The following is a 144179-nucleotide window of genomic DNA, read 5'->3' as shown; positions in this document are numbered from 1 at the left end:
TATCACTCCATAGTGAGCTCACACCTAGTGTACTGTGTACAATTCTGGTCACCACATCTCAAAAAAGATATAGTTGCACTGGAAATGGTACAGAGAAGGTCAATCAAAATGATAAAGGGGATGGAACAACTTCCCTATGAGAAAAGGCTAAAGAGGATAAAGGTTAAGGCTGTTCAGCTTGGAGAAGAGACGGCTGAGGGGGAAATGATAAAAGTGTATAAAATCATGAGAGGAATAGAACACGTAAATGTAAATTGGTTATTTACTCTTTCAAACAATACAAAGACTAGGGAGCACTCCATGAAGTTAGAATGTAGTACATTTAAAACAAATCAGAGAAATTCTTTTTCATTCAATATACAATATATCAATATGTGGTCAAGGCAGTTAGTGTAGTTAGGTTTAAAAAAGGTTTGGACAAGTTCCTGGAGGAGAGGTCAATTAACTGTTATTAACCAAGCAGACTTAAGAAATAGCCACTACTTATCACTGCGTGATAGCTGCATGGCTTCTATTTATTGTTTGTGAGTTTGCCAAGTACTTGTGATATGGATTGACCTCTATTAGAAATAGGATTCTGGGCTTGATGGACCTGTGGTCTGACCCAATTATGTATGTAATTTTAGCCTGTAAACCATTTTGATCAACATAAGTTGAAAAAGTGGTATATAAACATGATTAAATAAATAAATAAATACATATGATCTGATATGAAATTTTTCATGAAGGTCGGTATAGAAAAATGTTAAATAAATACATATTTATTTATTTAACATTTTTCTATACCGACCTTCATGAAAAATTTCATATCAGATCGGTTTACATGTAACAAAGGGTATAACTTAAACAAAAATACATAAACAAACAAGCAAATAAATAAATAATTAAATAAATATGACAAATTCTTATGTTCTTAACCTAGGAAGACTCCTCATCTTGGCTATGTTAAATTCTCCATTTTTTAATTTTTTGCACTAGATGTCACCTACTGAAATTATTTTGCTCATATCATTATCCAGGGTTGCTTATATGGTTGTCTGTAGCAACACTATTTAGTTCTCTCTTCCTCCTTCCCTCGGGCTGTTCACTGTCTGATTTCAATCTTCCCATGAAAACTAATTCCCTTGCAATGCCATTCAGTGAAATTTGACCTGGATACGACCTGAACAAGCCCAGTTTAGGGTCACACTAAAGCGGCCCAGACTGGCTATTTGGAGACAGTCAGGTAGTAATTCATAGCAGGTGCACTTGTCAGACAGGTTGGTCCTGCTGCTCCATCTCGTTCTTTCAAGCCCCAATTCCTGGCTTAAAACTTGATGTAGAGAAAGTGGTTCTGGATAAACTGGAGGCTTTTTTCTTTCTTCCTTCCTTTTTTTTTTAACAGGCTTTCCCAGTTTCATTTTCTGCAAGCAGCCAGTATTAGAAGGATTTTTAACAGTGACCCAATCAGTTGAAAAAAAAATTGATATATCTATCTTGCAGAAATGAAAAATAACCCAGCTTCAAAATCCATAGAAAGAGGAGCTCTTTTTTTTTTTCTTTTTAGCTCCAACCATGCATTAATTCATGCCTTGCTCAGAATGTGAGAGCATCAAAAAGGCTTCAGAATACTACGGAGATGTAGCTTCACTTTAGAAGAACACAGAGCGGGTTTTGTGTAGAAGACACCACCAGACAGCATGAGCACCATGGCAATCTGAGTTTCTGCTGTGTCACCTGATGCTTGGCAGTTAAGCCCAAATTCTGAAAACACTACACAGAGATTTGTAATACAAAAAGATTAAAGAAAAATATGATAATGGCTAGTTTAACTGTACCTAGTTAATCTGTGGGCCAAAAACACTGAATAAACATAGATTGTAAGCCCTCTAGGGATAGGGAAATACTGATAAAACCTGAATGTAATTCATTTTCAAGAACCTGAACAATGCAAAATAGAAATAAAATAAATAATGAATGAATGAATAAAGTTTTGCATGTGGGTGTTCCACAGTGTACAACACTTGTGTACAATGATGAATGCAGGCATATAAAATATCTTTTTTGGGCTATTGTTTTAAGTGTTTCAGTCTGTCTTGTAACATGGAGAGTAAAGTTTAGCTATGCCATATTATACCAAACTAGAGAGATGGAGAAGGGCAGGGATATATCATGCAACCTGTTGTTACTTGTTGACCTTTGTATCAAGATATTTCATTAGTGTTTGCAGCTCAAGTGTTGGCCATGAATACCTCATTATAATAAAATACAAAATTCACCTGCGTTTCATAGACACACTGTGGTACTTGTATGTAAAAAATATGACCATCATATAAAAGACAGTGGTGTCTATTTGTTAGTAGAAAGTCAACAGAATAGTCTTGTCCAGACCTCATCTTGAATTATAATAATTGGTCATAAGAAATATGGGGTAGATTTTCAAACTCTGGTGCGCATAAATCCTGTGGTTTTCACGAGTGGCGCTGGGCCAATTTTCAAACAGCCCGGTCACACACGTAAACCCCAGGATGCGTTTAAGTCCTGTGGCATGAAAAAGGGGTGGTCCGGTGGGGGGTGTTTAGAGGCACCTGGAACAATGGCCATTTGCCGCTGTTCTGGGGGATCATGTGCTGGCACCCTGCTGGCACGCGCAACTTGCTCCTGCTCCGAGGCAGGAGAAAAAGGTAAAATAAAATTTGGGGTAGTTAGGATAGGGATAGGGGGAGGGCGGGATAGGGGAAGGGGAAGGGAGGTTAGGCTAGTGGATTGGGAAGTTCCCTCCCAGTCCGTTCCATCCCAGTACCCTCAAAGGAAGGGGCTGTACCGAATGGTACATTCCCACAATCTCCACCTGTCTGTCCCTAGCTAAAGACGTTAGAACATAAGACCATAAGACTTAATTGGAGTGGACTGGGAGGGAACTGGGGAAGGCCCCGATTACGTTGTCGCGCATAATTGCAAAAGTAGACTTCCCCTTGCATGCGCCAACCCAACATTTTATAAATGCTTTCAGGAAATCCAGGACAGTATATCAATAGGCCCACCTTAATCCACTTGTTTTACACCCTCAAAATAATGTAGCAGACTGGTGAGGCAAGACTTCCCTTAGCTAAATCCATGTTGGCTTTGTCCCATTGAACTATGCCTATCTATGACAGCAATTTTATTCTTTATGATAGTTTCTACCATTTTGCCTGGCACTGATGTCAGACTTACTGGTCTTTAGTTTCCTGGATCACCCCTTGAACCCTTTGTAAAAATTGGTGTCACTTTGCCAACCCTCTAATCCTCAGATTAAACTAAGAACACTATTGGTAATGAACCCCAGTGGGTCAATACACATAGATTTCGGGGGGGGGGGGGGGGGTTCCCTTGTAACTGAAGACATTTGAAGAGCGAGGACATTTTCAATCTATAGAAGAGCTCTCCTAGCTGCCCATGCTTCCTTCCACAGTCTCCAAACACAAAGGGAACCACTCCAGCTGCCTATGGAACTTTCAACAGCTTCAGATTAACAAAAACGTTCCCAGCTGCCTGTGCTCCCGTTTACAACCACCCGCTGACAGAAAAGCTTTTTCAGCTGACTCTGCTCTCTTTGACAGCCTCTAACCAATAGAAGAGCGTTCTCAGCTGCCTGTGCTTCCTTGGATTGGAAGAGTAGCCTAGTGGCTAGAGCAGCAGGCTAGGAATCAGGGAAATCAGTCTTTGAATTCTGCTTCTCCTACTCATGCTCTTGGTGACCATGGGCAAGTTAATTTACCTTCCATGTCCCCGGTTACCAACTTAGATTCAGATTGTGAACCCTTTGAAGTAGGGAATTACCCATTGTACCTGAATGTAACTCACCTTGAGTTTGGGCAAGTTCCTGGAGGAGAAGTCCATAAACTGCTATTAGTCAAGTTGACTTAGGAAATAGACACTGCTCATTACCAGTGTAACAGGGCGACGCCACTCATTAACATTATCCCTATGTGATTTTTTCTATCTAGGGGCAGTAGGAGGGGTTTTGATTTTTTTTATTCCTACCAGTGCTATAACCCCACTTTTTGGGGGACAGGATTTTTGGGAGTATATAATCTTATGAAGCATGCTCAGTGCTTCAGTGGGTTAGAAGCTAAGGAGAAGGAAGGAGTTTAGAAAATCCCCCAGGATCTCAAAGCAAGGTTGGTGAGAGGAAGAGTGAGAAAATGAAACCTTCCCTGAATTTCAAAACAGAGAGGAATGAAGAGCAAGAGATTTCCCCAAGATCTCAAAGCAAGGTAGTAAGAAACCTGGAGATTCCCCTGCATCTCACAGAAGGCAATTCAAGCATTTGGCAAAGAGGTATTGAGGAAAATAATATTTCTGAGGAGTTTTGGATTTTAACTGACCGGTGCCTGAGCAAAGGACATATCCCCGGTATCCCAAAGGACTAGAATAAAAGATCTTTTGACTCATTTGACCAGGTAACAGATTGGGTGAAGAGAAGGATGAGGACTTTTGAGCCCCTAACACAAGAGCCTTGTGTTTTTGATAGTTGACTTACAGTTGAAGATTTTGATTTGTTAGAGACCTCTTTTGGATATTTTGCATTGCGGATATTTTTCCAGACCAGTTCATTCTTGAACTGTAACTACACTCTAGATATCCCACTCTCACTGGTGAGGATATTTTCAACAGGATGAATGTGCAAGAGCAAGAAGGAGTGTGAGCAGAGTAAGGATGGACAAAGAAACCATTTGTTTTTTACTGATCATTGGATGTATATTGATTCTTATTTTTGTCATCTTGTCTTGGATCCTCTTCTTTAAGTTACGGTAAAGATTGTCTTTCATTTTAACACCAACTAAAGACGCCAGCGTTTTCATTGAGCTTTACCCACGTGTGGACTTACTGGGGAATGGATGGACCCTTTTGTGATTCCTGGTTTCTCCGTGTGGTGATAATTTTGGCTTCCCTTCTCTTATTTTTCACTATCTGGCACCTCCTGGAACTATTTGATATAAAGTGGTCATTTTATTTATTTATTTTTATTTAATGATTTTTGTATACCGGCATTCATGTTGATACATATCACATCGGCTTACAACATAAATCAAATGTTGGTTACTACATTTGCATATAAAAGGAGGATACCTTTTAAAACAATTCATCTAAAATATAAAATCTGTCTCAAACATAAGCTAAAATATAAAAACTATGGATCCAACACATCTTAAAAAATAAAACTATAGATAAAAGCACATCTTAAAAATACAAAATGTAACATTAAAAGGTATATCACTAAAAATTACAAGTAAAAGAAATCAATCCTTGTTGTTAAAGGCTTGGTTAAAAAAACAGGTTTTGACTCCTTTTTTTAAAAGTCTGATATCCTTTTCCATCCTCAGCTGTGGTGGTAAAAAGTTCCAAAGGTTGGGACCGGCAATAGATAAAGCTCTTTCTCGTACAGTGTTCATATGAGCAGATTTTATTGTCGGAATTGGTAATAGCCCAGTGTTCGCAGATCTGGTTATTCTTGCTGGGTCAACACCAGGGGCCCCAGAAGAGAAGTCTTCCTCCCTGTCTGGATGTACAGCATGCCTAGTCTAGGATAAAGCACTGAAACGCGGGACCAGCTGTACTGGCATTAGTAGCATGGGTTTTGAAGCGACCTGTGGCCGGTGGTCTCTGGCCAAAGGAACTGGGCTACAGAGGAAGAGGAAATCCCTGGGATAAAAAGAAGAGGAAAAGTGGTGCTGTAACCCTTATGATTTAAGAAAAGTGATTCAATTTTAGGAGCAGGCCAGAAGCACCAGGGATGTGTTTCGTTTCCAAAACAAAAGAAGTTTTGTTTGTTTTTTATTTCATTTTATTTTGAAGACAAGACGTCATCAAAACAAACAAACAAAAAAGCCCTTTCCAGTCCGGGTCCCTCCTTCCACCTGTCATACAAATGAAAATGAAGTGCCCTTCCCCGGACCCTTCCAATCATTCCTTTCCCATCTGTGGGTTTAAATGGGGCAGAAGCGATTTTGCCGCTGCTGATTTTCAATATGGTGCTGAATGACTTGAGGCCGCTGCCATTTTGCTGTAGAGTCCATTTTCCTTGGTTGAGCAGAGTCCTTGACCATTTTGGTTTTCTTTCTTTTTTTTTTTTTCATTTTGTTTGTTTGCTTGTTTGTTACTGATTTGATTAAAAAAAACAAACAAAACAAGATGAACAAAAACAAAAAAAACCCCAACAATAAAAGAAAACTATTTCCAGTGCACTCCCCTTAAGAAGCATTCAGCTTTGATATCCAATTCTCTTGACTATCGTGCTTAGGAAGCATCATTCAGTATCCCGGAATGTGCAGAACCTATTTTGCTCTGAATGAGCTTAAAACTCACTTCATTCTAATCACTCTTCCTGACCCCCTTGTTTTATTTCCACAGGTGAACAGTTCCCCTTGATGTATTTGTCAAGGGTGATCATATTGCTTACCTACAGGGAAACCAGCCTTATAAAATCATCACCATGTCTGCATGTCTCTCTCCCCTTTCCCACCCCCCTTCTATATTGTTCTTGATGTTGATAAGTTTGGAACACATCACCAGAGTCTCATCTTAATAGCTCACAGAAGCACGCACCCTGCCCCCCTGTAAGTGTCAAAGTCATAAAATAAGGCTGGTAAAGGCAGCAGGGAAACTAGAAAGAATAATAAAGTAAGTCCAATAACTTTCAGGAACTTCACTGGAACATAAAAATCAGTACATTCTGTATTACAACAACCACCTTCATTACAGCCTTGCCATAAAAGTCACATATAAAGCAGACAGTGAGATTTCTTGTTTGCAGTTTATTGCCTAGCATTAGTAATGTGAATTCTGTCAGGTGCCTCAATAAAACTGGTTGTTGTTGTTGTTGTTGTTGTTTTTTTCTGCAACAAACACTTATCATGACCTATTCATTACTGTAATGTACTATTCCTGGCCTATCCCAAACTACTACCAGAGCGCTTCAGCTTATTCAAAACGCCACCACTCATTTACTTTCTGGAGCCGTGCTCCGCGAACACATTATGCCCATGCTTCAGAAGCTTCATTTCATGGAGGGTAAAGTTTAAAGCTTTAGTTATAGTTTTCTGAGCCAGAGATGGATTGCCTCCATGTTGTTTTAATGGCGTTCTAAAGCTTTACTGCTCTTGCCTTATGCTGCGCTGCTCTGTCTGAAAAGCTTGTTAGATTGGCAGAATCTCGGAAACACAAGTTCAATGTGGCCGGCCCTCTCCTCTGGAATTCACTCCCTGATGAACTAAAGACCGAGACCTCATTGGCTCACTTTAGCAAGCAGCTAAAGGCATACTTGTTTATGCAGGCCTTCAGCGATTAATTCCTTTTAAAAGAGCAGTTGGCATATTGCAGAGGTCCTGTCTTGCATAGATTACTGATTACAGTGTATTTGCATTAGTTACCATCACTTAACATATACTATAGCCTACAGTATTTATGAGCGCTGTTTTGTTTTTAGTTATACTTATAATGTGATTGCTTTATGGTTTGAAGTTTTTTTTCTGTGTTTGTTTTAAGTTATACACTGCTGTTCTACTTTTCCTAAACTTTGAATGTGTCTATGTTACCCACCCAGAGCTGCAGATGGCACAGGATATACAATTTTAAAATAAATAAGTAAACATTTCAGCTTTATGTTTTCAGGCATTGATCACTGCAGCATTCCTCAGTCTGCTTTGCAAGACCAAAATAAGGCTCCCAGAAGATTTGCAACGGAGTTGCAAGATGGCGGCCCCCAGAAGGAAATCATCTACCAGGGCATTCTCCTCTTAATTTTTCCACACCCCATCAGTGCAATGTTTTCTTCACAGCTGTAAGTTTCTTTTTACATTCATGGGATTAAAGCTCAGGCAGAGAATTCTTAAAAACAGTGGGACAGGATGTGCTTTGAGTTTGCGGTTAGTCTTATGGTTGCAGAACAGACCTTAAGTGATCCCACACTTAAAAGGGCTGGGAAGCTCTAATCCACTGGACAATTTTCCATGTCTCCTTGCAGGCCTCGTCGGATGATTTCAGGCTATATAACCCTGCCCCATATACTTTGGCACTCAGTTCCACTGTCTAACCAAAAGCCAAAACACATTGTGTCCATGGTAACGGAGAATGTGCTATCTTCTGAAATGCATTCTTTCTTTACCTAAGGGTAATTGAATTTCTTATGTTCCAGCCAACATTTGAAATCTCCGGGAAGGGAGGCTTTTGGGAGGGGGTGGGGGGTGGTCAAATAGGAGATGCCTCAGTCCCAGGTAGAAATGCAGTGGAGAAAAAGAATGTTTAGGACAGAGCAGTGGGACACTGGTCCATTTGCAGCTGCATAAATACGGAGAATTCCAGCAACTATGGTTTTGCCTGTTACGTGCAATTTTCTTTTGAACTTTCTTGTAGATTAAAAAAGATTCCACAGGAGCCATTCAGCACACTGTGACTTTAAAAACATTTCCAAGCACGCCACCTGTGGGATTTCAAGGTCACACATTATCACTGTATATCAGTATTTACATTTAAAGAATAAAAGTTCATTTTTAACAACAAAATAAAGCTGTTTGAAGCGGCACAAGGTGTGCCAGCAGATATGGAAGACCACCTCAGTGATAAAAAGTGTTTTGTGCTATTTCTTGCCGTGTGGTAAGTGAGGCAAGCAGTGCATCAGAGGCTGCTGGACCACTATTATCTAAAATCTGCTGGACCGGCACGCCAGGATTCCTTCTGGTTCATGATTCAAGAGTCTTAACTACAGATACACCCTCTGCCATTAAAAAGCAAGTACTGTATGCCTATGGAACGTACCATCTTATTGTGTTTCTATGCTTACAGACATTGGAATGATTTATTGATTTTTAAATTGCATTTGACTTGCAAGCTGCTTTTGGCATCGCTTTTTGCACTAGAAAGGCGGGGTATGTGTCAAAATAGAAACTGAAATCTGTTAAGGATACCCTATCTCAATTACTTGTAAGACTCTTTTTTTTATTTATGCATGTTTAAATTGCATCACATCCATTTCAATACAGTGGTTACAGTATGTGGTAGCAACAATTCCACCAGGAAAGCACATAAAGTGCAATCAACTAGTCAATATTTCATTAATTCCTTAATTGCCTTAATTCTCTATATTTTTTTTGCCTCTGACCTCTGGAAGGAAGCCGTGTGAGCAGGAGCAGCTTACGATAACACATCATTCTTTTTCTACTGAATTTGAAACCTATAACAATTTTTTTTTATTAAGTTTTAAATCAAATCATCCAAGTGAATATCCTTGGTTATAGAAAAAAGATTATTTAGTCCCACTTACATAACTAACAAAGGAAAAATGTACATAGAAATAATAACACTAAAGATCTATATCAAATCACAAATGAGGAGAGAAAATAGAAAAAAGAGCAATTATGTATCAACACAATAAGCCTTTACTTTCTTAAGGACCTGAATTATTACGCCAACAGCTAGCACTACTAACATTGGTGACCTCCTTATTCATCAAGAAATTGTCCAGCTGAGCTACTTTGTAGAAAACATATCTGTTACCTTGATATTTAAGGATGAATTTACAAGGACATTTCAGTTGTAAAAACCCACCTATTTCCAATATCCTCTGTTTCCTAGCAAGAAATAATTTACAATGCTGTTGAGTATCTCTAGTAACATTGCAAAAAATTGAAATTTTGTGACCAAAAAAAGTACATTCTTTTAAACTAAAGAAAAGTTTCAATATTAGTTGTTTAGTGTTGCGACCCCAGTCGCTTACGCAGCGACCGGGTCTTTACCTTCCCCGCGGGTCTCCTCTCAGCGCCGCGAGCCGCGCGATTCCGGGCTGGCCTGGCCGCATGGCAGCGGCGTCCTCCTCGTGGGGACGCCGGCAAGGCCCGATGATAGCTCCGCCCCCTGCAAGGGAACGCGCGCGCGAGGGCAGCCCTTTTGAGCTCCCAGCACCCGGAAGTGCCGATCCGCCCTCCTTCTGACGTCAGCCCCGGCGGGGGATTTAAACCCGCAGCTTTCTTCTTTGCTTTGCCTTGCAACGTGGTCACTCCTTGGAGAGAGTTAGTTGCTGCATTCCTGCGTTCCTGATCCTGGTTTGTCTCACGATTCTGCCTGCCTGCTGCCTGTCCTGATCCTGGTTTGTCTCACGATTCTGCCTGCCTGCTGCCTGTCCTGATCCTGGTTTGTCTCACGATTCTGCCTGCCTGCTGCCTGTCTTGATCCTGGTTTGCCTCACGTTTCTGCCTGTTTGCTGCCTGTCCCGACTCTGGTTCGTCTCACGGATCCGCTGCTTGCTACCTACCCAGACTCCGGTACGCCTCCTCGTTCCTGTCTTCAGCTGTCAGTCCAGACTCCAGTCCGCCCCCAGTTTTCCTTCACGCCTGTGACTCTCCTAAGTCCCAGCGGTCCGGGTTCCTACGGGCTCCTCCTGGGGGGACCTCGGACTTCCAGGGCGAAGCCACCTAAGTCCTAGCGACCCGGGCCTTAACAGCTCCTCTGGTGGGGTCTCGGGTTTCCAGGTGAAGATCCTTCCCTCGCTGAGTGTGTCTGCCTTCCGACCGTCCCATCTTGCCGGTCGGCCCAAGGATCCACACCCATAACACAACAGTTTGCAAGGCCATGGATCCGGCAGACCTAGCTGGCCTACAGGCCATTCCCGGACTGGCTCAACGCTTGGTTCAACAGCAACAGGTACTGGACTCCTTGGTGGCCACCGTGGAACGGTTGGCTACCCGCATGGACGTTGAACCCGCGGCACCGGTTCCGGTAGCCATACCTGCCCCAGTGGTGACGCTTCATACTCCCACGCAGCTTCCAGCTCCCACACGTTTTGCTGGGGACTCTAAGGCCTGTGCGGGCTTCCTGAATCAGTGCTTTGTACGATTCGCCCTGCTACCCAATCAGTTTCCCTCAGATGGAATCAAGGTGGCTTACATCTTTTCATTACTTGATGGTCGAGCCTTAAACTGGGCGTCTCCCATGTGGGACAAAAATGATCCCGCCCTGAGTGATCTGAACTTGTTCGTGGAGGAATTTCGAGCAGCATTCGACGAACCTGCACGTCAGGCCTCCGCAACTTCTGAACTACTCCAGCTTCGGCAGGGGACACGAACCCTAGCCGACTACGCTCTGGAATTCCGCACCCTTGCTCAAGAAGTGGGTTGGGCCGATAACGCCCTTCGGGGGGTTTTCCTAGAAGGCCTGGCGGCTAGAATTAAGGACGAGCTTGCCGCTCGGGATCTTCCAGAGGACCTTAATTCACTTATTAATGTGGCTGGGCGCATCGACCGACGCCTGCAGCAAAGAGCGAAGGAGGGGCGCTCTCCTCGCCGCCTGGTACCCGTACCGTCGGCTACCACTAGATCCTCGAACTCTGGATCTCGGACCACCGGCACCCCAGCAGAGTCTTCCCTGGAGGAGCCTATGCACCTAGGAAGATCCGCTCTGACCCCCGAAGAGAAGCAACGCCGCCGAGACTTGCGTTTATGTTTGTACTGCGGAGGTAAGGGCCATTTCCTGGCCCAATGCAAGGAGCGGCCGGGAAACTCCCGCACCTAGGGGTAAGTGAGGAGGTCTCCCTAGGTTGTCTAAATGCAACTCCTCATTGTACCGTGCCAGTAACCCTCAAGTATCCAGGGGGTTTTTTCAACACAAAGGCCCTCATTGATTCCGGCGCAGGAGGGAACTTTATCACTAAGGATCTGGTACGACACCTTCAGCTCTCCACGCAACGTCAGGAACCTTCCTTACGGGTCACCTCCATTCAGGGTACACCGCTCTCCGGCAGCATAACTACCAGTACCAAGCCCATCATCCTCCAGACTGGTCTGCTTCACACAGAGAGAATTTCGTTCCTGGTTTTGGAGAAATCGGTATATCCAGTGGTTCTGGGGTTACCCTGGCTCCAACTGCATTCCCCGGAGATTCGATGGGACGATTTCCAGATTGTCCGCTGGCGTGCACACTGCTCCCATTCTTGCATCCAGCCCTGGAGGGGTCCGCAAACGCCTCTGGCACAGACTGATGTCAGGTTTCAGCTTCCGTCCCCATACCAGGACTTTGCTGATGTATTCTCTAAGGAAAAAGCAAAGTTACTTCCACAGCATCGTCCATTTGATTGTGCGATTGAATTGCTTCCTGGCTCCACTCCCCCCCGTGGGAGAGTATATCCTCTTTCCCAGCCTGAAACCCGGGCCATGTCAGAGTACATTTCTGAGAATCTCGCGAAGGGGTTTATTCGCCCCTCTAAGTCGCCCGCAGGAGCGGGTTTCTTTTTTGTGGCAAAGAAAGATGGGTCTTTGCGGCCCTGTATAGACTATCGTGGACTTAATGCCATAACCAAGAAGAATCGCTACCCACTGCCGTTAATCCCGGAGCTGTTGGACAAACTCCAGGGGGCACAAGTATTCACGAAGCTGGACTTGCGAGGGGCCTACAATTTGGTCCGTATCCGTCCCGGGGATGAATGGAAGACCGCTTTCAACACCCGGGATGGACATTACGAATACTTAGTGATGCCATTTGGCCTATGCAACGCTCCCGCAGTGTTCCAGCACTTAATGAATGAGATTCTTCGGGACTTCCTACAGTCATGCGTCATAGTATACTTAGATGACGTTCTTATCTACTCCTCGGATCTAGCCTCTCACCGACGACATGTTCGACAGGTACTCCAGATTCTGCGGGATCATCGCTTGTATGCGAAATTGGAGAAGTGTCTCTTTGAGCAGAATTCCTTGCCCTTTTTAGGGTATATCGTTTCTGCAACTGGTTTTTGCATGGATCCTAGCAAGGTATCTGCCATCCGAAATTGGCCCCGGCCGGTGGGCCTGAAGGCTTTGCAACGCTTTTTGGGCTTTGCAAATTTCTACCGCCACTTTATTCCACAGTATTCCCAGCTGGTGGCGCCACTCACCACCCTAACTAAGAAGGGTGCGGACACTCGAATCTGGCCTTCCGAGGCTTGCAAAGCTTTGAGGACTTAAAGGAGGCTTTCCTCCAAGACACTTGTTTGCGACATCCGGATCCTACTCAGCCTTTCTTCGTGGAGGTAGATGCCTCTAGTGTTGCGGTAGGGGCGGTCCTCTCGCAGAAATTCTCTTCTGGCCATTTGTTCCCTTGCTCCTATTTTTCCAAAAAGTTTACTTCCGCCGAGAACAACTATGGGATTGGCGATAAGGAGCTATTGGCAATCAAGTTGGCACTAGAAGAGTGGAGGCAATGGTTGGAAGGAGCGAGTCATCCTGTGACAGTCTACACCGACCACAAGAATTTGAAATTCCTGAACCAAGCCCAGCGGCTGAACCCCAGACAGGCACGGTGGTCGCTGTTTTTTAGTCGGTTTGACTTTCTCCTCAAGTACCGACCAGCCGCTAAGAACTTCCGGGCGGACGCCCTCTCGAGGAATGATATTCCGGAGGAGAAGGAGGAAATCCCTCAGTATATTATTGATCCAGCCAAGGTCCAGTTAGCCAATACTATCGTATCCTCTGTAGAACGTGTTGTAGTTCCTCGCAGGGACCGCAAGAGAGTTCTCGCCTGGGCTCATGATTCCCTCTCTGGTGGTCACGCCGGTAGGGAGAGGACCCTCAATCTTCTGAATCGCTATTACTGGTGGCCTAAGGTGCGCCAGGATGTACGCCTGTACGTGGATTCTTGCCCTGTTTGCGCCAGGCAGAAACCTCTAAGCGGTCGCCCATGGGGGCTTCTGCAGCCTCTTCCTATACCCACGGAACCCTGGACTCATATCGCCACTGATTTTGTGGTGGACTTACCTCCTTCCGAGGGCAATACGGTGATATGGGTAACGGTAGACCGCTTCTCCAAAATGGTTCATCTCGTACCATTACCCAAGTTGCCTTCAGCACCAGAGTTGGCCCGTCTGTTCACACTGCATATCTTCAGGGCTCATGGGCTCCCGCAGAGTATCGTTTCTGACCGGGGCCCTCAGTTCACGGCTCGATTTTGGCGGGCCATCTGCCGGAAATTTGGGGTACAGTTGAATCTATCTACAGCTTTCCACCCACAAAGTAATGGACAGACCGAACGCATGAATAGGTCCTTGAAGACGTTCCTTCAAAGTTTTATCTCCGAAAGAGGAAACAACTGGGTGTCCCTCCTTCCCTGGGCCGAGTTTGCCTACAACAATCACACCCACTCGGTAACGGGACAATCACCTTTCCAGACAGTTTTTGGTCGCCACCTGAAACCGCCGGTGCCCATTCCAGTTACCGTGCCTTCACCGGCAGCGCTAACGGTGGCTCAGCACATTCATCATCTATGGAGGACGGTCCAACAACGACTCACATCCTCTGCAGAAAAGGCGCAAAGATATGCCAATCGCCACCGACGACCAGCACCCGTATTCCTACCCGGCACCAAGGTGTGGCTAAGCACCAGAAACCTCCATTTGCCGGGCCGCTCCAAGAAATTGGCATCAAGATACTGTGGCCCTTTCACTATAGCTGAACGAATTGGGTTAGTCTCATATAGACTCCGTCTACCCTCATCTTTACGTATTCACAACGTGTTCCATGTCTCTCTACTGAAACCAGTGGTACTCTCCCGTTTCCATCAACCCTCGACTGATGCTGTATCATCCTCCTCTAATGAAGAACCTACTTATCAGGTACGTGAAGTACTAGATGTCCGTTTCCGGGCTCGTCGCTGGGAATACCTGTTGGCATGGGAGGGTTGCGGTCCTGAGGAGGATTCCTGGGAGCCAGCCCGGAATATTCTGGACAAATCGCTGTTAGCCCACTTCCATCAGGACAATCCCGGTAAGCCGGGTCCCCTGAGGAGGGGGCGTAAGAAGGGGGGTACTGTTGCGACCCCAGTCGCTTACGCAGCGACCGGGTCTTTACCTTCCCCGCGGGTCTCCTCTCAGCGCCGCGAGCCGCGCGATTCCGGGCTGGCCTGGCCGCATGGCAGCGGCGTCCTCCTCGTGGGGACGCCGGCAAGGCCCGATGATAGCTCCGCCCCCTGCAAGGGCGCGCGCGAGGGCAGCCCTTTTGAGCTCCCAGCACCCGGAAGTGCCGATCTGCCCTCCTTCTGATGTCAGCCCCGGCGGAGGATTTAAACCCGCAGCTTTCTTCTTTGCTTTGCCTTGCAACGTGGTCACTCCTTGGAGAGAGTTAGTTGCTGCATTCCTGCGTTCCTGATCCTGGTTTGTCTCACGATTCTGCCTGCCTGCTGCCTGTCCTGATCCTGGTTTGTCTCACGATTCTGCCTGCCTGCTGCCTGTCCTGATCCTGGTTTGTCTCACGATTCTGCCTGCCTGCTGCCTGTCTTGATCCTGGTTTGCCTCACGTTTCTGCCTGTTTGCTGCCTGTCCCGACTCTGGTTCGTCTCACGGATCCGCTGCTTGCTACCTACCCAGACTCCGGTACGCCTCCTCGTTCCTGTCTTCAGCTGTCAGTCCAGACTCCAGTCCGCCCCCGGTTTTCCTTCACGCCTGTGACTCTCCTAAGTCCCAGCGGTCCGGGTTCCTATGGGCTCCTCCTGGGGGGACCTCGGACTTCCAGGGCGAAGCCACCTAAGTCCTAGCGACCCGGGCCTTAACAGCTCCTCTGGTGGGGTCTCGGGTTTCCAGGTGAAGATCCTTCCCTCGCTGAGTGTGTCTGCCTTCCGACCGTCCCATCTTGCTGGTCGGCCCAAGGATCCACACCCATAACACAACAGTTTAGTGGATTCTTTCAAAAACGCCACCAAGAGAGTAGCTCTTTCATTAATGACGAAATCAGAATTTTCTAAGAAGCCTGCCAAATCAAGAGGTTCTTCATTTTGAACTCTCTCCATAAGCTTGGAGGGAGAAAACAGATAGAAAGCTTTAATAACAGAAGGAAAGGTTTCTTTGGAGAGACCAAGGAGTTCCTGAAAGAATCTCCCTAGCATCTCCATAGGAGGTGCAATAGAACACCTAGGAAAATTCTAGAATCTCAGATTACATCTTCTAACATAATTTCCTAGATTTTCCAGCCTTCTATGTAAAATAAGATTGTCACTCGTTACATTGATATTCTGTTCAGAGATAGAAAGAAACTTGTTTTCTAAAATTTTCAATTTCTCAGCATGTTCTTGTATATTCTGAGAATGGTCACTAATCGTCACTGACATGTTTCCAACAGAGACCAGCATAGAGTCTATCCTAGACGACAAAGTGGCGTTCAACTTGGTGACAGTGACCCACAGGAAATCCAGCATTATCGGGGCTGGCTTAACTGGATGGCTAGAAGGTGTAGAGGAGCCCAGTAATCCTTTAAGGGAAGCCCCTCTCTGGACAATAGAGACAGAATCTTCCTGTGCTGAGACATTGTCCAGGTTCTTGTGGCCTGGTTTGGCCTCTGTTGGAAACAGGATGCTGGGCTTGATGGACCCTTGGTCTGACCCAGCATGGCAATTTCTTATGTTCTTAAACCCATCTGGTTGGGGCTCCTAACCCTGGGTGGGACAGATACATTGGGACTAAGGGAGGTCAACGCCTCCAGAGGAACGGAACCATCTGGTCCAATTCATTGTGCGAAACACCTTGGCTCATAAATTGAAATACTTCCAGAATGGGCTGAGTTGTTGAGGAAGGCAGGGAAGTTCCCGAAGGGAGGGTCCTAGAGGGCCTTTTCTTTTCTTACCCACTGATGGAAGAAATCAATAAAAAAAAACTTACATTGGAGATCAAACTGCAAAAGCTTGATCAGGGGGATGCTGGCAGCGGCGTGCCACTGCGCACCTCACTTTAAGTCCCAGAGAAATGACATCACAAGGGGGATCTCTCTCTCCCAGCCACTCGATGGTAATTACAGTGGCAAGGCTCCAGATGGAAGGATGCCTCACAGATGGACACCAATGCTCTCTCCCCATAAAAATTTTTATAATATCATGCAGTCTAATATTACAAATTAACAAGTAATTTTAGAGTATTCTTTGCAATAGTTTTTTCCTTGAGTAAGTTCATTGTTGCAATTCCTGGCCGCGGCTCCCCTACCTTCCGTGGGTCACCGGAGCAGGGACCCCCTCCGACGTGGTGAATGGCACACGGGCCGCGGCGCGACTGCCCCGGCACTTCTGCAAGCAGCACTGGGAAAAGCGCGGCAGGCTCCGCCTCTTAAAGGGGCTGCGGCGTGCAGACCAGGCTGGCCCCGGAAGATGACGTCAGCGACCAGGGAGATTTAAACCTCTCCCTGGGACCTAGAAGACGCCTTGCAACTAGGTCCCTGTGGTGGATTCCTGCCTTTGCCTTGTGTTGTGTTTCTTCTGGCTTGACCTCGGACTGGTTTTTGTTTTTTTCTTCTGTCTGCTGCCTCCCCTGACCTCGGCCTGGACTCCGACTCCGCACCTAGCTTCCTGCCTTGGAATTCCAGTTGGTTCCATCCTTGCCTTTCCCTACTTGTCTCAGACTCTTGGACTGGGGTGCTCCTTCATGATATCCTGACATCTCTGGAACATCTGTTGTACCCGCTCCTCGGGGGCTTCCTGACGTTTCCTGGCTATCCGCTCCTCGGAGGGCCCTCTGACTGTTACTGTGGGACTATCTCGCTTGAAGGGCCGTCGCCTATACCACATCCGGAGACGAGTTCATCAGAGCTGATCCTCGATGAGTTCCCACATACGGTACATTCATTTTTTTAAATTTTGTGGCATAGAATTAAAGAAAAACTGTCACTTTCTTAAAACTTAGATCTGAGATTACTTACACTCTCTGATGCAAATTTTTATAGGATTGCAGAAGGATATTTTAACAAGGGTAATCAGGACTAATGATGGGTCCCCCTAGTCATCCCCAGCCCCAATAAATCTCACAGACATGTGGGATGGAATTAACAAAGGCCACAGTTTATTAACAGATGTTTAAACTACATGTTCAAACAACCCGAGCCCAACGCAATGTCTTAAGCAGTGACTGCCTGCCCCCCAGCCCCCCCGTCCCCGACTGGCATTCAAGCCTCTCTACCGCCATGGCCCAGCAATGTTGGTCTTCAGCCCATGAGGGCTTCCGACTCTACTCTGGAAAATTCTGCCACCTGCCAGGGCCTCTCTGCCACAGCCCAACAGGAGAGACCCCACCACAACCAGATCAGTGTCCTCACTGTCCCTAGGATTCGAGCACAACGGCCTTCCAGTTCAACTGCACTCATTCATCGCCACTATCCTGCGCATAAGCCCCACATTAACAGTTCAATCACATTCAAAAACCAGGGTTTGGGTTACCCACCAACTGCAACACAGCACAAGGATGAAATAGTAACATGTATACAAACGAAGGAGGTGGGGCGGGAGATGCCACCAAAGAAAGTGAGCAGCGAGCTCCCCTGCTCAGTTTAAACCTACAACCAGCCTTTCCCCCAGCGATCTGTTCCCTCCCCCCCCCCCCCCTCCCCGGAAGCAGACCTTTTAAAAAATAACTCCCATAAGGACAGATCAGCAAAGGTGGCTGACCCTCCAGTCCCGTCCCCCCCCCCCCCCCCCCCCACTAAACGCGCCCAATACTGAAGCTAAACTCCCCCTTCCCCCACCAGCAGACTAGCAGGGAGGTGGAGAGTGGGAAGTGCCAAGCCACAGCCATGGTAAAACAGTTGGGCAAGAATTCACTCTCCCAGCCTTACATTATTTTGAAACTAATGAGTGAAGTTCACCAGTTTACCCCCTCTGCCTAATCGCCTTCTCTTTTAGGGAGTAAAGTTTTACAGGCTGCTTAGGGCTATACGAAATCTGAACAGGTGAAAATCAAAGCTGAAAAATCCATTCTGTGTTGTTGTCAATTAGGGATGTGCATTCGTTTCATCCGTTTCATACATTTCCTATACAAGCATGTAATACGAAACGTATGAAACATATGAAACGAATGCACATCTAATTGGCATGTAATGGGAAACGTATGAAACAAATTAAATGAATGAAACGAATGCACATCCCTATTGTCAATACGTAACCAGTTCTCTGTAAAATCTAGGGACAGGCCACTGGCTTAAAAATGCTATCTTGTATAATCGGTAGGGAGCCATAACTTATGTTACTGGCCACCGAAAGTCACTTTAGCAAGCTGCAACTACATTTTGAAGGACATTGAGATGATTTAGACTGAGATGCTAAAAAAGATGCTGACCTGTTGGTGAAGCATAGACAGGTCACCATCTCCAGAATAACCAGCTGGCCCCCAAGAACCACACAGAGAATCAAATGTGGCAATGTGTAGAGGTGGCTAGGGGGAGGGGAAGGATCCTGATGTGACCGGACTTTGTCAGACACTAACATTTCCCAGTGATTTTCTAACTAGGGATAGTAGGAAGGGCTTTAGTATTTTTTTAATTTCTCCCATTGCTATAACCCCACCTTTTGGTTGGTATGGCATCTAGGGTATATAATCCCCTGGAACTTGCTCAGTGCCCCAGTGGGAAGGCAACAGAGGAAGAGATAGGAGACACTGCTAGAGATTCCTCAAGGATCTCAAGCAAGTTATTGGAGTAGTAGGAGATCCTCCCAGGATTTCAGTTTAGGAGCAAGAGATCCCTTCAGGATTTTAGTCATTATTGAGAATTGTGGATTTCTCCAGGATCTTAAGGAGGAGATTCTTCACAGGGTCTCAAGAAAAGATTTACTACTACTTTTTGGGTAGGCCTCTGCACATCACTTTTTCATATTTGGACAGTTGTACCATTGATGGCCCTCTGAATAAGAATTTTGGATTTTGAACTTGACCAGTCTGAAGGGAAGGGCATACCCCCAATATCCCAAAGGACTGGGGCAAGGATCTTGTTGCCCGAGCTATCTAAAGAAGCAAGGGTAAGAAGAAAGTGAGATATTTTTTAGATAAGGGATCAAGGGGTTAACTCCTTTTGAGAATTTTCCCAGTTGAGAAAGAAGTTGAAAAGCTTAAACAAAGAAGAGTTTTGGATGTTTTGTTTTTGGGAACGGTTACCCTGCAGTTTTGTATCTGGGGATATTTTTTATTGCTTTTATACTTGCACCCCATTCCCAGTTAACCAACAGTACAGGGAGAGAACCTTCTTCTCCATGGATAAAGGTGCAAGGGAAGTGAGAAGAGAACCAACACCTACGATGGACAAACTGACAATAATATTCATTGCCATCATATTTCTGATGCTGTTTTTGATTTTTGGTATTGTGGTCTGGATCATCCTTTTTAAGTTACAGTAAAGACTATTTCATTTGAACAACTATAACAGACTCAGGAGTGATTATTCCTACCAGTTCACCCCTTTTTGACTTGCTAGGGGATAGAGGGACCCCTTTGCTCCTCTGAGTTTCTTCCAGTTGTTTAGACTTTTAACGTCATTGCTATTCTGCTTCACTGTTTGGCATCTTCTGGAGAATTTGGAGTTTAATTGTGAAATTGTCACAGAGGTGGTGATAGAAAAAAGCCAGGGGCCCCGGAAGAGAAATCTTGCTTCCCGTCGAGATCTGAAGTCGGTCCCATAGCACCCCTAGTCTAGGATAAAGCACCGAAACTGAGTCCGGCTACAGCGATGTTAAAAAAAAAAACCCAAAACCCTGCAAGAAATGAAAGAAAGTTCCATGTTAACTCTATTCCATTCTAATAGCACAAGAGGCACCCTTTAACCCCAGGTAAAGCCCATGATAGATGCAATTACCATCTCTTGGTTATGGCTCCTTTATAAGGCATCAGAATGGAAGCTGAGTCACCACAACCCTGGGCAGCAATTACAGCCTTAATTATATGTTGAATGGCAGGAGTTAATGGTGTATAAACAACATAATATTAATCATCTTTGATCTTGTTTAGTGATCTGAAGACTGCCTTAGGAATGGCTGCTCAGCTGGAGGCTTGGATGTAAACAGAGCTCCTGACATTCTCTTTTTTTCTCCACTGTTGAATTATTTCTAAAAAAAAAAAAGAGCAAATGTTTGAAAACTAGGGTTTCCTGTTTTGTTTTTCTTGGTGAATGTCAGACAAACTGTGGTAAATTTGTACTTGTTGCTGAATATTTCCTTGAAATAAAAAACTCAGTGGTTAGCACTGGTGAAAGGAACACAGACAGATGAGAGAGCTCTTCTATCTAATAGAGGCTGTGGAAAGGAGCACAGATTCCTGAGAGAGCTTTTCTATTGATTAGAGGCTGTGGAAATGAGCACAGATAGCAAAGAGAGCTCTTATATTTAATAGAGGCTGTGGAAAGGAGGACAGATTGCTGAGAGAGCTTATCTATTGATTAGAGGCAGTGCAAAGGAGCACAGATAGCAGAGAGAGCTCTCCTGTTTATTAGAGGCTGAGGAAGGAGCACAGCTTGCTGAGAGAGCTCTTCTATTTATGAGAGGCTGTGGTAAGGAACACAGATATCTGAGAGACTCTTCTGTTCATTAGAGACTGTGGTAAGGAGCACAGATATCTGAGAGAGCTCTTCTGTATATTAGAGACTGTGGAAAGGAGCACAGATATCTGAGAGAGCTCTTCTGTATATTAGAGACTGTGGTAAGGAGCACAGATATCTGAGAGAGCTCTTCTGTATATTAGAGGCTGTGGTAAGGAGCACAGATATCTGAGAGAGCTCTTCTGTATATTAGAGGCTGTGGTAAGGAGCACAGATATCTGAGAGAGCTCTTCTGTATATTAGAGGCTGTGGTAAGGAGCACAGATATCTGAGAGAGCTCTTCTGTATATCAGAGGCTGTGGTAAGGAGCACAGATATCTGAGAGAGCTCTTCTGTATATTAGAGGCTGTGATAAGGAGCACAGATATCTGAGAGAGCTCTTCTGTATATTAGAGACTGTGGTAAGGAGCACAGATATCTGAGAGAGCTCTTCTGTATATTAGAGGCTGTGGTAAGGAGCACAGATATCTGAGAGAGCTCTTCTGTATATTAGAGACTGTGGTAAGGAGTACAGATATCTGAGAGAGCTTTTCTGTATATTAGAGGCTGTGGAAAGGAGCACAGATATCTGAGAGAGCTCTTCTGTATATTAGAGGCTGTGGAAAGGAGCACAGATATCTGAGAGAGGAAAAAGCCTCCAGATCTTGTAAACTTTTTGGTTGTCTAGCATGAACTGCATGTTTGCGGTCTCTCCATAGTAGCTCAATGATGTTGAGGTCAGGAGATTCTGATGGCCACTCCAGAACCTTCAATTTCTTCTGTTGCAGCCACTGAAGGGTTGACTTGGCTTTATCTTTCAGTTCATTGTCATGTTGGAAAGTCCAAGTGTGCCCCATGCGCAGATTCCTGGCTGATGAATGCAAATTCTTATACAATATTTTCTGATAATTTGCTGCATTCATCCTGCCAACAAGTTTGATTAAACTCCCTCTGCTGCTGTAGCTCGCGCCCTCCCAAAACAGCAGAGATCCACCTCCATGCTTCACTGTAGGGATGGTGTGCTTCTCTTCATAGTCCTTGTTGGCTCCTCTCCAAACATAGCATTTATGGTTGTGATCAAAATAATTCAATTATGGTCTCATCATTCCCAATTATTTTGTTCGAGAAGTTTTCAGGCTTCCTTTGGTGCTGCTTGGCTTATTGTAAGTGGGCTGTTTTGTGGCGTTGGTGCAGCAATGACTTTTTTTCTGGCAACTCTACCATGCAGCCCATTTTTGTGCAAGTATCTCCTTATTGTGCATGCTGAAACACCCACGCCACTTTGTTTCAGAGAAGCCTGTGTTTCAGTAAAAGTTGCTTGTGGGTTTTTCTTTGCTTTCTGACAAATTTTACTGGCAGTTATATCTGAAATTTTTCTGGGTCTACCTGATCATGGCTTGGTATTAACAGAACCCATAATTTTCCACTTCTTGATCAGAGTTTGAACAGTACTGATTGGCATTTTCAAATCTTTGGATATCTTTTTATATCCTTTTCTTGATTTATAAAGTTGAGTTACTTTTGCTCGCAGATACTTTAAAAGTTCTATTGCTTTCCCCATGTTTCAGTAATTATCAAAGTCAGTGTAGCCCTAGATTAAATGCACAAGAGTTTCTCAAGAGTTAAGAAACTCGTTGACTATGTATACACACAGATACTAATTACAATCAAACAAGGCACAAGGTGGATACCTAGCCTTCATTGCCATCTCAACCTGTGGGGATCAACTTGAGCATATATTATCAGCCCAAACATTCAAGGGTACGCAGACTTTTGAATAGGACCATTTTATTATTTTCTTTATTGTTATGGTTTGTTTAATGATTGTGCTATTCTGTGATGCATAATAGTTTAATTTAAAACATTAAAAATAACAGACGTGTTATGTCTGATCACTCATGTTTTCTTTAAATGTTATATATATATATCTTAAAATTCTGCCAGGGGTATGTAAACTTATGAGCACAACTAGCTGAGAGAGCTCTTCTATTGGTTAGAGGTTGTGGAAAGGATCACAATTTGCTGAAAGAGCTCTTCTTTTGGTTGCAGGCTGTAGTGAGGCATGCATAAATATGGCAGCGCTATTCTATTAGCAGAATATGTTGTGCCTTCTTCATATCAGCCCCAAGAGAAAATGGAGCGTTATGAAAATCAAAACCCAAATAGTTTTTGGTTTAGTTAAAACTCCAACCCTTAAGGTCCTAACCAGATGTGAGTAAAATATGCAAAACCACCAGTACTGCCATTCCTAGGTTTTGCATTTATAAACAATTTACAATGATTTATCAGAAAAAAAAATTAAGATAGGTGGAACACACCCTCTATGCTGTCCCAAGCTGCAGATAGTCACCAGTTCTCACTTACCCAATGCTCCAATCTACACAAACTATATCATTGCATCAGACATATGTGAAAGGAAATGTGTTCACTTGTAACGTGGCACAAATTCAAAAGGGTCCTTTACACAGCCATATTACAATCTAGGCCCCTTTTTACGTTTAAAGTAGCTATGGTAAACTTTACGGCCCTTATGGGAGGAGGAAGCACTATCGAATTCAAGTTAGGGAAGAAAAAGTTAGCTTTGTTTACTACCCAGGATTATGCTAATTGAGCTACTCGCTTCGATGCTGGAATGCAGTCTCCCGCGATCTGATAGCGGTAAGGCCACAAGGCAACCGGAATGTGAAAAACTTGTCCAGCAGTCAGGGCTGTTTTTCTTTTCTTTTTTTTTTTGGTGGCTCAGTGATGCTGCTGTGCACTGCCATGCGGGTCTCCCACTGCCTGGGTGGGCTGGGGCTCAGAGGTGCGGCAGAGGCAGCGTTCCCAGCAGCCCCCCTCCTCGGGAGGGAGCCCTGATCGTTGCTTTAAGCGAGATATAGCCAGTGACCGGATTCAGACCCCTCCTAATGCAGCAGGGCTCTGAAAAGAGCTCCGGGGAACAGCCCCTGCTCCAGGACTGGCACTGTGATTGCCAGATATAAAATAGGAGAGAAGAAATCCCTGGCCAGTTGTGAACGAAAGCTCATGGTGCCAGGATCCCAGCCCTGGTCCCAGTTTGAGTTGGGGCGGAGGTGTTGTTCCTCAGTCATTGGTCCATTCTCCCAAGGAATTCAAGGTAGCCGAAGTCTTAAAAAAAATAAACAAAAAAAACAGTCAAAAATTGTTCAGTGCCATTTATTGAGTGAAGTAGGCTTGTGGGTTAGAAACTACTATAACAGTAATTAAAATGTTTGTCTTGGTGTGATGGACGACCCTTTTCCCATGAAACAAGGTGAAAAGTTTGACACAAAGGCATGTTTTGGGCATGAACCCGCTTTCGTGGTACCTCTAACAGGGGCCTCCCACCATATCCCCCACCCCCACCCCTCCACACACACACACACATGGACAGTTTTGAACACAATTTGATAGAAGAGCTGGAACCTCAGCAAGAAACCCCTCTACCAAATCCATCCACAGAGGGAGCCCTCGATATAGACATGCATGGACAGACTCTGCTCAGATATTAGGTGATTTCCACTGATGAAATGAGTCTAAAAAGAAGGGAGAAGGTTCTGTGGGGGGTATAATAGGAAAATCCAATTATTTTTTTTTATTTAGACTTCCCTCCAACTTATCACCCTTTCCAACATGGCTATATCTTCAATTTGCCAGTAGGGAGAGTAAAATTTAGAGCAGAGTCAGACAACAAAACTTTATGGGACAACTTAATACAGTTCCTTTTTTCTCTTTATTGTTAACAGAGAACTCTAATTGTCAACCTCTTAATTCTGTTTAGATATTACCTAGCTTATAGAAAATCAAAAGCAAGCATGTTGTATCTTTGCAAAATTATTTCCACAGCTGAAAGCCGTATTGCTCAATCTACTAGTCCAGTCATTTAGAGAGAAGTCCTGTTGGGTTGGCCATTCTGTTAGACTGAAGGTCATTGAATGACCTTCAGTATTTGCTCTGTGTCACGTAAGAAAACTCGTGTTATTGGGAGTTTCCAGATTCCTGGTGCGCTGGCAGGGGGTAAAAAGGTTGATTAGAAGTTCTTTTCCATGTGTTTGTGTATAGGCTCGGATAACTGTGGTCATGGAAATATCTATTCATGGTCTTTTCTGCTGACCTTGCTATGTGGCAAAGTCACCTTGAACTTGTTGAACATGCCAGATTATTCAACCTATCAATTTCCGTATTTCTTTGGTTCTGTTACCTAACCCTTAGATTTTCTTCCTAAGTGCCCTTTCTTTTATTTCCTGATATATTATCTTTATTTACTTTCACACTTTTACAGCTCCTGCTTAAAAAGAAAATCCATCTTCCCTGAGTTGGTTTCTTAGCTGGTTGTGCTCTATTTATATTTTCCACATAGCGGCATGAGAAGTGCATGAGGTTTTGATGAGGGTCAGTGCAACAGCTTCACAATTTATCTAGATCCAAAGTAGCAAGTGTAGCTAAGTAAGAGGAGATGTCAAGAACTTTATGCACTGATTTTTGCTTTGGAATGAAAAACAAATTAGAAGGGATATTAGGGGCGTGCACTGATAAAAAAAAATCTGGTTTTGTTTTTTGGTTCATTTTCAGAAGGTTTTTTTCCCAACAATTTCGGTTTGTGGAATGTTTAATTCATTTCATTTGTGGGAAAAAAATGAACTAAACATTAAAAAAAAACAAAAGGAAAGCAGGACCTCCCAAGTCCTCCCGCCCCCACCACCCATCCCTCCCACCTAGAAATATGGCGCGGCCAGTATCCCCCCACCCCCCCCCCCCCCCCACTTAGTCCAAAGGGGGCCCAGCCCAGGCCAAAGCCTTCGAGCTTACGTAGGCTGATGCCGTGGTAGGTTGCCAAGACCGTGGCCTCGGCCTCAGCCTAGGCTGGAGCCCAGGCCTAGTCCTGAAGCTGCAATCCAGCCAGAAGGCTGGGTCCTGAACCCAGGCCCAACTCCACAGCTAGGCCTGGAGGTTGGATCCCGATGTCGGGGCCTCAGACTGGAACCCAGGTCCAATGCCGGGGCCTGGCCTAGAGGCTGGGTCCCGATACCTGGGCCTCGGTCTAGGGTCACATCCAGCCTCGCAGCTCCGATGATGGCATCCTCTTCTTTCTTCACAAACTGATGCAGACCACTGGGGTAATTAACTCTGCCATGACCCTAGCAGACAGCATCAGTTTCCGAAGAAAGAAGAAGACACCGCCATTGCTGCTTTCAAACCTGGGCTCCAGGCTTGGGCCTGTCCCTAGGTCGAGGCCCAAGCATCAGGACTAGGCCTCCAGGATAGGCTCTGGCATCGGGACCCGGTCTCTGGGCCGGGCCATAGTGTTGGCCCTGGGCCAACATTCCAAAGCAAAAATCAGTGCATAAAGTTTTAGAAATCTACTCCTTCTTAGCTTTAGGTAAATTGTGAAGCTGCTGCGCTGACCCTCATCAAAACCTCACTCACTTCTAGGCGTCATAGACATTGAAATTGTTGGTTCAATGTACTATAGTGGTTAAGAAAGCAAACAGAATGTTAGAAATTAATAGGAAGGGAATGGCAAATAAAATGGTGGATATTATAAAGCCTCTGTATCGCTCCATGGGGAGACTGTACCGTGAATACTGTGTACAATTCTGATCGCCGCATCTCAAAAAAGATATAGTTGCACTGGAGAAAGTGCAGAGAAGGGCGACCAAAATGATAAGGGGCATGAAATGGCTCCCCTACAAGGAAAGTGACAAAGAGGTTAGGGATGTTTAATTTGGAGAAGAGACAACTGAGTGAGAATATGATAGAGCTCTACAAAATCATGAAAGGACTTGAACAGGTTAATGTAAATCAATTATTTACTCTCTCAGATAATAAAAGGACCAGGGGGCACTCCATGAAGTTAGCAAGCAGCTCATTTAAAACAAATCAAAGAAAATTCTTTTTCACTCAGCGCATAGTTTAGCTCTGGAATTCATTGCCAGAGGATGTGGTTACAGCAGTTATTAGTGTAACTGGGTTTAAAAAAGGTTTGGATAGGTTCCTAGAGGAAAAATCCATAAACTTCTATTAATCAGTAAGGAATAGTAGCTTGAGATGTATTTAATGTTTGGGTACTTGCCAAGTACTTGTGACTTGGATTGGCCATTGTTAGAAACAAGATGCTGGCTTGATGGACCCTTGGTCTGACCCAATATGGCATATCTTATGTTCTTATGTTCTTCTGCCCTGTGCTCTGGCCTAGGCCGAGGCATCAGGACCCAACCTCCAGGCCCGGGCTGCAGTATTGGACCTAGGCCCGAGCCCTGAGCCCTGGCCTAGGGAAAGGCCCTGGTGTGGGTGTTGGGCCTGGGCTCAGAACCTGGCTTAGGCTGAGTCCCAGGCATCGGGATTCAGCCTGTTGGCTTTCTTCAGATACTCGATGGATCAGGCAAGTGAAATTTTTCAGGTGGGGACTCAGGTCTCGGCCAAGGCCCTGGCATCGGCCCAGGCCTAGGCTGAGACCCCAGCATTGCACTTGGGCCTAGACTGAGGCTCCTGCTATGGGCCTTGGCCTATGCCCTAGGCGAGGCTCTGACCTCAGGCCTAGGCCCAATGCATTCTTTTTAAATGAATGCAAGGAATAAAGGGCCTCTAAATTAAACAAATTGCCCTTATTTGTTGCATTTTGAACATTCATTTAAAATGAATGCACATCCCTAAGGGATATCCATACATTCATATCCCCTTCTAATTCCTTCAGCCACATAACCATCTCCCACCCCCTCCCACATATCTCTCCCCCCCTTACACCTCTCCCTCCCCCAATTCCAGAAAAACTATGGGGCGTCCTAGGGTTGCCAACAAGCTCCAGGTTTTAAGGACAGGCTGATCCAGTCCTGGTTTTATCCCACTGCATGCAGGGACTTGTAGTCTTGCTTTTCTAAGGAACTTACAACAGGGTAGTCAAAACTGCAAATCTGGAGCCAGTTGGCAACCCTAGGACATATACACACCCACACAGAGTTCTTTTAACACACTCATGCAGGATCATGGAGTTATAAAACATGTTTCTTTAAGTTTCCATATTATTCTAGAGTTTTAAATTAATACTGCTACATTATTCTTATTTTCAACCCTAAAGAAGGCTTTGCTTTAATCTTATTCTTAAACCTTAGTGTTCTTACTGGCTCTTCTCAATTAATAAGAGATTCTTCAGCATGATCTGTAGTCTTTTTCAGAATTAGAATGACATTTTTATGTTAGATTATTGCTTCGTAAAGTATTGAACCTGGTGAGCAATTAAATATATTGACATAAAACAACAGGATTATTATACATGAATAATAAGGTTTTCTCATGGGATAATACGAGCAGTTACATCTTGCTTAGAAATGCTGGTGAAGAAAGGAATAGGAGGAGGTATGCTTAAAGTAGGGAATTCTGCCTTGGACTCATGAGATCAAATACCAGCTCTGACACTGACTCTATGGGATCCTGGGCGAGTCAATGCTACTCTGTGTCTCAACCTAAATCCCATCTTTGTCATGGACTCTTGGTGGGAACTTGGGCAAGCTGCTGGTGTATATTCCTGTGACTCATTCCCATTCCCAGTTTTGAAGCTGACTCTGTGACCCTGAACTTGTCATTATACCTCCCTGTACCTTAGTCTCCCTCTCAAGGACCCCGGGTAAGCCAGCGTACCCTCCTGCCTTCAATTACTCAATTACAATTGAGTAACAATAATATTTCTCCATCTTGCAAGCCCCATTAGATGCTGGCATATAAACATCAAGCACTGAAGCAGGTCTCCACAAGATCTACCCTGGAAGTATGTCTGCATATATTTTGGGAGAGATTTAACCTGTTGAAGAATAAATAATGTGTTGCGTCGGAGGTGGACCCTTGGGCTGAAGTGGGGTTGATGCAACCTGTAAGTGAGGACCTACGGGTCCCCACCGTCGGCAGGTGGAGTGGGTTGAAAGGCAGAGGCTGCTGGAGCTTCAGCTATACCAACCCTCATTCCCCGCAGGTTGAGCCTTTGGGTGCCAGGGCTGGCAGGACTTAGGTGGGCCTCGAGGTTGGTTAGCAAGAAGAGTTGGTTCAGCCCAGAGACAGCAGACGATAGGTGGCGTAGTCCTACTCTGGACCGGGTAAGGTACTGGAACTCGGGCGCCAATGGAACAGAGGTTGGCTGAGGGCGCTCGAGCAAAGGTAGGCCGAAGCCTAATTAGTCTACGTCCAGGGAGTAGGCTAGGAGAGGCATCAATGACAGGTTTGGATCAGGGCCGGCGGCAAAACAGAGGTCATGGCAAGCAATGCTGAGATCTGATCATGGAGAAGTCAATAGCATTGGTCAATCAAGCAATGATCTGATCACGGAGAAGTCAGTAGTGTTAGTCAATCAAACCAATGGTCAAAGTCTGGAGATAGGCTGTAGTGTAGTCAAGCATAGCGGAGGTCTGGGTCTGGAGATAGGCAGAAGCGTAGTCAGGCGTAGCATAGGTCTGGGTCTGGAGATAGGCTGAAGCTTAGTCAGGCGAAGCAAAGTCGATATCCATGCAGTCAATCCAAAACATAGACAGGGCAGGAACGAAGTGAACAGGAACCAGGAACAACGAGGGTCAGGAGCGAAGAGTAGAGACGATCTCTAGCAGCAACGAGTACTCAAGTAGCGAGGAGACCTGTTACTATTTATTTATTTATTTATTTATGAACTTTTAATATACTGATATTCGTGTTCACATCATACCGGTTCACAATAAACTCATGGAGAAATAGAAATAGAAATTACAAAAAACCGGGAATGGGGAAGGGGAGCAGAGGAGGAAAGGGAGAGAGGGGGGGTATGGAGCGAAGCCTGAGCTTAAATACACTGAGGAGTTTGACATCATCATCCGGGGCCGCGGCCAGGTTCCCGCTGCGGGACCTTCATAAGGATCAGCGATGCGCGCGCGCACGCCAGTAGTGGCGTCTCTCAGTGGGCCACACGGAGAGGGCCAATGAGCAATGGCATCTTGACCTGAGATGCTGGGGACCATGGCGGAGCCGGAGGTACCAGGGGCGGAGCTGGTGGCCTACCGCCGCTAGTGAGGAGGAACCAGAAGCTGGAGTCTGTATAAGAAGGTGAGAGGGCCGTGCTGCGGGTCTGCTGCGGACTGCACGCGTAACATAATGTAGCTTTGTGTATGCTATACCCTGATATTTTGTGGACAGCTGTTCCAAATACTATTGTGTGATTACCTGGTCCTTGAGGTAGTGAGTACCCTTATCCCAGCATGCGGATTTCCTTTGCTGGAGATATTCATCCTGTTCTCTGAGGTACATGGATCTTTTCTTCTATTGTGTTAAACTGTAAAGCTCACAGTGGGATCCTGCTTGGATGGGACACTCCCTATACCTAAATCTTTGTTATTACTCTTAAAAGCAGTAACAGGCATAGCTGGGAAGGGGCCCCCACCCCTCACTCCTCTCCTCCCTTCAAATCCCCTGCCAATAACCACACGGCTCACAAACTATTGGAAACAAGTATGCTGCAGCTTTCCAAATAGCATTAGGTGATAACGTAATAGTATACCAGCCCCAAGCCTAGTCCAACAGACCCAACAAGAAACTACTCTTCACTGTATTTCTAGCTAAGGGGTTGTCCTCCATCCACCAAGCCAGAGCTCCAAACCAATCATATAGCACAGATACCAGATTTCTGACTATCTATCTGTTTAAGGATTGGACAGTTCTGACATTTAAATCTCATGGTAGGAATCTCCTTATGTTATGATTTCTTTTGTTGACCTCATTAGTTCGGGTTTAGTTTGTTGGAGCAGTTTGGGGGTTCTTAACTTTGCTGGTGATAACCTTTTTAGATTAAAAACATCAAGATCTTCATTACAGCCCCTTATGTTTGAAACTTGCTTAGTGTAATCTGGGATCGTGTGCATATTTGGGAAATGTTTGTAACTTATTTAGTATAATTTGGGATTGTGTATAGGATATGTGCTGAAATGTGTGCATATATGGGAAATTGATGTTATTGATTTTTTTATATATGTTTTATTATATGGAGTTCATCATATTTATTATAACGACTTATACCCACAACATTTTTGGTTCAGCTAATTTTTTCATTCTGGGGGCTTTTTAAAATTTGGATTTGGTTCATTTAATGTTTTTATTGGTTTGGTTTGTTTGCCAAACCAATAAAAAAAAACATTAAACTAGGAAAAAATCACCCAAAACAAAAATAAAAAACTGAACCGCTAAAAAAAAACAAACCCTTGGCTGGGACATCTTGGGCCAAAAAATGGCCCAAGCCCAGCTCCAAGGCTTGGACCCAGCCCTGAGACTTTGTCCCAATACTGAAGCCTACCCCCAGCACCTGCTCTCAGTAACAAGTTCTAGGCCTGATGCCAGAGCCAAGTCCTGAGGCCTGGTCTCGGCCCTGGGGCCTAGTGCTGCCGCCAAGGCCTGGCCCTGGAGGCTGGTCCCAGATCCAAGGCCTAGACGCAGCCCTGATGCCTGGTCCCAGTGATGAGGCTTATCCAGTACTATGGCCAAGTCCTGAGGCCAGGACCCAGTTCAGAGGCCTGGCTCTGAGGCCTGGTTGTGGTGCTGAGGCCTAGACCCGGCACCAGGGCCCAAGCCTGAGGCCTTGTCTCATTACTGAGGCCTTAGCCCAGGCTTCCAGGCATCTTCTCCATATCCCAGTACTTTAAAAATGATACCATCTGCCTGGAGGATGGGACCAGAGTGACATCACTTCAGCAACTTCCAGCAGTGCAGCCAGTGCCATTTAGATGTACAGCCACACATTTCTTCAGTGGTACATCACAATGGTGCCATTGGCTCTGGAGGAAAGTACCAAAGTGACGTCACTCTAGCGCCATCCTCCAGATAGGTTTAATCATTTTCTGAGCACGGGAACATGAAGAAGATGACTGGAGGACCGGGCCTAGGTCTCAGCACTGGAACCAACTTAGCCCAGATCTTCATGCTGAGAATAGGTTTCACAGCCAGGTCCCAACACTGGATCTAGGCCTTGGTGATGGCTCCTTGTCTCAGGGCTGGGCATTGACACTGAGCCTTGGCCTTAGTACTAGACCTGAGCTAGGCCTAGGCCTTGACTCTTAGACCAGGATTCAGGACTGGGCTCCAGTGCTGGGCATAGGCCTTGGTGCTGACACCAGGCCTCAGGGCTGGACCAGGCCTCAGCACCAGGCTCTGGCACCCTGCCTAGGATTTGGCAATGAAAAGTCCTAGATCTCGTTGCTGGTACCAGGTCTCAAGGGCAGCATAGGTTTTGGTGTAGGCTTTGGTGTTGGGACTAGGCCTTAGGCTGGATCCTTGCTTCTGACCCAGCCCAGGCCCTAGGTGTCAGCGTTGGAAGCAGGCCTCAGGGTTAGGTCTCATCACCTTGGCACCAAGACCAGGTCTCACTGCCAGACTATGATACTGGGACCAGGTCTCAAGGCTGGGCCCTGATTTTGGGCCTAGGCACCAGGCCCAGCCTGAGCCTAGACCTAGGCCCTTTGGAGGTCCAATGTTTTGTTTTGGTTAATGAATGAATACAAAAATACTGCACCCACAATAAAAGCCTGTTTCTGTCTCTTGTCTATAATGATGAAAGGCAATTTAAACCAGCAGTAAAGAAGCCACATGGATAGGATGACAGGTTGCACACGTTATGATTTTAGCCTCTGTGCAAGCATGGCCATGGATGTCTGTATATCCCTTGATATCCCTCAAGTCCATTTCGTTTTAACTGCTCACATTGTTCTTTTTCCTAGTTATGTTTTTTCAAGTTGTTCACTTCCCTGTTCATTGTAAGACATATTATTGTCATTATTTATTACTTGTTGGAATGTAAACCGGAGTGATAAGTAACTCTGTTACTTGAACCTCGGTATAAAAAAGTTATAAATAAATAAATAAAAGTATTTGGGTATTTTCATAGGAGGCAATTTCTGGTTTGTTCAGATGGCCTAATCCATTGCATTTTTTGCCTTCATTAATAATACATGCACATCTCTACTGTATTATGTTTGATTGTACTTCATGTTGAGTGAATTTTTAACCTTGGAAAATAAGATAATTCTCAAATTAAATATGTGATTCATTGCAGGCTCATAAAAACTTTGCTGGTAGAAACCCAGAAGCTCGACGGGTTTTTTTGGACACTGTTGGTTGTTTTTTTTGGACACTGATTTTTGTTGGACACTGTTTTAATAGATGAGATTTTGCACCAACAAATCTCAGCATCCAGATTGTTCAATGAAAGCTGGAACACACATGACCCGAATGGTCTCTTTGACGTGAGCTTACATCTTGGTGGGTTGGCAATATCTTCATAAAGCAGGAGCCGAGGGCCAGCCATAATTCTTTTATATTCTCAAAGTATTGCTGAGTCCCATCTCAACATGGAGGGAGAGATATTTGATAATACTGGGAATGCAGTCATTCTGCAGATCATCTCTACCCAATCAGATATGAATAATGACTTACGACAAGACTCATGACAAGGTATTAGACATTGTGGTCAAACCAAGGGAACAGCCCGAAGCTGTTTTAATGAGTTAAAGTAACATCTTTTTAAATACATTGCTCTTTATAACTAGCTTAAACTGAACACACTACAGGATGATGAGCCATCTGATGCAAGATTTATTCTCATTTGTAACTAGTGAGGGAAGGTTTGCATTACATACTCATAGCTTTATAACTCAAGAATTATAGAAATTAAGATCAACAAGAATAAAACTTTTAGTAGGTAATTTATGGATTTTATTTTTCTTGCTCTATCTTTCTCTGTTGTCGGTATATCAAATCATGTTTTTAAGTGAAGTATATTTTAAAAACCAATAGTGTGGGAGGGAAGGCAAATGAAGTGGCATAGGTGGTGGCCATAATAACAAAGTCATTAACTAATACCAATCTACAAGTGTCTCCATCATTGTGTCTGCTGGGTCCTTTCAACCCTCTATCAGTCAAACCTGGAGGCTTTATTATAATGATGTAAAAGCTAAAAAATTGCTTTACTTGAATATCTAGCCGATATTGGCTAGGACTGAAATATCTTTCTTGTGTTGGCATCGACAAAAAAAGTTCTTTGCCATACCTCTGCCCCATTCTGCTCAGCTTTAATATGTTTCCACAAAGTCCTGTTTACAGTCCGCAGACTGCCACTCAGCCAGGCCCCTACGGAATTTGCACACCCTCTGGCATCCAGTAGCACAGCCTCATTCTCCTGAGCCCAGCACAGGGTGAAATAATCTGCTGCAGTCCAGAGCAGAAGTTGCTGCCGAGCGCCTCCACTCCCTTCTGTGCCATGGAGCGACATTTCCCATGCTTTGTTACACTGGCATACACATGTGCATGGAAAAGCAGCTAATTCCTGCTTCCGTGGTTTTCTGTTTCTTAGGATTCGGCGCTGGAATGTCTTGCTTGTACCCAGAGCTGAGTGGCGCTGATGATCATGGAATTCTGTGAGTACCAGTGGATTCGTCCTGGCTCCGTGTCGCCGGCACAGGACTGTTACCGTAACACAGTAAGTAAGCACTCGGAATCTCTGCTACGCATCTCTGCGGTCTAACTCAAAGTAAATACACAAAATCATAACATTGGCATTGATACAGACACACTTATATTTTGGTTCTTTCAAAGGAAACGTGGGTGCTGGAACAACTTGCAAAGTATAAAGTTTCCAGTGGCTTCTGACTGGGTTTTGTAAAACTATCCTTTATATAATCTCGGTTTATTTCCTCAGATATTACTTTTTTTTTTTTTTTGCAATGGGGTTGGGGGAAGGGATGGAAGGCGAGATTATCGATATGCAATTTGGCGACTCATGCAAAAACTGCCTGGAAGCTTGTACACCCAAAAAGGCCTGTAGAAACAGACTGGCCTGCCTGTGGTTTCTTCACAGATTAACAGCCGGCTTTAAGGAGCTCAGCACATCGGCTTTTATATCAGGCAGGTTATTTGCATAGCACGCAACTGGGTGTTGATTGCAAAAGTGCTCTTGCAGTTGCAAAGTTTGCTGGGTCTGTTGATTTCCTTAAGACATACTGCTGACATCACGCCTCTCGGATTCCCTTCCATGCCTCTCCTCTCATTCAGGTGATTGCAACCCAGACTTGAACCAACTTGTCTTAGAGTGACTTTACAAAGAGAAGCCTCTCTGTAGGGACCAGGAAAGGGGGCAGGAATCCTTCTTGGAACAAGTCTGGGACTTTCACAAAAGGCTGCTTTCTTTCCTCTCCCCTGTCATGCCTTGACGAATACTATTGACTGCTCGCACTGACCTTTTGCAGGTAAGAGGCATGGCGTGTGTCAAAGCTGTACAGCTTCTTAAAAGCCATTTCACCCTTCGGCTTCTCAAAGGAGCTACTGTGGTTGTTGGCTCCCTGTAACACATTGTTTACATTCAAGGTTTGATTTGGGGGTTTGTTTTTTTTTGCTTTAAAAAGTGATTTGAAAGATAAAATAGCTTTGTGGGTTTTAGAGTGAGTGTGTAAAACGAGAGATGTGCATTGGGCTAGCTAAACATGGCATACATCATACTTATCGTCTGGAAAGGCAGAATTAAAATATGTTATATTTCTTATAAATATGAATATCTGGAGTCACAGATCTGCTGCATTTTCTTCCCTTTTGTGCTGTTTTCTATTCCAGTGATGTTCTATCACTTTTTTCATTGCTTTGTAAGTCGACTTCTGCACTTATGGCAAGGTGGTTGAAAAATGGAATAAATAATAATAATCCTAATGTTAGGCTGCTTAACTTGGAGACCTATTTATGATGAGCTGTGGCGACAGAGTCACCCGGCTGATTTCAGATAATAGAATTATCTTGTTCACTGGAGAGAACAATTTTGATTACCTCTGGAATCCTTAAGCAACCAATTACCTGTCTGAGACTTGGTTGAGTTATGCTATGGAGAAGGGGGTATGCAAACAAGAAACTGTTATATTCCTGAGAGAAGAGGTTGCATTTTCTCCTCTCACCCTCAGACAGGGTCTTGGACTTCCTAGTTTTTCACTTTACAGTTAGAGGTTGAGGAAAGAAATATTTCCACTTGTGCAAGCTTTCCTGTTTAGACATTTTCTTTTGCAGCTGTGTTTGATCTGCTTTGGTGTTTTCCGTAAATCATCCCTATGTTTATCCTTTTGAATCACTTCAGCTGTTTTTCTGTGACTTGGAGCGGAAAGCACCCCAGCCGCAGCAGTGTTCAGGGGTCACTCCTGTCCTGTGCTTTGCCCAGCCACTTTGTAAAGGAAGAACAGGAGAGGTTGGGAGTGGGGACCAGAGAGGGAGCAAGCCTATTACTCAGGAAATTACTTAAAAGGGGGACATAACAGGATATTTAAAAACAGAACTGGCCATATTTATATATATAATCACTTTGCAAAATAGAGTCGTCTGCATATGGAAGCTCTGTGGCTTCCAGCTCAGATTTTCTGATCTGCTAGGTTAAATATATTACTTTGCTTTAAAAATGAACTCCTGCAGAATGCATGTGAAGCACAAAGTGCAGGCTGTGTTCTTCACTGATCTGATTTCATCAGAAAGTTAGCTGCCACCACCAGACAGTGACTGTCTTAGGACCCGATTTACTAAGGCTTTTCTCCCATTCTGGGAAACAAAATGCTTAGTAAAGGAGGCCCCGTCATGCCTTGCTAACATCAGTCTGAGAGAACGCATCCTATACTTTGTACAGGAGATTCAGTCTCCAGCAACTGAAGGGCGGTCATCAGGGGTCAGGTGCAAAAACATATCACCGTGCTGCACAACACAGGTAACCAAACAATCAGAACAACTCGTACACGCCTCTTTTAATCAAAGGGCTGATTTTTGTGGAGGACTGAGATCCAGCTTGGGAGGGGGTGGAAGGGTAGAGAAAGGATTGCATGCCCCAAATGAAGGAATTTTTGTCACATTCTTCCTGGTTTAGGGATTGTGATCCTCTGTTGGTAATTAATTATGCAATTTTTCAACCCAAAAATTCATCTGGGAAAATCAACCACATCCCCCCCTTTTCCCCACCAGTGGAATCAAAAGAACCTAACACAAGTAGCCACTGATGTTACTTGCCAGTTGAGATGCGTTGTGGCAGGAGGTTACTGCAATTAATAGCTGCATTCTTGCAGCACAAGGTACCATTATTGGATATCTATCATCTCACTTGGAGATGAAAGGATAGAACGAGCTGTTACGACTGTAATCAAATGGAATTTGAAAAAAGGTTGAATAACCTATCTTAATTTTGTTTTCTTAATCTTTTCTTACTTTCGTATCATTTTTATAGCACTGCTGGGAGCACTGGAACTGCAGCTTATAACCGGCTGATGTCAGCATTTTCTTTACTCCAGGCAGTTGTGCGCACAGCACAGTACCTCTTATGGTATAACAGGATTGCCTTGTGCAGGTTTAGACAGGTGGGCTCCTGGCCCCCACACTCAGGCTTGTCACCCAGACTTATACAGGCAGCACTCTTACCCCAGGAGATGTGCCTCACTAGACATATTGCCTGTATAGGGAAAAATGCAAGATTATGATAGGCAGTACTATGCATGGTCTCTCTGATGGCAATGATTTTAAATGCTCCTGTCAGAAGGTGACCTCTTTTCCAGCTTGCTGGGAATAAGATGCTTGATACAGAAACAAGGGAAAGCACCATCAACACCTGGAGGGGGTCATTTTAAAAGCCACTTACATGCAGGAACAGCTCGTTGTAAAATTTCCACGGGAGTTGTGTTCATAAAAGCGTATGCATTACCCGATTTTGAGCACACTTTTGATTGTCACAAGTTATGCCCAGCAAAGAGCAGCTGTAACTTTGTATGGGTGAGTTTGTGTGTTGGGGACTAATTTTCAAAGCAAACTTTATGCACATAAGTTTGCTTTGAAAACTGGAGTAACTTATGCCCGATGGCATCCTCGGGTTGCTATAAAATTACCCTATAAATCGTGATCTGATAGAGCGATCAGAATGTAAACTAATTGGACCAGTCTGTCATACATACGAAAGGTCCAGAGAGAAGATGCTTTTTTTTATTTATCTGAACTGATTTTATGATGAGCTGGATACTGGAAACCTGATATATCAGCATAACCCTTGCATCAGGGCTTCTCAGACCTATGTTGGGGAGCCCACAGTCAATTGGATTGTCAGGATATCCACAGTGAATGTATTTCGGGGGTATTTTTGGTGGATGGATATCCTGAAAACTCGACTGGCAGGGAGGGGGGGGGGGTAGGTTGCAGGTTCAGGAAGCCCTGGTTTAAGAGTTAAAGCACGGCTCCAGTAACTTCCAAGTGTCCATTATTCTACATAACCATCTTTCTTGTAACTAAGTATGTGTACTTGTAAAATGTATTACCCTTAGTGCTGCTTTGGATCCCTCTATGGCTTTACCTGCTGCTTGCCTGTTCATTTCTATGGGGGGATTACTACGACCCAGAATTAGAAAAGATGGAAAAAAAGGATTTATTCAATTAATTCTCTTACGGTTATGAATCACTTCTATTGAAGCGCCCAAAGCGATGTACACAACACAACCAAAAAACAAAAACAATATAAATAATTAAAGCCCCACAAAACTGCATACATATTATTAATATAACTCCCCACCCACCCTTTAAAACCTAAGGTAAAGCATCTTATCTCCTTCCCAACTATTCAGTTCAACACCTATCACTCCACCCGAAATGCAGCACAAAATAACCATGCTTTGATCACCTTTGTAAATTAAATATAATCCTTTTTTCAAGGAGAACATCTGTTTGCTGCCAATCACAGGGGCAATGACCAAAAAAACCCTTTCGCTGGACCTCTGAAGATGAGCTTCCTTCACCGAGGGGACACAGAATAAGCCCTCCTATGATGAATGTAACAGATTCAAAAAGACTCTTATTTATTTAATTTATTTATTTTATTTTATTTAAAAACTCTTCTATACCGTCGTTAAGTTAGATAACCATCACAACGGTTTACAGAAAGGCACGATAAAGAAAAAATATAAGTGGTATAGATTACAAATTAAGCATGTGCCATCATAGTACGGTAACATATTTTAATACAAACAACTCTGTGTTTAAGTTAAGTCTATCTGTTGGTAAGGAAATTGTTAAGCGGTTCAAATCTAATATTAATATGCATTTGAGGGTAAAAAATCTGTAAAGCAGATTGCATGATCCATTTGCATCGCTTCCATGCATACTGGCATAGCCTGTTCTCATACGTTACTTGAAAACCCAATGAAACAGATTGCTATCTGTTTGTGGGTTTTTTTAATACCGTTTTTCAAGCAAGGCTGAAAGTGTTCAATCCATCTCTCTGGGATCACAATAATCTCCATGACAATTCTTCAGCAATCAGGTCGAAACCTGGGAGGAAGATGAAACCTAGGTCTGCACCTGCCTCTTTTAAAAATGACCTTGATCCGATAAGGGCGAGTTCATTTTCAATAGCGTCAAAATTGAAAAACTCTAGGAAATCCCTGCGTGGTTTCAATTCCTTCCTTGTTTTATTATTATTATTATTATTATTATTATTATTGGCTTTTGGCTTGACAATATTATTCTCATCCTTTAAGCTTCCAGTTCAATCGGAACCAGACCCTACTGGGGCTACAGCATCATGAGCCCTCGCTCACAAGTACCCAGAAATTTCCTCATCTTTTTTATAACCTCCACCTCGCCCAGCCATTGCATTGATGACCATGGCTTCCTCAAGAAAGCAGTAGGCATGTGCACTAAGACTGGCCAGTAGGTGTCACCAGTGAACATTCCAATGGCTTAGCCTCCCTTCTCTACCCCTCTCCCTCATGTGGCCATGAACACTGCCTGCACAGCATCCTGACTAGCTACTTATTTCTCAGCCCTCTCTGTCTATCCTTATCCTATCTGTCTCCTACTATTGCTTTCTTTTCTATCTGTCTGAAGTACTGTAAATATATACAGTAGGGAACTCTGGTGCTCAGCTACCACCCAAACACAACAGTGCTTTATAAATGTTACGATTCCTACTCGCAGTGCTCACTCCGCGAGCAGGCCTCTCCATCTACCTTGTGCTGCGCTACCTTCCCGACGCGGTCTGGAGGCCACCAATGTTGGAGCTGTCCCGCTGCAGTCGGGCCCTCCCGCCAACCATCCAAGCGGCCAGGAGGCTCCGCTGCTGCCGCGCTCCTGCGGCTTGGACCGCCGCACTTCGACCTTCTGAGCGGCCAGGAGGCCACGCCTTGCTTCGCTGTCCCTCGCGGCAGGGAGCCGCAAGTCAGCTGTCTTCAGCGGCAGGGAGCTGCCATCGATAAGGCCCTGCTCTGCGGCCTAGTGCCACCCCTGCCTGTCCCTCGCGGCAGGAACGCCGCCATCAGCTGTCTCTGCTCTTCCTGCTTGCCTCTAGGCGCCGGCACGCATTTCTTCAACTTATTTAAAGGGCCCGCGGTTAGATATGCCCTGGGACCCATGTCATCACGTCATCCTGGGCGTCTTCTGGTTAGCCCTATAAAAGGGCTTTACCTTCAGTCTTGCCTTGCCTTGCCTTGCATCGGAGTTTTTCACTCCTGGAAGTCTTGTCTTCCAGTGCTCCATCAGGTCTTCGTGTCTTCATTGGAGCTCCATGTCCTGCTTTGATTCCTCCGGAGGAATCCTTTGATTCCTGAATCTTCGTAACTTGTCCTGATGTTCCTTGATCCTGCCCTGATGTCCATGATCCAGTCTTCATGTTCCTGGTGTTCCGTTATCCAGTCCTGATGTTCCGTGATGATCCTGTCTTAATGTCCTGAACCCCTGGTTCCTTCTCGTCAGTCGTCACCTTTCCTGGCGTGCCATGTCATGGCACAAGCCTGCCTCCTCATCCGCAGCACAAGCCTCCGGAGGTCATCCTTCCCTGTAGCCAAGTCCCATCTTGGTCCTGTTCCCTGAGGCTTGTCCGGCCCTCAAATTCCCTTGTGGCTGCTCCATCCATGCCTAAGACTCTGAACCTGCTCTGCTCCAGCATGGTCTGTGACCGGCCATGGGCGGCTGTGTAGGGCACGTCTCGGTGCAGGCTTCTTCTGAATCTTCACCATGTTCCAGCTTCAACTTCCATGAACTCGTCTGGAGTCTGCCTCGCATCAAGCATTGTCCGCAACCAGTCCCGTGGGTCTGCCCTGTGGTGGGCTGTGTAGGGCGCACTGCTTCACAGCCTCAACTTAGTCTTTGATCCTGAACCTTGATCCTGATCTTCCTTGTTCTAAGTCCTCGTCTGAGTCTTCCTAATGCTCAGAGTTCCAAGTTCCTCGTCTGAGTCTCAAAGTTCCAAGTTCCTTGTCTGAGTCTCCACATTCCTCGTTTGAGCCTTCCATGTTCCAAGGCCTTCGTCTGTCCATGGCCTCCGTCCTGCCTGCTGCTTCTTGCCGTTACCCAGCGGCAGGTCTGAAAGGGCTTGGAATGGTCAGAGGACTGTTCAAAGACCACCATTGCATTGTTGGTCTTCCTGACTCCGGTGCAGAGTTCGAACCATCAGTTTCCACCCTTGCTTGGACACGTCTCGCCTGCCTCAGAACCGCCTTGGAGTCTCTGGGGTCGTGCCATTGTCCAAGGACAAATGGGACCGCTCTCCTAGCGCTTCCTAACAATAAAGTTATAAAATAAATTCACCCAAAAAGATTAAATGGACCTCATAAGCTATGGTGTATAAACACCTTTCATATTTGGTGAGCATAATCTATGCTCCCACATTCACATTTTTCTTTTTTTAGAAAATTTTCATTGTGTGTATCTAAAAAAAATTGTGAACTAAAAACAGTATTCTGTGATCAAATAGAAAATTATTTCTTATCAGTGTCACACAAATGTAACAAGGGTCTAAGAATAAAATAGCCTCTATGGAATGAAAATACAAACCACCACTGTTTCACTCCTCCCGCGGCTGGAGCCACAGGAGGTGCTTACCTTCACGGCCCGGGCCACTGTGGCTCCCTCGCGGTCCGGAGGCCGCCCTGAAACTTTGCTCCTGCGGCGTGGAGGCCGCGCCGCCACTGCTCCTACCTCCGCGGCTGGGCCGCTGATGTCACCCTTTTCTTTGCGGCCAGGAAGCCACATCCCTGGTCTCCCCTTCGTGGCTGGAGCCGCCCTCCATCCTCCATGCGCAGCCCAGAGGTCACCCCTCACACTTCCTCCTGCTCCAGCTCAGCGTCAACAATAGCAGGGATGCCACTGTCCAGGGTCCTGGACTTCCTGTTCCTGCTCCTCCTAGGGGGCAGGCCCGCGGCTCTCATCCCTTCTTAAAGGGATAGCGCAGGTGGGGTCCTACTGGCCCATCTGCGGACTCCTCCCTGGGCGTAGTCCTTCCAGCCCTACAAAAGGGCCCTTCAGCCATTCAGCCCTTGCCTTGGCAAGGAGCTAGTCCTCCAGGAGTGAGTCCATCCTGGCTTTCTCATGGAACCAGTCCTCAAGGGAGCTTCTCCTCCTGGACTTCGCTGCATTCCATTCCTGCCTGGCTTCCGTCCTTGTCTTCCAGTCCTGTTGTCTCCATTGTTCCGATCCCGATGTCTCTGCTGTTCCAGTCCTGATGTCTTTGTCTCGTCCCAGGTCCTGAGTATCTGTGCCTCCGGAGGATCCTTGCTTTTACCTGATCCAAGATTTCGGTTCTAAGTTCCATGGTTTTAAGACTGTTTCCTGTTCCTGACTCTGGAAAATCCAAGGAGTAACTTGTCCTGACCTGTACCTTCATCCTGAGTTTGCCTGCTCCTCCCGTGGTCTGCGACCAGCTTCCTGGCTGGTAGGGCGCAGTAAGGACAGTGTGGTCCATGACCAGCCTACGGGCTGTGTAGGGCGCCTGAGGGAGCTTGCTTGCCCTGTCTCGTCCCCTATGTTCCAAGCTCTTCAGAGTTCCAAGCTTCACGTCTTGCCTCTGGACTTCCAAGCTCCAGTCCCAGACTAGGCTTAGTCCTACCGAAAGGGCACACTTCCCTCGCCCCGCGCTGGGGAGTGCCTCCTAGCGCTCACCACATCCGCAGTGCAACGATTCACCAATGCCTCCGAGCGTTCCATGTTCAAGATCGCCAGCAGCGCAACAACCACTAGAACAAATGGCATTAAAAACAAAGGATTAGAAGTTCAACAGGAACTAGACAGTTGTGGATCCAACAAGACTAGCATTTTGGATAAACAAAATCAGGTGAGACAAAAATATGTTTTATGTGTCTCAATTGGGCTATTAAAATAGTTTCAACAGTAATCTGAACTCTGGAGAGCTTAATATTGCTAGCAAAAATACTGGTTGCCTGTCATAAACCAATCCCATTTTCAGTAGGACTCAAAGAAATGTAGGATGGTTAAAGTTCTGTAACATCGTACCAGAATAAAGTTCCAATGTGGCAGGCCACAAGCCGTGGCCAATCAAAATGTTCAGAAACAATAGCCTTTTCCACACACTCCACCTTGTCATAGAGCAGTTCACAAAAGCACAGCATCTATAAAAGGCATCTTCATCATAAAGGGATATTCCATACTGGCGAGGTTATTCATAGCTATCTGTAACGGACTTCCCCACTTATTCCACCCTAATTTTTAAAATAGGGCAATTCAAAACCAAAGACAGCCATGATTGTTTAAAACTACCAAACAGCCAAAAATGAACATTTGCATCATGGAGACATTCCATACTGATTGGAAAAGATCATGATACCTCAAAGTTTATCCAGATTGATGCCAAATGAAGGGATATATGCAAAATACTAGTAAGCCCAAAAATGATCGAGATTTCATATAAAGGGATGTCAGCAAGCCAGGAAGATTTGAAGTCTGACTCTTGAGGTAATGTTTGAACTAGAGTAGACAACTGGATCTTCTCAATCATTCCTCTCAGAGAAGAAAGTGCTATCATAGAAACATTTTTTTAGGGTTTTTTTAATTTTTAATTTATGCATTATCAAATTACAATTCAAGAATCTTCTTGATTTGCAAACTATGAGACATATAGAAATAATAAGTATACAGAAATAATAAAAAAAATACAAATAAGAAAAAAGAATAAGGTCTCAAAACTCCAAGTCCACAATATCAGAGACCCAAGAGCACAACTTCAGGGAAAAAATTATTGAGCATGAAGGAAATGACTAGCATACAAAAAGGAGAGCCATTAATTAATGAACAGACACATTTCTGGAAATCTTTCGTTCTTCTTTCGGCTAATGGAGAAGAACATGAAGGAAAAGAAAACGTATTACTCAAAAAAAAAAAAAAAAAAAGGAAAGTTGTGATGGTTGGAAAAAAATATGAGGCATTTTGATACTTAATAATACATTTACAAGGAAACTTCAGTAAGAAGAAAGCACCCAGTTCCAAAACATTGGGCCTCAAAAGTAAAAACTACCCCCTCCTGGTCTGCGTTTGTCTGGGAAGGTCAGGATAAGCAGAAACTTTTAAACCCAAAAAGGGATCCAAATGATGACGAAAAAACATTGTCAGGATCCAGTCTCTGTCGTATTCCAGTAAAAAAGGCACAATTAAATTAGCCGGGGTACCCAAATCTTTCTCCGAGGTTTCAAGTAGTGTAGTGACATCCAACTCGGCTGATTCAATAGGGAAAAGAACCTGCGGAGCCCTTTGATCAGAGGGCCCTTTCTTAAATGATGGTATATAATAAACCCATCAGACAAGCGGTAAGGCTTGCTCAAGAATTTTAAGAACGTCGATCAAATACTTTTTCCATATATCTTTAGGTGTAGTTAATGGGTCTTTTGGAAAATTAATAAAATGCAGGTTTTTTTTCCCACAAATCTAATTTTCCATTTGCTCCAGTCTATTTGAAGTCAACTGATTATCTTTAATCATAGTTTGTTGAAGAGCTTTAGTTTCTGCAATATCAGTTTTAAAGGATTCACATAACTTCTTATTAACTTGGATTTCAGTCTTCACAAACTTTAAACGAGAGTCCATAACATTTATATATTCAACTACGGGTGTAAACTGGTCAGAAATATTATTATTTAAAGTTTGTATCGCTTCCCAAATTACTTCTAAGGTAATTGTAGCTGGCCTTACCCTGTCAAACAGAGTAATTTGTGGCAATTCAATCTGTTCTCCTTCCATTTGCCGTGCAGCAGCGCCGCCAGAAATGTCTCCCGCACTACCGGGACTCAGTCAGGTCAGAGGCAATTCCTGCATGTCTCGCGATCTCAAGGCCAAGTCCGGTGTTGTCCTCTGCTGCAAGCAGCGCCGTTCTTCCAGGCAAGTTGAACAACCTCTGCTCTGCCGGGTTTGCGGGGACAGAGATGTCAATAGCTCAAGGAGGGAGGCCAGGAAAGCTTCCTCTCAGCTGTCCTCCAAGGATCAAACTCTCGGCTCCCCAGGACTCGTCAGGGGAACTGCCCCGATCTCCAGTTCTTTGGCCTGCCGTTTCTGAGCAGAATGAGGCATTTCCAGGTAATTATAAGAAGCGAAGAGGAGTCAAGCTCATGCAAGACTTGCTAGTTCCACCATCTTGGCCCCTCATTTTTTTAGTTTTTTAAATGCACTTAAAACACTAAGCACATGAAGATAGTATATGAAAAGCCCCTGACGTCAGCTGATGTTTCGGTACACTCCTGCATCATTTAGTATTACTCACAATTTTCCTCGGTCCTTCTTGATCTCACTCACTTTCACAGATTCCAAGTTGGGAAGGGCTCCTTGAACACGCAGCTTCCGATGATCCTTATCAGGATAGGAAGAAGGGGCAGCAAAACTCTCCCTCCCAGATCTTCTAACAAAATGTCTCTTAGACCCAAAAAACAGATATTAACACCGGAGTTGCTCCTTGCAGCAGGTCACCACCACCACTTCAGGGGCAAGTCTTCCCTATCCCTGGGCATCTCAAACACAGGGTTCCTCAGTCCCTGAATCCAAGAAGGCCCAGATGTCTCAAGGCTCCTAGCATGAAAATTGCAAAAACTCAAAAACAACCCAGAGGGAAAATCCCAACTAACCAGTGAGTGGACTGGAAGAAGAAATCCCTCCCAACCCTGGTCAGAACCTCCAAGCTTGCCTGGATCCTCTGACTGGGCCTGAAAAAATAACTTAGGAAAAGACTCCTACTTCCTCCTAACTTCAACTCAACTCTGCACTGCCCTCATAGCTCACTCGTACAAGCTGCTTTTGTTAATTCTCAGGAAGCAGACCATCCCACACCTTCAGTGGGAGGGGCTGCATTTGAATGAAGCCTCCCCTTACACTAGACTGCTTCCTGAATATAGGAATACCCAGGGCTTACTAATGTCGCGACCGAAGGGTCCGTCACGTCTTCATTTTTGATTGAATATTATAACTGCGATAGTAGTGGTTTTATTGGTATTAGTTTGAAAACAAGGGAAACCAGGGTCTGAATCCCACTTCTCCTACTGATGCTCCTTATGACCTTGGGCAAGCCAGTTCACCCTTCTTGGTCTCAGATCCAGCTCAGATTTGTAAGCCCTTTGAGCAGGGAAATAACTACACTTTGCCTTTAGCTTGGACTTGGAAAAGACAAATAATTAAATCTAAAATCCATAGCCAAACTCAACAATGAAAAAACACCTCACAAACGTCATAGATCACATCCCTAATTTTACTTGTCACTAATAACTAAAGACAAAACTCCCTTTCTCAATGGGGTAAAGAGAAGCTCATGTTCATTGATTGTCTGGTGGAGCCTTAAGGGCACATCTAATTGTAACAGAAAAAAAATCCATTGTTGTTCTCTCTTGGCAAGCAGTCTATTTTGATCACCCCCTCTACTATCACAGGAGAAACTATCAATAACAGAACACTGTAGCTCATCAAGGACTTTGTCATCGCGAAGACAATGATCCATGAGGGGGGAATCTAACCATTTTTTTCTTGAGTCAAATCCTATGTTGAGTCAAACATGTCTGTAGGGTTCTCATGGTCTCTTACTCATGCAAATAAAAAAAGCCCAAGGTCAGTGCACCACATACACAACAAAGACTCACACATTGTACAGTACTGTAACGTATACAGCTTGTAAAAACTGGATTGGTAATTTTGTCTTAGGCTGTGCTGTAACCGCACATGTGGAGCAGTGCAGAAGAACCTGGCCCTTTCAGAAGCAATCTGTAAGCGCCGCATTGTCCTCGTGCTTTGATTTACGGAGGCAAGAACTATCCCTATGGACACAGTTGATGAATACAGAGGCTTCTCATGAATAAATGCTTAGATGCCCCTCTCACGGGTCACTGCCTTCACAATGACCGTGCCTTTAATGAGTGACAGTCCTCTGCCATCAATAACATCTCCTGAGATAGTAGGGGAGGGTATGATGGATATTTCTGTCACACTCAGATGCACCCTTAGGACTCAGTCAGACAGTGAATCGACACACATGTTTCTTTAAACCCCACTGAGTATGGGAGCTCTGTCTTTCATTTATGTATTTATTGGATTTATTACCTGCTTTTTTGCATAAGAAATTCACCCAAGACAGGAGCATACATGTTAGAGTCATCTACATGTCATCTAAGACATGTAGATGTAACACCTTAACAATTGTAATCTAAAGGAGTTGGTGAACAGTAGGACTATACTTGAAATAAATTGATTCTAATTACACATAGATGACTGACACATGAAACCTAAAGTCAAGGCTAGGACTGTGATCTGTGATCTGTTAAGTTTGTTAGCCTGGATACATATGCATGGAACTTGCATCTGTCCTCAATATGAATAAATTATGATGTACCATTACCTTTAAAATCATAAGAACATAAGACTTGCCATACTGGGTCAGACCAAAGGTCCAACAAGCCCAGTATCCTGTTTCCAACAGAAGCCAAGCCAGGTCACAAGTACCTGGCAAGATTCCAAGAGGTAGATGGATTCCAAGCTACTTATCCCAAGAATAAGCAGTGGATTTCTGCAACACTACCTTAATAATGGTTAATAGACTTTTCCTCCAGGAACTTGTCCAAACCTTTCTTAAACACAGATACACTACTAGCTTTCACTACATTCTCTGGCAATGAATTCCAGAGCTTAATTATGCATTGAGTAAAAAAATATTTTTTCTTATTAGATTTAAATGTATCACCTAATAACTTCATGGTGTGTCCCCTTGTCTTTGTACTTTTCGAAAGAGTAAACAACTGATTAACGTTTACTTGTTCCATTCCACTCATTATTTTATAAACCTCTATCATATCTCCCCTCAGCTGCCTCTTCTCCATGCTGAAGCCTTTCTTTAGCCTTTCTTCAGTGTTCATTTTTAGTTTGGATTCCTTTAGGCAATTGTGGATGGCTTTTCCAATCTGTATGGAATACCCTCATAATGTAGGTATTCATTTTTGGTTGTTGGAATTCTTAACAACCATTGGCTATGTTTTCCAAGTTCAGATCAACAACACATTATCAGAAAAAATTAATCTCAAAACAGGAGTTCCACTGGGATCAGCCCTATCTGCGACCCTTTTTAACATTTACATGCTGCCATTATGCCACTTACTTGCAGGGCTAGGAATTATCCACTACATTTATGCCGACGACATTCAACTAATTCTACCCATAGAGGACACTCTAGAGAAAACATTAAACCTAGCCAACATGTACCTAAGCATTATAAAACAACTACTGACACAAATGGAACTTGTAATTAATATTGATAAAACATAATTTCTTCACTTAGAACGAAAAAATTCTGAAATCAGTCAAACATCAATAATACTCAAAGACAACCAGAAAATTGAACTAGCAGAAAAAGTACGTAACCTGGGAATAATAATAGACCCTGAAATCAATCTGAAACAACACATATCACTAAAAGTAAGGGAAGGTTATGCAAAACTCATAGTACTCAGAAAACTTAAACCACTGCTAACTCAAAATGACTTCCGAACAATACTGCAGGCACTAATCTTCTCCAGCACAGATTACTGCAATGCCCTTATGCTAGGACTACCTAATACAACATAAAGACCACTGCAAATACTACAGAACACAGCAGCCAGAATACTAACCGGAAAAAGAAAGAGGGACCATATAACTGAAACCCTAGCAGAGTTACATTGGCTACCAATTGAACACAGAATTAAATACAAAACCCTATGTATCATTCACAAACTAATTTATGATGAGAAATCGGATTGGCTAAACACAGCATTACGGGTACACACTCCACACAGGAACCTCCGATCAGCAAATAAAGCACTCCTAACCATCCCTTCAGTTAAAACAGCAAGACTGACCCAAGTGAGGGAGAGAGCCCTATCACTAGCAGGACCCATAATCTGGAACACAATGCCTCCAGAGATCAGGCTACAAAGTGATCTAAAGACATTCAAGAAAAGTTTAAAAACATGGCTTTTTAAACAAGCATTTTACAAAGAGACGAAAGAATAGAGAGAAATTATTCAGGAAAAGACAGAAAGGCACAGACACACAGTACGTAGAACTTTACAATAGATTAGTCTATGAACTCTATCCCACAACAAACATAACTATAATACTATGTGTGATAAAACTACCCGGTACAGCTGGTCATGAACTACTTCGCTAAATGACTATGTCTAATGATATATTGTAACCGAACCTTTAACGGCACCTGTTAGAATGTACTATTGTACGCTTTTACCCTCATTAAATATGTGCCTACATGTAAACCGTTGCAATGGTATTTAACTTAGCAACGGTATAGAAAAGTTTTTAAATAAATGAATTTGCCTGTTTAAAAAAGTGGGCGAGATAAGTGGGGAGGACCAATGCAGACAGCAATGAATGGCCTCTTCAGTCAGTACAGAGTATCCCGCATGATGGAGATGTTGTCAATCATAGGTACCAGCTCTGTGGGTGCAGTGGGTGCTTGAGCACCTACAATATTGAGCAAATTCCTTTACTTTGTTCAGGGAGAAACCCTGGTGCTGGGCCTGGTCCTAGGCCTAGGCCAAGTCCCCAGCATCAGACCTCAGCCTAGGCTGAGGCACCAGCATTGGGCCTGGGCGTAGGCGAAGCCCCTTCCTTGGCCTAGGCCTAGGCCAAGGCATTAGTCTTGCGCTCAGGGGTAGGCCATGGCCCTTGCTTTGGGCCTTAGCCTATCCCTAGGCAAGGCCCCAGCCTCGAGGCTGGGCCTAGGCCTGACAGGTAACTTTTTTTTTTTCAAAATGGAACATGATAATCAACAAAATTTTGTCCGATTTTCAATCATTTCATTTTGAAAACGAAATGCAACTAAATAGGCAATGTTGTTGTTTCCTATTTCATTTCTAACAAATACACAAACCCTAAAATCCTGCTCTTCTTTCATGTTTAGAAGAATTTTGCCTCCAATATGGTGTCTTTCCCTTGGGTTTTTGCATCCTAAATGCATAACTCTGCATTTTTTTAGCATTAAATTTTAGCTGCCAGACCCTAGACCATTCCTTGAGTTTCGCTAGATCCCTCCTCTTATTTTCCTCATCTTTCTGGCTTTGCTAATGATACCAAAACCCTGTTGGAAATTTATTTCACATCCCATCTTATTTGCATTTGTTTTATGTAGTCCTGCTCCTGGTCTTTCCACAGTGAACACTGAGCAGAAATATTTGTTAAGCAATTATGCTTTTTCTTCATCATCTTCTACATATTCCTCCTCTTCACCTCTGAGTCTTACAATGCCATTTTAGCACTTCCTTCTATCAATATCATTTTAGCACTTCCTTCTATCAATATAGCATGTATACATTTGAACAGTGAATGTGTACATGCTATTTTGCCCATCCCATCCCATCTCCACTCTAAAAACACCCACAGGAATACCTTTTTTTTTTTTTTGTTAGTGTAGATAAAAATGCAGCTTGTATAGCATGTGTAGGTACTTTTATCCACATTTTAAAAAAGTAATTTTACAAGTCATTTTACTTGGGTAAATACCTCAGAAGATCTGTGCATTATAATTTCTGCTTCCTGTGCCCCTGGACGACCTGGGGAGCAGAAGATCTGTGCCAGGGATTGAATCCAGGTCCCTCCACATGGAAGTACGTGCACTGAGCCGCTGGACTGGCTCAAAAATTCCTATTCCTTTTCATCCTCTTCCTATTACTCCAATCAGACCAGTCCAGACAGTGGAGACATCTGTCCTGACCTCAGTTTGCCAGTATGCTCTGTCTCCAGCAGATGGTAGGTGAGCGCCCGCTTCCCCGACGCATGCCCAGGCACCTCTCCTGGGCACGTGATTATTTAAATTAGGGCCCACGCTAATAAGGAGGTGCTAGGGTCTTCACATACGGCTTCACATACGGGTCTTCTAAACTATTTGTATATAAGTTGTAATCCCCCAGTTCTTTGTTAACTTTCTCCAAGTTCATCCCCCCTGTTCTATGTAAGACATTATAAGCTATGCGTTATATTGTCATTGTAATTGTTGAAATGTGAACCGAAGTGATTAGTAACATTGTTACTTGAACTGCGGTATATAAAACTGTTAAATAAAAAAAAAAAAAAAATAACATATCTAGAAAAAGCCTTGTCCCCCTGTTTTAACTGTATTTGCTATTTTTCTTCTATTTGAATTTTTGCATTCCTGACTGCTTTCCCAGCTTCTCTTAGCTTTTCCTGATATTGTTGCCTTTCTTCCTCTTTCTAGGATCTCTTGTGGTTTATGAATGCTAATCTTTTTTCTCTAACCGTTTCAGCTACTTCTATAGAAAACCATAGTGGCCTCTTTTTTTCTCTTTCCTTTATTTATTATCCTAACAAAACATTTAGTTGCCCTTATAATATCTCCTTTTAGTTTTGCCCACTGCTCTTCTCCTTCCTCTAGATTTTCCTATCCAGCTAGCAAATCCTTGAAGTATTACGTCATTTTAACAAAGTTGGTTTTCCTGAAGACTAGAGCTCTTGCTTTGGAAAGAACCTTCATCCCTTGTGCTCTAATACTGAAGCACACCATCCACTTATCACTGGATCCCAGATGATCTTCCACTACAATATCAGAGATACTGTTCCTGTTAATAAGTACCAGGACAAGTATCGCGTCCCTCCCATGCGGGTTCCGTTACCAGCTGACAGAACAGTTCTCCCTGCAGAGAATTCAGGATTTCCCTGTGTCTAGAAGACACTGCAGCTGGGAGGTCCCAATCAACATTCAGCCTATTGAAATCCCTAGCAATAACACCTCCCCTTTCATAGCAATTTTGTGAATATCCTCCATTAAATCTCTATCCATTTCTTCTGTCTGTGATAGAGGTCTGTATGTTACACCAATATAAATAGATATTTGATATCCTCTTTCCAGATTAATCCCCAGTGACTCTTCCTTACCTCATAAGCCCTGCAATTCCATTGCTTTGATATTATTTTATAAATAAATAAATATAGTGCCATGCTTTCTCCTTTCCTTCCTACTTGGTCCTTCCTGAATAGATTGTAGTCTGATGTAACTATATCCCAGCCATGTTTTTTTTTGTGGACCATGTTTCCTTGACCACCACTACATCCAAATCAGCTTCTTCCATGACTGCCTCTAGATCTGGGACTATATGTCCCATACTATGAACATTAACTTTCCATTTCCATGCTGCCCTTTTTTCTCATTTGTATACAAGTATTTAAAGAGGCCTTCTTGATGTGCCTTCTCCATCCCATGCCAGGCTAAACAGGGACAGTACTTTTTCTGTCGCGGCACCTATTTTGTGGAACACTTTCCCAGTTAAACTGTGTTTAGCAGACAGTTTAAAAACTTTCAAATCCCTATTAAAAACATGACTGTTTAAGCAGGCTTTTTACTAAACTATGGCACTATTGCAAGCATCTCCTGATTCAGCTACTGTCTGTCCATGTTCAAATATATTTACTGATATATGTATGGCATGCATATTTATTAGGGATGTGAATCGTTTTTCAACGATTAAAATTATCGTCCGATAATGTTTATATCGTCTTAAATCGTTATAGAACACGATACAATAGAAATTCTAACGATTTATCGTTAAAAATCGTTAAATCGTGTTAGTGCGCACTAACTCGAGTTAGTGCGCACTAACTCCCCGTTAGTGCGCACTAACTCGATTTAGTGCGCACTAACTCGATTTAGTGCGCAGTAACTGAAAATGATACAAATAAACACTTTCCAGGTCACTGAAGGTCAGTTAGGAATGAATATGTGTTCCTATTGGCTGGCTGCCCTCTTATCTATTGATGTTACCAAGGTTACCACTGAGGTGATGGTTGGGGGCATGGGAAATGGAACTGGAAACTAACGAACACCAACAGAAAATGAAACAAAGTGTTCACACTTCCCAGGTCAGTAAAGGTCACTTAGGAATGAATATGTATGTATGTATTCCTATTGGCTGGCTGTGCTCTTATCTATTGATGTTACCAATATGGTTGGGGGGATGTGAAATGGAAACAGTTGGAAGCTTGACAAAAAAAGTAATGTAATGATCAGCACTCACGTGACTAGAACTTGTTTGTTTATTATTTTTGTTAGCAGGCACCTGAAATGCTAGTGCATGTTGAATTTGCCAATCACTGTGCATTTTAGAAAGGTGGTCCTGGCTGGAACTGTACACAGTTCAAATATATGTAATTGATTGTTGGTAAGTGTATTTTTTAAGTAGCCACACTGGCACCAGTATGTTTACTTTTCCTCCTACTTAACTCACTAGCTCAGCTTTGTAAGAAGGGCTTCTCTGCTTGTGTGTTGTTTTTGTTTGGTGTGAGGAGAGCAGAAACATCAGATCTTTATTCAATCTACTACAGTCATCTCTTACAGTGCCCTATCCCTATTAATACCAGGAGTGTTGTGATCTTCCTGCACACAGTGCCCTAACCCTGATACCAGTCTGAGACAGCTCCCTCCCTGCATTACTAGTGAGAGGCTGGCTTCACAGACAGGGGGGGAGCTGCCTGACCCTCACTCCTGACTTCCCCCATGTCCCAGCTAGTGAATGGTGTGTGGGTGAGGGGGGGGGGGAGGATGGTGAAGTCTGAGACAGCTCCCTCCCTGCATTACTAGTGAGAGGCTGGCTTCACAGACAGGGGGGAGCTGCCTGACCCTCACTCCTGACTTCCCCCATGTCCCAGCTAGTGAATGGTGTGTGGGTGAGGGGGGGGAGGATGGTGAAGTCTGAGACAGCTCCCTCCCTGCATTACTAGTGAGAGGCTGGCTTCACAGACAGGGGGGAGCTGCCTGACCCTCACTCCTGACTTCCCCCATGTCCCAGCTAGTGAATGGTGTGTGGGTGAGGGGGGGGGGGAGGATGGTGAAGTCTGAGACAGCTCCCTCCCTGCATTACTAGTGAGAGGCTGGCTTCACAGACAGGGGGGAGCTGCCTGACCCTCACTCCTGACTTCCCCCATGTCCCAGCTAGTGAATGGTGTGTGGGTGAGGGGGGGGGGGGAGGATGGTGAAGTCTGAGACAGCTCCCTCCCTGCATTACTAGTGAGAGGCTGGCTTCACAGACAGGGGGGAGCTGCCTGACCCTCACTCCTGACTTCCCCCCATGTCCCAGCTAGTGAATGGTGTGTGGGTGAGGGGGGGGGGGAGGATGGTGAAGTCTGAGACAGCTCCCTCCCTGCATTACTAGTGAGAGGCTGGCTTCACAGACAGGGGGGAGCTGCCTGACCCTCACTCCTGACTTCCCCCATGTCCCAGCTAGTGAATGGTGTGTGGGTGAGGGGGGGGGGAGGATGGTGAAGTCTGAGACAGCTCCCTCCCTGCATTACTAGTGAGAGGCTGGCTTCACAGACAGGGGGGAGCTGCCTGACCCTCACTCCTGACTTCCCCCATGTCCCAGCTAGTGAATGGTGTGTGGGTGAGGGGGGGGGGGGGAGGATGGTGAAGTCTGAGACAGCTCCCTCCCTGCATTACTAGTGAGAGGCTGGCTTCACAGACAGGGGGGAGCTGCCTGACCCTCACTCCTGACTTCCCCCATGTCCCAGCTAGTGAATGGTGTGTGGGTGAGGGGGGGGGGGGAGGATGGTGAAGTCTGAGACAGCTCCCTCCCTGCATTACTAGTGAGAGGCTGGCTTCACAGACAGGGGGGAGCTGTCTGACCCTCACTCCTGACTTCCCCCATGTCCCAGCTAGTGAATGGTGTGTGGGTGAGGGGGGGGAGGATGGTGAAGTCTGAGACAGCTCCCTCCCTGCATTACTAGTGAGAGGCTGGCTTCACAGACAGGGGGGAGCTGCCTGACCCTCACTCCTGACTTCCCCCATGTCCCAGCTAGTGAATGGTGTGTGGGTGAGGGGGGGGGGGGGAGGATGGTGAAGTCTGAGACAGCTCCCTCCCTGCATTACTAGTGAGAGGCTGGCTTCGCAGACAGGGGGGAGCTGCCTGACCCTCACTCCTGACTTCCCCCATGTCCCAGCTAGTGAATGGTGTGTGGGTGAGGGGGGGGGGGAGGATGGTGAAGTCTGAGACAGCTCCCTCCCTGCATTACTAGTGAGAGGCTGGCTTCACAGACAGGGGGGAGCTGCCTGACCCTCACTCCTGACTTCCCCCATGTCCCAGCTAGTGAATGGTGTGTGGGTGAGGGGGGGGGGGGAGGATGGTGAAGTCTGAGACAGCTCCCTCCCTGCATTACTAGTGAGAGGCTGGCTTCACAGACAGGGGGGAGCTGCCTGACCCTCACTCCTGACTTCCCCCATGTCCCAGCTAGTGAATGGTGTGTGGGTGAGGGGGGGGGGGAGGATGGTGAAGTCTGAGACAGCTCCCTCCCTGCATTACTAGTGAGAGGCTGGCTTCGCAGACAGGGGGGAGCTGCCTGACCCTCACTCCTGACTTCCCCCATGTCCCAGCTAGTGAATGGTGTGTGGGTGAGGGGGGGGGGGGAGGATGGTGAAGTCTGAGACAGCTCCCTCCCTGCATTACTAGTGAGAGGCTGGCTTCACAGACAGGGGGGAGCTGCCTGACCCTCACTCCTGACTTCCCCCATGTCCCAGCTAGTGAATGGTGTGTGGGTGAGGGGGGGGGGAGGATGGTGAAGTCTGAGACAGCTCCCTCCCTGCATTACTAGTGAGAGGCTGGCTTCACAGACAGGGGGGAGCTGCCTGTCCCTCACTCCTGACTTCCCCCATGTCCCAGCTAGTGAATGGTGTGTGGGTGAGGGGGGGGGGGTGGATGGTGAAGTCTGAGACAGCTCCCTCCCTGCATTACTAGTGAGAGGCTGGCTTCGCAGACAGGGGGGAGCTGCCTGACCCTCACTCCTGACTTCCCCCATGTCCCAGCTAGTGAATGGTGTGTGGGTGAGGGGGGGGGGGGGAGGATGGTGAAGTCTGAGACAGCTCCCTCCCTGCATTACTAGTGAGAGGCTGGCTTCACAGACAGGGGGGAGCTGCCTGACCCTCACTCCTGACTTCCCCCATGTCCCAGCTAGTGAATGGTGTGTGGGTGAGGGGGGGGGGGAGGATGGTGAAGTCTGAGACAGCTCCCTCCCTGCATTACTAGTGAGAGGCTGGCCTCACAGACAGGGGGGAGCTGCCTGACCCTCACTCCTGACTTCCCCCATGTCCCAGCTAGTGAATGGTGTGTGGGTGAGGGGGGGGGGAGGATGGTGAAGTCTGAGACAGCTCCCTCCCTGCATTACTAGTGAGAGGCTGGCTTCGCAGACAGGGGGGAGCTGCCTGACCCTCACTCCTGACTTCCCCCATGTCCCAGCTAGTGAATGGTGTGTGGGTGAGGGGGGGGGGGAGGATGGTGAAGTCTGAGACAGCTCCCTCCCTGCATTACTAGTGAGAGGCTGGCTTCACAGACAGGGGGGAGCTGCCTGACCCTCACTCCTGACTTCCCCCATGTCCCAGCTAGTGAATGGTGTGTGGGTGAGGGGGGGGGGAGGATGGTGAAGTCTGAGACAGCTCCCTCCCTGCATTACTAGTGAGAGGCTGGCTTCACAGACAGGGGGGAGCTGCCTGTCCCTCACTCCTGACTTCCCCCATGTCCCAGCTAGTGAATGGTGTGTGGGTGAGGGGGGGGGGGTGGATGGTGAAGTCTGAGACAGCTCCCTCCCTGCATTACTAGTGAGAGGCTGGCTTCACAGACAGGGGGGAGCTGCCTGACCCTCACTCCTGACTTCCCCCATGTCCCAGCTAGTGAATGGTGTGTGGGTAAGGGGGGGGGGGAGGATGGTGAAGTCTGAGACAGCTCCCTCCCTGCATTACTAGTGAGAGGCTGGCTTCACAGACAGGGGGGAGCTGCCTGACCCTCACTCCTCCGGGGTATTGTGATCTTCCTGCACACAGTGCCCTATCCCTGATACCAGGGGTGTTGTGATCTTCCTGCATGCAGTGCCCTATCCCTATTAATACCAGGAGTGTTGTGATCTTCCTGCATGCAGTGCCCTATCCCTGATACCGGGATGTGTGCAAGAAGATCACAACACCCCCGGTATCAGGAATAGGGCACTGCGTGCAGGAAGATCACAACACCCCCAGTATCAGGAATAGGGCACTGTGTGCAGGAAGATCACAACACCCCTGGTATTAGGGATAGGGCACTGTGTGCAGGAAGATCACAACACTCCTGGTATTAATAGGGATAGGGCACTGTGTGCAGGAAGATCACAATACCCCTGGTATCAGGGTTAGGGCACAAGTTCTAGTCACATTGACTGATCACATTACTTGTTTTGTCAAGCTACCAACTGTTTCCATTTCCCATCCCCCATATACTGTCAGTAGGAAACTTGGTAACATGAATAAATAAGAGGGCAGCCAATAGGAATACATATTCATTCCTAAACTGACCTTAACTGACCTGAAAAGTGTCAAATTGTATCATTTTCAGTTAGTGCGCACTAACTCCCAGTTAGTGCGCACTAATCGGAAAAAAACGATTTTTAAACGATTTTTTAACTAAAAAATCGTGCCTAAGACGATTTTCTTGCCCTGCCACACGATTTCTATCGTTAAGACGATATGGAAAACGATTCACATCCCTAATATTTATTATTTTATGTACGTTTTATACTGTACATTGCTTAGGATTTTTTTTTAGATGATTAATACATTTAAATAAAAGATAAAAAAGATAAAAGATGTTTTATTTACCTTAAGGTTTTGTTCACCCATCCCCAGTAATCCTAGTTTAGCTGAGTAAGAGGAGCTTGGACTGTATGTGGAAATGGATAGTGAGCTATGATAATGATTTGAGAAGAGGGGTAATTTGGATGTAGCAACTTTGGCGAAAGATAAGTTGCACAGTTTAATTTTGGATCGATTATAGTGGAGACTGATGATTCACTGGGAGACTCTGTGAGAAGCAATAAATGTACATGAGATGTATTTGCGTACCCTGCAGACAGATGCTGTATACAAGTATATCTCTCGCCAATTTATTGTGGATATCCTGAAAATCAGACTGGATGGTGGTCCCTGATAACTGGATTTGAGGACTCCTGATTTATAGAGAAGACTTTGGTGATGGAATATCTCAAAGGCCTTTTTGTGAGGATCGCAGACTTCTGGATGGTTGATATATGTTTAGGATGGCATTGGACCATGGGCAAGAGTGACTGTTGATCAATTTAAAAATTGTTATGCCTATTTTGCACTTGATGTGCTCATTGATTGAGAGCCAATATAAATCTGTCAGGATATAGATAATGTGATCATGATGCTTTATGCCCGCGATTATACGAGCAGAAGAGTTTATGAGCGTTTGTAAAGGTGACTGGGAAAATAATTGCATGTACTATAGTACAAAATTCTGAAATATATAATAGTTTTTGGAGACCAGCTAAGACACGTAATTTGAAAAAGTCCTATTTAACTACCATTTTGTTGTGGGGGCAGAAAGACAATGTGTTATCTAATAAAACTCCAAGACTTTTAACTTGATTTTTAATAGGAAAGGACACCAAGTGGATGGATGGTGTTATCAGAAAAGGTGGTATAAGGACTATGAATAGAAAGGAACTCAGTTTTGGATATGTTTAAGGAAAGTTTGTTGTGATGGAGCCAGGTTTTGATAGTGGAAAAGAAAATGTTCAGGTGTTCAACAGTGTTTTGCCAAGTAGAATATAATCTTAGCACAAACTGAATGTTGTCTGCATAAACTTTACAGCAATCAGAAAGATCTGAGAGAATTTTACAGATCAGGGCCAATTATATATTGAATAAGAAGATGAAAGAGTGGAACCTTGGGGTACACCTTTCTAATAAAAGAAACAGAGGAAACTTCATTTTTGAATTTGATGTATTGTGAACAATTGGTGAGATAAGAATGAATCCAATTGAGGACACCTCCTGTCAAGCCGATTTATGAAGACAGAAAAGAAGAATGACATGATCGACCTTATCAAAGGCAGAAGAGATGTCAAGGGAGACAAGTAAAAATTTATGACCATTGTCAATTCCTCGCCTCAATGTATCAGTAAGAGATAATAGAGAAGATTTAGAATTCATAGCACATCTAAAACCAAATTGATGAGGATCTAGTAGTTCATGTTGCTCTAGTCTAGATGGTCAGTTAATTGTTTTAAGACCACAGTCTCAAGTATTTTTGCTGAAAAGGGCAGAGAAGAAATGGGCCTATAATTGTTTGGATTCAAATTATCTATGTTACATTGAATTAAGAGGAAATAAATTGTACAAAGGTTCACAATAAACTGGGACAAATCAGATAAAAAAAACCAGGAAATCTGTATAAAAAAGAAAGGAAATGATACCCTCTCATAGACAGCTAAATACCTTTTAGCAAGAAGTAGGTCTCTCTGATGGTGGAGGTTCAACTAGAATAGACCTTAGATTTTCACACTCCAGAGATTTAGCATTTAAGAAAAACACAAGCTGATTAGGTTCAAAAAATACATTTTACATTATGATATCTATTATCTAATGAAACATTTCAAAGGATACTTAAGGAAAAATACTGCCCTCAGTTGCAATGACCTAGATCTTAAAAAAACAGGAAACAGGAATTCTTTCCTTCTTCTCTGCATCTATAAAAATCCAATTTTTCATCCAAAGAGCAGTTCCTCACTTGCATTTCTCCAGAAAATTCAAAGAAAATTTGTGAGATCTAAAGTTTCCTGGGAGGCAGGTACCAATTCCTCATCCCCAACCCTTTTATCTCCATTCTTAGAAGATGGTAAATAAAAAAACCTTAGTAATGGGGGGAGATGAATCTTATCTGATCAATTTCTTTTGTTGGGTCAGAGAGTTGGATCAAGGGAGAGTGCTGGGATGTAGTGTACTTGCATTTCAGTAAGGCCTTGAACACGGTTCTGCAAAGGCAACTTGTAAATAAACGGAGCGCCCTTGGTGTTGGCCCTAGAGTGAGTTTGAAACTGGTTGAGTGGGAGGCAACCAAGGGTAGTGGTAAATGGATACGAGAGGGGTTACCAGCAGTGTATCACAGGGACCGTTCCTTGGATCAGTTCTTTTCAGCATTTTCGTAAGTGATATTATTGAAGGACTATTGGGAAAGGTTTGTCTTTGTGCAGATGATACCAAAATCTACAACAAGGTAAACATGCAAGGAAGGTGTGGAAACCATGAGGAGGGATTTAGTGAAGCTTGAGGAATGGTCTAGAATCTAACAGCTAATATATATTTTTTAAAAGATATCTTTATTAGTAAAGTTCCATACAGAGGAAAAATTAGATCAAAGTTTTAAATGTAAAGATCTTCCTCCCCCTCCACCCATTACACAACAAAATAAAAACTGTTATAAAGATATCAAAAAGGAACAAACTTATTTCGCATTGCAAACCTTAGAAACCTTTTTCCAAAAGTTTCATCAAGATAAGGCTCATCATACAATAACCACTCCATATCAACAAAAATCACATTTATCACATGCCTGAATATTTACTTTTAGTTGGAGAGCAGTGGGTAAAGAAACAATATATGGTTTCCATACTTTGTAGAGCAGCATTTCTGACCTTATAGATTTCAACATTGAAGTCCTGCCTTCTGTCTACAAGAGCCGGGCTCCTGCTTGGCTAGCCATTTAGTCAAAATACACTTTTCAGCTATCAACCGTACCTTGATCAAAAGCCTTTCATGGACTTGCCAATAAATGTAGAATCCTGTAAATGGCCTAGGATATAGAAAGCTATTATCATCAGGATTGATTTGCCAGAAGTAACAGCCATGATGTGCCTCACAACTTCCCAAAAACACTGTCTATTACTAGTAGTGCCTGCTTGAATTTGGAAATTGCATATTTAGCAAAATAGAAGTCAATAAGAAAGTAAAATACACGTGCAGCTTTATCAGTCAGTGCAGTTCTGCTTTGTTCTCATTGGAATCTGGATCCCCCTTTTTTCTTCTGGCCTCCTTTTAGCTAAGACCAAACATAAGATCTGGGCCATGAAGTGAGGACGGTTCCATCTTGACCTTTTGGATGAGACTGAGAACCTGTAAAACAAGGGAGAGAGGGGAAGTAGTGCTTAATACCTTGCCACCCAGCCCACTGAGGACATGAAACCATTTGGACCTTGGTCAAAGCCCAAGAATTAGACCTCCCAGTAATTTTTACTGCTTTTTTTTTTTAAAACTGTGCTCAGATCTAAAAATGAATAAGGGTTTTCATTTTCAGTTTTGATTTTTCCTGGCAATTTTAATATCATAGCAAAAAAATAAGTGGAAAAAATGACTTTTCCACTGATTATACTTCTGATAAGTATAACAAAGTCATTTTTCCACAGATTTTTTTTTTTGCTATAAATAACATTGAAATTCCTTGGGAAAATAAAATAAAAACTGAAAATTAAGGTCCCTATAAATGCAGATGGGAAATTTCATATAGGTGAGCTCTCTGCTTCCCCTGGGAGAAGAGCACTACAAAGTAACAATTTGCTTTAGCTGTGGGTGTTGCTCTGGGTCCTTCTCTGACAAATTCTGCTCTAGATTTCTCAGCCAACCTCTTTAAAGCTGTCATCACATTTATAAAAAGTCAGTTTGGAAATTTGTAAGCAGACTGGCATACAAATACTCCATTGTGTGTGTATTATTGTTTTATGGACAACAAACACAGTTTATATTTTCTATCAGGTTAGCTCCTCAGTATCCTGCAAGAGATACTAACTTGACTGACATGACGTGGAAGATGCAAAAGGCCTTCTCTGTCATGTCACAACCTTCCTTTTACAGAGTGATTTTCTTTTACATGCATGGTTGCACATAGATCATTTGACTCCCCCGCCCCCCCCCCCCCCCCCCCCCCCCCACTCCCCCATTCCCACTGCAAAATCAGAGCTGTTTTGATCACTGGCTCTCTTCTCAGGTTCGATAGCTTCCCTGGGCATCTTCTAGAAATTTCCATTTCTCCGTTTTCTCTCCCAAGACATGTAATTAAAGTAGGCAGAATGAATTCCTTGGAATCTGGCGGGGAAGGAAGCTTTGAAGAACCAGACTATGCAAACCTACTGGCCAATAAAAGCATGGCCCTCGCTAATTTCAGGCTGAACTTTGGAACACATCAAATCAAACCTTTTAAGGTTTTCTTTTATGCAGAAAACCTTGCTTCTATACATGTTGTTGCATTACATATAGTATTTCACAAGCTTTAAGTAACTGCCATTCTCCCCGAGATGCAGACAGATTAAATAAAACAGGATTCAGAACAGAAAAAATGTTAAGGCCGTAGTTTGGAGTCAGGAGTGAATGCTTGAAATGTCAGGCATTTGAAAGTTGCTTTCCTGCTGTGCTGTCACTAACTCATTGAAAGGAAGACCGGAGTGGGGTCAGGCGTTTATCAGCCCTTGCTAGAATGAGTTCCTGGGAGGCTCCTAGGATGCCTGACTTACTCTGTGTCTGCAGTGTTAGAATTCTGACTGGGGGGGGGGGGGGGGGGGGGGAGACAGGCCAGTGCATTGTAGCAGATTAATTAATAAAAAGTTAAGCTGTGGAGGCCTGAGCCAAAGGACCATCTCTTGCTTTACTGCTTTGGGAATATTATGGGATGTTGCAAAAGTTTACCAGCAATTGCTATTTTGGTGGTGGTACAGATCCAAGACTAATCTAACATGACCTTTGGGGGCAGGCCCTCCTAACTCATGCTGGAGGTTCACAGAGTCATGCCGAAATACCACTTTTTATTGAGTAATGTTTTTATTGCATAACATTTGCTGCGTGTCTAGTCACCATGCATGAAGACTTGCATCACGCCTCTTCATATCTGAAGAAAGAAACTGTGTGGTCTGGAAAGCTCGTGTAGAGTGTCGCCTTCTGATAATTCTTATGTCGCGCCAATAAAAAGATATCATCACTTGCAAGGAATCCAGTGTTCGGCAGGGCATAAATGGCAGGGCCCTGGCTGGTTTCTGTTGCCCTGCACACTTCTGCTCTCACCCTCATTGTTTCCTTGTCATAAGTCAGTGATTTAGGCATGCAGCAACATTTACACATTCGGAGGAGTTTGACAGGAGCTGAGATGTGAATGCCTCCGCTGGGGCCCATGGAAGCGGGCTGAAACCACCACCTCACTTCACAGAGGCCACTTCAGCTGGGGTTTGGACCAGTAGCCTAAAGGCGAACAGCTCTGTACCTCTTCGATTCTCTCTCTCTCCCCCTTGTGCAGCAGTGGGTTTCCAGCTCTGTACCTCTTCGATTCTCCCTCTCTCCCCCTTGTGCAGCAGTGGGTTTCCTGTGTTCTCGGAGGTAGTGTTGCTGCTGCTACAGCCAGCATCGTACACCGATAGTAGCAGGGCCCCCATCCCTTTAGAAGAGTAGAAATGCGAGGAGGAGAGACATGAAGGGTAGGGGGTTGGACTGCTGATGGGAGAGAAATTTGGAGGGAGTGGGAGATACTGGGTGAGTTCAGAAGAAGCAGGTTGAGATCACCAGGGAGGGAGGAGAGGGGGCAGCAGTGTCCTACAGGGAAAGGGCAAGAAGAGTGATGGAGGCCCATGGGGTGATTTTGGCTGCCCCTTGCAATTTTCTTCCTAGCCAGCTACCTATATTGCTTAATATGTTTTGCCAGCCCTGACGAGAACTCTACACCACTGGCATAAAATCTGTGGGTTTGCATGGAAAAAGCTTTTGCTTTCCTTTCTATTTATTTCGTTAAAGTGATAGAAATGAAATAAAATAATAATTTAGGGGTTTTTTGCGTCATTTAGGATAGGAAACAACAGATAAGAACATAAGAACATAAGAAATTGCCATGCTGGGTCAGACCAAGGGTCCATCAAGCCCAGCATCCTGTTTCCAACAGAGGCCAAACCAGGCCACAAGAACCTGGCAATTACCCAAACACCTAGAAGATCCCATGCTACTGATGCAATTAATAGCAGTGGCTATTCCCTAAGTAAACTTGATTAATAGCAATTAATGGACTTCTCTTCCAAGAACTTATCCAAACCTTTTTTGAACCCAGCTACACTAACTGCACTAACCACATCCTCTGGCAACAAATTCCAGAGCTTTATTGTGCGTTGAGTGAAAAAGAATTTTCTCCGAATGTGCTACTTGCTAACTTCATGGAATGCCCCCTAGTCCTTCTATTATTCGAAAGTGTAAATAACCGAGTCACATCTACTCGTTCAAGACCTCTCATGATCTTAAAGACCTCGATCATATCACCCCTCAGCCGTCTCTTCTCCAAGCTGAAAAGCCCTAACCTCTTCAGCCTTTCCTCATAGGGGAGCTGTTCCATCCCCTTTATCATTTTGGTTGCCCTTCTCTGTACCTTCTCCATTGCAACTATATCTTTTTTTAGATATGGCGACCAGAATTGTACACAGTATTCAAGGTGTGGTCTCACCATGGAGCGATATAGAGGCATTCTGACATTTTCCGTTTTATTAACCATTCCCTTCCTAATAATTCCTAACATTCTATTTGCTTTTTTGACTGCTGCAGCACACTGAGCTGACGATTTCAATGTATTATCTACTATGACCCCTAGATCTCTTTCTTGGGTGGTAGCTCCTAATATGGAACCTAACATCGTGTAACTACAGCAAGGGTTATTTTTCCCTATATGCAACACCTTGCACTTGTCCACAATAAATTTCATCTGCCATTTGGATGCCCAATCTTCCAGTCTTGCAAGGTCCTCCTGTAATGTATCACAGTCTGCTTGTGATTTAACTACTCTGAATAATTTTGTATCATCCGCAAATTTGATAACGTCACTCGTCGTATTCCTTTCCAGATCATTGATATATATATATTGAAAAGCACCGGTCCAAGTACAGATCCCTGAGACACTCCACTGTTTACCCTTTTCCACTGAGAAAATTGACCATTTAGTCCTACTCTCTGTTTCCTGTCTTTTAACCAGTTTGTAATCCACGAAAGGACATCGCCTCCTATCCCATGACTTTTTAGTTTTCGTAGAAGCCTCTCATGAGGGACTTTGTCAAACGCCTTCTGAAAATCCAAATACACTACATCTACCGGTTCACCTTTATCCACATGTTTATTAACCCCTTCAAAAAAATGAAGCAGGTTTGTTAGGCAAGACTTCCCTTGGGTAAATCCATGTTGACTGTGTTCCATTAAATCATGTCTTTCTATATGCTCTACAATTTTGATCTTGATGATAGTTTCCACTATTTTTCCCGGCACTGAAGTTAGGCTCACTGGTCTATAGTTACCTGGATCACCCCTGGAGCCTTTTTAAAATATTGGGGTTACATTGGCCACCCTCCAGTCTTCAGGTACAATGGATGATTTTAATGATAGGTTACAAATTATAACTAATAGGTCAGAAATTTCATTTTTTAGTTCCTTTAGTACCCTAGGATGCATACCATCCGGTCCAGGTGACTTGCTACTCTTAGTTTGTCAATCTGGCCTACTACATCTTCCAGGTTGACAGTGATTTCATTCAGTTCGTCTGACTCATCACCCCTGAAAACCAACTCCGGAACTGGTATCTCCCCAACATCCTCATTAGTAAACACGGAAGCAAAGAATTCATTTATTCTTTCTGCAATGGCAGTATCTTCCCTAAGAGCCCCTTTAACCCCTCTGTCATCTAATGGTCCAACCGACTCCCTCACAGGTTTCTTGCTTTGGATATATTTAAAAAAGCTTTTATTATGAGTTTTTGCCTCTATGCCAACTTCATTTCAAATTCTCTCTTCGCTTGTTTTATCAATGTTTTACACTTAACTTGACAATGCTTATGTTTTATCCTATTTTCTTCAGATGGATCCTTCTTCCAATTTATGAAGGATGATTTTTTGGCTAAAATAGCCTCTTTCACCTCACCTTTTAACCATGACGGTAATCGTTTTGCCTTCCTTCCACCTTTCTTAATGTGTGGAATACATATGGACTGTGCCTCTAGGATTGTATTTTTAAACAATGTCCAAGCCTGTTGAACACTTTTAACCTTTGCAGCTGCACCTTTCAGTTTTTTCTGACTATTTTCCTCAATTTATCAAAGTTTCCCTTTTGAAAGTTTAGTGTTAGAGCTGCAGATTTACTTATTGTCCCCCTTCCAGTTATTAGTTTAAATGTGATCATGTTATGTTCACTGTTGCCAAGTGGCCCCACCATCGTTACCTCTCTCACCAAATCCTGCATTCCACTAAGAATTAAATCTAAAATAGCTCCCTCTCTTGTTGGTTCCTGAACCAATTGCTTTTATTTTCCTATTGTTTTAAAATGAAACTGCATCCCTGATGCTGCCATCTGCAGGAGATCTTATGGAGACCATGAAGATTTCTGCTCTGGTGTCCCAGGACTGAGCCCTGTCCCAATGTCCTGATGTGATCTAGCTGCTGACCTGCTTTGACCTTTCCCCACTCATGTCATCCTAGGGAGCCACTTAAGTGTTATGTTTTTGGTATGGATGTGAACCCTGGACCGAGGTGAGAGATGTCTCCACCCACAAGGAGGAGCCCTGTGGATCTCACCGTCGGTAGGCACGGTCTGAGTATCAGGACACAGCTGTAAGTCAGACTTTCTTAAGAATGAGAGAGAAAGGAAGCATAACCCGAGGAGCTGGGAATGCAGTAAAGGTGCAGTTCTGAGCAGAACCTGTGGAGCGGGAAATGCTATCAAGGTACAGTTCTTGAACTGAGGGTTATACCCAGAATAGTACTTCAGACGTGACGATCCGGTAGTGGCCCGCAGAGCAGGGTACGCCGGAGATGATTTGCACAGTGATGATGATGCTGAGGTAGTCTGAGGTTCTGGAGCTCAGATGGTGTTTGAGAACGATGAAGCAGTATCCTGCAGTGCAGGGTAAGGTGTAATGAATCCTGCTGGTGAAGATGCGGTAGTGGCCCGAGGTCCGGGGTATGCCACAGGGAATCCCAGCAAGCTTGAAGAGAGATGAAGTAGAATTACTCACAAGGGTTGGTTCCAAGAGTTCAGGCAGGAAGGCCCTCCAAGGAGCGGATAGCCTATGAACGCGGAAGAGCCCCCGAGGAGCGGGTACTGAGAGCGTTCACCCAGTGAGACAGGAAATAGGAACCGGAACTTCAAGGAGAAGCGGATTCAGCAACGAGGAGAACACCTTGCTAACTCGTCTGAGTGTAGGGCCAGTCAGCTTAAATACAGCAAGGCGGTGACGTCATGCGGAGGGGACACCCCCGACGTTCCTGCTGTTGCGTCCGTCGGTCTCAGACGGCTTCAACCTTTGTGCCTCATTTTTTTTCCTGCTCTCTCCTCAAGCCTTGGGAAGTTGACTACCACCGCGTCTTCTTGCCGCTCTCCCCGGTGTCCCTGGATCGGCTATGGCGACGGCATTCACCATGTTCTCCTGAGGGCCTCCTAGGGTGCGCGCGCGCACACCACCCACGTCTTTATCCACATCATGGCGGGAACCTCAGGGGCGTCCCCTCTGAGTGATGTCATCACATCCTGGTATTTAGCCTGCCCTTCATTTGCTAACAAACCGAGTTAGCAAGGATTGGAATCACTCCGGTATAAGCTGCTCTGCCGCTTCCTAGCTGCCGCTGGAAGCTCTCCTTACCCTTCGGGGCTTTGCTACTAACTAGGGTACCCGCTCCTTGGGGACCTTTCTACTTTCTTTTCAGGTGCCTATCCTGGGATCCCAGGTACTCGCTCCTCGAGGGCCTGCTCTCCCTAGACCTGGTGCCTGCCACTCTACAACTTCTGCCTACCGGAACTATCATAGATACAGCCTCTGCTTCAGTGAGTACTATCTTCAGTCTATCTCACCTACAGATACAGTGTTTCATCTGGGACCTGTTCCTGCTCTCTGCGCTGTCTCCTTCTATCTACTGCAAGACTGGTTCTCCCTGCTGAGGATCTCTGGACTGATACTGCTGGAGCTAACTACCACCATCACTGTCCGCTCCTTGGGCAGTGCCACCGTGCTGTATAACAAAAGATTATCCTATCTGTGTGTGTGCCAAGACTCTAGCCTGGTACTGCAGCTCCCCATGGGCTCCTCCCCGTGGGAGTGGTCACCACTGTAGTACCCAAGAATCCACTCCAACACCTCACAACCATAACAGATTGCTATCTCCATGGATTTGGCTCAGCTCACTGCTTTGCAGGCCATTCCGGGCCTGGCCCAGCGAATCTCCGAACAAAAGAATTCACTGGATAATTTGACTGCTGCCTTTAATCAGTTGCACGCACAGATGAATATACCGGCTGCTACAGGTAAAGAAGTTACACCGCCAGAAGAGACAGTCAAGACTACAGTGCCTGTATCTGCTCCAATGCGCTTCGTGTGTGAAGTATGGAAATGTAGTGGATTTATTAATCAATGTTGCATGCACTTTTCTCTGCAACCTAACCAATTCCTTACAGCGTATGCCAAGACTACCTATATTCTGTCGAACCTGGATGGAAGAGCGCTGGCTTGGGCCTTCCTGCTGTGGGAATGCAATGATCCTATCCTGGAGGATCTTACCGGGTTTCTTGAACTGTTCAAGTCAGTATTTGATGACCCTGCCCGGTATTCAATTGCAGAATCAGCTTTGGTTCATCTAAAACAAGGTAACAAACCTTTGCCAGACTTCGCCATAGAATTCAAGATATTGGCCTCTGAGGTACATTGGGACCCTAGGTGTGTAAAGATACTATTCTTTGAAAGCCTGAACTCCCAGTTGAAAGATGAACTGGTGACTCGTGAGATGGCTGAGACCTTAGCAGAACTTATGGAGTTGGCAGCTAAGATTGACCGCCAAATTCATGACAAAGTTCAAGAGGTCAAGAGCCCCAGAAGACCAGCCCAGGGAGAGGTTTGTGTCAAGCCTGCACCCAAGCCTACACTCTCAGGACCTGTTGTTGGCGAAGAAGAACCAATGCAATTAGGCCGCGGCCATCTGACTTCTAAAGAGAGATGATTCCGAAAGAGGTTGAGACTATGTATGTATTGTGGACAAGCTGGTCATGCTGTACAAACATGCCCTATATGTCCAGGAAAACTAGCAGACCTAAGTCCTGTGGGAGGACTCTTCTTAGGTCTAACTGCACCCTCTCCTCCACTCTCTCTTCCAGTATCCTTAATCTGCGGGCCTTTGGAATATCAGACCCTTGCCTTAATAGACTCTGGGGCAGGGGGAAATTTCATTTTGAAACGTCTAGTGGAACACTTGCGGATCCCTACCACTACCATGACGTCTCCATTACGACTGTCCTCTTTTCATGGAGAGCCCGTATCGGGTGAAGTAACCCTTCTTACCGAGCCTGTGAGCTTGCGCACCGGAACTCTTGATACAGAGACTATTTCCTTCTTTGTCCTAGAGAAGGCCATGCACCCTGTGGTACTTGGGTTACCGTGGCTACAGATACACATGCCACAATTCAATTGGACCACCTTGGAACTTTCACGTTGGGGTCCAGACTGTCATGGCAAATGCTTAATGGAAGTCTCTCCCATACCATGCATGCCAACTACCCCTTTGTTGCCTGGGTTGCCGCCTCAGTATGCATCTTATCAAGATGTGCTTTCAAAAGAAGCCGCTGATGTGTTACCGCCACACAGATCCTATGACTGCGCAATCAACTTGAAGCACAATACAGAGCCACCCAAAGGAAGGGTCTACCCCCTTTCCGTTGTGGAGAGTAAGGCTATGTCGGAGTATATCCAGGAGAATCTCCAGAAAGGCTTTATAAGACCCTCTAAATCTCCCGCTGGTGCAGGATTCTTCTTCATAGGAAAGAAGGACGGAACATTACGTCCATGCATTGACCACAGAGGTTTGAATGAGATCACCATCCTATCCTTTACCTCTCATTTCAGAGCTATTTGATAAACTACAGGGAGCCAAGATATTCTTCAAGCTTGATCTCAAAGGAGTGTATAACTTAGTTCGCATCCGCTCTGGTGATGAATGGAAGATGGCGTTTAATACCCGGGATGGACACTTTGAATACCTGGTGATGCCCTTCGGCTTGTGCAATGCCCAGGCTGTCTTCCAGAACTTGATGAACGATATTCTGCGTGATTTACTCTACCGATGTGTCGTTGTCTACCTAGACGACATCGTGATATTTTCTCGGGACCTGCATTCCCATCAAGAAGATGTCAAAAGAGTTCTGCAGAGACTTTGCGAGAACTACTTGTACGCCAAGTTGGCTAAATGTGAATTTCATAAAGAATCCGTGCCTTTTCTAGGGTACATCGTCTCAAACTGGGGATTTCAAATGGACCCTCAGAAGCTGGAGAGTATTAAAAAATGGCCACAACCCACTGGACTGAAAGCTCTAAGACGATTTTTGGGATTTACCAACTACTGCCGGACCTTTATCAAAAGTTATTCTTCATTGACTGTTCCACTAACAGCAATGACTAAGAAGGGAGCCAATACCGCTAACTGGTCTACTGAAGCGGTGACCGCATTCCAGAAGTTAAAAGATGCCTTTCAAAGCAAGCCATGCCTTTGAAATCCTGACCCTACATGACCCTTCATTGTGGAAGTCGATGCCTCTGATGTAGGGGTGGGGGCCGTGCTAAGCCAGACTGGTGATTCTAAGACTCTGCACCCCTGTTCATTCTTTTCCCGACGCTTCTCGCCTGCTGAGAAGAACTACGGCATTGGGGGACAAAGAATTGCTGGCAATAAAAATGGCATTTGAAGAATGGCGCCCCTGGCTTGAATGTTCTCTGGACTGATATTGCTGGAGCTAACTACCACCACCACTGTCCGCTCCTCGGGCAGTGCCACCATGCTGTATAATAAAAGATGATCCTATCTGTGTGTGTGCCAAGAGTCTAGCCTGGTAATTCAGCTCCCCACGGGCTCCTCCCCGTGGGAGTGGTCACCACTGTAGTACCCAAGAATCCACTCCAACACCTCACAACCATAATACCTGCCATGACGTGTACTAAAGAAGGCTGTGTGCGCGTGCGCTAGGTGACTCCAGGAACAAGATGGCTGTCGGCATCGCCCACACCATCCCGGGGACTCCAGGGAGGTTGGCGTTCGTTGGCGGAGGCCGCCACTCTTCCAAGAATTAACGAAGTAGCAAGAAAGGTGAGCATGAGGGGTTGCAGCGGTCTGCGACTGATGGATGCAACATTAAGCAATCCCCGCTGCTGGGACATGTCACTCCCAAGCAGGTTGCTCTCGTTGGGAGCTCTTTCTGGAGTCACAGGGGAACTGTGGTATTGGGAGGCATTTATTAGTTTTAAGGATGGGGTGTAGGTAGTCATGCAGTTATAAGAGAGTTGCTCTCATATTAATTTGATTTGCTTCATAAGTATTTGAGCAGGTGGTTTAGTAGCTGGTTTCTCTAGTGAGAGTGGGGTGAGCTGAGTTATGCCTCTAGATTGGCAATGTATTTTGAATTTTATTGAAGATATGTATTATATTGTTTATTATGGGCCGGATTTTAATACCTACGTGCGGGCGTAGATTTTATAACATGCGCGCAGCCGCGCACAACCGCACGCATGTTATAAAATCTGGGGTCGGCACGTTGTTGCGTTCGTGCCTGTTCTTGCCCTCGCTCCACCCTCTCTACCTCTGAGGCGACTCCCTTCAGTTCTGATGGACAGATGCTGCCGTGGCTTCTCCTCACCGTTTCTTCCTGGAGTCCCCGGGCTGGCCTGACGCTGCAGATCCACCATGTGCGCGCAGTCCGAAGTTTGTACCAGCAAGGGCGCGAACCTCGGGGGCGTCCCCCCGTAGTGACGTCATCTACTTCCAACATAAAAGGTCTTTGCTTACGCTTACGTAGAGAGTTAGCAAGGAGTTTGATTGCGGGGCTCATTCCGACCAGCTTCATCCTCCGCTGCTCTGCCTCTTTGAATTTACCAGGGGTACCCGTTCCTTGGGGGCCCCGCTATCTCCTCTTGTTTTTAGATTGCTAAGACAGGATCCGGTACTCGCTCCTCGAGGGCCTACGTCCCTGAATGCTCAGAAGACTCCCTACTGCCTGGAAGCGATCGCAGACGTGAACATTGTGAGTTTCCTTTCCATTCGCATATAGGAACCGGTACTCGCTCCTCGAGGGCCTATGATCCTAGAACTGAAGACTCTCTTCTATCTAAGACGCTATCGCAGGTACCGAGATCGTGAATTATTACAGATTGCAGATAGGAACCGGTACTCGCTCCTCGAGGGCCTATATTCCTAAAAGCTTACAAAGACTCACTTCTATTTCAGAAGCTATTTCATATACAGATATTATGAGTTCTTATTACAGTCTGCCTAGAAACCATTACAGAGATAATTACCTGTGACTTACCATCGCTCTATCAGAGCTGTTCCTGGAACCAGGTACTCACTCCTCGAGGGCCCTACTCTCTCCAGCTACTGAGCTTTATTATAATCTATGTGAGTGTATCATCTACTTCTGGTTATGTATCCAGCATAGCCTGTCTACTCACTATCTATGAGTCTCTCTCTAGAGCTCAGCTAACTCGGAGATTGCAGTTCCAGGATCTGAGGGACTTCAGCCCTGCCGGGCACATCAGCTCACTACTGCCACCTCTGGTGGTTCTACTACCTGTCTAATAAAGAACTATCTGTGTCTTTCTCCATACTCCAGCCTAGTCAATGGTCCCTCTCTTGATATCCTCTTGAGGGCGCTGTCATCTGCCATCGACCCAAGGATTCTACATTAGAGTACTCATCTCTCACACTTCAAGAACTGAATACAACAAACTGCTACCTTACAGTCTACCCTCAACTTCTTCCTCAGAAACTGTATCATAACCATTTGCTACTTCTTAGCAGGAACCATACAGAGGGCCTACACCTCCCTCCAGGGAGGCTCTCGTATATCAGGTTGCCACTCTGTATGGAGATTCATAACAGATACTATTTCCTCCTCTCTGGAAGAACAGATCTTGATGGTTGCTGACCTCTCCTCTCTGGGGAGCAACTCCATAGCAGCTTCTATTACAGATTGCTACGCAGCAGTCCTAACCTATAACAGACTGTTAACTCCTAGTAGACGCTCTAACAGTTTGATTATTCCGCCCTCCTGGTGGGGAAATCGATAACAGATAGCTAACTCCGCCCTCCTGGTGGGCAGATCGCTAACAGATTGCTAACTCCGCCCCCCTGGCGGGATGATCAACAACAGATTGCTAACTTCCTAGCATAATCGATAACAGATTGCTAACTCCGCCCCCCCTGGCGGGATGATCGACAACAGATTGCTAACTTCCTAGCAGGATCAATAACACTCGTGCAAGGGGGTGCACACTTGTGCACCTTGCGCGCACCGAGCACTAGGGAAGCCCCAATGGCTTTCCCTGTTCCCTCCACCCCCCACCTTCCCCTCCCTTCCCCTACCTAACCCGCCCCCCAGCCCTACCTAAAAACCCTCCCTGACCTTTATTTTTCAAGTTGCACCTGCCTCTGGGCAGGCGTAGGTTGTGAGCGCCGGCCAAGGGCCGGCACGAGATCCTCTGGCCTAGAGACCCTACGGAGGCCTCTGGCCACACCCCCACCCCGGCCCGCCCACGCCCAGCCCCTTTTTTCAAGCCCCGGGACAAACGTGCGACCCGGGTCTTGCGTGCTTCGCCAGACCTATGAAAAATAGGCTCGGCGTGCATACCCCCCCCCCCCCCCCCCCCCCCCGCACGCGTAAATCCAGCTGGATTTATGCGCATAGGGCTTTTAAAATCTGCCCCTATATGTACTATATTGAAGTATTACTTTATGATGATGTGTTTATTGTATGATTGTACAATGTGCCTATTGTACTAATTTTGCTGTAAATCTCTTTGGGTTGAACTTTGTTCAAGGAAAGCTTTATATAAATTTAATATAACAGAATGTCATCCCTCAAAGAAAACTGATGCGCTCCAACTAGTATGATACAGGCAATAGCCCTTGTCAACCTCTATTAGATTTATTACTACATAAAGTAAAAAATAATTTCAGATCCATTAGGAGTCTACAGCAAAGAAATGGAGTAGGTAGTAAATCATACCCATTCCAAATAAGTGATGTTTCTTTTTCATTCTACATCCTAACTGCTCAAGTAAAAGGTCTCTCTCACATGGTACAATACTTTCAGTTTTCTAGATACAGTGCTATAGTCTCTAGAAAACGTTTTTGAGGATGCCGCAACAGAAACAAATCTCTTTAGTCTTCATCTGCCATATATATCCTGGGTTGTGTATCACATGACACAGGAAAAGGGTGGTATCTTTCATTGGACTAAGAAAAAGAAATATATATATATATATATATATATATATATATAGATGTCAATGGACTCTAGCTATCAGGGCTTCACATTTCCCTTCTTCACTTTTTGGAAGATTGGACTATTTCAAAATCATTGACTATGCATGATAAATACTTTTTCTACAATTTCTATTGAAATCATTTTGCAGAAGGGAAGTGACAAAAACTATTGGCAAATGGCATTTTTCTCCAGCTACTTGGGTGTAGCCACTCCGAATCTGATCCTGGCTGATTTTAAATTCCACGAGCGAGTTTATAAACTTATGTGAAGATAACATTTCTCCTGCTGTCCCAGAGTCTTGATAATGATTAATAAACTGTAAAAGACATCCACTACCCAATTGTTGTCTTATGAATCTGGTTAACCATCTGAAGTTATACTGGAAGAGTGTGAAAGTGCAGCAGAGAGCAGTCACCTCCTCATTCTTGGTGTTAAGAAAAACATCAGCTGAATAGTTTGGACTTAATGTGGTAACATGATCTCCCCTGCTCAGTTGTTTAAATGATCATAATTATAAAATAGGAGGGGGATAATAATATTCATTTGGATTTTTTTTTTTTATAGGATCCTAATGCTCTTTACAGTTTAATGCTGGTAAAAAAAAAAAGTAGCGTGGTTGTCGTGTTAGTCCATTGGGATATGAAGAAATAAAGGTAAACAAACAAGCTGTGGGTGAGACCTTTTTATGGGACTAACTTAACACATTTGGGATTAGTTTTTGAGATCCCTTCTCATTTCCTCTGGTCAAAGAGGTGGATAAAGTGACAGCAAAAGCCAGAAAGATGCTTGGGTGCTTAGGGAGAGGAGTGCTCAGCAGAAATAAAAGAGGTGCTATTGCCCCTGTATAAATCCCTTGTGAGACCTCGTTTGGAATACTCTGTACAGTTCTGGAGTCCGCACCTTCAAAAGGATATAAACCGGATGGAGCTCCCTGGCCCTGGCACATATAAATGGGGGAGAGGGCCCAATGAAGCCCCGACCAGGCCCCATTCAGGCTCCGTGCAAGCGTTGAGCAGGATCTGTGCAGGCTCTGGCTGGACTAGATTAGTTATTTGGGCTGGGAGTGGAAGTGGGAGGGGCTCAGGGAGATCAAACTGGGCAGGCCCAGGCTTAGGTTTACATTTTGCGGGATGAGAGGGGGTTTTCAGGGCCATAGCAGGCTGATTTTTTAAAAAATAAAATGAATGCAAAAATATCCTAACATTGTCTGGTGTTTTTGTAAGATGCCATTTTCGGTTCATTCCATTTGGAACAAACTGAAAATGGCCTCATTTACTGCATTTTTTTTTTTTTGCGTTTGTTTCAAACACATGCACATTCCTACTGCCCAGATGTACTAATAAATTACATGCTATGTTACAATGGCAGTGCTCATTTTCAAAGCTGTAAAGAGCTGTAACTTAAAAGGATGGTAGGTGTGTGTCTGCGTATTGTGCGGATGTGGCGTGGGGGTGGGGGAGGGTGATGGCTATAAAGCTGGCTGGCCCTGGGCCTGGCACCGTCTTTAACTCAGAACTGGTGGGTCAGGAGCGACTGAGGTTTGCTCCTGCCCCTTTCTCTCATGGATACCCCCACAGATGATGTACGTACGGGCCAGGAGGGCCAAGGAAGGTGGGGAGGGGGGCTGCAGAAGAGTGTTGGGGGGGGGAATGCATTTCTTTTTGTTTGTTTGGGTATTTTTTGTTTTAATGCTTGTTTTGGTTTCCCAACCAAACTGAACTGAAATATACATTAAACTATTCAAACCGAATGCCAAAACACTATCCCCCCCCCCCCCCAAAAAAAATAATAAAACACTCAAATCTAAACAAAACATTTCCCCTGCACATCCCTAACAGAATTTACAGTTACAGGAGCACCAAGTCCGTACTAAGCCTGCTTGAATGTTTTTGAAAGTGTTTCATCATGTGATGCCATGACTTTAGGAGCAGAATACTAAAAGGGAACTTTAATAAACTGCCCACAACCAGGAGCGCCAGCAGTGCTAGAGACGTGCTAAGTTGCAATAGTAGTGCATTCCCTCTGAAAATCCATCCTGCCCCTGTCTCCCATCCCTGCTGCCTTCCTTTTGCATTTTACAGCTCTTTGCTGTTTTGACAACACCCACCGCCATCCATACGCAGTCTTCAGCTGTATATTGGGGCAACACCATCCTTGGCTTGTTCTCGATTGGCCTGATGAAGGCAGCAAAAGCTCAGCACACACATATATGGAGCCAGCCCAATAAAAAGCTCTCACCTACCTCATGTTTGTTGACTTTTATCTCTGTACGCTGAAAAAAACCCACTGAGAGCCGCCTGTACGGTGGAAAACCAGACTGGGTGTGAGAGGGTGAGGTTGATGTTCCTCAAACACCTTCCAGCACTCTCATTAGCCTTGAGCTGTTTGCCGCTTATTAATCCTAATTGAATTGCACATCTGCCCCTATGAAAACACCTATCTTTTTTTTTTTTTTTAAACCTAGCAGGTGTGAGAACGAGCAGGTAACCGAAAAGCCTCGTTTGTTGCCATCGACGGGCAGGCCTCTGGGAACCCGTCCAAGGCTTTGAAGCCTCTGGTGGTTCAGGAAAAGCATCCACAAAAGTTTTGGCTGAGGGAAGAAGGGCAACAGGAAGGTCAGGGGAGACAGAGGACCCCTGTTCCAAAAGGATTTTCACCCTTTCTGTGTCCCCGGAAACAATATTGAATAAGGGCCCATTGATTTCTCTCACACACTGCTAGCAAAGGCCAAAAGATTATTCATTCTGAAGAGAAAGTTAAAGATTATAACAAGCAAGGCAGCATGTGAAGAAACAAAGTGCTGAATGGAATACTTAGATCTAAGGAAGGCGGGGAGGGCCTAGGGTTTGTCCTTGTTTTCCTTGTTTCTGTGAATAACATCTGGAACACTTTATATGAAAATATAGTTAAGGATAGGTTAAAGAGTATCCCTTGATTAATGTTTTATTTAAGAGCGCACCAAAGAAGATCATATGATCAGTCTCTTGAACTTTTAATCAGTTAAGGCAATAAAGCGATGATAAGAAAACACCAGCGAAGCAGGGGTACCCCCACCTGCACTATCTGTCTGCAGTTCTCTGCATCAAAAAAACTACTTGACTGATCTTAGAAAAGAACTGACTAAAATTAAGGGAGCCTCTCTATGATAAACATCTTCCAGAAATTCTATCACTACTTTTATAAAGTATCCCCCCCCCCCCCCTCCAAAAAAAAAAGAAATAGACGGGTCTTGCTTGCTGGGCAGACTGGATGGGCTGTTTGGTCTTCTTCTGCCGTCATTTCTATGTTTCTATGTTTCATCTCTATAGCCGGCTCTGATAGGACAAGATCTGTGATACAAAGACAATTCTTCTCAAACCATACACATATGAAATGCCTTCACAGCCTTAAAAACAGATAATAATCTGTAAGAGGTGTCTGAGGTGGTACTGGAGTTGAAAAAGCAGACCCACTCTTCACAGAAACCCAATGGCATTGTTAAAAGATCTCATAACAGAAAACGCCTTCTCCTGAGGGACTCTATTATTAAAGGCATTAGCTTGGGGACATACGTGCAAGGAATCAAAAATGTCAAATGCCCACAGGGATCCTCGGCAAGCAGGAATACAAAGCAGATTCTTTGTATTATCACAGTAGAAAGAAAGAAGTCCGACACTGAGGAGGTAACTTTTAAAGGAGTTGTGTGTGCAGAAGTAGCATATATCATAACAATTTTCATAAACCCCATTTACGCACGTCAAACGTTTTGACAATTCAGCCCTGTGGAGTGAATTTTCAAAGTGAATTATTATGCGCAGGAAAGTAGCAATTTTCAAAAATGTATTTTTTTTTCACACCTAAAATCCAGTTTCACGTGCTTGAATCCTCTCGGAAATTACCTCCACATGTTGTAGTCCATTTAGAGATCAGTGAACTGCCAATAAATGATGTCATTAAAGTGCCAAGAGAATGGGAGGTCAGGCATTAGGCAACGTCTGTAGTATTTTCAGAGGTATTGCCTGTTCATGGTAAGGGACTGAAAGGCATGGTCTTTAATGACTTTAATGAATGGCTCAAAAACTGGTGCAAGGGAGAAGCTTTTAGATATATTGGGGCTGGGGCCATATATGAAACAATAAAAGATTTTAATGATGGTTTACTTCGTTTGGTTAGAGAAAAAAAGATCCTAAATAAAAGATCTTATTTAGACTTCGCCCCAGGGGACATTCATAACTTTTACAGGAAATTGAATGATGTGGGTAAAGCTCTTATAAAATATTTCATTAATCCGATTTCAGGCAAATTATATTCTTTTCAGCACTATACAATGCACTTGCCTCTTTGCTCCAATGATTTTATTTATTACTTCCAAATAAAATTCTACATAAAAAAAAACATTGGTGAGGGAGGGTGCTGTATACACAACAGGTTCTTTTCAATGTTTGATTCATCTTTTTCAAAATAAGAAAGTCTCTATGGCAATGGTATCCAAATATTTACTTATGATTACAGAATATATTTTATTGGAAGCATGAGCTGATGTTTGGTGAAAGGTTTAAATATCAAACTGTCTGATATTGAAATGATACCTTGTAATAATTTACGGTAACTCAAAGAGCTGTTAATAGCATAACCTTGCGCAAGGTGCATTACAAGATCATGAACCATATCATTTTCTGGCCTCTTAAAGCGTATGAAGCAAAAATATCACCATCTAGCTCTTGTCTGAAATGTTCAGCTCTGGATGCCATGCTTTCTTATGCACTGCTTTTGGGATTGTAGAATCCTGTAAACCTTTTGGAATACAGTTCAAGCTTATATGAATAATATTCTACGGATTTCCTTTTCCTGGACTTTTTCCTTTTGTATGTTGGGTCACCTTGAGAAATCATCATCTCTTTAAGAGTTCTCAAAAGCTCCTCTTGGTTAAGAGCTGTATGATTATGAAACAATGTATTTTTAGGAACTTACCCCTAGATTCATCAAAATCTATAAATTGTGCATGAATAATGCCTGTCATATGGAAGTGGTTAGGGTAATTTTTGAGTTATCACACACTACTGCAGCACTTTGCATAGGTATTTTATTGTAATGTATGTTAAATTTATTGCATCATTTTCATGAGAGAGAGAGAGAGAGACTCTTTATAAGGCTCTTATTTAAGTCAACTATTTATACCACTATAGGAGGGTCATCTAGTAATTCGAATTGAGATTTTTGTGGTGGTCTAGGGTTTTGGGGTCAGTTTTACATGCAGAGTGAGATGTATGAACAGCACAGTACATCTTGGTGAACATTTGACATCATTTGGAGTGAAGAAAGTCTCACAATGATGAGATTTCTACTATGTTCTCTCATCTTAACTTGATAGTACCCTGTTATAGAGTCCATCAAGCTAGGGCGAGAGAACATTGTTTTTCCATGTGGGAAACATCTACGACTGAGTTGCTACTGTTGGAATATAGATCTCTGGATCCACTGCATCCTAATCCTATTCTAGGGATGTGAATCGTTTTAGGACGATTAAAATTATCGTCCGATAATTTTAATATCGTCTTAAACCGTTATGGAACACAATACAATACAGATTCTAACGATTTATCGTTATAAATCGTTAGAATCGTGAGCCGGCACACTAAAACCCCTAAAACCCACCCCGACCCTTTAAATTAAATCCCCCACCCTCCCGAACCCCCCCCCCAATAACTTAAATAACCTGCGGGTCCAGCGGCGGTCCGGAACGGCAGCGGTCCGGAACGGGCTCCTGCTCCTGAATCTTGTCGTCTTCAGCCGGCGCCATTTTCCAAAATGGCGCCGAAAAATGGCGGCGGCCATAGACGAAAAAGATTGGACTGCAGGAGGTCCTTCCGGACCCCCGCTGGACTTTTGGCAAGTCTCGTGGGGGTCAGGAGGCCCCCCACAAGCTGGCCAAAAGTTCCTGGAGGTCCAACGGGGGTCAGGGAGCGATTTCCCGCCGCGAATCGTTTTCGTACGGAAAATGGCGCCGGCCATACGCGTATGGCTGGCGCCATTTTCCGTACGGAAAATGGTGCCGGCAGGAGATCGACTGCAGGAGGTCGTTCAGCGAGGGTTCCGGCGCCTCGCTGAATGACCTCCTGCAGTCGATCTCCTGCCGGCGCCATTTTCCGTACGGAAAATGGCGCCGGCCATACGCGTATGGCCGACGCCATTTTCCGTACGAAAACGATTCGCGGCGGGAAATCGCTCCCTGACCCCCGCTGGACCTCCAGGAACTTTTGGCCAGCTTGTGGGGGGCCTCCTGACCCCCACGAGACTTGCCAAAAGTCCAGCGGGGGTCCGGAAGGACCTCCTGCCGTCCAATCTTTTTCGTCTATGGCCGCCGCCATTTTTCGGCGCCATTTTGGAAAATGGCGCCGGCTGAAGACGACAAGATTCAGGAGCAGGAGCCCGTTCCGGACCGCTGCCGTTCCGGACCGCCGCTGGACCCGCAGGTTATTTAAGTTATTGGGGGGGGTTCGGGAGGGTGGGGGATTTAATTTAAAGGGTCGGGGGTGGGTTTTAGGGGGTTTTAATGTGCCGGTTTTTCGATTTTTTCGATTTTTAACGACCCGCAGGTTATTTAAGTTATTTGGGGGGGGTTCGGGAGGGTGGGGGATTTAATTTAAAGGGTCGGGGGTGGGTTTTAGGGGGTTTTAATGTGCCGGTTTTTTCGATTTTTCGATTTTTTAACGATTTTTAACGATTTTTCACGATATTTTACCCCCCCAAACGGCAACAATACGATTCCCTCCCCCTCCCAGCCGAAATCGATCGTTAAGACGATCGAGGACACGATTCACATCCCTTCAGCATTTCCAAGGAGTGTGGTCTCCCTTCTTTGCATCTTTGCCAGTAGAGATAAAGGACAAACTAAGGAATAAACTGAGCTGAATGTCTGAGTGTATTCTCCTCTACATTTTAACTTCCAATTTATTGTAAACCTAAACCTTATGGTTTATTGATATGTTGAACCAAAAAATTGAAGGGACCCAATGAAAGGTTTTTGAAATACGTTTTTGGTCGGCAGCAATAAAGTGTATATCTCTATAAATAGTGTCAGCAAGCCTGATGGCGTGTTCTGCTGTAGCAAGCCCAGATAATTCAGTCATCCACCTGCATCTGTTAGATGTGTGGAGAAAACTTCATCCCACTATTCAAGAGCACATGAAACTGAGGCCAGACTAGACTAGATATATTGCTTTCTGAAGCTTCTTTTCAAAAGGTAGCAAATGCCAAGATATGTCCTTTAGAAATTTCTGATCATGCGCCTGTATGGGTGACTTTGGAGTTTTTACTAATTCTTCTGAGTGTAGTCAATGGAAATTTCCCCTTTATTTGTATCATCACAACCAAGCTTTTCATTTTTATTTTATTGATAAATGGAAGGAATTTGAAGAATTTAATGAATACATAGATTACATACATAGACTACATAGATGGAATACATAGACAGAGTGGAGGAGTAGCCTAGTGATTAGAGCAGTGGGCTACAGACCAGGGTTCAAGTCCTGCTGATGCTCCTTGTGACCTTGGACAAGTCACTTTACCCTCCATTGCCTCAGGTACAAACTTAGGCCTGGATTTATCAAAATGCACTAAATATTGCATGTGATAGGACAAGGAGTGTGTTTTATGGTAATAGGCAGTTTATCACAATTTGCACTAATACCTATGCGAAGCGCTATCTTAGCACAAATTGTGATAACTTTTTCACACATAAGTGCCAGAATTGATGTATTTCCTAGGTTGAGAGAACATTGCACAAATCTCATCTTTGGGTGAGTTTCCTCACGCCGAAGGTCATCAAATCTTCACAAGAGAGCACTGTTCTGTTCGTACATCTCACTTTGAATGTCAAAGTGGCCCCTAACCCCTACACTAATACCTAAACCTCACCTCGAGTTACTAGGTGGGCCTTCCATAGAGATATAAATACCTATCTAGCATGAGGGCATTATGGCTAGTTTCTCTCTCTCTCTTCTCTTTACACAAATGAAAAAGGCATAGTTAAAATTCACATTAAAGCCATGCAATACAGCTTTGCAAAACTGGGAGCCCAGCCCACTTGGCCAAAATTCCCACCCCAATATCCTCCCCTTTTTCTCATTTGCATCAAACCAAACATTATGGTGCTTTCGCATGCATTAATGACATTTTCGCATGCATTAAAGGCATTTTGCATGCGAAAACGACTTAACACATGCAAAAACGCCATATAGCACTTTGGTAAATGACCCCCTTAGATTGTAAGTCCTCTGGGGATAGGGAAATACCTACAGTACCTGCATGTAATCTACTTTGAAGCGCTGAAAAAAGTGCAAAAAGTAGAATATAAATCTAAATAAATAAAAATAAAATAAAATTACCCATTGCTCTTTGGAGAGATGTCAAAAGTTGTATTGCGAGAAGTAAACGTAGAAATGATGGCAGAAAACGACAGGTTGGTCCATCCAATCTGCCAAGCAACCTTATGGGAGTATCTGCTGCACCGTGCAGCTTACCCCCATACTTATCAGTTTGCCAGGCCGTAAAAGTCAGGGCCTTCGTTGGTTGCTGATTAAATCCAATTCCCTTTTTCCCTCTGCCGATGAAGCAGAGAACCATGATGGAGTTGCATCAACAGTATGAAGGCTTATTGGTTAAGGACAGTAACCACTGCACCAGCAAGATACCCCCCATGCACTCTTTTCTTCATTTCCATCCTCTAGCCTTTAAGGATCCACAGTGTTTATTCCATGCCCCATTGAATTCTTTTACTGTTTTCATCTTCACCACCTCCAGAGGAAGGGCATACCAAGCATCCACCACCCTCTCTGTGAAGAAATATTTCCTGATGTTGGTTCTGAGTCATCCTCTCTGGAGTTTCATTTCATGACCCCTAGTTTTACTGATTTCTTTCCAACAGAAAAGGTTTGTTGAATGTGCACCACTAAAACCTTTCAGGTATCTGAACATCTGTATCATATCTCCCTGCACCTCCTCTCTTCCAGGGTATACATATTTAGATCCTTAAGCTTCTCCTTATAGGTCTTCTCATACAGACCCCACACCATTTTGGCCACTCTCCTGTGAACCGCCTCCATCTTGTCTTTATCCTTTTTGAAATATGTACTCCAGAACTGAACACAGTATTCCAAGTGAGGCCTCACCAAGGACCTATTCAAGAGCATTATCACCTCTTTTTTCTTACTGCTTATTCCTCTCGCTATGCAACCCTGCATTCTTCTGACTTTAGCTATTGGCTTGTCAAATTGCTTTGCCATTTTCAGATCTCCAAATACCATTACTCCAAAATCCCTCTCTTGGTCTGGACGCATCATCACATGCAGCTATTGTGGATTACCATACCCCAGATACATGACTCTCCACTTCTTAGCATTGAATCTCAGCTGCCAAATCTTCAACCACTCTTCCAGCTTTCTTAAATCTCTTTTCATTCTCTCTATTCCTTCAGGCATGTCCACTCTATTACAGATCTTAGTATCATCTGCAAATAGACAAATTTTACCTTCTATCCCTTCTGCAATGTCGCTCCTATGAAGGACCATATCAGAAGCTTTGCTGAAATCCAAATAGATCACATCAAGTGCTCTTCCTTGATCTAATTCTCTGGTCACCCAATCAAAAAAAAATCAAGCAGATTTGTCTGACAGGACCTTCCCCTGGTGAATCCACACTGCTTCAGGTCTAGCAATCCAGTGGATTGTAGATGGTTCACTATCCTTTCCTTCAGCAGCATCCCCATTAATTTTCCCACCACCAAGGTGAGGCTAACCGGCCTGTAGTTTCCGGCCTCCACACTGCTACCACTCTTGTGAAGCAGGATCACAACCGCTCTTCTCCAGTCCTGCGGCACCACTCCCATTTCCAAGGAACTATTGAACAGGTCCTTCAGTGAACCCGCCAGCACATCTCTGAGCTCTCTCAGTATCCTAATGTATATCTTATCCAGCCCATTGGCCTTGTCCACTTTCAGTTTGCCTAACTCCTCCTATACATTCTCTTCTGTAAAAGTAGTTTCGTCTACTCCATCCCCTTCTATAGTCTTGCTAACCAGCAATGTTCCTTCTCCAGGATCTTCTTTAGTGAATACCGAATTGAAGTATTTTTAAAATATTTCTGCCATTTCTCTGTTACTTTATACACATTGCTCCTTGTCACCTTTCAATATCACTATACCACTTCAGATCTCCCTTCTTTCACTGATATATTTGAATAATGTTTTGTCTCCTTGCTTTATCTCATTGGCCATCCTTTCTTCTGCTTGACCTTTTGCTTTCCTTATTTCTTGCTTCATCTCTCACAGTTTTAATAGATATTCTTCCCTGTGTTCCTTATTTTGGGATCCTTTATACTTCATGAACACTAATCTGTTTGCCTTTATTTTTTCAGCCACCTTCTTAGAGAACCAGATCAATTTCTTTTTCCTCTTACTTTTGTTTACTTTCCTAACATATAGATTTGTTGCCTATGTAATAGCTTCTTTTTAATTTGGCCCACTGTTGTTCCACCGCACCCATTTTCTCCCAGTCTTTCAGTTCTTCCTCCAGGTACATACCCATTTTGACAAAGTCCGTATTCTTGAAATTCAAAACTCAGGTCTTCATGTGACTTCTCTGTGTACTAGTCACAAAATCAAACCACACCGTCTGATGATCACTGGTGCTCAGGTGAGCTCCTACCCAAACTCTAGAGTCATTCTCACCATTAGTGAGCACCATATTGAGTATCAAACCCTCCCTCATGAGTTCCATTGCCATTTGTTTGAGCAGAGCCCCTTGAAGGGCATCCACTATCTCTCTACTTCTCATAGATTTCACAGAAGGGATGCATCAATCCACATCTGACAGATTAAAATCTCCAACAAGCAACACTTTGCCCTTCTTTTCCACTTTTTTGATGGCTTCAATAAGTTCTCTGTCCAGTTCTTGTGTTTGAGTCGGTGACCTGTAGATCATACCAATAAAAATGGAAGCACCGTCTTCTTTTTATAGGATGGTCCACAATACTTCTCTGCCGCACGTCTCTTGCAATTCATTTGCTTGGATATTGTTTTTGAAATAAAGAGCTCCTCCTTACCTTTTTCTGTCCTATGTGTCCTTTCTTAGCAAGTTATAGCTTGGGTTGGTTGTATCTCATTCATGAGAATCAGTGAACTAGGTCTCCGTAACAGCAACAATGTCTAAGTCCACCTCCACCATTAGGGGCTGCAGGTCTGGGATTTTGTTGCCCAGGCTACAAGTATTTGTAGTCATAGCTTTCCAGCTGCTATTCATATTCACCTTTCCTGCTTTTTTGAACTGAATGATTTTGTTGCTTACTATTCCCTCTTCCTGTTTTTCTTGAGGGTGACATGCCAAATTCACTGGCCAGCTCATTCCCTAGTTTAAATGCCTCATAATATATGTTCTGAATGTTGCACTTAACATCCTTACCATATAATATTTTATTGCTCCATACATGGTCCCAGGCTCCACTATATCGAAATCAACATTCTTTCCACCAGGTTTTGAGCCAGGCATTGAAATTCTCTATATGCCATAATCTTTCCTTTCCCATTCCATGAACAGGTAATACTTCTGAAAAGGCAATAGTCTTTGCCATGTGTCTAATCTTTTGCCCTAGATTTTGGAAATCTTTCTGTACTTTATGGACACTGTTTCTAGCAAGGTCATTGGTCTCCAGATGGATAATAACATTGATATCAGAGTTCTTACGTTCTATAATTGAGTTGACCACCACATTTGTATTTCTGTTAGCTAAGGATCCTGGAAGGCATTTAACTGTTGTGTCCCCATCAAAATGAGTTCCCAAATTGGTTCCTCTGATAATTGAATCTCCCAGCAGAAGCAGTTTTCTTTTATGACATTTGATCATCTTAAAGGGTTTCTGGGTGCATTGGGTGACTTCTTCCCTTTCAGACATCATTTCATATTCTATTAATTGGACTTCTTCATTTTCCAATGCAGAAAATGCATTATGTAAGGTAACAGCAGGGAGACTGGGTGTCTCTTCATTACAGGCCTTATTCTACCAGAGCCCATTGTAATCCAATTATTCCTGTGCTTCTAAATCCTGGATGTCAGACGTCTCTGTGGGAGTAGGGTGAATACTCAGGATGCTTCAAAGTTGGGGAAACTAGTGTCTCAGAGTCACAGTCTTATTCTATCAGAGTCCACTCTAAAACATTTATATCTGGATTTCTGAATCCTCTGTGAGCGTTGGGAGAGATATTCTGGTTGCTGCAAGGAAGGGGAGGTTATTTGAATCTTGTATAATATATCTTTCAGGTGCATTAGCTCTTTATTAATGGCACAGAGCTGAAGAAAATTAGATAACCCTTAATTCTCCAAATAATAGGCCTTGGGATATAAGCACCACAATTGTTGCACTGAATAAAGGACATTTTGCTAATAGTGACTAATAAGCTAGTTGAGAGATTGGTACTTCAGGTCTATATAAATCAATTATCCTAGGTCCTTAGAATAAATATTTAAGAAGGAAACACTCTAGGGGTTGGAGGGACTAAACAGCAGAGATAGAGCAAACTATTTGGGGAAAATATTGAGTAAAGTTATATTTAATTAGACTGTTAGTCTTAGCCAAAGCAGGAAACCAGGTAAGCAGTGCTGGAACCAGGTGAGCTGTGCTAGAATTTTATGTGTCACTGGACTTTAGTAGTTCTTGGCTTGATTATCCTTCAGTGTGCAACTGATTATACCATACCCGAAAGTCAAGTAAGTAGAGTCCTGTGTTCCTTTTTAAAAAAAACACAGGGATTTTTAAAAATGACTATCAAAATATTACCACAATATACCAGATAGAGTAAAAATCTACAGAGATAAGATTACTATCTATAGGAGACTTTTTTTTTTTTTGTAATATTGGTCAGCCACACACAAGACAGAAGCAGAACAGAGGAATGAAGCAATGTCTATTGGAAAACAATAATCCTGCCCACCATAAGTACATATCCTAAACACCAGAGATAAGGTAAACTATATTGGGAAAATACAGAATAAAGTTATATTAAATTAGACTGTTAGTCTTAGCCAAAGCAGGAAACCAGGTAAGCAGTGCTGGAACCCGGTGAGTTGTGCTAGAATTTTATGCGTAATTGGACTTGATTACCCTTCACTGTGCAACTGATTTTACCACACCCAGAAAGTCTAGTAAGTAGACTCCTGTGTTCCTCTTTTAAAAACACAAGGGATTTTTAAAAATGACTATCAAAATATTACCATAACATACCAGACAGAGTAAGAACCTGCAGAAATAAGATTACTATCTATAGGATATTTTTTTTTTAGTAATATTGTTCAATGGCATATGTGGCCAGATAGAAGAAAATGAGAGCCAAACAGATGAGATAGCTTTGGAAAAACAATTATGAGCTGATAAAGGGAAATCTAATATTAACCCCACTCCTGATCATAAATCTCAATTCTTGGCCACTGAAGCTATTTTAAACACTTTAATACACCAGCAATCGAAAAAAAAACCTTTTATATTATAAACATAAGTTCTTTTTATATGGCAACAAGGCAAGACGAATGCTTGCCAATGCGATTCATTCTTGGCAGGGAAGAGCCTATATAGTCTCTATGAAGTCTCCAGAGAGTCATCTGTCTCGGGAGTCTAAAAAGATTTGGGAAATCTTTTCTGCACATTATAAAAAACTGTACGCTTTGGAGCCCAATGGAACTGAGGCAGTACAAAATTACTTACACTCAATTGGCCTCCCTAAACTGTTGGGAAGAGATCCTCAAGCACTTAATGCCCCTCTGATGCTTTTAGAGGTCCATTCTGTTATAAAAAAATTCACCCCTTCATAAGTCCCAGGGTCCAGATGATTATCTGGGGAATTTTATAAAATTCTGATTGGACAGGGACGTTCCCTTCTAGGAAGAATGTATGAGGCTCTTTTAGCAACTGGGCCATTTCCCTTAGGTGCTAACACAGCCACTATAATAGTTCTACCTAACCAGGGCAGGACCTTTTGCAACCTGGTTCTTATAGGCCATTAAACTAATAGCAAAAATCATGGCTGATTGGCTCTCAGCAATTCTGCCTTTTTTTAAAATTTCCCCAGACCAGGTGGGGTTTGCTAAAGGTAAACATGCATTTTCTAATATACGCAAGGTACTGGCCTCAATGGCTTATTCTTCTCAAATGAAATTGAACTCTTTCATGCTGAGAAGACTTTTGATAGAGTGAACTGGGCATATCTATTTGCTGCTCTGCATACATATGGATTCCAAGATTGTTTAGATTATATACATATTTTATATGATCATCCTAGTGAATGGGGAATTTTCTGAGGATTTTGTTTTACAGCAGGGGTACTCGACAAGGATGCCCACTTCCTCCTCTCCTTTTTGCACTATCTATGGATCCGTTTTGCGCAGAGGCTATGAATGCTCATATTCTTGGAATTTCTGTGGGGGCCAGTACTTTTACAATTTTGGCCTTTGCAGATGATTTACTTTTTCATATCTCTATTTCCTCAGATTTCTTTGCAGACTTTACTATGGGGGCTTGATTGCTATGGCAAGCAGGCTGGCTTAAAGTTACATTTAGAAAAATCTGAAGTAATAGCCATTGGGGACTGGAGTTCTAAGGACTGGGTGGGCGATTTTCCTCTCAAACAGACAGAGAAGGAAGATGTAATATCTGGTATATGGCTTCCTGATGATTTCAATTCCCCATATTCCACTATTTCCAAGCTGCAGGTGGTAACGAAGACTGCACTGTGGAAGTGCACAGACTGAAATATTTCTCTAGGGGGTAGGATACAAGAAGACTATTTTTCCTAAATGGCTTTATATGCTGAATGTTCTCCCCCCTTGTTCTTGAAAAAGCAAATATGCGTTTGCTCCACAGAGAGCTTAGACATTGACCTAGAATATCTTTGCCACAACTGATGGGTACTTGGAAACAGAGGGGGATGGGGCTCTCTGATATGAGTCGCTATAATTATAGTGCCAATCTTCGACAAGTGGGAGATTGGTTAATGAGTACTTATTACTGCGACTCGAAATTTGAGACGGCTACAGTCTTCCCTTTGCATTTACGTTATGTCCTACATGCTGGATTATCTCACTTGCCAGATCCTTTGAAAAAAACATGTTTTGGTGGATCTTGCAAAAGAAAACCTGGCTTTGGCTGACATCTAAATTCAATTTAAATTTTCAGGTATCTCCCTTCCTACCTATCATTGGCAATGGAAATGTTTTGCTGGTCATAGAGAAGAGGTTTTTTTACAAACTGGCATAATAGTGGCCTATCAGTTATTGCACATTTCCTTGAATTTGGGTGGAAGATGGCTTCTTTTGAGATTGTGTCAACAGGTGGGGGAATTGATCTTCATGCTGATAAGCAGGCGATACTTCTCAAGATTGGTTTGATTTGGAAGATCCTATGAGACATTCTCTGTCTTTTCTAAATAAATCTTTGCAAGTTACTTTTAAATCTTTCTCTTTAGAAGGTTTATGGAACAGGTGGACACAAGAATTATACACACAGTTTTCCTTCCAGACATTTATTGTTTGCTTTGGTCATACAAAAAATATGCAGATGCATGAAATGCAGCATAAGATTTTGTCTAGATCTATGTTTCCCAAAGACAAGGCTATTTAGCGGGCTTGACGGATTCTGATATATGATTGAAATATAAATTGAGTCCTGGCACACTGGGTCATTCCTTATGGTTTTGTGATCATATTCAAGCTTTTTGGATACAAATTGTTGTGTTGAGAATATTCTTTCAATATAGTTGCCTTTTTCTATACAAATTGTGATTTGGGGTATCTTGTCTGGAGGTAATCGACGTACGGCTATACAAAACTTGTGGATTTCTAAGGTCTTTCTGGTAGCCAGGACTGTGATTCTTCATTTCTGGTGACAGGAGTCGGATCCTCCATTTCTGTTTTGAAGGAATGCGGGCCACAGTTTGATACTTTTGGAATTATTTGACTAGGAAGATGAGCTCTCCTAGGAAGAAAAAAGAAACATTGGATATTTGGATGCCCTACATTTCTTCCTTACTACCACAAGCTAGAAGCATGGTCTTGAATAATTATTGACTTTTATTATTGACTATTCTGGTTTTAATAGTCAGTGGTCGTGGTCGGCTACTTACAAGTTTGCAGAATTGCAAGATTTCCTTTCTCTATTGAGGAGGGAAAATGTCTTTTTGGGGGTGTTCAGTTTCTAATTGTCTATGTTCATTGTAATAGCATGGGAAGTTCAAAGTCAAAACCACCATGCCCTGTGTACTTGCTATTTAAATTTTCAATAAAAAAAATGTAAACATTAAAAAGCTAATAGATTATTAGGAATTGTTTGGAAAGACATGGAGAAAAAAACAGTGAATATCATAATGCCTTTGTATAGATCTGTGGTGCAACTGCACCATGAGTACTGTGTGCAGTTTTGGTCTCGCCTTCTCAAGAAAGAGATGGTAGAATTAGAAAAGGTTCAGAGAAGGTAAAAAAAAAATGATAAAGGGGATGGAATGGCAGCCTTATAAAGAAAGGTTAAATAGGTTAGGGCTCTTCAGCTTGGAAAAGAGATGACTGAGAGGAGAAATAAATTTGGAAGCTAATATTCAACACCACTTAGCTGGATAAGTGCAATGGTTTCAATATTTGGCTGCAGTCAGCGACCTCCACTTAGCTAGATATTTACTTAACTGACTAAAGTGGTAGAAGGAGAATGGATGTAACAGGGAGGAGTTAAGTTAACTGGATAAGTTATCTGGCTAACTGCAATATTCAGCCGGATAACTTATCCAACTAACTCTGGTTGGCTTATAGACCTGTCCTAAAGTTAGTTGGATAAAGTTATCCAGCTAAGTTTTGGATAGCCAGATGTACTCAGTAGTGTAGCTTCCCCAATGACTATATAGGCTATGTTAGCCGGATAAGTTTGTCCAGCTAACTTGCCGAGCCGCACAGCGGCTGAATTTGGACCTCAAGGTTTATAAAATGAGGAGTGGGGTAGAAAACATAAATAGGGAACAGTCATTTACCCATTCAAATAGTACTAAGACCAGGGGACACTCTATGAAACAAGTAACAAATTTAAAATGAATTGGAGAAAGACATTTTTTTTCACTCAATTAACAATTAAGCTGTGGAATTTGTTACCAGATGATGTGGCTAAGGAATTGAGCATAAATGGGCTTAAAAGGGGTTTGGACAAATTCCTGGAGGAAAAGTCCACAAACAATTATTAGCCAAGTGCACTCAGAGAAAGCCACAGTTTATACCTGGGAATGAGCAACAAGAATTGGATCGACTCTTTGAGATCTTCCAGGAATGTCCTAATGATAACCCCCCACATCTCACGCCCCCAAGTAAAAAAATCCTTGATGTTTAGTATCACCCCCCCCCCCATTTCCCCCCCCCCTCCCTACCCCTAAAAGTAGGACCCTGATGGTTAGGGGGGCTGATTTCTTTCCCACCCCTCCCCCTCCCCCTAACCCTAGTACCTTGCCACATGGTCTTTGATAGCTCACTGTGGGGAGTGGGGCATCCCCTAGCCTAGGCCCGGTCACCGCTATTTTTCAAAATGGCGCTGACCCGATCTTGCCCCTGACATGAGGTAGAGAGACAAGGTCAGGTTGGTGCCATTTTGAAAAATGGCACTGACTGGGCCCGAGTCTAAGAGGCGCCCTCGTTCTGATCCTGGATGGCAATTCTTATGTTCTTATATTATATGAATATAAATACATCTTATGACTCTGTGTGTGTGTGTGTGTGTGTGTGTGTGTGTGTGTGTGTGTGTGTGTGTGTATATATATATTGTTTGAATACTATTCGTCTTTAATTATATTTGCATGATTGGTATGAAAATTGTTATAGTGCCAGTTCATAATTGTTGGCAAAAAATCCTCAAAACAAAACAATTTTAAAGAGCCTCTACAATTTCTGCCAGCAGCACAGCCTTGGAACACCATTTAATCATGCTAAGCTTTGTTTTTGAAGCAGACTTCAAAAAGCAGTCATGTATTCAGTGCTATTGCTCTTGGCATAACTTGCAGTTCAGGTGACATGACAGTCAGCACATTTGGGAGCAATGTGAATCTTAAATGCATTGCCAAGAGAAGTGGGGTTAATTAAGGCTAAGTGTAGATAGTGCAGTGATCCTACCTGGTCAGAGTTTCTAGGTTGTAGAGGCTGGGAGGGAGGAAGGGCGAGGGATTGCCTAGGATTGCGCTACTGATGGAGGATTGTCTTTCCTCAGGATAAGCACAGTGAAAGGGGCTCCTCCTCTTCCGTAGTGCATCCTGCTTTTTCTTAAGTGACGCTTAGCCTATTCTCTTTCACCGCCTGCAGGATTGTGGTATAGGAGGGATTGTGTTAGCTTGGTTCTCTTCGTTTTTGAATAATCGGTCCCAACAATTCAAAATAAAAAGTCAAGTGTCTCAATGGTCATCTCTTAAGATTGGCGTCCCTCAGGGTTCTGCCTTATCTTCCATGCTTTTTAACATCTACCTTGCTCCCATCTATACATTTTTATCCACTCTATGTGATGGCTACAAGATTTATGCAAATGACCTCCAATTTTTCACATGTCTTCATCCCACTTGACATGATACTGTTGAACACATTCAAATTTGTATTACCACTATAGAATTGTGGTTACATCAAAACAAATTAGCACTTAATACCAAAAAAAAAAACTGAATTTCTTCTTATTCAGAGTGCATTCTATGCTTGATTACTCTTCCATCACTTTTGATGATTCTACCTTTAATATTAATCAAAGTATCCAAAGCCTGGGTATGTGGCTTGATCCATACTTGACTTTGCGAATGCACATTAAGGGGTAGATTTTCAGACGAGCGCGAATAGCCTACTTTTGTTTGCGCTCCAGGCGCAAACAAAAGTACGCTGGATTTTAGTAGATACGCGCGTAGTCGCGCGTATCGGCTAAAATCCTGGATCGGCGCGCGCAAGGCTATCGATTTCGTATAGCCTGCGCGCGCCGAGCCGCGCAGCCTACCCCCGTTCCCTCCTAGGCCGCTCCGAAATCGGAGCGGCCTAGAAGGGAACTTTCCTTTGCCCTCCCCTCACCTTCCCCTCCCTTCCCCTACCTAACCCACCCGCCCGGCCCTGTCTAAACCCCCATCCTACCTTTGTCGGGGGATTTACGCCTCCCAGAGGGAGGCGTAAATCCCCGCGCGCGAGCGGGACTCCTGCGCGCCGGGCCGCGACCTGGGGGCGGGTACGGAGGGCGCGGCCACGCCCCCGGGCCGTAGCCACGCCCCCGTACCCGCCCCCAAAACGCTGCCGACACGCCCCCGAAACGCCGCGACGACCGGGCCCCCCCCCCGACACGCCCCCGACACGCCCCCCTCCGAGAACCCCGGGACTTACGCGAGTCCCGGGGCTCTGCGCGCGCCGGGAGGCCTATGTAAAATAGGCTTCCCGGCGCGCAGGGCCCTGCTCGCGTAAATCCGCCCGGTTTTGGGCGGATTTACGCGAGCAGGGCTCTGAAAATCCGCCCCTAAGTCAGTAGTTAGGGCTGGCGTCTACAAGCTTAGAGGTCTTTCTGATTTAAAACATCTGCTCCATGCTTTTGAGTTTCGCACTGTTGTGCAGGCTTCTATTTTTCCTCTCGTCAACTACTGTAATGGGCTCTCTCTGAGTCTTCCTGATGCTACAATTCAGCCACTATAATTGCTTCTGAATGCACTGTGCGTTTAATTTCTGGTCACAGAAGTTCTGAATTTGTTACGCTGACTCTTATACAACCACATAGGCTACCATTGTGACAACGTATTGACTATAAAATTGGACTAATTGTGTTCAAACTCCTTATTTGGGAATTGTTCCATCACCTTTATCATTATGGTAGCCCTTCTCTGTACCTTTTCTAATTCTGCTATATCATTTTTTGAGATGTGGTGACCAGAAATTCACACAATACTCAAGATGGGGTTGCAAAATAGAATGATACAGAGGCATTAGGATATTCTCTGGTTTATTCTCCATTCCTTTCCTCATAATCCCTAGTATTCTATTTGCTTTCTTGGCTGCTGCTGCACACTGAGCAGAAGATTTAATGTATTTTCAACAATAACAGCTAGATCCTTTTCCTGAGTGGTGTCACCTAATATTGAACCTTGCATTGTGTATCCATAATTTGGGTTACTATTCCCTAAGTGCAGCACTTCAGAACCTATCTCAGGTGTAGCCAGAGCTATTATGTTTACAGCCATTCAAATATTTGGACTTTACAGGGCAGGGGTGGGGCTTGGAAGGCCTCATGGAAACCATTTTTTAAATGTTAACAATGAAAACAAAAATATGAAAAGTTTTTGGGGTATTTTCATGAGAGGCCATTTTCATACATTCCATTCAGAATTAACTGAAAATGACTCACTCGTTCAGTTTAATGCATTCGTTTTAAATAAATGAACATCCCTTGTTTGGATAACTCCAGCCACTGATGGGTTGCCTTGAGGGGCGTCCAGGTGTTTAGAGGGCTCCAGGTACATGCTATTGTGCCTGTAGGGGAGGGGGTCTCTATGGTGCCATGAGAGGGTTTAAATTTGTGGAGGAGCGGTTTTGATGGTACTGTGGTGGGAGGGAGGCATTCCAATATGTGAAATGGAGATGCATGATGATGTGGAAGGGGTTTCCAATCATGATGGTGGTGTTGGGGGAATGAAATCTCCTTTTTTACTTTGGGCCAGTTAGAACAGGAGGATTTTGAGAGCCATGTGAAAGGTGAAACCTGATCCAGGGGTTCAATTTTTGTCATTGACAAGCTCATAGTAAATAGTGGATGGAGCTCATGTACATGTGTTGTTCCAACTAACATTTTTTTGGTTTTTAATTGCTCGATAAGGCCTTATTGCATACAAAACAGCTTTAATATGCAGGTTAACCTTTATTGTATAGGCCCCTAAATGAACTTAAGAAATCTACACAAACTGGCTGGAAGCTGAAGCCTGAATGCCACTGGATTTATTTGTTCCTGAATCAGAAACAGCCCCTGCCAATGAGGAGTTGTGGCATCTTGAAAGAACTTCCATAAGTGAAGAGCCCTCGGCTATGTAAAGCCCTTCGATAAAGGAAGGTTTCCCACTGGCTCATTCTCTCCCTTTTACAGATACTGCAGCTGGGCCTGGGCAAACTCATCTTGCTGCAGGTTTCCATGTTCTACCTCCCTCAGGTCCAGATTCTTGGTTTCAATGGTGAAGGTCTCTGGTCGGAGGATCGTAATGGGAGCTTCCAATTCCACAGGTTCCTCTCCTTCCCTCTGAGAGAGAGCATCTGCCTTACTATTCATGGGACCTGGTTGGTAAGGTAATACAAAGTCAAACTGAGAGAAGAAAAGAGCTTTCCTGGAATTCATGTTGCATATGATCTTAAGGAATTCTAAATTTTAGTGGTCCATGAATACTTGGACTTGATGATGAGCCCCTTCCAGAAGGTGTCACCAGTTCTCATAGGGTATTTGTATGGCAAGGAATTTCTTGTTATAGACATGATAGTTCTTGTCTGCATCAGTAGGCTTACGAGACTAGAAGGCACATGTATGGAGGAGGTTTTTAGATCCCCTTCTTAGAGTTGGTATAGCCTTGATAGCTATCCTGGATGTGACTAATTCCACAATAAATGGTTGCTGCAGTCTGAATGTACCAGGATCTGGGCCATCATAAAGGCCTTCTTCAGATGCCATTGCTGCTCATGGATTCACATGAAAGAAGTCCCCTTCTTAAAGACCCCATTTATGGAGATGCAATTTGGAGGAACTCAGGATAAAATGTCAGTAAAGGTTTGTGGGCACAAGTAGCGTTGTTTTTCCTTAACGTTTTTTGAGATAGGGCATTTGGTCACTGAGTTGACCTTACTGGAATCCATCTGTATTCCTTCAGGAGAAATAATATGACTCAGGAATTCCATTGATCGCTTTTTGAATTCACATTTCTCGAGCTTAGCATAAAATTTGTGTTTCTGGAGATGGTCCAGACCAACCAGATCATGCTCTGCCAGATCTTCAGAAAATATCAAGATGCCATCCAGATATATGGCCATGCTCTAATCTAGCATATCATGAAATATTTCATTCACCAGGTTTTGAAAAGTAGCAGTAGGGTTTTTTTAGTCCTAATGGCATCACTAGCTATTCAAAATAGTTGGCTGACTGGACTGCACTTTACTCCCTGAATAACTTGATCCATCTTAGCTCCGGTAGACTGTTATCTTGGAAAATTTCTGCATTCTGGCTCTCAGCCTTGCATAAAGCCTGGATGTAATGGAGGGGTTGATGGGTCGGAGTGCAATGGTCTCACCCTTTTTGCAACTCGTTGGCAACCAGGATTTTTTACTTGCCTTGGCACCCTCTATTTTTCAGAAGTGGGCAGCCAGGGGGATTCAAATTCTGGCTCATTTAGCAGATTCTAAATGAGAGCCCTCTTGTCTCTACTCGTTCAAGCAACTGTGGGAAGAGCAGGACTTTTTTTTTTTTAATATTCCGCTTTTTGTACTTTTTTTCAGCACTTCAAAATGGATTATATTCAGGTATTATAGGTATTTCCCTATCCCCAGAGGGCTTACAATCTAAGGCCTGGATTTATCAAAATGCACTAAATATCGCATGCGATAGGAAAAGGGGCGTATTTTATGGTAATAGGCAATTTATCACAAAGTGAGGCCTACCTAGTCACTCAAGGTGAGGTTTAGGTGTTAATGTAGGGGTTAGGGGCCACTTTGACATTCAAAGTGAGATGTACAAACAGAACAGTGCTCTCTTGTGAATATTTGATGACCTTCGGAGTGAGGAAACTCTCTCTCTCACTCTTCCCCTCCTCCCAGTGGTTGTAGAAGGGCCCTGATAGCTAGGCTGGATCTCCAGGAGCTCACAATAGCACAATAAAGCCCTATTGCCAGCCCACTTGGCCACAAATCCTGTCCCAAACTCCTCCCCTTTTTCTAATTTGCATCACACTATGCGTTATGGCATTTTTGCATGCGTTAAAGGTGTTTTTTCATGCAAAAATGCCTTAACGCATGCAAAAACACCATATAGCACTTTGATAAATGACCCCCTAAGTTTGTACCTGAGGCAATGGAGGGTAAAGTGACTTGCCTAAGGTCACAAGGAGCAACAGTGGGACTCAAACCCTGGTCTCCTGATTCGGAGCCCACTGTTCTAACCACTAGGCTACTCGAGACATAATTTTTCTATTACTTACAGGTCCGCCATTACTGGCTAGCTATCTGCAAATATGATGTATTGCTTATCTCCCTAACGGATACTGAAGATAGCCTTTTGGAGACATCGCCCAGGTTTAATAAAATTGCCATTTGGTGGAGGTAGCTTCTCTCTGACTTGCCAGTGCCGCATTCGACTCATCTAGCCACAAAATGGAGTGCAGATCTGTGCACTGAGATCTCACTGCTCTTAATGTCCCGTGCCTTTAAACTGGTATATCGGCATTATTTAGCGGCTTCTATGAGGGAACTTCGGTTTAAACTACTACATAGAACTTATGTTACCTGGGCTTGGGCAACTTGATGAAAATTGTGGGACTCAGATACTTCTTTAAAATGCAAAGTCACTCTGGGAGACCGTTGTCACATGTTCATTGGATTTCTAAATTACAGCTTTTTTGGAACCAAGCACTTCCTATCTAGACAAACTGCTGGGTTGTAATATCCCTTGGTCCAGGGAATCTGTATACTTATGCTTCTGGGATAAGCAGTGTCTAATTCCACAGGGGACAGGAAATTTCTTGCAGTTGCACCCTCCTTGCTAAAAAATCCATTTTGTCAAATTGGATATTGGAGGAGGTGCCCTCATTTTCTCAGTGGAAAGAACTGATGTCTTATACAGCGTGATTAGAGTCATTTCGGAAAAGAGACATAAGGCTCTTTGTTTCCTAAAAGGCTATTTTATTCTTTGAGATAAGGTTCTACATGCTCGTATATAGTGTTCATAATGCTCGGTTAACTATACTGCTTGGTCAATTTTCGTATAGTGTGTGCTGCCCTCGGTAGGTGAGTGAATGCATGATTATGAGTGGGTGTATCTGCGGTTGTGACTAAATGTTTAACTGTAGGGGTCAAATGTGTTAGGGTTGGGGGGCTAACTTGAAAAGTTGGGTCATTGTAGTTGTATCATAAGCCAATGACTCTGTTTTTTCTTGGCTGTTGTTTTTGCTTCTGTATTCAATGATCCAATAAAGACAAATTTAAAAAAATAGTCATATCATGGTCAGAACACCACCTTTCACTCATCTCCTTCCCTGATCCAAAGAAGATTATATGCTTCCCTTAAATCTAGCTTGAGAAATATTTGGAATGCCTGGAGGAATTAAGAGTTCGTCAATAAGTTGGAGGGGTAGAAATTATTAATAGTTATAGTGTTAAAGGTCTGATAGTGAATTCAAGGCTGGAGGGAACAGTCCTTCTTTGGCACATAGTAGATAGGTGATCCTGCCGGTGAAGTCAAATGTCAAATAAATCCTTTCTGCAAGTTATACTTTAAGTATTAATGGAGGGCCTCCAGTTCCAGCTCTGACAAAGAGTAAATTCTCCCAAAAGGGATTTCTGCCCCTGACTACAAATCTATTCGGCAGTCATACGGACTATGTGAAGGGAGGATGTCAGCTTCTTTTTTATCATAGACATCCTGGTATGCCACATATTTTTCAGCTGTCCAGTCCTGTCTTCGAGTGCGTGACAACTTGACTTGCCCAGATTTCCATTTTCAGGCCCTACTTCGTGGGTCTCTTCATTAGGCATGCAATTCTGCTGACAAAATGTTGATAGGAACATCACCTGCCAGATCTTTCAACTAATATATGGTTCATATTATTCCAGCCACAGAAGCCTAGAATGACCAGGAAATGTGGTGCTCTGATAAGGTCAAAACCAACAATCTCCTGATGATTATGTATCATGGTTAAAACAAAGGTTCAGTCTCAGTGGTTACTGTCCCTGATGACAAGGAGGAGCCATTTATTTATTTATTTATTATTTTATTTAAAAATGTTTGTATACTGCTTTTACAAAATAAGATTTATTTATTTATTTATACCTTTTATATACCGACTTTCATGATACAATCATATCAAATCGGTTTACATGAAACGGGGATTAACAACAATAACGAAGAAGATGCCAGAGGCAGAAATTACAATGAACAGGGGTAATGGAACTAGGATGGAGAAGCAGTCAGAGGAGGAAATGTAACTCAATAACTATAACAAAGTAAAAGCATTGTACAAGATAGCGTGCCCTAAATATTCTGATTTTTTATGTGATCTGTGTCATTTGTGTCATTGTGACACAATATGAAATTGGTCAAACCGTTCACATACAAGCACATACATAATATAAAATTAAAATACAAACATGATATAATATAAAAGCAGAATAAGTAACAAAAATAAAGCAAACAGATAAAATATAGCTAAAAAATAAGTAATATATTAAAATTAATATCCAATTTCAATGAACAAAAGGATACAAGACAAAAATATTGTCGGTTAACATAGATGTGAAATGTGGGAGAGATATTAATTGAGAGAAATTAGGTGTGTTCTGATACGAGAGTGTCAAAAGCCAATTGAAAAGATACATTTTTAGTGATTTCTTAAATTCCTGTGAATATGAAATTTGACGAAGGGTGTTTGGTAAGTTATTTCAAATAGATGGGCCTGCAACGAAAAAGCTCTTTTTCGAGTAATGTCCAGCCTTGCAAGGCGGACCGATGGAATGTCTAATAGGTTTTTATTTAAGGATCTTAAATTTCTTGTTGGTTTGTAGATTCGCAAATTAGAGCACATCCAGGTTGAAGATGGGTTATGTATGAGTGAGTGAATGATTGACAGCGTTTTATATAGGATTCTGAATGTGATGGGAAGCCAATGTAGAGAGTAGAGTATTGGAGATATGTGGTTTTTCAATGGAGTACCAGATAATATAAGAGCAGCAGAATTTTGAATTAATTGAAGAGGACGGATGGCTGAATCGGGTAAACCCAAATAGAGTGCATTGCAATAGTCGAGTCCAGAGAAAACAAGAGATTGAAGAACCGTACAGAAGTCTTGATAAAAAAGCAGAGGACGGATGCACTTTAACATGTGTAATTTTAAAAATTACTTTTTAACTATAGCAGAGATGTGTTGTGTTAGAGAAAGATCTGAGTTTATCAACACTACTAGACTATGTGCATGTCTTAAGATAGGAATAGGAATGCCATTTAGTAAAAGATGAGACGGAGGGCTATTCAAGGGGTTCACAATAGATGTCAGGTTGCCATTGATGGTTTCTACCATGACTCTTAATTCCTTCTGCTGATTAAGGAACTGGTATTGCTGAGTGAATATGAGGTCCAGGAGACAAATAGATATTTCAGAGTCAATCACAGCTAGAGCAAGGATTCCATTATCTCCCCAGGAAAGTTGTCCACCAGGCAGTATTGATTCTCAGAGAGTTAATTACCTCCTGAACCATTCTTTCTATTAGGGCCAGGAGTCTGCATTTTTCTGCTGGGAATTACCCTGATTCAGTGTCTAATTTTGCAGGTATTTCAGAAGTGTCCTAAGAGCCCACAATAGAGGCACTAACCCTCTTGATGGTGCCATTTCTCTTCTTCCTCAGAGAGATGGCCTTTCATGCCATTGAAGAGCATGAGCTCCTCGGACATCAATGGTCTGTTGGTAGAACCTAACTGCCCCTCATGATTCATAATTCTCTTTCTATTGGGTCCATTTTCCTAAGCATCTCTCAATTCTTGCACATAAGGTGATCAAGGCCTCTAGATTAGCTAGGAGTTTTAGCCAAGCCAATTTGTCCTTGATATTAGCCACTAATTCTAACCAGAAGTGAGCTCATAGGGCCGGTCCATTTGAGTTCCGATCATACCCTAACTGGTTAAACTCCATGGCTTATTCAGTTATGCTCTGCTAGCCCTGGAGGAGCCCCAAGTTTTTGCTTTCCACTAACTAAACATGATCCGGGTCTCCAAAATCTTGGGACAGAACAGTCACAAATAGGTCTGTGTGCTTCAGGATTGGATCATCTTGTTCCAGAAATGACGTCATTCATACCAGGGCCTTCTTGGTGCGCAGACTAATCATAAAATCTACCTTGAGTGATTCCAACAGATACAGTGCAGGTGTAAACAAAATCATAGCTTGCATTGGTGCAATAAAATTTGCAACTCACTTCTATTTCTGCCAGACTTTTCAGGAATTGGCAATCGGAGTTCCAGGGGTAGCGGGCCCATTCGGAACTACTCACTTTGACTGGCGGTAGAACCTTGAATGGAGCCCACCTTCTGCTGCATGGAATGAAACCGAAACTGCATCCCTTGTACTGCCATAGGTCCTTTAGGTGTTTTGGGTCTGAGAGAGCTGCTTCATTCTAACCATGCCTCTCTTTGGGCAGGTCCAAGAAGTCATGGCCCACTTCGCTGAGGATAGAAACTGCACTTGGGCAGGGGCATACCTCAGAAAAACTGGACGCTCTGGAACAGGTATTCTCCTGCCTGAAGCAGCCACATTCCCCACGGATTGAGCCTATAGGTGCAGGCAGCTGCCAGGACTTACCAAGCGGAGGCAGGAAACAGGAGCCCAGACCAGGATTAGAACCAGAACCAAGCAGGAAGCAGGCCAGGCAAACAGTAGGATCACACAGGAAACTCTACGAAGACTGTTGGACCAGTAAAAGTGTGTCAGGCTAGGGTTCCTTAAATCCAGCCCTTAATTTGGGACACAATCAATGCTGCTCCAATAGGGAGTTTCTGGACAGGTGGGCTCTCTAACTCTGCTTAGCTTGGTATTTCCTACAGGAATCTTGCTATACCATGGTCTCTGTGGTTCCACCCAGGGATGTGAGTTTGATCCCCACTGCTCCTGACAATTAATGACCTGCTGTTGCTCTTTTAGAAGGCAATATTACCTTCTGTTTTCAGTCTTCTAATCTTACTGGAACCAATAAGAAGTCCTGTAACAGAAATGGCAGCGTCTCCTGAGCTTTTACCCAAATGACATTTCCATTCTCGTGTTGTGGAAACATCACAAATTTTCAGTTTAACTGTGCCACTGGAAGGGCAGTTGTACACAAATTCCATAAACTCCTTTCACCCCCCTCCAACAAGATAACAAAAAATACCGCAAATATGTACAAAACGCAGGAGGGGAAAAAGTGCATTTTTCGTGTTGGTCATGGAGAAAAAGAAAACCCTGGCCCTGAGCTGAACCGTGGCCTGGAATTTGGGTGGGTAGAGAGAGAAACCATGCGGACTTCTAGGCTGGGAATGAAAACAAGACGGGTGTGTGAAAGAAAATAACTGTTTTATTGGCTGCTGAGTGCAAGCCTGGGCCCTCTCTGAACAGAAAGCTGCCCCTCCCATGCCTCTCTGCTCACTGGCAGCCCTGAAAATGAACTGAACACCTGATACCTCAGAGTCACATTAACAAACTACTTCTGTAATTAATTTTAAATATTAGAATAATTTCTTTTGGGGGGTTTTTTTTTTATAAAACCCTATGGTAAATAGGCTTGCAGCAGAACTAGAGCCAAACTTGAAAGTCTAGCTGGATCTTCAAAATAATCCAACTGACCTTTTTTCATGGCTCCATCTCCTTGTCTTGTGGTCTTAGTCCCTATGAGGTCCACACTGAGCCATGGTGCTATCCACATAAGTTACCTGGATAAATGTAACCAGGTGACCAACAAAATATATTCAGCTGTGCAACCTCAGGGCAAAATCACCACAAAATGTTTTAACTGTCAGCCAAATTATCTAAACCCCCATTTTTACTGCAATTATGCCAGCTTTGACAGCTACAGAACAGCTTCCAGCTGGAGTACCCTGGGCTTCCATCAATTCCTCCCTCCTCCCCTCGCCAGAATCGCTCTTCTTTTGCATAACCCAAAGGGCAATATTTGCACAACAGATTTTCCAGTGATCCAGCAGATTCTGGAAGAGATCCACAGGTTTCATCAAAGTAAAAGAAATGTCATTCTCGCCTTGGTCCGAGTTTGAATTACTTGCGCTTCCCTCATGCTTTACAACAGCCGAACATTTTTTTTTAACATGCAAGCTGCATGCACTTCATTGGACTGGTGTGCCCAGGACTGTAAACGTACTATCCCTCCCTAAGCAGCCTTCCACCTGATAGAAAACCACTTACAGTTACGAGAAAGTTTTATCCTTCAGTGCAATTCTAGTATTTGTTTTCATTAAGAATTAAATTCTGCCATAATAAAATCTCTTTAGAAAACAGGTATTTATTGACTTTCAGCTTGAGTGCTATAGAGAGAGAGAGCACTGTACTGTATATTTGCACTATTCTGTACTAAGAATAGTGTTAAGGGAATCAGAGTATCATTTCCTTTCCATGGAACATTTTCTAATATCTCATTCTCTTATTGTTAAGAAAAATATTTAGATTAGTAGATGGAGCACCAAGTTTTAGTGAGCAAGAAAAAAAAGTCACAAAAAAGTGGAGAAAAAAGTTATTTTACTGTGTTGTATTTTCCATTTTTCCTTGAAGTTACTTATTAAAAAAACTACAACACTGATAGGTCTGCACTGGCTCCCAATACAGAGAGAGAGAGAGAGAGAGACTTTTTATAAGGCCTTTATAGTAGTCAACTATTTATTTCACTATAGGAGAGCCAGATATAGCTCGAGGTGAGGTTTTTGGGGGTGGTTTAGGGGCCAGTTTTACATGCAGAGTGAGGCATGTGAACAGCACACCTCGGTGAAGATTTGATGTCATTTAGAGTGAGGAAAGTCACACAAAGATGAGATTTCTATAATGTTCTCTCATCCTAGCTTGATGGACTCTATAACAGGGTACTATCAAGTTAAGATGAGAGAACATAGTAGAAATCTCATCTTTGTGAGATTTTCTTCACTCCAAATGGCGTCAAATGTTTACCAAGGTGTACTGTGCTGTTCATACGTCTCACTCTGCATGTAAAACTGTCCCCAAAACCCTAAACCAGTGGTTCTCAATCTTTATTCTGTCGGGACACACCTGATAGATGGTCCTCACATGCGACACACACTGAACACATAACAGTCACAGGGCTAACCCCACCCCCAACCCTCAGTAATGGGTATAAAGCAGAACAAGAACATTCCCCGTACAACTCACCAAACATAAAAGATATTCTGGTGTTATCTCAATAACAGCAACACAAACTGCCTCTACTACCAGGCACAATAGCCTTACTTATAAAAAGACAGCAGTTCACCACCAATGCATGTCCAGTTGAGAAAACACAATAAATAAAATGAGGTATTTTATGTGCCTACGTGTTAGTTAAATTCTCACCTCGGTCAAACACACAAGATCGAAATTCACCAAGTACAGAAAGACCACAAATTACAAATATGGAGACAAACTGGAATGGAAATCCAAAAAAAAAAGCCACTCTGCATGCAGAAATATAGTACCTAACATAGTCCCAGGATCTGCAATAATGCACACAAACTAATCCGCACAAAGTTACACCTGCATTATGGCATGCACTCAATAGAACACCCCTACCTATAAAAAGGCAACACTACAAATATTAAACCAGGCCCTAAACACCAATACACCTCCAATTAGGAAAACAGAAAAAAACAAGCTGTTATAGATTCCCACACAGAAATAATTGTAAAACTATATGAAAAAAGGTTTCAAAACAGCTGATGAACAGAACATCTAACAATTAAAAACTCTTAAAAATTATTAAAAATTCTTCAAACACCAATAAAATATTTCAAAACAGCAGACACATCACATACTACCCAATAATTAAAATGGTAGTCAATCAAGAAAAATGAACTTAAAAAGCCACCTTTACTTACCCTCTCCTATGCCTTTCCCTTGCAGGCCACACCAGAAGCAGCAGTAGCTGCTAAAGCTGTCCTCACGGTCCTCTTCCTTAGGGACCATAACCAGTCTCTCCTCTCTCTCTCTCACACACACACACACCAGTCACACCCTCAGGACCAGTTTCTGTCTCTCACACACCAATCATCTCCCCAACCAGTCTCTCTCTCTCACACACACACATACCAGTCATCTCCCTGATCAGTCTTTCTCCCACATACACATGTCACCTCTCTGGCCAGTCTCTCTCAATCACACAATGCTCTCGCTCTCTCTTACTTACACACGGGCTTTCAATCACACACATGTTCTATCTCACTTACAAACAGGCTCAATCACACACATGCCCCCTCTCACTCACAGCCACAGCCAGCCAAAAACTTTCTCCATCTCTCTCTCGCACACACACACATTGACACACACAAGCACCCTCCCTGACTCACATACACATTCCACTCTCACAGAAGCACCTTCCCTGTCTTACACACAGAAGCACCATTCCACTCTCACAGAAGCACCTTCCCTGTCTCACACACAGAAGCACCGAAGCACCATTCCTTTCTCACATATACATAACATACATACATACATACAGAAGCACCATTCCTTTCTCACGTACTCACCACATACATAAACACAGAAGCAACATTCCTTTCTCACATACATGCCACATACACACACACAGAAACACCATTCCTCTCTCACACACACCTACAGAAGCACCATTCCTTTCTCACATATACACCACATACACACACACACAGAAGCTCCATTCCTTTCTCACATATACAGCACATACACACACACGAGCACCATTCCTTTCTCACATATACACTGTTATGGTTTTGAGGTGTTGGAGTGGATTCTTGGGTACTGCAGTGAAGGCCACTCCCATGGGAAGGAGCCTCGTGAGGAACCGCAGTACTAGGCTAGACTGTATACACACAGACACAGAGAATTTGTATTTGTTCATATTCATACTCATTTTCAATGTTGTAAATATGTTCATATCCCTCTCCCCCTCCTTCTCCCTTACTTGACTTTTCAGGCTCTTCCCTAGAGCCCCTATTCTCTTGTTCACTGTTCTCATAATTCCCCCACCCCCGTTCAATGTAATTTCAACCTTTCATTTTGATGTAAACCGATATGATGTGTATTTTAATGTCGGTATAAAAAAAGATGTTAAATAAATAAATAAATAAATTTATTATACAGCTTGATGGTACTGCCCAGGGAGCGGGCAGCAGTGAGGTAACCCAGAAGAAGTAGTCCAGGGGTCCTCAGCAGAGGAGACCAGTCCCACACTCGAGTAGATGATAAGCAGCGCAGGGTAGCAGAGGAAGGTCCCGGATGCAGACTCTGGGCGCTGAAGCTGAAGGTGAGACAGACTGACAGGGTCAGTACTCACTGAAGTAGATAACTGTATTGATGAAGGTCCTGGCAGGCAGAAGTAGTTCAGTAGCATGCATTAGAGTAGGGAGAGCAGGCCCTCGAGGAGCGAGTACCCAGGTTAGCGATGAATTACCCTGAAGGGCAGAGAGAGAGCTTCCTGCGGCAGCAAGGAAGCAGCAAAGCAGCTTAGACCAAAGGCATTCCAATCCTATCCAATCCAATCCTTGCTAACTCAGTTTGTTAGCAAACGAAGGGCAGGCTAAATACCAGGATGTGATGACATCACTCGGATGGGACGCCCCGAGGTTCCCGCCATGACGTGGATAAATACGTGGGTGGCGTGCACTCGCACACCCTAGGAGGCCCTCAGGAAATCATGGCGAACACCGTCGCCGTTGCCGTTCCGGGGACGCCGTAAAGAGCGGCATGAAGACGCGGCAGCAGCCATGTTCCCAAAACTTGAGGAGAGAGAAGGAAGAAATGTGAGGCTCAGAGGTCGAAGCCATCTGAGGCCAACGGACGCAACATACACAACATACACACACACAGAAGCACCCTTCCGATTTCAAATACACACACATACAAAGGCCCCCAGCTGAACAGCTCGTCTTCAGCCCGCCTGCCTGGTCTCCGATGGCGGCTAGCTGTGGTCTTCCTTTCTTCAGCCCCACCGGCCTGGTCCCCGGTGGTGGTTAGCAGCACCAGTCTTCTTTTCTTCGGCCCCGCCAGCTGCGAGTAGCACGCGACACACCTATCGGTGCGTGGTGACACACAGGTGTGTCGTGACACACCGGTTGAGAATCACTGCCATAAACCACCACCAATACCTCACCTCGAGCTATTAGCGGGCCTTCCTATAGTGAAATAAATATTTAAAACTGTGACATCCTCTCCAGAGGCTCTCTCTCTCCCCCCCCCCCAACCTCCCCCTCCCCCCTGCTATTGCACCATGCAATATTACCCTACATTTTCATTAATCCCAGTCATTCAAAAAATTTGCATTTGCACCTTGCGGTAACATGATTATTGCGTGCATTAACGCCATAACACATTTTGATGAATGACCCTATGTGATCTCATAGGACTACTAGCTGTGCCATAATTACAGAACACACATCTGACAAATATAAGAGACTGTATGTTCTCCATAGCTGCCCTACACTTTGGAACTCTCTACCTGAGACTCTCCGTCTGACTACTGAAACAAAGAAATTCAGACATGACCTTAAAACGTGGTTATTTCAAAATGCCTATAGTCTAACTTAACCTTCTGAAATCATCACTTGCTCCTACATAGACAAACTCAATATGAACCTAACTAAAGAACTCATCACCTCCTTCTTTTCAACCTACCCCAAATAAATTATTCAGAAACATCTTCTCCCCTTCCTTACATCCCTCCAGCCCCTTTTTTCATAAGTGCTCCCTAATCCCTGTTACCCCATCCCTTTATATCTCTCCTTCCCCTGGCTGCCTTACAGGTCGATCCAGTAAAGTGTGCTCCGTCGGAGCGCACTGTCACCCTGCTCTGGACGCGTGTTTTCCCTTACCCCTTATTCAGTAAGGGGAGGAAAAACACGCGGCCCACCCGCGGCACCTAATAGCGCCCTCAACATGCAAATGCATGTTGATGGCCCTATTAGGTATTCCCGAGCGATCCAGTAAGTAAAATGTGCAGCCAAGCCGCACATTTTACTCTAAGAAATTAGCGCCGCCCAAAGGTCGGCGCTAATTTCTTCCGGCGCCAGGGAAGTGCACAGAAAAGCAGTAAAAACTGCTTTTCTGTGCACCCTCCGACTTAATATCATAGCGATATTAAGTCGGAGGTCCCCAAAAGTAAAAAAAAGTAAAAAAATAAATAAATAAATTTTGAATTCGGCCCGCGGCTGTCGGGCCGAAAACCGGACGCTCAATTTTGCCGGCGTCCGGTTTCCGAGCCCGTGGCTGTCAGCGGGCTCGAGAACCGACGCCAGCAAAATTGAGCGTCGGCTGTCAAACCCGCTGACAGCCGCCGCTCCAGGCCAAAAGGAGGCGCTAGGGACGCGCTAGTGTCCCTAGCGCCTCCTTTTCCTCGTTTGCACCGCGTCGCCTAATTTAAATACTGGATCGCGCGCACCAGCGAGGGGCCGGTGCGCGCGCCGGGAGAGCGGGCATTAGTCCGCTCTCCCACGGACTTTACTGGATCGGGATGTTAGTCAATGCATGTGTCTTTTGCCTAAAATAACCTTTCACCTAAAATGTATGATATATGAACACACCAGGTGAATGGAATTGGTACCTATAATATTTATGTCATGATATAAATCGTTGTGATCTTCACTTGGACGACGGTATATAAAATGGCGAAATAAATAAATAAATAAAGTGTTTTTGCGAGGAGCCCTTCCCCACTCGAAACAAGCTAAACCCAGCAATGAGGAAAGTGGTCGAGAATCTGGTTTTCATCCATTTCTGATAATGGAGCAAACAGCAGGATCTTTCAGCGTCATTCCAACTGGAACTATTCACTCTTTTAGCAAATTGCCACCTGGCCCAGGCACTCTGCTTGCTAATATAGATACGTTCGTCCCCCTCCCCCTGCCTTCCCATCTGCTTCCACAAAACAGTTCAAGCTTCTCCTACTCACCTACAAGTACGTTCACTCTGCAGCTCCTCCTTACCTCTCCTCACTTATCTCTTCCCACACCCCTCCTCATGGCCAAGCTGCTCTTATCCACGCCCTTCTCCTTCTTCACCAGCTCCCGACTCTGCACATTCCATTTTGTTGCACTTAATGCCTGGAATAGTTTTCCTGAGCCTCTGCGTCAAGCCCCCTCTTTCTGGTTAGATTCCAGATAAAACCCATCTTTTTGAGACTGCTTTTAAATCTTAAATCCTGGCTGTCGTGATTTGAGCCTTGTTTATTATAACTATGTTTGATGGAATAAATACATTTCCCAAAGCCTCTTATTTGTCTGGTCTGTCTGCATTGCTTAGATTATAAGCTCCACAGAACAGGGACTGGCTTCTCTTGTGTATCTGCACGGCACTGTATATGTCTAGCAGAGCTATAGAAATGAGACTTGACAGCAATCCAACTCATTTGATCTTTGTATTTAGATGTGCCTACAAAACTCAGTTCATGTAAGGTCTTGGGAGAAGAAATGTAAACACACACACTTGCTCGCTTTCTCTCCCTCACATACACACACACGTGCTCACTCATTTACTTTCATACACACACAAATATACATATACATACACACACTCTCTCACTCACAAGCTCTCTCTCTCTCACACACACACACACGCACACATGCTCACTCATTTACTTTCATACACACACAAATATACATATACATACACACACTCTCTCACTCACAAGCTCTCTCTCTCTCACACACACACACATGCTCACTCATTTACTTTCATACACACACAAATATACATATACATACACACACTCTCTCACTCACAACCTCTCGCTCTCTCACACGCACATACACAATTGCTCACTCATTTACTTTCATACACACATATGCACACTTGCTCAATCATTTATCCACACTCATCTCCCCCTCCATAATGCGCTTGCCGTAGCAATCTCAAACTTTAGCTCCTGCAGCTAATGAGACTCCTTCTCTTTCCTCCTGGGGTGCAGGCCAATGCTGCTCCTGCTTCTTCAGATCGCAGAAATTGTGCCTCTTTCTTCCCACCCATGCAGGCCCAAGTGACACAACTTCCTCTTCCAGGACCATGTGGGCAGGAAGAACAAGGAGTTGCAATTGTTTCAATCCTTCCACTGCTGTGCTGAAACCCAAAACTGGCATTCTGGGTGGCTGCCTAGTTCACTTAGTGCTTCTACCAGCCCTGCTCTCTCCCATGCCCCCCTTACTGCCTTGCTTCCTCTCTATTTCCCATCATTTCCCTCTCTTTTCCAATCTAACTCCCCTCTTCCACCTCACTCACACTCCCTTCCCTTTCCTTCCCTTCCATCTCACACCCTTATTCCCTCCCTTCTCGCTCTCCCCAACCCGTCTCTTCCCTTCCCTTCCCTTCCCTTCCCTCCCCTCACAATCCCCATCAGGTCTTCATTGGCACATCACTATCCAGTGCCACCCATGGAGCTCTTCTTTCTGCCTATGGGGCATGAGAACCCTATGGACATGTCATCATCTGGCCCATACCGCATTGATGTAAGGTGAGGCAGCTGACGCGGGGTTGTTTCGGGGAGGGGGCACTTGTTGCCACCTCAAAATGTTGCCACCTGATGCAGCTGCCTTATCCTACCTAATAGCAGAACCGCCTGTTTCTGGTCGGTACCATCATGTATCAGGGGGATCATATTTTCCCCAAGGCACTTTAAAAGTAAAATAAAAATGTCATTTATTATAAAACACCTAGAGATATAACATATGGAGAAGCTTCATGATAAGTGCATGCCGCAGATGGTATCTTTTTTTACATAATGTGCATTCCTATGCACTCATAAGACTGCCTGAGCTTCACCTGGCTTTACTTGTTCTTCAGTTAAATGAGCCCGTGATTGTATCTTTTTGTACTGTACAAGGACTACATATACCTGGGTTAAAATTAAGCATGGTACTCAGCTGAGTCCCATGTACTGGCTTTGTATTGTGGCTTTATACAGCAGGAAAACCTGATATCAATTTAGTTGACCAAGTCTGGCTTTTCCATCATGTAGAATTCTAATCTGTGTCTCCTATCACAGTCTAAATTGAGGCCTTACTGATAATGACCAGTACTAGGCCTTTAAACTAATGCATCCTACACATTTAAAGAAAAGTAAATTTTAAAAACCTCCTGTTCAGGACCTGGACTTTTTGAATAGGCCCTAATTGGAGAAAGAAAGGCAAAGAGATAGCAGAATTCAAAATCAAATGTGAGATCAGAAACCCCAGAATCTATAAGGGTCTGGGAGAACTCGCTCCCAGATTACCCCCTGCCCATGTTGTCTTCCACCACACTCCTTTTGCAAGATCAAACAAGAAGGGGGCAGGGAGGAGCCAAAACATAGGAACCCAAGAGCTATGAGGTCTCAGCAAATGTGGGATCAAGATGCAGAAGATTTCCTGCATTTCCATTCCCCTGGGGTAAACTGTTGCTTTTTCTAGGTTTTCAGCATCCCTACCCATGAAGACTCCTCATTTTTTTCCCCTCATTTTCTCTTTTTCACTCCTCTGTCTCCTAATCTCCCTCCCCAGATTGCATGCTTACCTGGTGCTGGGGAACCCTCATAGGACCTGGAACTAGGGGGAATATCTCCTCTAAATTACACCCTCAGTACCTCTCCTTGACCAGCAGGGGTGCTGTGATAGGGAAAACCACCTTCCTTCCCTCCCTCTCTCCCTCCCAGGGAATGGGCATGAGAGTATTCAAGTCTGGGTCTTTCTCTGCCACAGCATGCAGAGAAATTGGTCATGGTCAGAGGCACAGTGCCAGTCCAGCATTTCTTTGTTTTGCTTCAGTGTGGGGGACTGTTTAGAGGTTAGCAAAATGCAGCCTGGGACCCAGATGTAAGTGTTTCAGATTTTACAAATGAGTCCTAAGAAGCATTGTCAGGAAAATCTAGAGTAAATGCATGTCAACCTCAGGCACCCATGCACACTGAGTTGAAAAATTCAAGTTTATGCATGTAGATGCATATACTTATATTTAAGAAATGAAAATGGGGGTGTGAGGTTAAGTGGTAAAGGTGTACATGGAAAAAATGTTCCTCTGTTTTTCATTTTGTGTATTTATTTTCATTTCACTTCATTTCGTTTCTGTCGTTTTAGCACGTGCTAAAACCAATTTATCCTGTGCTGAAACAGAAATGAAATGAAATGAAATGACCTGCCATTATTTTTGTGTGGTTTCAGATGGGAAATGACATGATCCAACAAATGCCCTTGCAATTTCTCTGCCACTTGAAAAATGATGGCTTATTACACACCTAATCTTTATAGACTAAAACTTGGCTCTTCATCCAAGCCTAACCCTAACACTTAAGCTGCATCGATGCTATGACAAACTTAATCAATTTTCTATCTAGTCGGACTTCGAACCTTGCTTCACTTGTTCAGAGTTGCGCCCCGCTGGGCTGATTTTCACCCCAATTCTCACCCAATGCACACTCTCACGCCAGAAGACAAGGTTACATCACTCACGACAGAAGACATGGTTACCTCACCTATCGCATATACTATTCCCGATCCCACATTAAGATAGGTCCTCTCACCCATTTTATTTAGGCAGGGCCCAGGCCCAGGTCCAGCTCATATGGTAGCACACTTTTTACTTTTACAAGTTCTTTTAATCATCGATTATATGTTCCATATTCAATCACTCACTGGCTATTTGCTCCATTTTCTTTCACTTGCTATATGTACCTTATCTATTTATTCAGTCATTCATTTGTTATTTGTACCGTATTTATTGTTATTTATTCATTCATTTGTTAATATTTACCTGTTCAGCTGTTTCATGTACTGCCTTGGCTATTGTATATTTGCATGCACAGCCTTGGGCTAATTTACAGTTCTTATGTAAACCGGAGGGATTTGTAATTCCTACAAGAACCTCGGTATATAAAAATTAAAAATAAATAAAATAAATAAATAGACTCCTAGTACTGCAAACATTTCTCCTGTAATGAAATTTAGAATTCACTGAACATAAATATTCTGCTTTCATCAACAACTATGCAAGGTATTTACATGCTGGAAAACTGTATTGAAACCTTGCCAAAAAAATGCAAGCACTACGAATAGCAAAGGGAGTAGCCGCCATATCTTCTTGGGGTTTTTTTTTTTAATGTTCTTTTCAGTGCTTGGCCAAAATTCAGTTCTAAGACTTTTTCTAACTGTAATTGCTTATGCATTTGATGAAGTGGACTCACATGCTCAAAAGCTTATACCTAAATAAATCAGTTATCCTAAAAGGTGCCACCAGCCTCTGTGTTATTTTTGCTGCCACATACTAACTCGCCTCCCCCCCTGGAAGTTTACAAGTACTTACCTGGTTCTTCTATTCTATTCTGGGGGGGTTTCTTCACTTTTCAGTATACCTCAGATTTTGATATTTGTCTCTCTCTATATATATATTTTTTCTTTTTTTCCTTTCGAGATCTCCCTGCCTATTTCCTATTTGTTCAGCAGCAACTCATTTATCAGATCTCAATGCCAGATTGGGCCCCATATCCATGTGAGCCTGTAAACCTGCATTACCACATTCACACACATGACAAGAGCCAATCTTGAGTGAATTCTGAATGTGGGATTTCTAATCAGAGTCAAAGTTTGGAGAGGAAAGAAATGTGAAAATATGATCCAGCCCAAATAATTGGAGTTTTCTGGAAGAGCTTTCATCAGTTAGAATCCTTTGTACAGGCTGTGGTGTCAGTGTCAGGCTGCGACTGCCCAGTCTCCTGTAGGTTCCAACCCCTTCCTCCTCATCAATCACACTCATTGCCTTCTTTTGAAGCCTATTCACCCCATTATCCTTCTGGGCAGCTGTTATTTAGCTACTACCCCTGATCAGTTCTTCTCCTTTTCACCAACTTTGACTCCTGGCTTTCCTTCTTCCTTTTACCATATTCCCCATCCTTTAGTCTTGGGGACGTTAACATATTACACTGGTGACATCTCTGACTCTTTTGCCTTGGAGCTCCTTACCTTAACCTCCTCATTTGGCCTGCCATTATGCTCTATTGACCCCACCCACCAGCATTTCCACTGCCCTGACTTAGTCCTTTTTTTTTCCAAATACTCCTTCTCGGGCTTCTCTAGGGGTATGCATTTGTTTTTAAAGTAAATGGAAAATTCAGCAAAACGCTCATGTTTCGTTTAAAACTGAAACGAAAGAAAAATCCTCCAAAATTCTATTTATAATTGACTTTTGCTTGAAAAAGCAAAATTTAGCCCCCATTCCCACATCCTCCCCGAAGCCTCCCTTCTCTCCCCCCCCCCCCCCCCCCCCTTAGACCATGCTCACCTCGTCCACAGGAGTCTCTGATGTAGAAAGGGGCAGGAGCAGTCTCCCTCCGTCACTCCTGCCCCTGCTGGCTTCTGGTTCAAAAATGGTGCCAGCCAGCCCTGAGACTTAAGTCATTTTATTTTATGGCCATACAGTAAAATGATGTCAGCCTCAGGGTATGCGGATGCCATTTTTGACCCTGGAACCAGTGGGGCAGGACCAGCTGGGGACTGCCTTGTCCCTTTTCCATTGGAATGGTGGGGGAGGGGAAGGCTTTTCTTTCTGTTCTTTTTTCTTTCAGTGTTTTTAGTTTTTTTTTTTATTTAATGTTTATTTCAGTTCAGCAAATGAAATGCAACAAAATAAACATTAAAAGGAAAATTTTATAGCAGGGCTCATAGGGCTAAAGTCTGTGAATTGAAAGAACTTTAGCCCAAAGTGTAAGCCTGCTTTGAAAATTAGAGCTATGCACAGGCAACCCTGCCAGGATTTTGCACCCACATTTACCCTTCCTCCACAGCAGGAAATCAAAAGTATGTGGTTTATGACTTCCTCGTCCCAACTCCACCCCAACTCTTTCTTGTGCACATATAAATATGGGCGAACTTTTACGGAGGCAACACCCTGGGCAGTTTTCAACAGTCCATTTACATGCAGAAAACTGGGTTTTATGTGCTTAAATGCTTTTGAAAATCAGGCCCTAAATGACCCAAAACCTAAATTAAAAAGAACCCCTGAAACAAAAATCAAAACCAAAAATGTTTTACATGCACATCTCTTGGCTTCTCCATCTCTGTTCCTCCCCTCTTTGATCATTGTCTGATAATTTCACAGTAAACCACCCTCCCCTACAGAGCAGTCCAGTCACCACCAGCAGCTTAAAATATCTCCAGGCTATTTCTCCTTGCATCCTCGTCACTACTGTCCTCTCCTCCACAGCCTTGTCAGTGTCTGTTGGCTAAGCAGTTTCTTGTTACAATAGTATACTCTCACCTGCTTTGCACACTCTCAAATCACCCCTCCCCTTTTAAGCTCCATCCTTGGCCTACCTCCAGAGTTTGTTTCCTCTCTTTCTACACCCGCTCTGCAGAATGGTCTTTGGCTAAAACCCCATTCCTCTGGTGACATCCTACATCCCAGATTCATGCTCACCTCCTTCACATCTGCTATTGCACTTGCCAAGCAAACCTACTATGTCCATCTGATAAACACCGTTGCCTCCGACCCCTGCTGCTTCTTTTGACACAGTCACCTTTCCGTTCAAATTGCCGGCACTTCCCAACCTCCCTTTTTTGAAATCACAGAGGAGCAAACTGATCTACCTCTCGCCTCCTCCAAACTCACTACTTGTTCTGACCCCATTCCCACCCAGCTCCTGAGTTCTATCTCCCTGCAGCACCCCCTCCATCTTTCACATCCAGAATCTATCACTTTCAATTGCAACTATTCTTGATGCCTTCAAACTTGCTGAGATAATTCTGCTCCTCAAAACATTTCACTGGATCCTACCTGCCCTACTAACTATCATCCCTTCTCCCACCCTCTTGCATCCAAACTACTCAAATGTGCCATTAACTCTGCTGTCTTAACGTTTTTGCATCCCTAGCTATTCTATTCCAATATGGCTTCTGTTCTCTTCATTCCACGGAGGAAGCTCTTGCCAAAGTCACTTGCAACCTTTTCATGGCCAGAGTGAGGGGCCTATAATCAATCTTAATCCTCTTTGATCTATAAGAACATAAGAATTGCTATACTGGGTCAAACCAAGAGTCCATCAAACCCAGTATCTTGTTTCCAACAGTGGTCAATCCAGGTCACATGTACCTGGCAAGTTCCCAAACAGTAGATAGATCCCTTGCTGCTATCGGCCAGAGATAAGTAATGGCTTTCCCCATGTCTACCTTGTTAATAACAGTTTATGGACTTCACGAACTTGTCCAAACCTTTTTTAAACCCAGCAACGCTAACTGCCTTTACCATATCCTCTGGCAAATAGTTCCAGAGTTTAATTGTGCGTTGAGTAAAAATGAATTTTATTATCTATTGGATTTATATTCCACTTTTCAGCCACTTAAAAATGGATTACATTCAGGTGCTGTAGGTATTTTCTCTGATTTGTTTTAAATGTGCAACTTCATGGAGTGTATTTGTATTTTTTGAAAAAGTAAACAACTGATTCATATTTACCCTTCTTATTCTACTCATGATTTTATAGACCTCTATCATATCCCCGCCCCCTCCCCCCCCCCCATCTGACTCTTCTCCAAACTGAACTGCCCTAACCTCTTTAGCCTTTCCTCGTAGGGGAGCCATTTCATCCCCTTTATCATTTTGGTCAACCTTCTCTGTACCTTTTCCAGTTCAACTATATCTTTTTTGAGATGCAGCAACCAGAACTGCATTCAGTACTGTAGGTGCAGTCTCACCATGGAGCGATAAAACATTTCTATGATATTCTTCATTTTATTCTCCATTCCTTTCCTAATAATTCCTAACATTCTATTTGCTTGTTTTGATGACTCCTCCCCCCCCCCCCCCCCCCCCCATCACACTGAGCTGTAATTTTTCACCACAAAACATCGGGCGTAGTTTTGAACAATCTACATATGTTCAGTCCCCCATTCTCCTCCCATCTCCAGGACTAACTCTACTGTCCAACTGGAAAAATACACACGTGGTTCAACTATATGTACACTCTTACCCACCGACAGATTGGGCAAGTTTTAAAGCCTTGATTTCTGTGGCTAAAATGCTTTTTTTTTTTTTACCATGGAAAGGGCTTTGAATATTGCTCTCACTATTTTATCTATTTATTTATTTTTATTTTATTTAAAGTCTTTTATTCCGCAGCTTCCTAGTATCTGTCCAGCGTGGATCACAAAAATACAATTATAAAACATCACAATAACAAGACAATAAAACATGACAGTAAAATATGGCATAAAATGTTAAAACATTCCAACTTCACCTAAACGCCTGTTCAAAAAGCATTGACTTTAGGCCTTTCCTAAACAATTTTACATCCTCTTGCTTATGGATCTCTATTCATTCCATTCAAACACTGCTATAGAACTAAAAATCCGTGCTCTCGTCTAAGCCCATTTATATTTATTGGTGGAAGGAATAGCCAGCAAGTGGGCACCTTCAGATCAGAATGTACCAATCAATATAATTTCTTAACATGCACAGGAAGACGTTTTTCAAAATTTTGAACACAATATTTAGCAGCTTAAAGCTTATTCTCCACCTAACCAGAATCCAGAGGAGGTCCTGCACTTTTTGAGAGGCCAGTCAGCACTGGGCCAGTTGAAGAGCATGTATTAATTTCTAAGGAAGTCCAAAATACTTTAAGATGTTATTTATAATTTATCATTACTGTTTTATTACTGAATAATTTTATTATTTGTTATATTTAATAATGCTTTCCGAGGACAAGCAGGATGGCAGTCTTCACAAATGGGTGATGTCATCAGATGGAGCCCAGCATAGAACTTTCATCTCAAAGTTTCTAGACATTTGAGCATGTCCTACTGGGACTTGCAGCATGCCATCCTGTCATATGCCCATTCAGGAGATCCTTCAGTCTCATCTCTTCCGTGCAGCCCACAGCTTGCAGATTTCTGCTCTTTGGCTGTCCCTTGATCCATTTGGTATCCTTCTTGGCAGAAATCACTCATCACCAGGCCCTGCAGTCTTTTTCTTTAATATCTCTATGTAGTTTTTCAGTTTTATTGATTTATTTCTTTTGGAATTTATATGCCATGAATACAAGGGTTGTTCAATGTTTGATGTCTGCATGGGCATTGACCATGCTGCCGTCATTGAGTTGTTTGCTTTCATGGTGCTAGTTTTTCATTGGTTCCCGAAATGTCTGCCACTGCCAGAGGCTTCACCCAGTGCATCTGGTGTGACAGGATCATGTCTACCAAGGATCTCCATGATAGATGTTCCTAAGAACATAAGAACATGCCATACTGGGTCAGACCAAGGTTCCATCAAGCCCAGTATCCTGTTTCTAACAGTGGCCAATCCAGGCTATAAGTACCTGTCAAGTACCCAAAAACTAAGTCTATCCCATGCTACTGATGTTAGTAATAGCATATTTTCTAAGTCAACTTGATTAATAGCAGGACATGGACTTCTCCTCAAGAACTTATCCAAACCCTTTTTAAACCCAGCTACTCTAACTGGACTAACCACATCCCCTGGCAATAAAGTCCCGAGTTTAATTGTGTGATGAGTGAATAAGAACTTTCTCCGATTAGTTTAAATGTGCTACATGCTAACCTCATGAAGTGCCCCCTAGTCCTTCTATTATCTGAAAGAGTAAATAACTGATTCACATTTATTCGTTCTAGACATCTCATGATTTTAAACACGTCTATCATATCCCCCCTAAGCCGTCTCTTCTCCAAGCTGAACAGTCCTAAACTCTTTAGTCTTTCCTCATAGGAAGCTGTTCTATCCCGTTTATCATTTTGATATGCTGAGGTCCACTTATTGCGTCTGGGAGTGTTGATTTTGCATGACTATGACCTCTAAGGTAGATAGGTCCCACCTTGACCTGATGGAAAATGACATTGGGAACTGTAAGAGAAGCCAGCTGCTACTTGCTATAGTGCCATTTGCCAGCATACCTTCAAAGGGGCACCCATCGCCATGGCACTGCCTATGGGTACCATAATCTTAAATCTTGCCCTGCTCCCAACAGGTATTGGCATCTCGATTTCACATCACTTTCTCCAAAGCCTGCTGAACAGGAAGATCCAGCAGGCTTTGGAGAAAGCGATGCGGAGTATCGATGCACTAGCATCAAGGGCATTCAGCTGATACTGGAGTCCCTGCAGTCACTCTGCAGCCTGCTACTGATGTCCACTATCTTCTGCTTTCAACACTACTGATCACTAGGGATGTGAATCGTTTTTGAACGATTAAAATTATCGTCAGATAATTTTAAAATCGTCCAAAATCATTAGATACGCGATACAATACAAATGCCCCCGATTTATCGTCAGGGGCATTTGTATTGTATCGTTAAATAGGGCACGGGAAAACCGGCACACCAAAAAAACCCTAAAACCCACCCGAACCTTTAAAACAAATCCCCCACCCTCCCGAACACCCCCCCCCAAAATGTTTTAAATTACCTGGGGTCCAGTACGTCGCCCATATGACATAGTGAGGGCAAAGGTAGCGCTGGCGCCATTTTGAAGATTGGCAATACGGCCCGCGTGCAGGAGGTCGCTCCCGGACCCCCGCTGGACTTTTGGCAAGTCTTGTGGGGGTCAGGAGGCCCCTCCCAAGCTGGCCAAAAGTCCCTGGGGGTCCAGCGGGGGTCCGGGGGCGATCTCCTGCATGCGTGACGTCGGGAGCCAGGAAACAAAATGGCGCCGGCGCTACCTTTGCCCTGTCACATGATAAGGGCAAAGGGCCACCGGCGCCATTTCTCAACGCAGCGGTGGCCAGAGAGCGGGAGGAGATCGCGTCGGGACCCCCCCACTGGACCGCAGGTAATTTAAAACATTTTGGGGGGGGGTTCGGGTGGGTGGGGGATTTGTTTTAAAGGTTCGGGTGGGTTTTAGGGTTTGTTTGGTGTGCCGGTTTTCCCGCCCTCCCCCGATTTACGATTTTTAACGATTTTTAGAAAAAAAAAACCACGACGATCAGATTTCCCTCCCCCACAGCCAAAATCGATCGTTAAGACGATCGATTACACGATTCACACCTCTACTGATCACCATTTAGCCTTTGACATTCTGCCCTCATGTAAATTGAGGGACTCCTTTCTATTTTGGTTCTCCTCTTATCTCTCCCATTGCACTTTTACGGTATCCACTGCTAGCCCACTCGCAGTTGGTTACCAGCATAGATGAGGCTTAATTTGCTCATGCTGTAGATCCACGGGGACGTCTATGTCCAGTACTGTTCAACATGTAAGATGGATCGTGCAGAAAGATCTTTTGGGACAGGACATCTTTCTTAGAGGTCCTCCAGAGATGCTTTACGCTCTCTCACAATGCTATATTTAGAACTGACCAAACCAGAGGCTGAACATAAATGATTTTTGTATGGTTGATTTTTATATTGATCAGGTCCAGTCCTATGGAACCCTCTACCATTTGCCCTGTGGACTAGGGAGTGTATTATGACTTTTATGAAGCTCCTAAACACTTTCCTATTTCATCAGGCATTTGATGACTCATGGGGCCGCTGCTTTGATTTCTACTAGTGAAGGAAGCAGTATTGTATATTTCTGTTTGTTTCATTTTGTTTTTTGTCTAATATTCTTTTAAATTATGAATGTGTTTTAAGTAAGCAATCAAGAGCATTGTGTTTAGCAGCCTATAAACCTTGGAAATAAATAAATGGCTCTGTCCTGGGCCATCTTCTCTTGTTATGCTCATTCTCTTGATGCTCTGATCTCCCATAGGTTGAAACCCCACACCCACACATTCTTCTAGCTGGACTGAGTGAGGGAAATTTTAAGTCAGTCAATTCTCCTGGGTAAATGACTTAAAAAATTGCCATCACAATGAATATTCCAACATACTTGTGTCATTTCTCCCACCTAACCCCATCCACAGGTATTACATGGGCAAAGTAAGTGAGTACTTTTGTATTTGTATAACTTACCTTTAGTGAATTTCCAAAAAGAAACTACTCAGATACCTGTGTACTTTGCCATTATGCAGCTTTGAGAAAATTGCCACCAGTATGGTCAAGCCAGAACTTATCTTTTCTCCCAAACCCATTTTCCCTTCCCCCTTTTCTGTCTCCATGAATTACACTGTCTTCCTGTCAAGTCTCCTCTGCCAGCAACCATGGTTTCATCATTGATTCCTCTCTTCCCTTCTCTGCATGCTCCAGGCTGTATACACTTCCTGCTGCTGAGCAGACAATCGGGGAAGATCAGTGCTAACTAGGGATGTGCATTAGTTTAAAACAAAACTGCAATACACGACGAATAAGGCTAATTTGTTTCATTTTAAACTAATGATTCGGGCCTAGGTCTAGGCCCAAAGCTGGGGCCTCATCTAGGGCATAGGCCAAGGCCCAAAGCAAGAGCTGCAGCCTATGCCCCAGTATGGTGCTGGTGCCTCAGCCTAGGCCAGAAGCCGGGGCCTCACCTAGGGCATAGGCTGAGGCCCAAAGCAGAGGCCGCGGCCTAGGCCCGAGTGTGACTGGAGTCTTGGCGGAGACATGGGCCAATGCCAGGGCTTCAGCCGAGACCCCAAAAATTAAACAACAACAACAAAAAACTTTCTTTATTCATTGGGTATCCGACGAAGGCCTGGAGGCTGGTCCTGACACCAGGGCCTAGACCTGCACCTGGGCCCGACACCAGAGCCTTGGCCCAGGGTCAGGCCCAGATTTCGGAGCTCAAGACTCAAAGCCTCTTCTTCCTGTTCTTCTTTCTTCAGCACTTGCAAGCCAAATGAAGCCATCCACTGGGGTCGCGTCAGAATTAATGAACTCTGGCACTTTCACATGCACAGCACAAGTACATCAAAATGGCGCCATCCACCGGGGTGAATGCACCAGAGTTAATTAACTCCGATTTCTATCCCAGCAGACGGCATCATTTGACATGCAAGTGCCAAAGAAAGAAGAGCAGGAAGAAGAGACCCTGAGGCCTGGGCCTGACACTGGGTCAAGGCCCAGGTGTTGGGACTTGGCCTTCTGGCTGAGGCCCTGGCATTGGGCCTGAGTCTGGACTGAAGCCCCTGCGTCATGACCTAGCTTCTGGGCCAGGTCGTGGCATCGGGCCTGGGTCCAGGCCCCAGCCTAGGCCTCGGCCTCGGTGGTAGGACTAGGCCTCCGAATCGGGTCACAGCATTGGGTCTAGGTCTGTGCCGAGGCCCTGGCGTCAGGACCCATTCTGCCCTCAGTCTACGCAAGACCGAGGCTTCTGCATGGGACTAAGTCGAAGCCAGCAAGTCACCATCGAACCGGGTAAATGGGGGCCTGGGGTGGGGATCTCGGCCCCTGCATTTTTTTCAGTTAGGTAGTCGGGCAGGAGGCCTTCTTTTCATTTTTTGGCCTTTTTTTTTTTTTTTTTTTTTTTAATTGTTTGATTAGTTATTCTCACGAATGAAAATCAATCAAAAAATCCACAAAACAAAACTTGTGGGGAAAAAAACCTCCCAAAAACGAATTTTTTTCTCCTGCACATCCCTAGTGCTAACCTGTTATGCTATGTATTGTTATAGTTTTAAGATTGTGCAGGCCAAGAAGTATTGTCAGATTTATACTCAATATAAAGTTGTCCTTTTCTCTTTTTCCTATCTGATTACAATGGGCAGCACCCAAAATAAAGCTATATTCATGAAAATATTATGAGTCAGTTGTATTAAGTGAATACAAACCATATGATAACGACCTTTCCTTAGCACACAATAGATAAGTTTTGGTCATGTTTTGTACACAGGGCCTCTTTCTGTTGATATAATATATAGAAGAAGTTACATACAATGTTTTACAATATGCTGTTATTTTGGAAACACCTGGAAATTACCAAAGGCAGGTAAAATCAAGGCTTACACTAGTGGAATGGCTCAATCTGTATAAGCAGATTTTCAGCCATCTGAAAGCAGGAATGTAGTGTCTTAGCTGCAGTAAAAAAAAAAGGCACTCCCAGGGTGTAAGGCAATCTGGGGAGAACACTAGGAGGCTGATATTCAAAGATAGCTGAGCAGCTGACCTAGGCAACTCAACGCTAGGCTTCTGAAGTTAGGTGAAATTTCAGCTGAACTTCAGCACCTAAGTTTTAGTCTGAAAATTTCCCTAACTTTGGACTCGATGTAATAAGGTGCGCTGGGCTGTGTGCACACTTTTAACCATGGATGTGCACACATTTCCCTATGGCTGCAATTACATCCACCCCACGGCAGTATTCACCTAGAGCTGCTGACCTGCAAGCTCCATGAGGGTGTCCTCTTCTGGAGAGGTCTCCTAAGTCCATCGGCTCACACTTGCCCTTAGAGTTGCTCATCACCTCAACCTCCATCTCCTCTGCCTCTCCATCTGGTTCGAGTAAAACTCCTTCCTGCCCTTACTTCTGACAAGCTCTCTCCCTTCTCCCACCACACCCAGGCTGTCTCGTCCTCTTGATAGGGTAAAACCTGGGAAGTTCCTCCCGCTCCAGAGCACCTGTGCCTTCTAGGAGTTGGACTCTGATAAACTCTGTGTCTCCTGGGAGTTGCAGTTTGACTCCTTTTCCGATTTGTTTTATATACTGGATGCACTCAAAGCACTCAACACACAATTAAGCTCTGGAATTTGTTGCCAGAGGATGTGGTTAGTGCAGTTAGTGTAGCTGGGTTCAAAAAAGGTTTGGATAAGTTCTTGGAGGAGAAGTCCATTAATGGCTATTAATCAAGTTTACTTAGGGAATAGCCACTGCTATTAATTGCATCAGTAGCATGGGATCTTCTTAGTGTTTGGGTAATTGCCAGGTTCTTGTGGCCTGGTTTGGCCTCTGTTGGAAACAGGATGCTGGGCTTGATGGCCCCTTGGTCTGACCCAGAATGGCAATTTCTTATGTTCTTATGCCCCTCAGGTTTTCCTTACAGCCCATCTTTTTGCATTCATCAGGAGAATATACTGTCCATCACAATACGCATAGGGACGGTAACTTTCAAACCAGAGCACAGGTGCACTTTGAGCTCTGTATGCAGGCGCACACCCATGCACATGCATAAGTGCGCACGTTATAAAGTAGACTGGCCATGCACCCAATTTTAAGTGTACGTGTGTAAATTGGTTTTCTACTAAGTAACTCAGGGTATTTTAAAACCGGCACACGTCCCCGCCATGACCGGTTTCACCAGTTCGTCCACCAGTTCTCCCAGTGTTGAGCTGGGTCCTCCAAACTACCTTGGTATAATAGCCTGCACTCCCCCCAGTTACCCCAGACCCTTCAAACCCCTCCGAAATAGCTGGGGGGGTTTTTTTATTTTTTACCTCCTCCATAGCAGAAGTAAAGTTACACAGCAGAGGACCTGGGCGCACGCCAGGGCACATAAGTATTTATGGGCACATCTCTTGGTCATGTTCTAAAACGCCTACACCCCACCCCCCAGACCATGCCCCTTTTTTAAATCGAGTGAGATGTGCGCGCATCTGGGCGTAGTTTAATATTCGGTCGGCATGCGCGACCCCAATTTATGTGCGCATTCCCTAAATGATGCACGCGCCGGGCTTTTAAATTCTACCGCTTACTGTTCTGAAAATACTTGTGTGCATTCTCGGACTCACCAGTTTGCAGATAGCTCCACCAGTTCACCGAGATCTTCTCCAGATCACCTCAATCTTAAAGCTTCCCCCAGACCTCCCACCCAAAAAATACAGGCCAAAGAGAAGTCTGATTTCAATTGCGCAAATCCATTAGCAGGTACAAAAATGTTCAGACAAGTTTGGTAATGTATGCACGCCTACAGCTTACAAACTAGCCATTTGCATACGTACTTCTGAACACCCCTAGTGCCCCTCTTATTTTCTGCAGTAAAATGTACTCGCCATATTGCATGTGTGTGTATACTCTAAAGGTTTATAAAACATCGTATGCGCACGTACATGCAACTTATGCGCTCATGTGCTATTTTACATGCGAAACCCCTTTGAAATTTCACTCCTTTATGCGCAGAGAAAATGTTTTGTGCACAAATTTTATTTTATGCACACAAATTGTATTTAATGCCCAAAAATCATGCTTTATGCGCAGAAGTCACCATTTGCGTGCACAAAATTATGTTTTCTCTATGCACAACATCTTTTATGCACATAAATCATATTTTATGCACTTTGGGGTAGATTTTCAAAGGGTTACGCGCGTAATATACGCACATAACCCCCAAAAACCTACCTCTGTGTGCGCTGAGCCTATTTTGCATAGGCTCAGCGGTGCGTGCAAGCCCCGGGACGTGCGTATGTCCCGGGGCTTCGAAAAAGGGGCGGTCCAGGGGTGGGCCCGAGTCCTCTGGCACAGTGGCTGTGCCGGGGGATGGCGCGCCAGTGCGTGCAAGTTACGCCTGCCAGAGGCAGGCGTAACTCTGACAAATAAGGTAGGGGGGATTTAGGAAGGGCTGGGAGGTGGGTTAGATAGGGGAAGGGAGAGAAAGGTGGGAAGGATCGAAACAAAAGTTCCCTCCAAGGCCGCTCCGATTTCGGAGCGGCCTTGGAGGGAACAGGGAAAGCTATTGGGGCTTGCAAGGGGGTACACACTTGTGCACCTTGCGCACGCCGACCCTGGATTTTATAACATGCGCGCGGCAGCGTGCGCATGTTATAAAATCGGGTGTACATTTGTGCGTGTCAGGTAGCACGCACAAATGTACCCCGCCGCATAGGATTTAAAATCGGCCCCATATTTTTAGGTTAGCGTGCTTTTTTATACTCCTGGGGCATTAGAGCATGCCATTAGCTTACTGCACTGAGAGTTGTTTGTTTTGGGGTTTTTTTTGTGCATGTGTTAAGAAAAACTGTGAGCCAGATATCGGCGCACAGTTTATTACATTGACCCTGCCTGTGCCTACAACTGAGACACTTAGGTTTAGGCCTGCTGCTCATTCTCTTAACTTTAGGCCTATTACAGTTTGGTGCAAATTGTGGGTTTTGATGAATTTCTAGCTGAACAGAAGCTGACACAATCTCTGCATGGTACAAAGTTAAACATGACTTCTTTCTGCAAATGTTAATGCAAAATTACTTTTATTTGCAGTTTTTTACAGATTCAAAATAAGAAAGCATTGAATTTGGTGTGTGCAAAAAGTCTGAGCACTCTGTCAGTCAGTACTTTATAGCAGCTCCTTTGGCAGAAATCTAAGTTTCCAAACGTTTCCTGTAGCCAGCTAAATTTTCCTGGTCTGTCTTTTGCAATTTGTTTCCACTCTTTCTTGCAGAACTCTTCTAGCTCAGAAATATTCATAGCCCTCTTTGCATACACTGCATGTTTGAGATCTCTCTGCCAATTTTCAATGACAATCAAGTCTGTGAACAATGAAGGCCATTCTGAAATTTTCATCTTTCTTTCCGTAAGTAATGCATGGATAATTTTGAAAGTATATCCAACCTCTTTTCAGCTTCAGTTTTTTCACTGACTGTGGGACATTTGCTTCTAGGATATGTTGATATTAAATTGAATCCATTCTTCCTTTCACCCACATAATATTTCCTGTGCTACTGATTGTCATACAACCCCAAAGCATAATAAATCCACCCTATGCCCAACCATCGTCAAGGTGTTCTTTTCTTCAAATGCTTCGCCTTTATCTCTCCAAATGTATCTTTTGTGGTTGTGGTTGAACAGTTAAATTTTAGATCTTTCAGTCCAAAGCAATTTGTTCCAAAAAATTCAGGCATATCAAAGTTTTGTTTTGCATACCTTAGATGATAACTTTTGTGAAGAAGTCATAAAAAAGGTTTTCTTTTGACACTCATTGTTATGTAAGCAACACTGCACTGTGAATCTGTGGACAAATGCTCCAGTGGCAACTAACTTTTTCAGCAAGTCATTTACAGTCATCTATGGGCTCTGTTTTGCAGATCTCATCAGTTTTCAGGTAGTTTTATCAGAGATTTTTCTTGGTCTTCCAGATCTTGCCCTGACCTCAACAGTTCCATGTAACTTCCATTTCTTAATAATGTTTCTGACAGTTGAAATTGTTAGCTGGAAGCACTTGGAGATTATTGTATAGCCTTCCCCTTCTTTGTAAGAGTGGATTATCTTCATTTTAAAACAGTGTGAGAGCTGCTAAGAGGAACCCAGCCCATGGTTGTTGAAAGTAGACAAAACAACAATCAGAATCAGTGTATTTGTTCAACTGTAAAATGGTTTTCACTTGACTAATTGAAGGCTTATCAATGTTTTGGGCCTTATTATCAACATTCTTTTTAAAGTAGTAATGAAGCAACTAGAAGGGTATCCAAACTTTAGCAATTCTGTTTTTACTTTTTTTTATTATTTTCAATCTGTTGCAATCAGCAAACAAATAGTAATTTTGCACTAAACATTACACAAAGATGTTGTGTTTAGACTTTATACCATGTAGAGATTGTGTCAACTTCTGTTCCCTTAGACATTTATTGAAACATACAATTTAAGCAAGGTACCTAAACTTTTACACACAACTGTAAGTTAGGCGCCAAGCACTAAAAATCAGAGCTAAGAAATTATCTCTGACCTGACCTACCCTTGGCCCTGTCCCCTAGTGAAAAATAAGCACCTAAAATTAGTGTGGGGGGATTTTAATTTATGCACATCTAGGTGCCAAACTCCTCAAATTAGGAGGCTAGATCTTTTCAAAATCTACCCCCATGCATGTATATTTAATTATTTTTTTAAATGGATACATATAGTTAACGTGTGGCAATTTATGCTCCTTTTCCAGATACTCAAAGTATGTGTGTACTTTTTATCCACTCAATCAACAAACGGTGACAGTAACTTTATTACTGGCGTGCAAGTGCACATGTGCGCGCATTCTTCAGCCTAAACCCATGGACGCGTCTATTTTATAACATACACATGCATATGCACGCATGATATAAAATAGCCTGGATGTGCGCACTATTTTAAATGGTTGTCCGCATGTACGCGCAAATCCTGCATCTACCATATAAATGGGGAAATTTTACAAGGGATTCACACTGACGCCATAGGTAGGTTTCCCAGTTTGTTCCCAGTTCGCCCAGTTTAGGGATAGGACTTGCAAATCCCCCTAATTTTATAGCCACCCTTCACCACTGTTAGCCCGGACCCTTAAAACCCCGCTGCCTTGCCTATATTTTTTTTATTTTACTACTTACGCACTTATCCATAGCAAAAGTTAATTTATGTAGCAGGGGAGCACGGCACATGCAAGGACTCATAAGTATTTACATACACATTCCTTGGCCAGGCCCCAAGATGCCCACGCCCCGCCCAGATCATCCCCATGTTCCACCCCTTATTAGAAATGTGTTACTTCTGCGTACAGCAGGAGAAAGGCTCGTCCTCGAGCAGCTTTTAAAATCTGCTCAAGGCCTGACTTGTGTGCATTTCTCCCAGTTTTGGCACATGCAGGGCTTTTAAAATTTAACTTTTTGTATGTACTTTATGTTTGATGATCAGGTAGGTTTTTACAAGCTGCAAGTCAGGCAGCTTATTAAAAGAAATTGGTGGATTCTGTTCTCTATGCAAGTGTTCTTCATATGTAGTCTTTAGCTGAAGTTCCATCTACCCAGAGGTCCACAGTAATCTATGGCATTTTATACATTTTTAGAGAATAAAAGGTGGATTTTAAAACCGGCGCATGCACATGGACTCGCTGATTTTATAACTTGCGCATCGCCGCACATGTTATAAAATATGATGCCCGTGCGCACATGAATGCCCGATTTTATATCAGTGCGCACACTCGCGAGCGCAAGGCGTCTGATTTAAAAAATATGCATGCGGTGACACGATCGGCCCATTCCCAGTCCCCTCTGAGTCCGCACTAGTTAAGGAGTGGACTGGGAGGTAACTTCCCTAGCCCCCTACCTATTCTGCCTCCCTTTTTCCCTCTCCTCCCTGACCCCTAAAATCTCTCTTCTTACCTTTTTTTTTTGTTTTCAAACTTATTTCATCTGAAGAGATGAAGTAAGATCTGTGCGCGGGTCGGCTGCCGGCGCGCGCTTCCCCGAGACAGCACAAAATGGCGTTGTTCAGGCCGACTCCCACCCTGCCCCCGGCCTGCCCCTTTTCTAAACCCTGGCTCATCCCCGCATACCGTTTAGAAAATGCACTCGGCCCGGCCACTAACGTGGCTGCTGGAATTTTCATCTTATTTTTAGCTAAGCATCTTAATATAAAGAACTTCTGCTTTAGCTGTAGCATATTGCCAGAGGGAGGGACTTTAAGTAGTCCTGAGTGCTTGCATCTAAAAAGATTTGTTAGCTTAATAAGGTATCGTCTCTAACCAACTGTTTTGTTGATGTTCTTAAAACAAATGTAATTTTAATTTTAGTGTTTGTGTCAAATTCCAGTATAGCTGGTACTGAATCCTGGCTTCCTTACAACAATGAAGATGGAAAACATTCTCTAAAAACACTGTACAATGCTGTTTGCATCATCAACATACTGACTAATATATAACCTTGATGTATCCAAGTCTATACAAACAATTAATTAACAAATGGGAAATCCATGCCGGTGGTGACTGTGCACTTTTTATTTAGTGCCACATTATTGTTATCAATGAAGAAGACACACAATTTTGAATTGCCATAGGATAAATGTAAAGCTCTCCTTTTAAATACCGATTTACTCCTTCTTTTAAATTAATGGCCCTGTTGAAGATGTTTTCCATATTATTTTTGTATTGATGATATTCCTGGTACTAGTGCCCCCTGGTGGATCTAATATGCAGTTTCTGAAACCTGGCGCTAACCTTGGTCACTGCCCTGGTCTGGATCCCACTCACAGAGGGGAATACAAGTTGTCTGGTTATGAAAGCTGTTAAATTTTGGTTCTGAAGGATTTTATTGGCAATGAAATAGCAAGGAGAGGATATCTTGCAGAGAATATCTGCCATTCACACACATCTGAACAAATAATCAGTTATCTAAAATATAGGGGTCGATTCTCAAACCTGCGTGTGGGCATAAATGTGTGCGCACTACCTGGCGCGCACACATGTACGCCCGATTTTATAACACGGGCGCGCAGGCGTGCACGTGTTATAAAATCGGGGGTTAGCGCGCACAAGGGGGTGCACAATTGTGCACCTTGCGCGGGCCAAGCCCGTGCCGAGCCGCACTGCCTCCCCCCGTTCTCTACGCCCCCCCACCCCACCTTCCCTTCCCTTCCCCAACCTCCCCACCCTTTCCCTCCTCCCTTTTTCTTTGTTTTTCTTTTACTTCCAAACTTACTTCAGCCCTGGGGTTGAAGTAAGCCGCGAGCGCCGGCCAACTGCCGGCGGGATCCCTGGCACAGCAGCCATGCAGAGGCCTCTGGCCACGCTCTGCCCTGCCCCTTTTTGCAAGCCCCGGAACTTACACACGTCCCGGGGCTTTACGCGCGTCGCCGGCCTTTTGAAAATAGGCCCGGCGCGCGTATGACCACTTATACGCGTAACCCTTTGAAAATCTGACCCTTAGATTTTTAAGTAAGTAGACTTTTAATTGAATAGTTCGACACTAAGGAATAATAATAATAATAATAATAATTTGCATTTCTATTCTACCTTTCCAGAGTAAGAGGATAACTTTAAAACAAGCATGCACTCATGCCCATATATGCACTTATGTGGGTGCGAGCACACGTACTCATGAATATTATAATCATCCATGCAAGTGTGCGCACATTATATAAAAAATGTCTATTTATACATATGTGTGCTCCTAATTTTAAGCATTTACATGAAGAAATGTTATTTGCATATTTTCCTTAGTACGGGTCGGCTTTTATGCTTGCAAGTCAAAACATTTTGTAACATTTTGTGTAGAAAATGACCAGTTTGACAAATTAGGCCACCACTTTTCCCAGTCTATCTCTAGGTCATCTAGACACCCCCCCCCCCCCCCCCCGATTATTCAGCTGCACTCCCCCCAGTTTACCCAGACCCCTCACCACTCATTATTTGGATACAAGAATTATATTTTGACTTACACCAGAGAAGGTACAGAGAAGGGCAACCAAAACGATAAAGGGGATGGAACAGCTCCCCTATGAGGAAAGGCTGAAGAGATTAGGGCTGTTCAGCTTGGAGAAGAGACGGCTGAGGGGGGATATGATAGAGGTCTTTAAAATCATGAGAGGTCTTGAACGAGTAGATGTGAATCGGTTATTTACATTTTCGAATAGTAGAAGGACTAGGGGGCATTCCATGAAGTTAGCAAGTAGCACATTTAAGACTAATCGGAGAAAATTCTTTTTTACTCAACGCACACTAAAGCTCTGGAATTTGTTGCCAGAGGATGTGGTTAGTGCAGTTAGTTTAGCTGGGTTCCAAAAAGGATAAGTTCTTGGAGGATAAGTTCTTGGAGGAAAAGTCCATTAACAGTTATTAATCAAGTTGACTTAGGGGCGGATTTTCAGAGCCCTGCTCGCCTAAATCCGCCCAAAACTGGGCGGATTTAGGCGAGCAGGGCCCTGCGCGCCGGTGAGCCTATTTTACATAGGCTCACCGGCGCGCGCAGAGCCCCGGGACTCGCGTAAGTCCCGGGGTTCTCCGAGGGGGGCGTGTCGGGGGCGGGCCCGGTCGTCGCGGCGTTTAGGGGGCGTGTCGGCAGCATTTTTGGGGCGGGTACAGGGGCATGGCTACGGCCCGGGGCGGTCCGGGGGCGTGGCCGCGCCCTCCGTACCCGCCCCCAGGTTGCGTCCCGGCGCGCAACAGGCCCGCTGGCCCGCGGGGATTTAATTCTCCCTCCGGGAAGCGTAAATCCCCGGAGAAAGGTAAGGGGGAGGTGTAGACAGGGCCGGGTGGGTGGGTTAGGTAGAGGAAGGGAGGGGACGGTGAGGGGAGGGCGTTAGAGGATTCCCTCCAAGGCCGCTCCGATTTCGGAGCGGCCTTGGAGGGAATGGGGGTAGGCTGCGCGGCTCGGCGCGCGCCGGCTATACAGAATTCATAGCCTTGCGCGCGCCGATCCAGGATTTAAGTGGATACGCGCGGCTCCGCGCGTATCTACTAAAATCCAGCGTACTTTTGCTGGCGCCTGATGCGCCAGCAAAAGTACGCCTATTCGCGTTTTTTGAAAATCTACGCCTTAGGGAATAGTCACTGCTATTAATTGCATCAGTAGCATGGGATCTTCTTAGTGTTTGGGTAATTGCCAGGTACTTGTAGCCTGGTTTGGCCTCTGTTGGAAGCAGGATGCTGGGCTTGATGGACCCTTGGTCTGACCCAGCATGGCAATTTCTTATGTTCTTATGTTCTTAAATAGCAGAGGTAAATATGCACAAGCAACAGCTGTATGCATGCTGCATGCACAGCTTATAAGATTGCAACTTTTGAGATAGATATTAAAAGCCAGGCACGTGCCAAAATCAGGAAAGGCAAGCTCAAGTCGGGCTCATACGCACCCATCACATTTTAAATGCCACCAGATGTGCGTCTACCTAACGCTGCATGCATATTTCACTCTATTTTTGTTGTACTTACGGCCCTGCGCCCCGCCAGTCATACCTCCCGGCTCCCTGCCGTGAGGCCAAGGGGGTCCTCCCTGCTGTCGGCTCGTGCGCAGGCCTGCCAGCATGAAGGACGCCACCGCCGCTGTCTTCTGCCTGCGCGCGCCTGGGGAGGAAATTTAAAGGGCTCACAGCAAGAAAATGCCGCCAGCTTCCTCCCCTGACATCAGGGCACTGCCCTATTTAACAGGACTGCCATCATTCCCCCGACAACTTGGCAACGAGTCTACCTCCGTGTTCCTGGTGCTCCTCTATGTGCTCAGCAGTAGTTCCTGGTTTCCTGGACCTGCTTTCACCTCCTGTACCTGTCCCTGCCTCTCTCTGCCTGTTTCGGACCCCGGATCCTGTTACCCTTCGGATGGACCTCCCTGTTTTGACCTTCGGACTGGACCTCACTTTGCCTGCTCGCCGCCTGCCCCGACTTTCGGACTGGACTTCACTTCACCTGCTCGCTGCTCCCCGACTTTCGGATTGGACCTCACTTCGCCTGTTCGCTGCCTGCCTCGGACCTCAGACTCGGACTTCGTCCTGCCTACCGGCATCTCCGCAGGGGCCCCACCTAAGACCAGCCAGCCCCGGTACCCAAGGGCTCAGCCTGCGGGGAACAAGGGCTGATAGTGGCGAAGCTCCAGCTGGCCCCTGCTTGCCTCAGGTCTCACCTCCTAGCGCTGGTGACCCATGGGAGCTCAACCCTCGTGGGTAGCATCAACACCAACCTAGGCCAAGGGTCCACAACCGCCACCCAGGCATAACAGTTTTAAAAAGGGGCCTGGGTGGATGTGGTCCGGACAGTGCGTGGCCAAGAGATGTGCACGTAAATACATACATGCCCTGGCACACACCCAGGTCCTCGGTGTAAGTTTATGTCTGCGATGTAGGAGATGTATGTTGTAAAAAAAAAAAAAAAATTAGCCATCCCTGAGAGGTTTAAAGGTCTAGGGCAATTGGGGGGAGTGCAGGACCTAGCTCAACACTGGGCAAACTGTTATCTTTGTTATCTTTGATGAAATTTTGCATTTGGCCAAGGACCACCTTCTCAATGATTAGAGAGAAGGGGAAGATCGGAAATAGGCGATAGCTCGCAGGGTTCAGGAAATCTAGACCATTTTTTTAATAAGGGGATGATCTACAGCAGATTTTAAAGATTAGGCAGTAGTCCTTTGAAGAGGCAGGCTTAACCAAAAGCTACCAATCTCAGGTCATAATATTGTGATCAGTGATGTGGAGCAAGTGTTGAAGGTACAGAAGTTCTCTTTTGTTTGTACCAAAATTTCAGTAAACTCAGACAGAGGAGTAGGCAAGAACTCATTCCATGTGGCCTGTATAGGCAAATCAGGAATGAGGACTAGGGTGGTAGGAAATTATTCAACAATCAGAGAGATTTTCTTATTAAAGAAAGATGCAAGTTTTTTGCAAGAAGCAATGGACACAGGCTGGGAGCTGCAAGTGGGCACTGAGGTCAGAGAGTGGACAATTCGAAACAGCTCACGGAGTTGGGAAGCAGCTACAGATATCTGGGCAGAGTTCCAGGCCCACTTGGCATTATCAATAGCAGATTTATAAGACACTAAACAGGAATGGTAGGTCGAATGATTAGAGTCGGACTTGTCCTTGCACCACCCACCCTCAACTTATCATAGGGTGCACGTATGGTCACGTAAGACAATTGAATACCAGGGTGCAGTTTTGTAGTGCTTTATTGTGAAAGACTTTATGGAGGCATCTAGAGTAATATGCAAGGATGACTGCTAATTGATAAACTAGACACATCCTGGGGGCAGGCTTTCTTGAGAGAAGGCCATTTACCAGCATAATTGATAGATAGGATTCTAACAAGGTAGAATACACACCCAACATCTCACACACTACTAGTATATTATAAAAAAACAAAAGGAACTTTAGGACTAAAGGGGGTGGCATGATTTGCCAGTTGGCCATAATGCCCTCTCCCTTAAATAATGGGGATTTGAAAATCCATCTGACCATCTGGTGGGATCAAGGTGTTACCAGAAAGCATACAAGTAGAAGCACCACAAGATAATAAAACAAGACGTACCAACGTGAACTGAATGTGGGTGGTATACATCTGAGCCATACTCGTTAGCAAACAGGCAGTGTCCAGACCCATGGAGTGAAACAAAAGAGAGGAATACATAGAGATGCACTTATGAACACATGCACTCATGCGTGCACAAAAGGAGCATGATCCTTAGTCGCACTCCTTTGTGTGTGCGACTGAGGCTTGTATCCCTCCAGCGTGTAGTGTCTCCGGCATCGCCACAGAGGCTAAATGGGAGTTATCCACCGATGTCACTCAAAGGCCAGAGCCAGTGTCAGCATTGGGCAGGAGGGAATCGCTAGGCAGCATCGGTCCTCACCTGGAAGATACAATGCACAGACTCAGCGCAGGCAGAAACAGCACGCAACACAAATGAGTAGACAGTAGGTAGCACAATTCAAACATCTTCGGCGTCACCACAGATCCTAAAAGGGGGAGATCCGCTGATGTCACTCAATGGGTGGAGCCAGTATCCGCATCAGGTGGGAAGGAATCACTAGGTAGCATCAGCCCTCTTCATGAGATGCAGATGGACTGGGTGGACCGGTAGACTAATTGGTAAAACTGGTAATTTCATTGCTGTGCATGTTATAAAATTCTCTGATTTATGTGTATATAAGCTGACTTACAGGGGGGTAAATGCATCTGAATAATGCGAATAAAATCTATTCATGTACCCCTTTAAAATTCAAAGTGCAAATATGCATGTATATCATCTGCACACACTTAGCCAGCTAAATTCAGACTTATCTGGCTAAGTAGTACTTTTACCTCTACTTGGACAGATGTGAACTTATCCAGATAAATAGGGGTCTTTTACAAAAGCTTTTATAACTATCTTACATACATACCCAGATAAGTCTGAAAAGTTCTTCTTAGATAGACAAGTAGCGCTTTTCAGACATATCCAGGTAAGTGCTGCTACTTAGCCGCATAAATCGGAACTTATCCTAAGTGCCGCTACTTTCCCAGATAAGTCTGAACATGCACAACTCATGGTTTTTACATAAACGAGCATGTGTGCATGTATATGTACTCATATTTTTATAACCTGTGCATATCATTTGCGCTCAGGTTATAAAAAACAGTAGTAAATTATCTTGCACCTATATACACGCATATATGGGCGCACACAAGCAGTTTGGAAAGTTGTTCTCCCTCAATCTTTCAGAATAATTTTCAAAAGAAAATGTAAATATAAATGTAACCATATTCCATATCCTGTTTTGTCATCTGTGTTGACTGATATTAAATTTTGGATTTAGCATCCATTGCCTTTCTTCCTAATTTAGACAGACTAGATGCTGTCAAGTAATCTTCTCTGAACCAATCAGAGTTGCTGTTAGAAATTTGAGATGTCACAATAATGGGAAAACATAAAAATTTTGTAAACAAATATTTGACAATATCTATTGTTGAAAATAATGAACTTTTATCATTCTTCCAGGAATTAAAATGGACGTCACTGAAGTTATTTTATCAAATGACCCACTTGAACAGGATAGAGATGATGGTGAAAGGAAAGCAGACAGACCCCGGGTTATGTCAAAAAGTGGTCACAGCAACGTGAAGATTGACAAAGTAGATGGAGTCTTCCTCCTTTACCTCCAAGATTTGTGGACCACAGTTATAGACATGAAATGGAGATATAAACTCACCCTATTTAGTGCTACTTTTATCATGACCTGGTTCTTTTTTGGAGTCGTCTACTATGCCATTGCATTTTTTCATGGTGATTTACAGGAGGAACGAGTCCTATCCAATCATACACCATGTGTCGTTAATGTTGAATCTTTAACAGGAGCCTTTCTCTTCTCTCTGGAGTCTCAGACTACCATTGGCTATGGATTCCGATTCATCACAGAAGAGTGCCCCCATGCAATTGTTCTGTTGGTTGCCCAACTAGTCATCACAACCTTGATTGAAATCTTTATCACTGGTACTTTTCTGGCAAAAATTGCAAGACCGAAAAAACGAGCAGAGACCATTAAATTCAGCCATAATGCTTTAATTACAAAACACAATGACAAGCTTTGTCTTGTGGTTCAGGTAGCAAATATGAGAAAGAGCCTGCTTATCCAATGCCAACTTTATGGAAAGCTTCTTCACACATATGAGACCAAAGAAGGTGAGAAGATCCTGCTGAACCAAGCTAATGTAAACTTCATTGTTGACTCCTCTTCAGAAAGTCCATTTCTGATTTTACCTTTAACTTTTTACCATGTACTGGATGAGAACAGCCCCCTCCGGGATCTCACGCCTGAAAACCTAAAGGAAAAGAATTTTGAACTAGTTGTCCTTCTGAATGCCACTGTGGAATCCACCAGTGCTATCTGCCAAAGCAGAACGTCTTACCTCCCAGAAGAGATCCGCTGGGGTTTTGAGTTTGTGCCTGTTGTTTCTGTTTCCCAAAATGGAAAATATGTGGCTGATTTCAGTCATTTTGATAAAATCAAAAGAAGCCCAGATTGCAGCTTTTATTATTCTGATGCCGAGAAACAGAATTTGGAAGAGAAATACAGGCAGGAAGAACAAAGAGAAAGAGAGTCAAGGATTGGTTTCGTACAGCAAAGCAATGTCTAATGGCCAAACTCAAAGTCTATGAACAGAAAAGGACATTTTAAAAGGAAGCATTTTTGAAAAGGAAATTAACTGAGACATTACTATCACCTGCTCTGTAGCAGCCTAGGTGAATGGTAAATGTCTGATATTGTCTTAAATGGGTTCCTTTCTTTACAATGTGAAGCATTTCTTTAATGGTTTATTAGCTTAACAATTGTCTTTACAAGTTGACATAATTTTTTTCCATTTGTTAAGTGGAATTGTTTTTTAAATTCTAAAAATGCATTTCAAATATCTGGATAGCTTTCACTCTAAATACAAAAAAAAGTAGGCGGGACCAACATAAAGGGAAAATGTTCTTCTGAATAGCTCTGTACATACTGTATGTATTCTTACTGTATATAAGGTACTAATTTATGCAGACTTCACTGTTCTGAAATATTACCCTTCCACAGTGGATATGAGCCTCAATCAATTTGTCTGAGATAATGTGCTAAAAAAAACCAAAACAACAGGTTTGTTTACCTGGTACAAGGAAAGTCTGTTTGTATGGCAAATACTCTCTTGGCTGCTTGAAGGTCAAGAAAACCTTGATCCTTTCGGTAGTTTCTATACTTAAAAAGTGCTGGTCTTTTTTTTCCGATCATTATTTGATAAATGTTTCCTTTGCACTGTTTACTAGATGATAAGCCAGGTAATGTTTATAAACATAGGATATGTACAATAAACAGAGGCTATTTAATTTTTCCACAGTACCAAAAATGCCTATTTAAAATTCTTCCCAGATCTGATACGGATTCACTTGTCTGTGGGCTTTCACATTGAGATTGCCTGCATATTGTGGTCAAAACTGCTTAAACTCCAAGGGAGATTAGCTAATTCAACAAGTTTTCCTAAGAGATTGTTTTAAGTTTGCCAATCTAATTTGCCAAATCTTTAAACGTCTTGGTAAAATAATGGTGGTTTAGGATCATGATCCTAAATGTTGCCCATTTTGTTAGGAAAGGGCTCTTACCAGCTCTTCCCCAATTGGTGAGATATACTGAGCTTTGTATGAAATAATTGAATGAGGGGCCCGCTCCAGCACATCGCCGCCCATGATACAATAACTTTTGGAATGTATTTCCTGATTTTTGACCTAGTATTGCAATGCAATGCTATGTGAAGTTAAATACTAAAAAGACTGGGTCATGATCCTAAATTATGATTACTTATTCCATCTCCGTTTGGTGCCTTTATCCATCACTCACTATGTGATGCTGAGCAAGCCACAATACTCATACTTACATTGTAAGTTTTTTGTAGCAGGAACATTGTAACAATTGTCTTGTACAGTGCTGTGTATATATATTTTATAAATAATATTATTAATGGGGGAATGTACACTTTACATGGTATCTGACTACCAATAATGCTTCTGCTAATGAGCAACTCAGAGAAATGCCATGGATTCATTGGAAATGAGTAGATCACTAACTCAAGACATTCTACCCTTCCAAATGCTGCTATCACATCTAACGCCCAAGAAACTCATTCTGCTATGGTACTTGACATTTGAAAATAATACCACTGATGCTGCCATGTCTGATGCTTCACAAGCTTCTTCCAATTTTTTATACATGAGTTGATGCTACTGATGGTGCCTTTTCAATCTTATATACTCTGACTGTGGCAAAGGAATATTCAAGTGAAAAGCGATAAGGGGTTTAGGATGAACTTTCAAACCCTGGCAGAGAACTGTCCTCAGAACTGTACCCCAGAAAACGGCAGCAAGAATGCTCTCAGTAGATAAAGAGTTTTTAATGTGCTCTTCATTTCAAGATCCAGCATTTAATCGCTACCCAGCCTAAGTTACTGCACTGGGGATGATGGGGATCTGAGTCATTGATGGGACTTTTTCTACAATCATAATTAATAGCTTTTCTTTCTTGATGCACTGTAAAAATAGGTAGCAACAAAAATCCTTTGCATATGGTAATTAAGACAGTGCTACCTATGCTTCAAGCTTTTTTCTTTAAGACCAACTGCTCTGTTTGAAAAAATGGCTCCCGCTCTATTGCAGTAGATCAATAGGAACCACTACAGAACATGTTTGCCTTACTGAGAGTTAAAGTTAGCATCAACATTAATTTGCTGGAATTTCTAAAATCCTTAGCAAAGAGTCAGAATAGGAGCAACACATCCCTACTAAGGGTTTCCTAGAGGGGTACACAATGATTTGGTTTGCTTTTCAGTTCATTTTTCTCCTATTATTTTGTTTTGTTTGTTTCATTTCTTTTCATTTATGTAGAACTGAAAAAAAAAAACCCCTAACTTAAAAAAAGAAATGAAAAACAAAACAGAATAAAAATATAAAAAAATGTCAGGTCCCCACCACTACTGGAAAAATATTATTAAAAATCTTGCCCTCTTCAATGTTTGAAGTTTTCTATATGAGGCAGAAACAATCCTTGGTCGCTCTTGCCCCATCGGTGAGTCCATTGCAGACAGCTCCGGAAGATGGAGCCCAACAACCATGTACTCATTTCTGTTGTACAAAATGGTGCCAGCCTTGGTCTTCAACTGTGAAGAAAACATCCAAGCACTGATGGGGGAACCGGCGGAGGGCCAAGAATAATCTCTAAACATTCTTTTCTGATGGTGACAACTGTATTTTGTTTCAAACCAAAACAAATGAAAATGAATGAAATTTCATTTGGTTTTCTTCCACTTTATTTCAAAAATAAATGGAAAGAAAACAGAAAATGTTGTTACAATTTACCAGGTCATCTCAAATGAACAGACCACTATGTTCAGTGAAAACTATAATATCACCAGTACTTTCTTTAACAATTTTCTAGCTATGTCATTCCAAATAAACTTTTTTTGGATAGGAGTGATTGAGGGCACACAGAGAGCGCACCCCAGAAGCAGATTCCAAAACATGACATCGTGGCGAGTGCTTTGAAGAGAGTTGATAAAAAGAAGTAAAGTAGTTAAGATTTCACGAGAAGTCACCGTTTGGCGGAACAATGATTATAAAAGTCTGAGGACCATGCAAATTTTGTGCGGTCCCAGTATACGAGTCCCATCTGAAGAAAAGTTGATGTTGAATGATACAACTAGAAAATTGTTTAAAAAATAAATACCGGTGAATGTTTTGTGGTGGTTTCAAATGAATGCACATACCTAGTGTTTCCTGATCTGTTCTATACCTCCTACCCCAATATACCAGGTATACCTCACGACTGAATGTGACTGAGAATTTATAGTGCTGAGCAGGTTTACATTATGGAGGTTATTTTCAAAGGGATGTATGGGGACAAAACTGTCCACCAGGGTTGCTAGAAAACTTATGCACATATCCCATATTCATGAGTAAGTTTACCCAGACAGAGTAGACACATTCCTGAGGGTAGGTTTTACGCGCCTAGAGCTTTGAAAATCTGGCCCATTATGAAGTACATTGCTAAACAGATTACAAATTTTAGACAATAAACATAAAACAATAATTAAAATAAATTAATTAACAAATAAAATACAAACATTTGCCAAACAATAAAACTGAAAAGCATAGAAAAACTATTTTAAAAAAGCTGCCTGAGCATTTTTATATCATCAATTGCTCAAAGAGAGACCGGAAAGGAATTCCAGTGAGAAGGACCTGAGTCAGAAAAATGCTTGATTTTTTGGGGGGTTTCACTTAGGCGTGCCCTCTACATAGTCATATACACATCCCATTTTCATGGTTAGCTTCAGGGTGCATGTCTACTGGGCTCTTCAGTGTGGCCTCTGGCTGAAAGATTGTCACTGTAATAGGTGGGTTAGATAGAAAGAGATGGGGGTGGGGCTTAAAATGGGAGGAAATCCATGGGTAGGTCCAGTTGAAGTTAATTCTGCTTGAATTGACAGCCCAAAAGAGCAGGCGGAAACTGCCAATAAATATCTGGCAAATCTGAGGAAACTGACAATATTCACTGTGGACTGACTGTTGATTTCTTGAATCTTCTTGCTGCAGGTCCCTTGACTTGGACAAATCTGTTCCAGCTCTGATGCAGATTCACTAGCTGGAAGACTGCATTGGATGATGTTTTATTTTTAAAGTTTGTCAAATTAATTTCATGAAAGTTGGAAAAGTTTATTTTTAAAAGTTCACACATTTCCAGTAGGCACATCTTGAGATAGCTTATTCTAACTACCAATTACTCTTTATGTGAGCAACTGTATTCTCAAGTTTGTTTTGGAGAGCTGCTCCATGTCACCATGCACTGTCACCCCCAGTATTTTAGAAAAATTTCAATTCACATAAGGGACAATTTTCATTACCCTAGGTGGCTGTTGCCAGGGGCTGTAGGGATCGATCCTGCAGTAGAGCCACAGGGACTCTAGCGCAGCAAGAATCCTGTAGGAACTATGAAGCTAAACAGAAATAGGGAGACCTTCCTTCAGAGGCTCCCTATTGGGCCAGCGTTAGGTATGTCCCAAATTCAGGGCCTGATATAGGTAGCCCTAGCCTAACAGATCTGTGCTGGTCCAACAGCCAAAGAGCTTGTTCTGCGATACTATTGTTTGCCTGGCCTGGTCTTTCCTCGGCTCCATTTCTGGTTCCTGCTCTGGTCCTGGTTCCCACTTCCTCCTGGTAGGTCCTGGCGGCTGCCTGCACCCAAGGGCCCAGCCCGCGGGGAGTGCGGCTGCTCCAGGCAAAATAATACGTACTCCAGAGTGCACGGCCTCTCTGAAGTATGCCCCTGCCTAGGCATGGTACCTCCTCTCTTGCCTTCAGCAGAGTGGGTCGTGACAGCTGCAAAGCCTGTGAATACGTTTTACCCCTGGGCCTCATAGCTAACTGCCTACAAGGCCTGTGATTGCCCTGAACTTTGTGCCCTGTAATTTATGCGGACAGAAACAGGCTGCAGAGCAACCTGTGTAGATCTGAAAAACAAACCTGTACATGTTGTTTTCCTATCCTACTCTCAACCCACCCCCACCCCAGGGACACCTGCCCTCAATCTGGCTAAAAGCGCATTCTCTGTGGAAGCCTGCATGTATTTTTTAGCCGAGTGAGGGCAGTTTTCAAACCAGCCAATCTATCCAAGCAAATACCTTTCAAAATTGTCCTTGTGATTTCAGATTTCCCACCAGAGTTCATTATTTTGCCATACTGAATCAGGTCTCCCCAGAGTCATTTTTTTTCCAGAAATTTATATAAATTAGGATTGCCTATGTTGATCGAAATGTTGCAATTCGGCAGTCCCTGCACCATTTAAGTAGCTCTTCCTTTGTATATGCTCAGCTTTTACCTTGCCTCTCAGCTGGGTATCTATGATGATAAGGATGGTGTCTCAAAGCTAAAATGTTCTGTTTTCCAGGATTCTGAGGAAGGAGGCCTTTGATAACTGGAGGAGTACCTCAGATTAGTCTTACAAATTTATGGCCAGTCAGCAGGGAAATTTTACACCCAGGGAAATGCTGATGTGCTATCCTGTTAGAGCACTGATATCTATGTCAGGCGTTCTCAACCCAGTCCTATCTAGCCAGTTGGGTTCTCAGGATATCCACATTGAATATGCATGAGATAGATCTGCATACAATGCAGGCCGGGCATGCAGATCTACTTCATGCATATTCATTGTGGATATCCTAAAACCTGATTGGCTAGGAGCATCCTAAGGACTGGGTTGAAAATCCCTGCTCTATACATCAGACCTTTTTCAGGACTGGCAGACAAACAATGGCATACATTTCTTTTTTCAAGATTATAAGGTCCAAACATTGCTGGACAAACAATTATAATATTCACTATCACCTTCTCTACTGCTGCTCATACCCAAGCTGATCTGACATTTTTTGTCACAGAATTGCAAAGCTGGTGACCTAAAAGGAAAAAAAAATATATTTTCAGTTAATGAGGCTATAGCATGCTGTAAAGACCACTGAGATATTAGGAGATATGGTACTTCACAGAAAACAGTAGCAGTAAATCAACAGAACCTGCACTGTATGCACTGCACTACATTGTAATAATAAGAAAGTGTTTTTAGTATTGTGCCATATTGTCAGAAAACCCTTTCTTTAACCTGTAATCTGATGTGAAATGATAAAATAAATAAAGTCATATTTTGGACATTAAAAAAGGAAATTGGTTTGCTTTTAAGTTGAGTAGTTTCAATCCATTTTGAGCATATAAATGTGCATTAATTATTTAGCAAGTACACAAAAGCAATGCATGCACAAAGTTGTGAGTATCCACCAGAGTCAGCGTGGTGGTTATCAATTGTGAGTGCAGGTTTTACTCAAGAGCTTCATGTGAGCAAAGTTCAAATTGACAAACAGAGCAGTAAGTCCTCTGACACGGACCTATGTTTCACCCAGAGTCTGCGATGGGAGGGACTGACGGGCAAACATCTCAAACCTACAAAATAAATGCAAAATATTCATAACAAGGACATTAAGAAGAAGGACTATATTGTCAGTCTCTGTAAAAGGAATGTGACATCAGTCTCCATGCCTCCTCATTTTCTCAGTGTCCC

General features: G+C 43.8%; 1 protein-coding gene across 4 annotated transcripts; it reads left to right on the top strand.

Annotated features, from left to right (window-relative positions):
- The first annotated feature begins 34453 nt into the window (after positions 1-34453).
- On the top strand, positions 34454-143773 carry KCNJ15 (potassium voltage-gated channel subfamily J member 15). 4 transcript variants are annotated; one of them, XM_029603449.1, is made up of 3 exons: positions 34454-34758; positions 126802-126933; positions 136556-143773. In XM_029603449.1, the coding sequence occupies exon 3, from the start codon at positions 136564-136566 to the stop codon at positions 137689-137691; it is 1128 nt and encodes a 375-aa protein (XP_029459309.1). In that variant the 5' UTR covers positions 34454-34758; positions 126802-126933; positions 136556-136563; the 3' UTR covers positions 137692-143773. The 4 variants fall into 4 exon arrangements, with proteins under 4 accessions (XP_029459309.1, XP_029459307.1, XP_029459308.1 ...); XM_029603448.1 differs by lacking the exon at positions 34454-34758 and adding an exon at positions 35266-35524; XM_029603447.1 differs by lacking the exon at positions 126802-126933.
- The last annotated feature ends 406 nt before the right edge of the window (positions 143774-144179 follow it).

Source organism: Rhinatrema bivittatum, chromosome 5 (genome assembly GCF_901001135.1).
Source record: "Rhinatrema bivittatum chromosome 5, aRhiBiv1.1, whole genome shotgun sequence".
In the NCBI taxonomy this organism is placed as follows: Eukaryota; Metazoa; Chordata; class Amphibia; order Gymnophiona; family Rhinatrematidae; genus Rhinatrema; species Rhinatrema bivittatum.
This window is presented reverse-complemented; position numbering and strand designations above follow the sequence as displayed.

Excerpts from the sequence above, each read along its gene's own strand:
- KCNJ15 (XM_029603447.1), top strand. The coding sequence starts at position 136,564 with ATGGACGTCACTGAAGTTATTTTATCAAATGACCCACTTGAACAGGAT.